At 52.8% G+C, this 121,896-nt stretch overlaps 5 protein-coding genes across 15 annotated transcripts in view; 3 read left to right on the forward strand and 2 right to left on the reverse strand.

The window, feature by feature from the left end:
* RUFY4 (RUN and FYVE domain containing 4) overlaps nt 1-9,063 on the forward strand; it is a 22,385-nt gene extending 13,322 nt beyond the window's left edge. For all 3 annotated transcript variants that reach the window (XM_073304925.2, XM_078854756.1, XM_078854755.1), the window contains 5 exons: nt 657-2,744; nt 3,246-3,352; nt 4,750-4,896; nt 8,358-8,489; nt 8,879-9,063. In XM_073304925.2, the coding sequence (XP_073161026.1) occupies nt 657-2,744; nt 3,246-3,352; nt 4,750-4,896; nt 8,358-8,489; nt 8,879-8,981 (2,577 nt within the window). In that variant the 3' untranslated portion in view covers nt 8,982-9,063. The remainder of the gene's footprint in view (nt 1-656; nt 2,745-3,245; nt 3,353-4,749; nt 4,897-8,357; nt 8,490-8,878) is intronic.
* A 418-nt stretch (nt 9,064-9,481) lies between these two features.
* LOC140895386 (C-X-C chemokine receptor type 2) lies at nt 9,482-31,686 on the reverse strand. Of its 5 annotated transcripts, none has more exons than XR_012154179.1 (2): nt 31,548-31,686; nt 9,482-9,732 (listed from the first exon to the last, which is right to left on the reverse strand). XR_012154179.1 is itself a non-coding variant. In XM_073304927.2 (2 exons), the coding sequence occupies exon 2, from the start codon at nt 16,796-16,798 to the stop codon at nt 15,728-15,730; it is 1,071 nt and encodes a 356-aa protein (XP_073161028.1). In that variant the 5' UTR covers nt 16,799-16,819; nt 31,548-31,686; the 3' UTR covers nt 13,914-15,727. The 5 variants fall into 5 exon arrangements, 4 of the variants coding, with proteins under 4 accessions (XP_073161028.1, XP_073161030.1, XP_073161029.1 ...); XM_073304927.2 differs by lacking the exon at nt 9,482-9,732 and adding an exon at nt 13,914-16,819; XM_073304929.2 differs by lacking the exons at nt 9,482-9,732; nt 31,548-31,686 and adding exons at nt 13,914-16,819; nt 29,532-29,632.
* Nucleotides 31,687-57,716: 26,030 nt separating this feature from the next.
* Nucleotides 57,717-91,900, forward strand: ARPC2 (actin related protein 2/3 complex subunit 2). 3 transcript variants are annotated; one of them, XM_073304931.2, is made up of 11 exons: nt 57,717-57,942; nt 68,529-68,563; nt 69,740-69,852; nt 73,156-73,201; nt 73,855-74,041; nt 74,626-74,719; nt 80,500-80,626; nt 84,283-84,383; nt 84,759-84,859; nt 87,285-87,414; nt 91,450-91,900. In XM_073304931.2, exons 1-10 carry the CDS (start codon nt 57,869-57,871, stop codon nt 87,400-87,402), a joined length of 996 nt encoding a protein of 331 aa, XP_073161032.1. In that variant the 5' UTR covers nt 57,717-57,868; the 3' UTR covers nt 87,403-87,414; nt 91,450-91,900. The 3 variants fall into 3 exon arrangements, with proteins under 3 accessions (XP_073161032.1, XP_073161033.1, XP_073161034.1); XM_073304933.2 differs by lacking the exon at nt 57,717-57,942 and adding an exon at nt 61,010-61,234; XM_073304932.2 differs by lacking the exon at nt 87,285-87,414 and having other exon boundaries at nt 57,721-57,942.
* A 2,242-nt stretch (nt 91,901-94,142) lies between these two features.
* On the reverse strand, nt 94,143-106,348 carry LOC140895390 (keratin, type I cytoskeletal 18). The gene is made up of 7 exons (XM_073304937.2): nt 105,923-106,348; nt 99,112-99,194; nt 97,446-97,602; nt 97,122-97,286; nt 96,910-97,035; nt 95,740-95,960; nt 94,143-94,392 (listed from the first exon to the last, which is right to left on the reverse strand). The coding sequence occupies exons 1-7, from the start codon at nt 106,277-106,279 to the stop codon at nt 94,371-94,373; spliced, it is 1,131 nt and encodes a 376-aa protein (XP_073161038.1). The 5' UTR covers nt 106,280-106,348; the 3' UTR covers nt 94,143-94,370.
* A 225-nt stretch (nt 106,349-106,573) lies between these two features.
* On the forward strand, nt 106,574-121,464 carry LOC140895388 (keratin, type II cytoskeletal 8). Of its 3 annotated transcripts, none has more exons than XM_073304934.2 (9): nt 106,574-106,950; nt 112,302-112,510; nt 113,420-113,480; nt 113,915-114,010; nt 114,272-114,436; nt 117,287-117,412; nt 117,772-117,992; nt 118,614-118,663; nt 119,696-121,464. In XM_073304934.2, the coding sequence occupies exons 1-9, from the start codon at nt 106,672-106,674 to the stop codon at nt 119,857-119,859; spliced, it is 1,371 nt and encodes a 456-aa protein (XP_073161035.1). In that variant the 5' UTR covers nt 106,574-106,671; the 3' UTR covers nt 119,860-121,464. The 3 variants fall into 3 exon arrangements, with proteins under 3 accessions (XP_073161035.1, XP_073161037.1, XP_073161036.1); XM_073304936.1 differs by having other exon boundaries at nt 119,653-119,786; XM_073304935.2 differs by lacking the exon at nt 119,696-121,464 and adding an exon at nt 119,279-119,630.
* The last annotated feature ends 432 nt before the right edge of the window (nt 121,465-121,896 follow it).

Below are 121,896 nucleotides of genomic sequence, written 5' to 3' on the forward strand. Positions count from 1 at the left end.
GAGACGCTTGTCCTGGGCGAACGGACCGTAGCATTCATTGGTTTCACCCGGGCCAGGAGCCCAGGCTGCTGCTTGACTGTCACCAGGCTGTCTGCCGGTTATTTGGCTAGGCAGACCAGATCCGCCCCACTCTGCTGGCTGACGCCCCCGTCCTCCCAGCTCTCTGTGCCGTGGTGCATCCCAGCATGTGTTGCTGCAAAGCTGGCCGGTGCTGGTCCGCGGGCATGGGGAGCGCTACCCGCCCGGCTTTCCCAGCGTGCATTGGAGGCGGGCATGCAGCCCCAGTCATGCTGTGGACGGATCCGCAGCTTGGCCAGGTCAGTTGTAACCAGCTCTGAGCCCGGCACCGCCACCGGGTTACAAGAGCTCGGCGTAGACAGTGCCTCAGCTGGCGTTAACTGAATCCCGGGCAGGTCTGATGCAGCTGATCAGCCAAGAGCTCCTGGGCTGGGCTGCCGGGGGACTAAACCCAGGACCTCGAGCTCCAAAGCCCGGGTCTCTACCACCTGAGCTAAGAGCCCAAGCCCGCTAGCTGGGCGTAGGAGCAGGTGGGTATCCTCCCAGCCATAAACAGGGGCCCAGACCCCCTTGTCCCCAGGTATCTCCCACGAAGCCGTCCCTCGTTCTGTCTCTGCTCTCTTATTCATCCGCTGTAGGTTGGGAACCCAGCTGGAGACAGCGAGAAACACCGCGGAGCCGGGAGAGGACCCCAGGAGGAGCCCCAGCTCCCAGGACAGGTCAGCCGATCTCCGGGGCTCAGCCCTGATGACCAGTTCCAGACCGGACTGGAAGAGTCCAGGGACCATACGTCAACGGCGGCCTCTTTGGAGAGGAGCCAGGAGAGCGGGCGGCAGGCGGGGTCCCAGCAACGGGGCTGGGAGGCGGCCGGAGGCGGAAAGCCAGAGGCTGAGCTCCAGAGGGCTAACGCCCAGCTGCGGCTGCAGGTCGAGGCGCTGGGCAGGGAGCTGCAATGCAGCCTGGCCGCAGCCCGGGAGCTGGAGTCCGCGGTGGCTCAGCCAGCGCAAGGCCACAGCGAGGAGCCCGACAGGCCGCGGCAGGAGGCAGCCCAGCGCTGCAGCCGCCGGGCGGAGGAGCAGGCCGGGCAGATCCGGGCGCTGCAGGCCTCCCAGGCCTTCCGGAGCGACACGCTGGAGGAGAGGGACGCGCTGGTGAGCGCCCTGAGGCAGCAGCTGTCCCAGAGGGAGGAGGAGACGGCGTCCCTGCGGGCAGCCCACGCCCAGGAGCTGGCAGAGCTGGAGGCGTGGCACGGAGCCAGGCTGGCGGAGGGGGAGGAGTGGCGGCAGGAGCTCGCCGAGCGGCTGTCCCGGGCCACGCGCGAGGCCGAGCAAGAGGCGGCCGCGGCGGCCGGCCGGCGCCAGGAGGCTCGGGCCGCTGCCCAGGCCCTGGAGGAGGCCGAGGGGCGGCTGCGAGCGCAGGAGGCCGAGAGGAGGGCGTGCCTGGCGGGAGCAGAAGCCCGGGAGCTGAGGCACCAGCAGCTGCTGTCGCGGTGCCGGGGGCTCCAGGAGAAGCTGAGTGCGAGCGAAGGGCGGCTGGAGGAGGCGGAGGCCCAGGTGGCGGCTCTGCAGAGCCAGCTCAGCCAGGGGCAGCGGGAAGGGCCCAGCGGCAGCCCCCCGCTCGGCCCGGAGGAGGAGACGGCCCGGAGGGCCGCGCTGGAAGGCAGGCTCCGGCAGGCCGAGCTGCAGGCCGAGGGGCTGAGAGAGAAGCTGGAGCGGGGCCTGGCGGAGGGCAGGCGGCTGGAGCGGGAGCGCGAGGCCCAGCTGGAGTCAGCGGTGTCTCAGGGGCAGAGGCTGGCGGCCGCCCGGCTGGAGGCTCAGGATCTCCAGAAAGAGCTGGCCGCAGGGCAGGCGCGACAGGCCTCCCTCCAGGCGGCTTTGGAGCAGGCGGAGAGGGCCCTGAGGGACAAGGAGGAAGGCGCACGGGGCCGGCAGGAGGAGCTGGAGGGGCAGTCGGCCAAGCTGCGGGATGCCCTGGCCGCAAACGCCGCTCTGGCGGAAGCAGCCGCGGGCTTCGCGAGCGAGAAGGCCCAGCTGGAGGCGCGAGCGACCGAGGCGCGAGCCGGGCACGAGAGGGCTGTGGCCGAGCTGCGGAGGCAGCTGGCGGAGTGCGAGGAGCAAAGGCGCGCGGGGAGAGAGGAGAAACGGCAGCTCCAGGCCCTGCTGCAGGGAGCCGCCGAAGAGAGAGGCGTCCTGGCCACGCAAGTGCAAACCACCGCGGCCGCCCTGGAGAGCCGTGCCCAGGAGGCAGCGCGGCTCCGGGGCGAGCTGGAGGAACTGAGGGCCCGCAGCCAGCGGGAGGACCCCCGGCTGCAGGACGCCCTGGCCGGGCAGAAGGAGGCGAGCGACGGGCAGATCGTGGCGCTCCGGCACCAGGTGCAGGCATTGGACTTGGAGAAGCAGAGAGCCGCCGACACGCTGGAGCAGGCCAGGGGGCAGCTCGCTGCCGTGCTGGCAGAGAAGGACGCCTTGGAGGAGACGTGGGCCCGAGCTGCTGCGGAGCTGGAGCGGGCGGTGGGAGGCGGCCGGCTGGAAGCTGGGGATGAGGAACCCCTGGGGCTGGCCAGAGGACGGGGCGCAGCGGAGGAGAAAGCGGCTGGAGGGGGTGGACCACCGACGGGCAAGCAGGTGCTGCCAGGAGAGCCGCTGGAGGACCTGGGGGCAGGGGCCATGCGGGAGCAGGCCAGTCCAGAGCAGAAAGCAAGGAAGGGTGTCGAAGAGATGGTGAAGGTAGGAGCTGGCCATTTGAAGGGAGGTACATGGAGCTGGAGGGCAATGGGGGAGGGACGTGGGGGTGAAGCTGGGAGGGAAGTGGGGGTGAGGGGTTCTCCTTGGGAAATTTTGAGTTTTTGGCACAAAAAAAAAAAATCGAACTGCGAAATATTTCGATTCAGACAAGCTGCTGCAGTGCATCGTCGGCGTTGTAGTTCGGGTGCCCCATTCAGCCATTCACCTCTATGACCTGGGCTCCCTGGTCACACTACATCTTCCATGGTGCACCATGGTCCCCCCCCTTGGTGACAGGACACAATGGCATCATGACCGTCATAAGGCTGCTGTGCATCATGGACACTACTATGTCCTGGGCTCCCTGGTCTGACTACATCTCCCATGATGCATCAGGGTCTCCCCTCTTGGGGAGGGCTGTCACATGGCTGGGATGCATCATGGGAGATGTAGTCCAGCTGGGGAGCCCACGCCTGGCCTCACCTTAGTGCTTTGCCTTGCTAGCACCTGACCACCCACCTGGAGAAGGCAATGCGGGAAGCCCAGCAGAAAGGGCAGCTGCTAAAGGCCAAGGAGGAGGAAGCAAAGCACCTGGCGGAGCAGCTGGGCAGGTAGGAGACTCAGTGAGCCCGGCCGGTGCCCTGTGCTGCACGGGGTGGAAGCGCCCGTGCCCGCCAGATCCCTCGCAATGCACAGCGGCTGCCCGAGCCTGCGGGCCTGATTCTGACCTCGCTCACCCAGCTGGGAAAGTCAGGCCACTAAGGCCAGCAGCACTGGGGGGGAAGTGATCAGAATCGGGTCTAACGAGAGGCTCACAGAAAGCGAGGACAGTAAACCAGCTGGGCTCCGGCCAGCCCAGATACTGTGGTGATGGGCACCTTAGAAATGCTGACAGCCAGAGTCAAATGTACCCCTTGCTGCAAGCTCACCGACACATCAGCCAATCGGATGAGAGCCCAATAGCTGACTAACTGACGCACCAGCCAATCAGATGATGCACAGTCGCCAACGGTCCAAGCTACAAAGGGTGCTTCAGCCAATAGGACTGTACGCAGTGCTTCGGGGTGAATTGCAGAGAGGGAAGAAGGTGCCTTGTGCCCTTGGGGTCTTTACAAATTGGGGTTCTTAGGGGGTCTGGTTGTTCTTCCATAGGAGCGGGAGCCAGGGCGAGTTTGCTCCTCCCCTTTTTAGACACAGAACTTCTAGGAAGACTCAGAGATGCTGGTCAGCTCCTCAACAGAGGAGCCCTTGGGTTTCTACCAGCTGCGAATCTGGCCCACAGATCTGGGGCCTTCGCAGAAGGCATGGCCATGCTGAGCCTGTAGCACTGAGAGTTTCCCCCTAGGTGCCTGTGTTAACTGAAATCCAGGGAGCTCCATATGCTCCGAATAAACATCCTTCCCCTCTGCTGCTCGGCTCCCCGACCGCTCAGGGGTGGTGATCCTGCTAGATCTGCAGGTGGCCAGAGAGTCTCCTGGGTTGGAGATGACCCAGTGTTAAAAACCAAGCCGGATGTAAAACCCCAACGCTCAGGCCCCGAGTGTCGATAAAGGGCATAAACCCCATGTCTTTCCCCTGTGGTTCCACCCCGGCCTCCATTCCAGGGGAAATCACCCTTCCCCAGCCGGCCTCAGATACAGACCTATGCAAACCTGCCCCCCGGCAGGATCGTCTCTGGGTTTCCTGCCCGCCCCGGCGAGACGCGAGCCCTGCTTTGCGGCGTTCATTTGTCCCCAGGAATATCAGTGGTGTTTTCTACAGGGGAGCTTCAGCTGGCCACCAGGCTCTGGCGGGGGTGGCTCAGGCCTGTCCGCAGGCAGCATGGGGCTGAGCCCCTTCCGGACATCACTGCTGCAGCGGGGTGCTCTTGCAGGCCAGAGTGGCGCCCGTCTGGCCTTTCCCTGTCCTAGCGACAGACCCCAGCGGTGGATCCCGCGTCTCCTCTCCGGCAGCCCGCAGCTAACGCTTGCCAGGGCTCAGCCATTTCAGGGCTTGTCCTTCCGCCCAGGGCCCGGCAGGACGGGGAGCAGTTCAGGCTGGCGCTGGAGAAAGCGCAGAGAGAAGCCAAAGAGCAAGAGAAGAAACACCAAGGGCAGCTGGCTGAGCAGCAGGAGCTCGTCCGGGAGGTGAAGGGCCGGCTGCTGGAACTGCTCCGGTGAGCGGGCTGGGGGCGAGGAGCGAGGCGGGAGTCCTGTGGGACATAGGTGTAGTTTGGCCTCTATATCTGGGGCCTCACGTCACGCGGGGGGCACACTCCAGGCAGGCCAGAGGTTTGCAGATTGGGGGGGGTTGGCGGGCAGCCCTCCAAAACTATGCCCAGGCTGTGGGAGCCAGGGTCGGGGGGAGGAGATGCAGCCTCCATGCTCCATCACTTGGAAACTTGAGCCTGCAGCCCCCTGCAATCCCAGCTTGAGCCCCCCAACCACACAGCTCTGCCGGTGCCCCTCAATCCCGACCCGCAGCCCCCTGCGATCCCAGCCCTGAGCCCCCCAACCACACAGCTCTGCCAGTGTCCCTCAATCCCGCCCCGCAGATCCCTGCGGTCCCGGCCCTGAGCCCCCCAACCACACAGCTCTGCTGGTGCCCCTCAGTCCTGCCCCTCAGCCCCCTGCGGTCCCGGCCCTGAGCCCCCCAACCACACAGCTCTGCTGGTGCCCCTCAGTCCTGCCCCTCAGCCCCCTGCGGTCCCGGCCCTGAGCCCCCCAACCACACAGCTCTGCCGGTGCCCCTCAATCCCGACCCGCAGCCCCCTGCGATCCCAGCCCTGAGCCCCCCAACCACACAGCTCTGCCGGTGCCCCTCAATCCCGCCCCACAGATCCCTGCGATCCCAGCCCTGAGCCCCCCAACCACACAGCTCTGCCAGTGTCCCTCAATCCCGCCCCACAGATCCCTGCGATCCCAGCCCTGAGCCCCCCAACCACACAGCTCTGCCGGTGCCCCTCAATCCCGACCTGCAGCCCCCTGCGATCCCAGTCCTGAGCCCCCCAACCACACAGCTCTGCCGGTGCCCCTCAGTCCCGACCCGCAGCCCCCTGCGATCCCAGCCCTGAGCCCCCCAACCACACAGCTCTGCTGGTGCCCCTCAGTCCCGACCCGCAGCCCCCTGCGGTCCCAGCCCTGAGCCCCCCAAACACACAGCTCTGCCGGTGCCCCTCAGTCCCGACCCGCAGCCCCCTGCGGTCCCCAGCCCCTGGGTTTCTCTTAAGTAGCAGCTACGTTTGCACAACTGGGAAGCTCGGCTCCGAAACACCGAGCTCCTTCTCGCTGGGCAGCAGGTGGCGCCAGCACCCAGCAGGACCACGCCTCGGGCCCCCCCGCGGTCCCTGCCCCCCCCCCCGCTCGTCTTCCAGCCCAGGCCTCGGAGCTGCCTTTTCAAACAGCCTCAACCCTCCAGCCGCAGCGAATGGTGCTGAGCCGTGCGGCTACGCCAGACCCAGAGCTCTGCAAATGCACAGACCGTTGGCTCAGCACCTTGGCTCCCCGGTGATGTTGGTGCGACCCTAGTGCACACAAGAACGGCCACAGGGGGTCAGGAACAGACCAGGGCAATTATCGAGGGATCCATCCCCGTTAGAATCATAGAATCTCAGGGTTGGAAGGGACCTCAGGAAGTCATCTAGTCCAACCCCCTGCTCAAAGCAGGACCAATCCCCAATTTTTGCCCCGTATCCCTAAATGGCCCCCTCAAGGATTGAACTCACAACCCTGGGTTTAGCAGGCCAAAGCTCAAACCACTGAGCTACCCTCCCCCCTGTTGTCCATTCCCAGCTTCTGGCTGTCAGAGGTTTAGGGACACCCAGAGCAGGGGGTTGCCTCCCTGCCCATCCTGGTTAATAACCATTGAAGGACCTAGCTCCAGGAAGTTATCTCATTCTTTTTTGAACCCGGGTATACTTTTGGCCTTCACAACATCTCCTGGCAGTGAGTTCCACCGGTTGACTGTGCGTTGTGTGAAGAAATCCTTCCCTTTGTTTGTTTTAAACCTGCTGCCTGTTAATGTCACTGGGTGACCCCTGGTTTAGGTCTTCTGTGAAGGGGTAAATAACCCTGCCCTAGTCACCTTCTCCACACCTGTCATGGTTTTATAGACCTCTATCACATCCCCCCTTAGTCGTCTCTTTTCAAAGATGAACAGTCCCAGCGTTTTTAATCTCTCCTCCATCCCCCGCATCATTTTTGTTGCCCTTCTCTGCACCTTTTCCAATTCCAGTGTATCTTTTTGGAGATGGGGTGACCAGAACTGCACACAGTATTCAAGGTGTGCATACCAGGGATTTATATAGAGGCACTGTGATATGTCTTTGTGACAAAGTGGGACTGTTCCTAATGTCTCCTCTGAATACTGTAGGGGTGCCTCAGTTTCCCCTAGGCATTTCTTAAGTCTCTAGGTGTAGGGATGAGAGGTGTAATTGTTGCAGAGCAAAGGGCCAGGGTACATAAATGGCCGACACTCTGTCTCCTGGCAACTGATGGCCTGGGCCCTTCCCCCCTGCAAGGTGAGAGCTAAAGGGTTGGAGAACAAAGGAATCAGAAGCCCTAAGGGAAAGGGACAAAGCCCAGAGGAGGAGGGGCTGGAGGGCGAGTCAGTTGGGGCTGGCTGGGGACGTGGAGTGAAGGGCAGACGTGGTTGTCTGGCTTGCTGCCCCCCCAAATGGACCCGGCTGAGGGGTCCTGTTCTCTGCACTGACAAGCTCTGGTTTAGACCGTGTTCCTGTTGTCTAATAAACCTCCTTGGTAAAGGCCTAAGGGAGATGTGATGAAGTGGGACTGTCTGATCCAACTGTTGATTTCGTTGGATATGAAATCAACAGTTGGATCAGACAGTCCCACTTCGTCACAGTCTTATTATCTACCCCTTTCCTAGTGGCTCCTAACATTGTTCGCTTTTTTGACGGCTGCTGCACACTGAGTGGATGTTGTCGGAGAACCATCCACCCTGACTCCGAGATCTCTTTCTTGAGCGGTGCCCGCTAGTTTAAACCCCATCATTTTGTACGGATAGCTGGGGTTATTTTTGCCAACGTGCACAACTTTGTAGTGTTGTCAGGTCGCAAAGTGTAGCCCCGATTGCCAGACCGGGGGGCGAGAATCGTGTGAGACACTGCGTAGGGTCATTGCACACACAAACCAGCCGCTGGCCACCGAATCGGCCGTTTGTGTGCGGTCGCTGTGGCTCTGCGTGCAGCTGTGGCCATTGTGTAACACGCCTCCAAAGTGTGTGTGGGTGTAACGGCTGCCCCATGGAGAGGCCACCGAATGCCTGGATTCCTGTGGGTCAAGCGGTGGGGGTTTGCGGGGAGGGAGGCAGAGGGAGTCTGCTGCTGGGGGGGATCACGAGGGAGCTGGCTCTGGCAGGGGATGGGCAGGTCACACGCACACTCCTGTGATGGGGAGGGAGCTGCAAAGGCTGCCCTGCTCACACCTGGCAGTTGGGGGGGTGACGCGTCACTATGAGGCCTCTGGAGTTGGTCCTGGGGCTCTGCAAGGCTGGGGCTTTAGACTGAAGGGTTGGGGGCTGGCAGGGGAAGCCCAGGGGGTAGCAGGCAGGGCTGGGCTGGAGTTGAATGGTAGCGTCACGGGAAGGGAATGATGGGCCCTCTCCCCTGCCCCCTAGGGAGAAGGACGCCTTGTGGCAGAAGACGGAGGGCATCGACCCCCGGGCCCCCAGCGTGGTGCCCCAGGACCTCAGCCTGTGTGCCCGCTGCAGCCAGGACTTCGGGTTTCTCTCCCGCAGGTACCAGTGCAGGTGAGGGGCCATGGCCACGAGGGGGGGAGCAGCCGGGCGGGGGGAGAGGCTGCTGGGAACAGAGGGCGTGTCAAGTCATCTGGTCATGGGAGCGTGTTGGTATTACCCTGCTCCCCTGCCCAGCCCTGCCCCACGGCATTATGGGGCTCCCTCGCCCAGCCCTGCCCAGCACCATTTTGGGGTTCTGTGCTCCCCCCTGCCCTGCAGCATTATGGGGGCCCCCCCGCTCCCCCCTCCCGGGCTCAGGAAATTGGTGAAAGTGACGGTGTGGGACCCGTTCTCTGGGTGTGTGTGGGGGTCTCCCAGGGGCGAGGGTTAGCGTGGGCGGGTGGGCGCCTGGGGTGAGGTGGGCCGCGTGTGCAGCGTCACCTGCCTGGCTCTCTCCACAGGCTGTGCCAGGGCACCGTCTGCCAGGCCTGCTCGGTGGAGAGCGGCAGGAGGGAGCGCTGCTGTCTGCTTTGCTGGCAGAAGAGGAATTTCAAGGGCACTTGAGCAGGGCCCCGTCCCCCTGCGTCCCGTGCGCCCTGCCTCCAGCTGGGGAGACTGTTCCTGGCGCTGACCTGCCTCTCCGTGTGGGAACGGGGCGTCTGTAACCCTTCCCGTGCCCCCGTGCCGGCGACGGGGCCGCGGCTAGAGCTGTTGGGCTGGGCCCGCAGTCGGCCCTGCTGACGTTTCCCCGCGTTGCAGTCCAGCGCCCGCTCAGCACAGCAGCTAGCTGGGCAATTCTGCCTCCTGAGGCTCTGTGCCGGTCCTTCAGCCCTGGGGGCGCCTTAACATGAATGGCAGTCGTGCGTGTTTTAGCCCCCTTGAGTGGCTGGCCCACATAGAGGATAACGGCCTACTACTGCTAACGGGGTTGTTCAAGCGGCCCAGGGCCGTGCTGTGGTGCTGAAGGCCCCAGGTTCAGAGCCTGCTGACAGCCCACGAAGCGGGTCAGTCCACAAACTCTTGGCTTGAGCAGGGCTGTCAGCGAAGGTCTCTGATCTGTGCCCAAAGGAGCCCGGGCCCCACAGGAGCTCTGACGTGCAATTACATTCAGCAAAGCTGGCCTCTGCGTGTTGTCTCGCGACGCTTCCAGTCCAGGTTCACTCCACTTCCCCGGAAAGCTGCCGTTGGCCGAACCGGCACTCCTGGAACCCCAGGCCGGCTGCGCGCGTTAGGCAGCCCGGAGACTGGGTCTGCCCCAGGCCCTGTGTCCTGATGGGAAGGGTCTTCGGCTCCCCCAGTGCCAGGGCTGCTGCAGCTGGAACGCACAAGAGGGGGCAGGGAAGACACCTCTTTGCCAACAGCCCCAGTGAGGTTTCCTGGCCCGATTGCAGTGAATTGCGACGGGGTCCGTTGGGCAAGAGGGTTCCCAGCCAAGGTTACAGACCAGCCCTCTCCCCCACCCACGGGGGCTGCGCCAGGCTCCGGTCCCAGAGGGGGTTGGGAAGGCCCAGCCAACCTCTTAACCTCTATGAAGAGGCTGTTCCCCACGTCCCATCCCAGAAAGCCCAGCAGCAGGGCACCCTCTGAGCAAACCCTACGCCCCGGCACCTGATCACACCAGCGGGCATCCAGAGCTGGGCTTCCTGAGCACAATGTACCGGGATCCTGCCCAGGGGAGCATCATCGGATGGGACCCTTCCATCACCGCGCCGCTATGCCAGCGGGGCCCTGCCATCCGCCTGCCAGGATGCCCGTGAGGTTCTGGGATTTTCTCAGGAGCCCAAGGGAGTTGGGTGCCAGACTCCCTGGAATCCCATGGGAGTCAGGCATCTGATCCTCAAGGCTCCTTTTGGCAAACCCAGGCTGCATGTTCACCCCTGGAGGCCAGCCTGTTGGACATGGCTGTGGCTTCCTGCTGGCCTAGGAGTGCCAGACAAAGTCACCGTCTACAAAGCCGGGACTGGGGTGGGGGGTCTCCCGTGTGGGTGCCAGCCAGGGCCAGCTCCAACCCTGCAGCCTCAGAGGCCCCCACCCCCACGCACCAGAAACAGGGTGGCATGAAGCTGCCCTGGCTCCATCTCCATGAGGGGTGTAGGACGATCCCCACGGGAGTAATAACCTGAACCCCCAGAGGGTACCCCTCTCCCATCAGTCCCCTAACTCCACCAACACCCTATGCCCAGCTATCCCCCCGGTGGGAGAGGGGAGATGCTGCCCCCTGAACCTTGGACATTGCAGCTTGGGGGTTGAGGGCGGGGCTTTGCAAAGGGTCCCCAACTTCCCCTGCGCGGGTCGCCCTGGTGCCAGCTGCCCTGCTCCTTCGCCAGTCTAGCAGCAGCAGCTGGGCAAGGTGGAGTTGGAGAAGAGCCGTTAGATCCAGGGGTCCCACTGCAGGGCTGGGGCCTAGCCTGGTCTTGCGTCGGGGGAGCCCGTCTTCCCCGGATGGTTCGGGGCCCGCCCCAGGAGGGCCCGCAGGCAGCTCCTGATTTCACAGCGATGCAGAGGGAGCACCCTATACAGGACATGCTGGGCTCGGGGCTGCCTGCTTGGCCCATGGCCGTACCCTGGTCATCCCGTGAGCACGTCCATCCCTCGCTCTCTGCCCCGTCTCCTTCCTCACCTGCTGCGCCCCGGCCTGCTCCCCCCTCCCCAAACTGCTCCGGTTCAGCTCCCCCTGGTCCTGAATCAGCAAGCCAGTCACTGTGGGGTCCCTGAGCCCGAGTGCTCCCCCCCAGCCCCCCGGCTCCTCACCGCTCCTGGGCCGGGAGTTACTCAAGACTCTGACAGGAAGAGCCATGGCTGTAGTTCGTGCTTCGCGGCATTGTGTAAGGGGGCCCTTCTCCTGGCCCATTGCTCAAGACCTCGGCCTGAACGTTTCTCCTGCAGCCCAGGGCAGACACCTGGCCCCTTGCCATGCCAGCCAGGTGGCTGCCCACAGCCCAGCTGCCAAGTGTGTGTGTGGTGGACAGCCCGGGGACGGCTGTGGCCATTCACAAACCACCATTCTCCACCTGGGGCGCCGAGCTGAAACGGGGCTGGGCTCCTGCTTGCACAGAGCTGGGACTGGGGGAAGGGGGCTGGACCCCCTCTTTCCTCGGGGTGCGAGTGCAAGGCTAGGGCTCAGCCCTGATTGCCACGGGCTTGTCCTCCGAGCCCCAGACAGCTTGGTGAGCCCAGGAGGTGCCCAGGTCCGTGCCCCGTCAATGGACATCCCCTAGGGGTGGCTATTTCGTCTTTCCTCAGCCCCTCTGTGGCAGCCCCCGGGAATCCAGTGCAGAGGCAGAAGGAAAGGACAGAGGCTGTCTGGGAGGTTGCCTGGAGCTTGCCTATACTAGCCATCCCATGGTTGCCACCATCTGGGTTAGCCAAGGCAGGGCATCGCTCTGTGAGAGGCTTGTGCAGAGACAGCCGGGGGGCTTGATTCCCTTCCCCACTGGTGCGAATAGGTAGCAGCCCCAATCCTGTCTCTGCTGTCGACCAGAAGGGAGAGGAGAAGCAAGATATTAATTTCCTCCGGGTCATCTCTGCTGCCCGCCGCCATTCCTGGCTTGTTCTGCACAGAGCCCAAATGAATCCACAGCCTCTTGGGACACCCACAATCTGCTGCCTTGAGCTCCCCAGGACACTGCCATCCTGGGATTGCCCCGTGGCCAGTGTAACCTGTTATCCTGTCCCCCACCGCACTGGGTCAGAGCAATGGTCCAACTACACCAGTATCCACTGCCTGCCACAGGGGAACAGACACATGGTCCAAGGAAGGGCCAAATCCTGCTCTCCAGGGGACTGACTCGAGCTTTTCACAGGACCCAACTAACTGGCACTGAAGTCAGCAGGGGTTACCCTTGGTAAGAATTAAGGCCTGACATTAAGGGTCTCAAAAAGACCCCTCTCCTCCTACCCTGGAATGCTGTGCGTGCCAGATGTCGCCCCCAGAAGCCGAGGCGGGTTGTCCTCTCTTGTAGAGGGAAGAGTAATGGTGCTGGCTTGTTCTTAGTCTCATCTGTTGCCTGACAGTCAGGGTGAGCACCGGCCAGCCGTTCCTGCCCCCTCCCATGTGCACCGTCCGCTTACAGCCCCCATGACATTCCAGCTTGTCGCCAGCCCGGCACTCTGTTCCCTCTCCAAGCTAGCGTCTAATCCACCTGAGGGATAGCGTGGGGGCACAAAAGCATCCTGGGATGAATAAATTATGGAAATCAAATATGGTCGCAGGGGGCGTGGTGGGGTGAAGGGGTCTTTCCTGGCCCTGCTCTGCTCTCTGAGTGTGTAGCCAGGCTATCGAGAGCCGCCGGCTCGGCTGCGTTGGGAGGATGACGCCAGCAGCTTACGGTATGTGAGCAGAGCCATCTCTCTCAGAGGCACAGGATGTGTTGCCTTTACAAGGGACTCTTGGGTAATGACTGCTTCACCACCCTGGAAATGACACGCTCTGGCTTTTTGCTTGCGCGCTTTACACAACTGCCCTGAAATGCAGTCACCTCTGGGGCGGAGGGCAGCAGCCATGCACAACGCAGCGGCGAGGAGGGGGAACCTGGGGAACACGATGTCTTGTACAGAACGTGCCCTGGGAACTTCAGTGTCCACACAGAGCAAATAGGGAAGTACCCAGGGCCAGGTCCTCAGTGAGGGCAAATCAGCGCAGCTCCATGGGCGTGAGCAACCTGATCCCAGCAGAATATCTGACCCCTTGGGCCTCGGCTGGTGCTGGCCTCTCTGCAAAGAGGGAATCTCCCCCATTTGGTAGACACCCTGCGTGGCACATTCCCTTCATCAGAGTTCAGGGCAAAGCTTTCACGGTGCCCCTGAACCTCACAAGGGCTCGCCCCAGGGTGTGGGGCATCAGCGGGGCTGTCTCGGTCCAGTCCAGCTTTGCTTCTGCATCTGCCAGGAACTAATGGAACAAAGCTGGACAACTGAAGGCTTGGCTAAGCCAGAGAATTTCCAAATCAGCGGGGAGGAGAGAGGGGCAAGCACACAACCCTGTCTCAGAAGACAGGGCATTCTTTGGGGGCTGACCAAGGTTGATCGCGCTTAACCCCGGGCCTATGGGGAGTCCTAGCATCCCAGGGGCACTGCAGCGTATATCCACTTCAGCTGCCTTTTTTAACACCACAGCCCTGCCCTGGAGCTCTCTGCATCTTCCAGCCTGATCCTGAGCTAATCAACCCTGGTCTGTGAGCCCAGGCTCTTGCTGGCTCCCCAACCTCTGCATGTGGCCCAGCCGCCACTAATGAGGGACAGGGAGCTGCTGAGCGGGGTTGGGCCCTGAGAGACCCCATAGTGAAGGTTGCCACCACTGGTCCAGCAGAAGCTCATTCATCACCCATTTGCACATCCCAGTGGCTTTAGCCGAAGGCATACTGCTGTGATCTTCTCCCCAGGGATCAGTGCAGGTGTGCAGTCAAAGAGCCTTGCCAGAAACTAACAAACAGATTTGTTTCTAGGGCAAGGATTCAATAAATGTGGATGCTTTTCAAATTGAAAACAAAAACCCTCTTGATTTTTCACCCACGTGTATTTGAATCCGGATCAGTGTCGGGAAGAGAGGGTTGTGAAAGTTTTAATTCTCCAGTTTCTTGGCTTTCCCAAACTGGCAAGATGTCCATTTTTCTGAGTGAGTCGTGGTTGTACAGTGGAGATGCACCATTCTGTAGCAGATACTACATTAATGTGAAGTCAAATGAATCATATCATAGAATCATAGGACTGGAAGGGACCTCGAGAGGTCGTCTAGTCCAGTCCCCTGCACTCAAGGCAGGACTAAGTATTATCTAGCCCATCCCTGACAGGTGTTTGTCCAACCTGCGCTTAAAAATTCCCAATGATGGAGATCCCACAACCTCCCTGGGCAATTTATTCCAGGGCTTCACCATCCTGACAGTTAGGAAGTTTTTCCTAATGTCCGACCTAAACCTCCCTGGCTGCAGTTTAAGCCCCTTGCTTCTTGTCCTGTCCTCAGAGGTTAACGAGAACAAGTTTTCTCCCTCCTCCTTGTAACAACCGTTTATGTGCTTGAAAACTGTTCTCATGTCCCCCACAGCTTATCTTCTCCAGTCTGCTGGTGAGTCTATTTGTCATCTCATGTTTTAAGTTTTGGCCTCTGTTTGAAACTCTGGATGACAACATATTTGCCATCTAAAGCGGAAAGGGTCGGGGATCTGAAACTGTAGAAGTCAAGAGTTTATTATCTATATTTTTAGAAGTGAAAAACACTGATGCCAGCCCCAGATGTTCACCACTAAAACTGAAAGTAAACCTTATTGAATCCGCATGGAACTTTGTCACAACTTTCCTGCCTTGCTCTAATTTATCCAAAGGTCATAACTGTACACAAATGTAAAGACACTTTAACAATTCAAATATCATGCATTCATCCAAACATCTTATCATCTAGCTAGCTATGGTTTCACTACGGTGCCTATTATGGTAACACGTCAGCATAGCTATCTAAGCCCATCCAACTAGCAATCCTTGGCAACTCAGCAAAACGATTCCATGCTCATGATACAATCAACGGATGTAAAGCTAATGTTCGAACACCCCCTAACCCTTCCTGTTCCATGAGGTCACGAATCGCTCTCCTTCACATTGAAACCGCACCTCTTAGCATCTGACCGAACGATCACAAATCCAGTGACCACAGTTTGCAGGCACAGTTTGGCAAATTACATTTTTCAATTCTGCACTTAAAAAAATATGGAACCATTCTCAGCTCTCCATGTGAAATATGCAAAAGGCACGTAAAAGGCTGATGGAGCTGCAGGGGCAGAGTTAAGGACAATATTCCTGCTCGCACAATATATCTCCAGGCTTAGTTTATACCACTACTGTTGACGGCTACCTCCACCCCACACTCTGACTCTCCGTTCCTCACGCCTTTGGAGGAAGGGAAATTTTTCTAATGTCGTTCCTAAACCCCACTGTGCGAGGGGACTGGGAGCTCGGGATGCCGCGTACAGAAATGCAGCCTTGGATTGTCTGGAGTTGTTATTTATTTTTTAATGGGCATGACCCAGATGAGACGGGCAGCGAACAATCGGATTATCCTGCGGGGAGGGGTTGAAGGAACATCATAGCATTATCCAGAGAAGAGATGCCTGCTTTTTGCTGCTGTGTTCTGCGTAATTGTAATCTGCATAATGATCTGTGCTGGGTAAAAGAGTCTGGACGGTGTTGGTTGGCTTGGTAAACTGAGGCTATAGTGCTAAAAGAATCTGCACGGTCCCGATCACCCTGAGAAGCTGAGGCCAGCCATTGGCACTAACTGTGGTGGGACGCTATCCCCGGTGAGTGGAGGAGTCGTGTGGCCATCACAGGGTGGTGGAGGTGTTGCCGGAGGTGGAAGCAAAGGAGGACCCCCGTCCATAGCGGGAGACAAACTCTTTGCTGATGAGGCCGTGGTAGACCAGGATCTTAAGGAAGCTGTTTCGGAACTTCTGCCCGATGAAGGCATAGATGAGCGGGTTGATGCAGCTGTGCGTGAAGCCCAGAATCTGGGTGACAGACAGGGCCGCATCGATCTGGTTCCGCCGGTGGCAGGTCTCAGCGATGGCACGGGTCCTCATCATGGTGTCTACCACCAGCGTGATGTTGTAGGGCAGCCAGCAGACCAAGAAGACCAGCACCACGGCCAAGATGACCTTCATGGCCTTCTGCTTCTGGCTGTTCTTGGTCTGGAAGAGGGTCTTCACCGTGATGCCATAGCAGAAAAGCATGATCAGCAAGGGAAGGATGAAACCAAAGGTCTGGGGTAAGATCCGCAACACCACCCGCCACTTGGCTGTGTTCTCCTCCCCAATCCGCTCATAGCAGACCATGCCGTTGTGCGGCGGCCAGAAGGCCTCGCGGAAGAGGAGGATGGGCAGGGAGAGCATGATGGAGAAAACCCATATGCCCAAACAGACAAATTTAACCCAGTGCCTCTTCTCGGTGGCTGCCCGGGTGGCGTAGACAATGGCGAGGAACCGGTCGACGCTAATGCAGGCCAGCAAGAGGATCCCACTGTAGAAGTTGACCTCCTGCAGGACCGAGATGGCTTTGCACATGAAGGTGCCGAAGATCCACTCGTGGGCTCGGTAGACGGCCCAGAGAGGCAAGGTGAAGGCGAAGAGGAGGTCTGCGATGGCCAGGTTCAGGAGATACACGTCGGTCACCGAGCGGTTCTGCCGGTTGTAGCTGATGACCAGCACCACCAGGGAGTTACCCACCAGGCTGAGCAGGAACACCAGGCAGTAGACCACCGCCACCACGTACTTGTTGATGTTCAGGTTGTCGGGCTTGCACGGGGCAGCTGCGGCGCTGGGGTTGACGGTGTTGTAGTCGGTGTAATTGTAGCCTTTGAAGAGGTCAGAGAAATCGCCATCGAATATCAAGTCACCCATGCTGGAAGAATCGCTCTGGGCCTGTTCGGGTGATAAGGAAGGGGGGGAGAGAGAACACAATTCAGCAAGTCGTCAAAAGCAGGATGTTCACCGTGTCCTGAACGTGCAGCGAGGGGGCTGCACGGCCAGGCCGGCTGCTCTCGTGGTTAGATGTTCACTTACAGCTCCAGAGAGCCGCGTTCAGCTCCTGGGTCTGCCATGGACCCTTGTGCAAATTGTCTGGCTGGTAACTGGAGGTCGTGGGTCAGGACCGGGGAAGGTCCCTAAAGGTGGGAGGGGCCACTCATGCCTGAACTGTGGCCCCGCCCCCCATGCTGCCACTTCCCCTGAGGCCCCACCCCTGTGCCGCCCCTTCGCCCAAGGCCCCGCCCTTGCGCCACCTCTCCCCCCAAGACCCCATCCTCCCGCCACTTGCTCCTCTGTCCCCCTCCCATCGCTCACCTTTACGGCCAGTAAAAAATGGGAGAACATAGCGCTCCCACTTTTTTAAAATGGGGGGGCCCTGGCCCCCTGCCCCCTCTTCCCCCTGTTCCGGCACCCCTGTCATGGGTTCACTTCCCTGTCCCATAGATGTGTTTGTGAGGATCAGCCCGTAAGCATCTGGAAGGCTCCCAATGGGACTTACACACCTGACTATCTCTGAGGAGCTGGGCCTCCGAAACAACAGCGAGTGAGGCGGTATAAGCAGTTTCCAGGTGTAGTCAAGGTGTGCGCACCCGGAATGCGTTACACCGTGAACGCTGGATCGCACCCTGAATACTGCGCACAGGTCTGGTTGTCCCAGCCCAAAAAGGCTAGATTAGAATTGGAAAAGATACCGAGAAGGGCAACAAAAATGATGAGGGGGATGGAACGGCTTCCGTACGAGGAGAGATTAATAAGACTCGGACTTTCCAGCTTGGAAAAGAGATGGCTACGAGGAGATATGGTAGAGATCTATGAAACCATTACTGGTGTGGAGAAAAAGAATAGGGAGCTGTTATTTATGGCTTCACATAACACAAGACCCAGGGGACACCCAAAGAAATGAATAGGCCGCAGGTTTAAAGACAAACAAAAGGAACCATTTCTTCACACAACGCCCAGTCAACCTGTGGAACTCCTTGCCAAGGGATGTTGTGAACGCCAAAATGATAACAGGGTTCAAAAAAGAAAATGAGTTCATGGAGGATAGGTCCACCAATGGCTCATAGCCCAGATGGTCGGGGTGCAATCCCATATTGTAGGTGTCCCAAAGCCTCTGACTGTCAGAAGCTGGGAGTGGGCAACGGGATGGATCACTCGATGATTGCCTGGTCTGTTCATTCTCCCTGAAGCACCTGGCATTGGCCACTGTCAGAAGACAGGATCCTGGACCATTGGTCCCACCAAGTATGGCCGTTCTTACGTTCTAGATGAACGGATGGATGGATGCAAGTTTCTGGTCTTTCCAACCCTTATGGAAAAAGCTCTGTATAGAATTTAATCAGGAACAGCTCAATGGGGTTCTAAAGAAATGACTTTAAAACCTATACAATTTAAGAGAGAATAAGATCCTTTTCTATAATTTATTTTTTAAATCATCAGGCTGTAGAATTCTGGAGCAGCTGTATCGTTTTCACTATCAAATGCGATAGGGTGGTTAAAAGAGACCCTGCGGTTACGTTGATTTATATCAGCTGAGGATCTGGCTCACCGTTTGAATTCCCCATAGACTTTTGTGTTAAAACTTCCGAATAGATGCCACAGACTTTGGCTGTAAAATGGGGATAACCACACTTTCCGACCTCCCGGGGGAGCTGTGAGAAGAAAGCCATTAAAGTTCATGAAGTGCTCAGACTCTGTGGTGATGGGGGGGGGGGGGGGCAGATAGGTAGCTAAGACAGAGACAAAATAACAAGGATCTTACCTGCTAGAAAAGGGAATCTTTAAAGAAAGCTCCTCAAAGCAAGCCACGTTCTCGTTGCAGTTGTTCTTACACATACACTGATGTAAAAATAAAAAACCCCAGAGTCCTTTCTTCCAGGCAGTGGGGCCAGTAAAAGAAGTCCCCTAAACACATATAACCTCTTTTCCTCTTTAAGGAAAAATTAGAACTGTTACAAAGGCTCTTTGGGGTGTACCATGTAACATTTAATTTACACAATGGGTGTAAATTGCAGCCAGGGAGGGTTCGGTTGGACATTAGGGAAAACTTCCTAACTGTCAGGGTGGTTAAGCACAGGACTAATTGTCCAAGGAGGTGGTGGAATAGCTGTCACTGGAGATTGTTAAGAGCAGGTTAGACACACACCTGGCAGGGATGGTCTAGATAATACTTAGTCCTTCCACGAGTGCAGGGGACTGGACTAGACGACCTCTCATGGTCTCTTCCACTCCTGCGATTCTATGTGGATAGAAAGGGGAGGGGCCACAGAGTTCCAGCACTAGGCTGTGGGACACTCAGACGGGTGGGCCCTGGTATTAGTGGTTTGGTTCTTCTTAGATAAAAGGGGCTGCTACTGTGATGATTTAAAAAAATTATCTCATATGGACAGATATTGTTAAACTAGCAGGAGTGCCAAAGGGCCTGGGGGGAATGCCAAGTTGTGCTTTTTTAAGTAAATGTTTTGAGCACCTCTATGCAGCCTTTTAACAAAGAAGTCCTTTCTCCTGAGTGTGCATTGGACATTGGAGTTAAAGAGACCTTAACAAAAAGAAATCTGTAAACAAGCTGAGTAGAAATCCCTGCCCCTCTTGGTGGCTGCAGCTTTCAATGTCTTATACCCTGTGAAGTCATCACATCACTAGCTCGCCCGACATCCATAAAACTTGACATCCGTAAAGACTCCCAGGGTAGAAAAAACCTGAGTTTCTAACTTTCAAAAGCCAGCAAACCACCACCTTCTACAACAATCTTTTCCGCCTTCTTGATAGACGATAAAAAAAAAAAAAAGAGCACAAGTCCCGTTTCCCCCTCTTTCCAGGATCTCTTTTAAGATTCTGGGGTACATAACACTACCCCCACCGCCCACCCCGATATCAGCTCCATGCAGAAAAACATGATTTGGCCATTTTCCCTCCCGACCCTTCCTCCTGCCACGTGAAAACCCCTCCCTACCTATAAAAGTCAATGAAATCCATTGCAAACCCTTTCTCTCTCTTCGGTAAGTGCTAATATCACCTCACGCCCATCTGCGTGCCCCACATCCTGCAAGGAGTCCCACTGTTCACTGCAGGAGGGGGAGAGGAATTGGATTCATTTGGTTTTTTTTCCTCAGGCAAATAAGTACATACTGATATTGGACCCGATCTTCAGCTGGTGCGAACTGGGGTCGCTCCCGGGGAGGGGGGGATAATGGAGATATGTTGATTTAGTCAAGCTGAGGATCTGGCCTGTTAAATTCACGATGTGTCTTGGGCAGCGTCAGCAGCCTTCCCCATTGCTTGCTGCGCGTCCCTATCGTTCTCAGTAGGGACCCACTGCTCTGCTTTTCCTCTCTGACACTGCAGCCCTTCACTAACGAACGGGGGCGGCGGGTATCAGGCCAGGGCAGGCTAAGCCTCCCCAGACCCAGGCTGTGGCCCTGCCCATGCTGTGCCACGAGGCCCTGCCCTCCTTCTCCACCTGAAGCCGATGGGGCAGCCCAGGGCGGCTCTGGGGCCTGCTGGGTGGGGGGGTCAGGCCAGCGGCTTGGTCCGGCATTGGGGATGTCCCGGTGTTGGGAGGCGGGCGTCGAGCCAGCAGCTCGGCCCGGCACTGGGGCCAGCCCGGCGCTCGGGGGAGCTGGCTAGGGCATGCGGGCTGGGTCTCCTCCGGCCACAGCGGGGGTGGGAGGGCATTTGGGGCTCTGGCAGGCGGGGGTGCTGGGTCTTGGGGGTGTGGGGGGGTCCACCTCCTGCCCGCTCTAGTGAACCTATCAAAGTAACTCACTCTGCCTGGACTTTAGCCAACACCACTTTGGAAAAAACATGCACAAAATGATCCAGCCTGTCCTCAAGATAGTTTCTCAAAGTGGCCACCTGCTGCAGGTGGATTTCCTGATCCAGAACCACGTCCGGATTGACCCCTGAAAAGGAGGTTGGTGAGCCTGGCCTTCTGCTGAAATACGACATTCTCCTGGGGCAGAAAAGGGCCCAGCTCCGTGTAACACAGCCTTGTGCTTGGTCCATGGCCACTGCACTCCGGGCGTGGCTGTCTGTTCAAAGCAGTTGTGGACGTCTGACTGGCTGAACGAGCGGGAAACGGCTGTTGAGATGGTCTAGGGGGTACTTAATCCAGCGTGGGAGCGGGGGCCAGACAACCTCTTGAGGTCCCTACTCCCTACACAGCTATGATTCGGTGATCTAAGTGGGAACACATATATAACTTATTTGTCCTCTCCTGCAGGCATGAGATCAAAAAAAGCCACCAAATGGGCATCCACGGAGCAGATGCAGCTTGGGAGCATGCCTTTCTGCAAATGCAGCCCCTGCTCGGAGGCGAAACTGCCCATTGTAAAGTACTCGGGTCCCTCCTCATGGATCGCACCGTCCATCCTGGGCGGCATGTTCTCAGAGTCACCGAATATGAGTCATACCCTTCACTGTGGGGCTGCTCCGGTAAATATTGTCTGTGGAAACATTGCAGCAATACGGGGAAATCGAAGACAACAACTCAGGCGTGTTACCTCCGGTGAGCAATTTTGTGTAACAGGAAACGGGAGCCTTTCTCAACCTGCCCTCAGACACAGGCCCCGTTCTCGGCACAGTCCACGCTCGCCCCAGGATGGAATTTGGCTTTATTAGCACAGAAAACAAGACGGAGAGAAAATAAACACCAGCTCAAATGAGGGCTGCTTCTTCCGGTTCCTCCCTCAGGGCCGCTCAGCCCACACCCTAGATTCTCTCTGCTCTATCTCCCGTTGTGTTACCTGTCTCACTGACTCGGCAGAACCCATTTAGCCTTTCCCCCCAGCCGGATCAACACTTGCCCACGGAGTGTGATGTTCCAGGCAAACACGCTGGCTTGCTACAAGCTACTCTGCCATCTGTGTGGGCTAGATCCTCAGCGTCTGTAAACCAGCATAGCTCCAAGGAGGCCAATTCACCGCATCACAGGATCCAGCCCTACTTTTTAACCCTTTGTGGGAATCATTCCTTTAAGCCACGTGCAAGTGCAAAAGACAGAGATGGGCTGAGACGGCATGTTCCAAACTGGACTCAGAGCCAAACTTTTTTAAAGTTTGGGGGTGTTTGGATCAGGGCAAAGGGCTGGTTTGCCCAACTGCCAAGCTGGTTATGTTTATTCTGTGGATGATGGAAACCCCCAGAGACCCTAGCTGAGACTCTAGCCGGTTGTGCCAGGGGCTACACAGACCCCCCGCTTAAGTGCCCCTCCCCCAGGCTGAGCACCGCACAGAGACTCAGCCAGGAAAGCTGCTCCACCTCTTCCCCTTTAGACCGTTCTCAATGGAAAATGGCCTTTTCCTGAAAATGGGTGTGTGTGTGTGAAACTTTTCATTTTCCCCCACAAAACCCAGAACTGGACCCTCCCCCCACTTCTTTTCCTTTTTCCATTTTGCCCCTTAATAAAGGGAAGAAAGCCAAAAAGGCAGGGAAGGGGGTTGGGGAATATAAACCAAACCCCACCCCTTCGGCCTGCCGTCGCTTTGGGGTGGGAGCTTTGGTAACAGCTACGGTTCCTGTCCGTTTACAGCCCTAGACAAATATTAACGATACAGGGCAATTGCCCCGGCATGTTCTCATGTGACAGCCACCATCTGGGTTGATACACCAGGGATTGAACCGGGAGCTTCTAAAGCCACCCTCTGTGCCCAGGAGGCTGTTACAGACTCCGATCACCCGCAGACTGACCCAGCCTGGGCTACGTAACACCCGCTCCCCAGTGGCTTATGCATCACACCATCCTGGCTCACGCCCCTCTAGCCGAATATTGATGGACCCACCAGATTCCACAGGGCTGAACCGACGGTTAGGCTTTGCCATGGAACGGTGCCCAGGATCTGAGCTCCCCTTCCAAAAACTGACCTTTCAAGCCCTCTGGTGGTGAAGACCCACCCCCCCCCGACCCTCATCCCTCTGCTCACAGGTCTTTTCAAACCCTTCCAATTTAAGGGCCAAATTTGCAAAAGCTAGGTGCCCAAGTCAGATCCCATGGCTAGATGGAGTTACCACAACGTAGGAGCAAAACTGGTTGGAAAACCGCTCCCAGAGAGGAGTTATCAGTGGTTCACAGTCAGGCTGGAAGGACAAAATGAGTGGGGTCCCGCAGGGATAGGTTCTGGGTCCCGTTCTGTTCAATATCTTCATCTATGATTTAGATAATTGCATGGAGGGTACACTTGTGTAGTTTGCGGATGATACCAAGCAGGGAGGGGTTGCAAGTGCTTTGGAGGACAGGATTAAAATTCAAACTGACCTGGACAAAAACTGGAGAAATGGGCTGAAGTCAATAGGATGAAATTCAATAAGGACAAATGCAAAGTCCTCCACTTAGGAAGGAACAATCAGGTGCACCCATACAAACGGGGCAGTGACTGCCTAGGAAGGAGCGCCGCGGAAAGGGATCTGGGGGTCAGAGTGGATCACAAGCTAAAAATGAGTCAACAGTGACTGTTGCAAAAAAAGCAAACATCATTCTGGGATATATTAGCAGGAATGTTCTAAGAAAGAAAGGAGAAGTAATTCTTCTACTTTATTCCGTGCCGATTAGGCCTCAACTGGAGTATTGTGTCCAGTTCTGGGTGCCACATTTTAGGAAAGATGTGGACAAATTGGAGAAAGTCCAAACGAGAGCAACAAACAGGGCCGGCTCTAGGTTTTTTGCTGCCCCAAGCAAAAAAAATTTTGCCCCCCTCCCTTTTTAGCTTTTACACATGTGGATGCCCCACCAGCCCAACTCCACCCCTTCCCCGCCCAATTCCAACCCCTTCCCCAAATCCCCGGCCCCACCTCCTCCCTCGGGCACCCCGCATTTCCCCTCCTACCCCTCCCTCCCAGGCTTGCTGTGCAAAACAGCTGTTTCACGGCAAGCCCGGGGGGTGGGGGGAGAAGCGGAGCGGCGGGAGCGTGCTCAGGGGAGCAGGCGGAGGCGGAGCAGAGGCGAGCTGGGGTGGGCGGGGGCGCAGGGAGCTGCCGGTGGGTCACCCACCAATTTTTCCCTGTGGGTGCTCCAGCCCCGGAGCACCCAGGGAGTCGGCGCCTATGATGGCCGGCGCCAGAATGCCGCCCCTGGAAACGTGCCGCCCCACGCACGTGCTTGCTTTGCTGGTGCCGAGAGCCGGCCCTGGCAACAAAAATGATTAAAGGTCTAGAACGATGGTTTTCAGCCTGCGGTCTGCAAACCCCTGGGGGTCCGTGGACTAGATGTAAGATTTCCAAAGCGGTCCACTCCTCCATTCGAAATTTTTTAGGGGTCCGCAAATGAAAAAAGGTTGAAAACCACCGACCTAGAAAAGATGGCCTGTGAGGGAAGATTGAAAACACGGGGTTTGTTTAGCCTGGAGAAGAGAAGACTGAGGGGAAACATGAGAACAGTTTTCAAGTGCATAAAAGGCTGTTACAAGGAGGAGGGAGGTAAATTGTTCTCCTTAACCTCTGAGAATAGGACAAGCAGCAATGGGCTTCAATTGCAGCCAGGGAGGTTTCGGCTGGACATTAGGAAAAACGTCCTGTCAGGGTGGTTAGGCCCTGGAATAAATTGCCCAGGGAGGTTGTGGAATCTCCATCCTTGGAGATTGTTAAGAGCAGGTTGGACAAACACCTGTCAGGGATGGTCTAGATAACACTTAGTCCTGCCTTGAGTGCAGGAACGGGACTAGACGGCTCTCGAGGTCCCTTGCAGTCCTACACCGCTCTGATTCTCTCAGTCAACGCCCCCAGATGCATCAAGAGTCGATTGCACCTGCACAACAGGTGGGCTTCTGGGTCCACTTGCAGACACAGTTGTTCATTTCCCTTGTGCACAACTGGTAGTGTGCACAGGCAGGGCTGTAAGGCAGGTCCCCCTTGGTACCGTTTTGCCAGCTTGGACCTACGGGCCTAGCAGTCTATGCTGCATCCTGGATCTTAGAAAGTGGAGGGGGAATGGGTGACAATGGAGGTTCCCCCTGCATTAGCTGTCACCCTGGAAATGGCTCAGCAGCAGCACTGAGCCACAGATAATCTGGTTTCTCCAGTTCTTCTGCCACCTGATGTGGCACGGTCCTGCCCTGGGGTCCCACTGGGATGGGAGTTTGAAGCCCAGAAGGGCCCACTCTGACTAGTACCCTGAGTTCCAGCATAGCCCAAATGACAGACCCTCCCCCAGGGTTTCCTGAATCCAGCCCAGACCTTCTCTCTGAGCTTGAGCGGATCTTTTTGCAAGACATCTACGCTTGATGTAAAGACTCCAAAATCTACCCCATCCCGAGGCGGGTTGGTCCCATGGCTAATTACTGTGAAGGAGGGAGTTATAGGTATTATTTTTGTAAGTGTCCTGCATGCCTCAGTTTACCTATGACCCTGCCTGACTGCAGCAAGATAAACCCAAGGAGGCGCTTAGGGGAGAGTAGGGAATGAACCAATGACAGAGATAAGGCTCCTTCAGGGAGCCATGCGGAGGAGTTGGTCTGAGCCCAAGTCCCACTGTGACGCAAGTCCAAGACCAGGGTTTTTGCAGTGCGGATGCAGCTCAAGCCTCAGTTGCCCGACTCATGTCCAGAGAGGCCACCAATGCTATCCCACAATCCCCTGGACCTGTGTTTCCTGGCCCTTCCACCCCAAAACTACCCCCTCAATTCCCGGGCACCTGTTCAAACACAGCCGCGTGGCGTTTAATCCTCTCCCACTTGAGACCCGGACCCAGCCATTCCCACACCAGGAGCGCTGCCTAGTGGCTGATGGTGTGGGAGCCGGCTCTACCCAGCCCTTCTGCGGGAAGCGTTGCCCCAGACAACCTGATCATTGCTAAGAGAATGAAAAGCCCCCAGGCCTCTGCCCCGCTGTGCGGAGAACACAGCGACCCCGAGAATGAAGGGGAGGGAGGTCTCCCTCTTGGCCAGGCTTCAGGTGGGGCTACCTGCACCCAGGGGACTCCCCTCCGCCCCCCGCCATGTCCAAAGGGCCGGGGAAGGGAAGATGCATCTCGCCCACAATAAAAACAAGAACTTGTTTCTGCTGATGCTAGTGATTGTAGAGACTTGGTCTTTTTTCAGCCCTCCCTGCACCTTCCTGTTTCCTTGTGTGGATGGCAACGGGCATTGCTAGGCAGCGAGTCCCCTGCAGTGTGCCCGGGGGCATGCAAGGGGTGCCAGCCCCACCCCCACCAGGGCAGGGACAGGAGCCAGGATCACAGCGAGTGGGTGCACGTGGAGTAGTAGGATTTTATGTTTGTATTTTGTATAATTTAAAGTAAAAAACAAAGAATGACATAATTCTGTAGCCTGTAGTCAATGGACTGGTGTATGATTTGATCATATCCTGCCAGGCCCCCTTTTTGAACAGCAGCAAGGAACGGCCTAATGGGCCATTTGGTAAAGGTGCATCAGGCGGAATCTGCGTCTAGGCTGATTTCAAGGCAGTGACAGACGTTTTCAGGTCACTACTTTGTTGTGGGTTTAGCATTTTAAAAGAAGTGAAAGAATGCCGGGATTGTTTTCCTGTGCATTGCAACTTGATGTTCCTGTTTAAAAGGTTCTGTGTAAATTAATTCTGTTTTGTGTGTGAATGAGGAATGTAAAGAGCTAAGTGTAAAAGGCCATTGCCGAACTAAGCGTATGAGGAAGGAACCAGAGACAGACACAAGGGTGCCAGGAGGCTGCAACACGCCCCTATGGAAATGTTAAAGGAGGGCAAATGAACAACTTTAAAAATAAGGCAGGCACTTACTGATGGGGACAAACTAGCTGATGTTTGAATTCTTTGCAGAAAAGAACATCCTGAAACCTGGGCACGAGGCACTGCTTCACCACCAAAATTTTAACCCGCAAAACAGAAGACTCCAGTGTCAGGTCTGGCTTTACCTGCTTCTGGGAGCTTTCAGCGCCCAGGTGATTAAAGCAATCATGAAAACAAACGCAGCCCTCCTTATAATGCCTGGGAAGGGGAGGTGGGACCTAAGGTTCACCTTATAAACACCACAGGAATACCAAACCACTGGGAAATAGGGGTTAAAATAAAGGGTCCCACTGGGAATACGACCACTGGGAGTTCCACCTATCCACAATTACCATATCCGTAAAATAACCCTGTTAAAGACAGAAACAACCCTCCCAGTCAGTGTGGGGTACTGTCCAATACCCCGTAGTGAATTGAACCTATGGTTCCCAGGCACATGCCCCAGAACCTGGACCAAAGAATATGCATTCGAAAGAGGTACCCCAATTAAAATAAAGACAACAAAATTGTTTGTGACTCAAAGTAATCCAGTAAAAGTCTTGTTAAATCCACAATTAGCAAAAATAAAAATGGCTATAAATTGGACTCACCAACAATCCGTAAAGACAAAGAGATAAAAGGGGAGCCCGCTCCCCAAATTGACCCTGGGATCCTTTTGGCTACCCCAGGTTACGGGTCAATAAGCTAAAATAAAAAAGGGGTATTAAATACCCAGGAGTGCACGACATAAAGCCCTCAGAAACGGGTGTGCGTGTCCCTACCTGTCACCACAGAACCCTGCAGAAAGGCCACACCGTCGGGAACACGTGAACAGAACAAACTAAAGAAAGTGACTCCGTTTTTACACCAAACGCAGAGGGAGGTAGGGAAGCTCGTCATTCAAATATCACAGGCCAATAAAAACATGCTAAAAACTGCTAAGTCTAAAGAAGACCTGCCAGCCTGTCATTGGGATGGCGTTTTTACAGGCTGGTCCCTGACCTCTAAGGGCATGTTGTCTATCACGGTTCCCATTACTAGTTGTATTAATATTGTCCTGTGTTTGCTGGCTCGGAATATGTTGTATGCGCTGTTAAATTGAAAACGTTTGTTAAATTACAACCACACGCTCAAACGCTCGCGCAGTCGATTGCTATGAAATAGTTGTATAAAGTGTGACCCTCGCAAGAATTGTTCTTAAGGGGCCAAAGGAGGGACATGCAGTAGTAGGATTTTATGTTTGTATTTTGTATAATTTAAAATAAAAAAGGAAGAATAGTGGAATAATTCTGTAGCCTGTAGTCAATGGACTGGTGTATGATTTGATCATATCCTGCCAGGCCCCTTTTTTGAACAGCAGCAAGGAACGGCCTAATGGGCCATTTGGTAAAGGTGCATCAGGCGGAATCTGCGTCTAGGCTCATTTCAAGGCAGTGACGGACTTTTTAAGGTCGCTACTTTGTTGCAGGTTAGTCTGTATTCCCAGAAAGAACAGGAGGACTTGTGGCACCTTGGAGACTAACCAATTTATTTGAGCATGAGCTTTCCTGAGCTACAGCTCACTTCATCGGATGTTTAGCATTTTAAAAGAAGTAAAAGAATGCCGTGATTGTTTTCTTGTGCACTGCAACTTGTTCCTGTTTAAAATGTTCTGTGTAGATTAATTCTGTTTTGTGTGTGAATGAGGAATGTATGTGTAAAGAGATAAGTGTCAAGGCTGTGGCTGAGCCAGATCTATGAGAAAGGAACTGGAGACAGACGCAAAGGCGCCAGGAGGCTGCAACACGTTGCCCCTCAGCGGTCCTGGATCTCAGGAGCCATTGCCAGGAAGCCTGCTCCAGCCTAAGCACAAACCATGGCGAAAATACCCCAGAGATTTAATCACTGTCAGTAACATCGCTCAACACAACTGAACACACCTGCTCTTGAGTTCTCTGTGGCCTCCAGTCAGTGCTGCCCCCAGGCTGTTAACTCTCGCATCTGTGTCTAGTACAGGGGTCCCCAAACTGTGGGGCATCGGGGGGGGGGAGGGGGTAGCAGGTCCCGGGCCAGCCCCGACAGGGGGTATGAAGGGAGAGCCACTCAGCCCCACCCCAGCCCCCGGCTGCAACTGCGGCCCTGGCTCCGCTCCCAGCCCCAGCTCTCGGCCCCCAGACCCCGTTCCTGGCCGCGGCTTGGCCCCCGGTCCCCACTCTTAGCCACTGGTCCCTCTCCCAGCCCCTGCTCCACTCCTGGCCCCCAGCAGCAGCCCCTGGCCTCCTGCTGCGACTCTGCTCCTGGCCAGGGCGGGGAGGCCGCGGACACAATCCATTATGGGGGGTGGGGGAGAGGAAAAGTTTGGGCACCGCTGGTCGTTGTGAAGCAGGGCTAAGCGGAGGTGGGGCAGATTCACAGGACTTATGGCACGGGGGGAATTTCACCTGACCTCAAGCTGTTCAGCGGGGGCAAACCAGACTTCAGTCTAAGCCCGACTCGCCAGCAGACACAGGGTGAGATGGTGGCCAGGGGACCTGGGTTAAACTCCAGGCTCTCTCACAGACACTGTAGCTACGTCCCCACGGCAATAAAAAAACCCACCGCATCGACTTTCAGAGCCTGGCTCAGCTGACTTGGGCTGGTGGGGCTCAGGACACCGGGCGAAAAGCGGCCGTGTAGCTATTCGGGCTCGGGCTGGAGCCGCCCTCTGAGATCCCACGGCCGGTGGGAGGGTCTCAGAGCCTAAGCTCCGGCCCGAGTCCACACGTCTACACTGGAATTTTACAGCCCTGCCAGCCCGGGCCAGCCACAGCCATGGTGCGGGTCTTTCACCTTGGCGTAGAGGTACCTGCGTGAAGTCACTTCCACCCAGCTCCTCGCAGGTGCCGAGATTTCAGGACAGGCTCCCCCTGAAATCAATGGAAGCTCGGCGCCTAGGTACCTCTGCAGCTCTAGGCCTCAGTTTCTCTTTGGGGCTGAGAGCGGATGGTCCTGCCGTATTCTTGTGAAACGCAGCAGGAACCCCTCTGCTCCCCAGCCGCTCTGGCTCAGCTCCCTGTGTGTCCACATGAGATCACGACACCGCCGCCCACACAGGGGAAGAGGAAGAGAAATGCACTGAAGTGGGAGGTGGGCAATAGTGCAGTGATAGGACAGTGTCCTACAGCAGGAGGAAATTGCAGCCTGATGTAAGATCTCAGCTCTAGTTAACCCATTAGGGCGAATACGCCCCACCGCATCTGCGTGAAATAAGCCCTTTGCCGAGGCACTGGCCGGTTCCGGAGCCAGGCTAGGGAGCTGGGGCTGGCGGGACGCCTGCCGCGTGAGCTCTGGTTTAATCCCCAGCGTTGGCCAGTCGTACAGGAAGCCCTGACCATCTGTACTGGGGCAGGCAGCCGTGGGAGCCCCTGTACAGGGAGGGGCCACCTGTAAGCGTGGCGGGGGTGGGGACTGAGCGCCCAGGGGATTGGAGAGACTTGGGCGGGTTCCTAGCTTCACAAGAGACCTTGGTGCTATGTGATGGGATGGGGGGCATCCATCAGAGGCAGGGGAGCTGCCCGGGGTGGTTTGTGGCCTGGGGAGACACCGTGGGGATGAGGTGCAGGGAGTGGAAGGTGCCAGAGGGGAGGGAAAACACTGTGCACCTAGAATAACCCCGGGGGCTGTTACTGAGTTCACACCAGGGACTGATCCTGGACCGCAGCCTGAGGGGGCCCAGCTCCGGGCCAGGGCTCGCATGGGGAAGCCTCACCCAAGGCCGCAGAGCAGAGGATTTGCTCTTTCGTATTCCTGCCGCGTTGGCACCCTGCAGGCCCCATTGCGACCCACGGCGCTGGGCACTCTGTGAAGATGCAGGGCCTTGCCTGAGGGGCTCCTAGCCAACAGCGTGTTCACGCCCACTTCCCTGAGCACCGGGCATGAGGAGCCCTCCCAGGACAGGTGTGGGGCAGGCAGGAAGGGGTCTCCTGTGCCTGGGCTCCCTACATCCAGCTTCCCCATTTCCCAGCCCAGAACCACACGGTTTCACTGGGTCGGGGCGGCAGAGAAGGCTGGGCCCAGATTTCACTTTATGCACGAAATTGACGTGTAACTGTTTGAAGGCCAGTGTTAATCCTGCAACACTCCCCCCGGCCCCACATATGCAGGGCTCCCCCCACACCAGTGAAGGGTCTCTGTGCAGGATGGGGTACTCAGCCCCGTCGGGCACACAACTGACTCCTGTAAACACCTCATCTGGCGCTGTCCATTTCCCATCCCCCTAGACGGACGGACACTGGGTCACGTTCTTAAACACAGGCCATTTTGTGGGGGAGATCCCCAAGGGAATAACCACAGCCGCTGGGAACAGAATCCCTGTGGGAAAAGAACAGCGGCTCATCCTGAAAAGGCTGAAGCCAGGTGGTCTGATATTCCACCCCGGGGGGCGGGGGAGGTCTCCTGGGGGGACACTGAGAGCCATGGGGCAGCAAGCATGGCTGGGGTTGAAATCCTCCCTGTGCAGGGGGCCAGCATGAGGTTATGCATCAATGACATCCCACATAGGTACTGGGGTGAAGGCAGAAGCTGAGAGGGGAAGACAGGGGTGGACGTCTCCAAAATTGCCCTGGTCTGTACGCTTTCCCTGTAGCTCTGCTAGTGGCCCCTGTCGGAGGCAGTCCTGGGCTAGATGGACCGTTGGCCTGACCCAGTCTGCCAGCTCGGATGTTCTTATGTTAATTGCACCCTGAGTGTGACTGGCCTGTGGGACACGTTTGCTGCAGGAGACGAATCCAGCAGCCACAAAACAGAACCTGACAAGTCCTCTTCCTAAAACGCTGGGGCACAATCAGCAAAATCCTGGCTATAAATGTTTTGGGTCCAGTGCCCCGTGCAAGGGGGCCCCACCTGGAATCATTATAATAACCCCCCACCTCCCCCCCTGCCCCGACTGTAAGGAAAGACAAGAGCATCGCCTTACCTTCTGTCAGCGGCCACCTTCCCCACGTCCTGCCCAGAAGTTCTCCACAGCAGCAGCTTTATACCAAGTTAGGAGGAACCGGCATTGCAAAACCCAGCCCCAAACGAGAAGGGAAGACAGAGGCTCCGATTTATACCTCCAGGGCTGCAGGGCAGAGAGGCCGGGGAGAGAGCAGTCACCACAAAAGCAGAAGTTGTGACTGCTGCTCTAATGCTGTCACACCTGGGCTGTCCCTCAAGGGGCCGCTCTCGCTGACCCCGGGGGAGCCGGCGGGGCGCTGGTCCCACCAGGAGCGGGGGTCCACCCGCGCGGGACAGGCCAGGGAAGAACAGGGATGGACCAACCTCTCCAGCTCCGCACGCTGCCAGACGGAAGCAGAGCGAGATCCCAGGGCTGGAGGCTGGAGCCCGACAAATCCAGACGGGGAAGGAGGCGCACGTTGTTAACCCAGAGGGTAATTCACCACTGGGACAGCTCACCTGGAGCATGGGGAATCTCCGCCACCTGGAGCCTTTCCAGCCAGCCTGGCTGCCTTTCTAAGAGAGCCGCTCCAGCTCCCCCAGAGTGGAATCCCTGGGCAAGGCTCTCTGGGCCCTGCTGGCCTTTGACCTATCAATCTGGGAGGCAAGGCGCAGTTAGACGATGGGCCCCGAACCAAAAACCCAGAGTGGCGGGTCCCCAGCCCCACCCACCATACTTAGCTCTTAGGTGGTGCCTTTCATCAGCAGGTCTCAAAGTGCTTTGCACTGGAGATCAGTATCACCATCCTCACGTTACAGCTGGGGAAACTGAGGCACAGGATGGCAAAGTGACTTGGCTAAGGTCACCCAGCAAATGAGTGGCAGAGCCAAGAACAGAACCCAGGTTGCTCACATCCTAATCCAGGGCGCTGTCCACTGGGCCACACTGCCCCCTAGCTATTGGATAGGGAGGAAATAGAAGATGCTGGTGCAGCCCCTGGGCAAAGGGTCTGTGCTGTGTCGTACCCAGTGGCCAACAGCCAGCTGGGGCCAGCCAGCACAGAGATTGAGGTGGAGGGGTGGTGGGGTCAGAACTACAGCTGGTCTCTGCTTCCTCAGGCCCAGCGAGGGGCCTTCAAAGCAGAGCATCAATCAGAGTAGCTCTGAGGCTGCTCTAGTTTACACTGCAGGCCAGACAGGACTCTGGATTGCTCCAGAATCTGGGGCACACCCAGGTGGCTGAAAGCCAAGCGCAGGACTGGGAGAAGTGAGAATCAAACGTGTTTCTAGGTGGTCGGTTACAGGGCACGAGGAAACAAGCCACCCCAGGGATGCAGCAATCGGGCTGGAGGATGGGATCTGACCAGAGCCCAGGCACTTCCAGGAAACGGTAGCCATGAAATCAGTGACAGCCTCCCTGGGACAGCCCGTCCCGTTGGGCGCCCTGATGCTCTTTCACAACACGACCCTGTGCAGCCGCGGAGGGGTGGCGCTGTGGGTGGGCGTGTGCTGGTGTTGTTTGAAGGGGCGAGTCTAGGGCAGGCGAACGGAGGCAGTGGGTAGCGTTGCATGGCGCATGCCCACCTGCGTAATTGTCCCATGGGCTGCCTCTGCCTCCGGACCCCTGCAGTGTAACCAACTGAGGTTCTTGTAGAGCGGTCCCTGGGGATTGAACCCAGGCCTGCTAAAGCATGAGCCACCGGACTAATCCCCTGCAGGAACTGCTTGCAGAAGATGCCTCTCCTCTGTGGGCCGGTCTCTGAGAGGGACATTTTACCCTAATGAATGCACGTGGCCGCTCCTGCTTTCAACTGGGGGGCTGGGCAACTTTCCCAAGGACCCTGCAATTATTTTTCTTCTCTTTTTCCCGGAGCTCCCTCTCTGGTGCTGCAGGACCCAGCACGGATGACCGTACCCGAGGTGAGCGCTCGGCAGAGCCGAGCCTCTCCTGTGTGTGATGCATCCACCCCTGCCCCCCGCGGGGGGAGCTGCCCAAGGCCCATCCATGCCGAGTGAGTCACACAGTCTGTGGCCAGCTGGGACCGCCATGATCCTCTACTTCAGTGATGCCCAAATTCTTCCTCCTTCTTACCAGTCTGAATTTGTCTAGCTTCAACCTCCGGCCTGTGGCTTATGTCAGACCTTGTCTGCTAGACTGAGGAGCCCTCTGTTGTCAAATTTCAGTTCCTGTGGATCCACTTATAGACTGAAAAAGAGAAGTGACGTTCTCTTGGTTAAGCTAAATAGATAGAGCTCCTTCAGTCTGTCGCTACGAGGCAGGTTTGCTAATCCTTTGATCGTTCTCGGGGCTCTTCTCTGACCTCTCTCCAATTCACCAACATCCTTCTTGCACTGTGGGCCCCAGAACGGGACCCAGGATTCCAGCAGCGGTCGCACCAGGGTCGAATCCGGTGGTAATACAACCTCCCTCCTCCTGCTCAATATTGCCACCGTGCAGGGGCGGCAGGTATCGAAGGCCAGGGGAGGCTAAGCCTCCCGGAACCCAGGCTGTGGCCCCGCCCACTCTCTGCCCGAGGCCCCGCCCTCGCTCCCCTCCTCCCCTGAAGCCGGCAGACTCAGGCTGTTCGGGCCAGCGCAGCTGGGGTGGCTCGGACCAGCCGGCGCAGCTAGGGCGGGCCAGCCGGGGCTCCTCCGGCTACAGGGGGGAAGGGAAAGGGGGCTCGGGGCTCTGGCCGTGGGGGGCGCTCGGGGTTCCGGTGGGTGGGGGCAGGGTCTTGAGTGGAAGGGGGGTGTCCAGGGGGCTAGCCTTCCCAAGGGGTTCCCTCCCCAAGGGGTTCCCTCTACTGGAATGAGATCAGCCCACTGCAGGCTGGAGGAGCAGAGGGCAGTGTTTCAATAGGCCTGAAGAAGCAGCGATGGACCTAGGCCCCTGCGACTCAGACACTTGCCTTTAGTCCCGCGAGGAGCCCCCTGAGTCCCGATGGCAAAACCAGCCTCGGGGCTAATTCAAGAGGCGGCGTTCCTGGGCTCACGCCCAGCTGGTAACTCTGGCTCAGGGCAGGATCCCCAGCATCCCCCTCCCTCGGTTCCTACCGTCTCCTCTGCTGGCTCACGCCCACGGCAGGTGCTCCGTGTTTAGATGTGGAACCGGATTGGTACAGCGGTAGCAGGGATCACACCCGCAGCTGCTAGCTCTGAGGGCACAAGCCTCTGGCTAGCTCCACACCCGGCCCCGGGGCTCGGGGGGGGTGGGGGCGGGGGGAATGAGACAGGCGGGGGGGATCTAGAGCCCAGCGTCTCCCAACCATCACAAGGTTTGTTTGAGCTGATGGGGGGCGGGCGAGCCCGGGGCAGGCCGGGGTTCAGCAGTGAGTGCATGGCACTGGAAACGACGCACTCAGACCGAGGGGAGTTGGGATCCTGCCGCTGCAGCCCAGAAAGGGAAACCAGGAGCCAGCATCGGTGCTGGTCCACCTCGGTGCGGCCTCGTCTGCACGGACTAAGGTCAATCCACCAGGGGAAGGATTTAACATCACTTCTCCCTGCCCTTGCAATCAATGGTCTAGTTATTCCATAGACCTGCCGCAAGTGCAGGGGACTGGACTAGATCGGGGTTTCTCAAGGACTGGGCTGTGGGCCAGCGCTGGTCCCCGAGATCTCCCTGGTGCAGTTTAGGAAGGGAGAAAGCCAGTCCCTGGTATCAAAGAGGCTGAGAGACACTGAGCTAGATGCCCTGGTGAGGTCCCTTCCAGCCCTACACGGCTCGGATGGCTGAGATTCCAGCAGAGGGAGCCATTGCCTGACTTTACAGTGAAATCGCTGCAGAAGTTCGTCCGTCCAAAAGCTCCACGGCCCACTCCAGTGTCCAGCCCCAGCCCACAACTCAGGGGGCAAATCTGCAAAGCCCAGGCTGGTTAGGTCCTGGCTATCTCAGTCGCTCCCTTTCCCACTCACTTTCTGTCTATCCCTAGGTTTTCTCATGAACCCGCCCTCTCCCACCCCGGGGAGGATCTACGCGCTTTCGGGACCCCTGAAGCGGTGCGGGAGGAAGGGCTGCAGAGGAGATGTGACCCCTGAGATGCGGTGGGCTGCTCTTGGGATGAGGCAGGACTCCGAGGATCTGGACTGAGCCCCTGATCCTCCACAGACTCCCCGTGTCCCCATCCTTGTTCCTTCTGCTTGGGCTGTGAGCTCTCTGGGACTGGGACTGGCTCTTCCTATCATGTATGTGCAGCGCCTGGCGCAATCTCAGGGACCCTGATCTCCGCTGAGACCCCCAGGTCCTACTGAAATAAATAATAAACTCCAGATAAAGACAGAGGGGCTCGCACTGGAATGATGCTGGGGTTCCTGTACCAGGTGGAAAGGCCCTGCTGGGCTTTGGAGAGCTGGCTCTGCCTACCCCTTCAGAGCGTGAGAGCTTTCCCGAGTGCACAGATGCACAAATATACTCAGTGTGCCTGGCAAATGAGGGGCCCAGCAGCAGCTGGCATCTTGTCTGCATTCTTCGAAGCGAGGCCATTGGGGGTAAGGCACGGGCGATCGGGGAGCCACGGGGAATTGGGTCTGACAAACTGCTGATCGGGGAGCGGCAAGGAATGGGTCTGACCTGCTGCAGATCGGGGAGTCGCGGGGAATTGGGTCTGATGCCCTGCCAACAGAGAAGTCACAGGGAATTGGGGCACGTTGGAACTGGAGGTTCTTTTCCTCCAAACGACTTGTATTGTTTTTAAAAAGCACTAACAGGGAGTGGGAAGCAGAAGCATCACAAAGCAATCCCTGCTCCTGGTGCATGCCTGAGCAGCCCAGATAAGGTACAGGCTCTCCCACTCTTGGCTCCCACCCAAGAGAGGGCCCTAGTGTGAACTGCTCAGGAATTTGTTGATGGAATTCCAATTCCCTGAAACCAAAAAAAAGGGTGGGCCAGACCAATGTCCCACTTCGAAAAGAAGTTTTGAAAATGACAAATGGTCCCGGTTTGACAGTTTTGCAATGAAAAGTTTGCATTTTTCAGGCCGATACGACATTTTGTTTTGCTATTTGCTTATTTATCGTAAAAAAATTAAACGGGTGAAATTCGAATTGAAACATTTCAAAATTAGCCAAGGGAAACGTTTCCATTGGCCCAACACGAAGATTTTTGAAATTTTGATTTTTCGCCCCGATTTGGGACAGGAAAAAAATTTTTAAATCCCCCAAATTCACACAGGCTGAGAAACCGCTTCCTGCCCAGCTCTCGTCCAGGGTCAGTGCAAAGCCCGGTGAATTTAGATGCATTTGGTGTTTTACCCTTTTCAAGGGCTCGTGGCTGTGAGAGCCAGCATCTCCCTGCCCAGACAGATCATAGAATCATAGAATATCAGGGTTAGAAGGGACCTCAGGAGGTCATCTAGTCCAACCCCCTGCTCAAAGCAGGACCGATCCCCAATTAAATCATCCCAGCTGGGACTTTGTCAAGCCTGACCTTAAAAACTTCTAAGGAAGGAGATTCCACCACCTCCCTAGGTAACGCATTCCAGTGTTTCCCCACCCTCCTAGTGAAAAAGTTTTTCCTAATATCCAACCTAAACCTCCCCCACTGCAACGTGAGACCATTATTCCTTGTACTGTCATCAGCTCCCACTGAGAACAGTCTAGATGCATCCTCTTTGGAACCCCCTTTCAGGTAGTTGAAAGCAGCTATCAAATCCCCCCCTCATTCTTCTCTTCCGTAGACTGAACATCCCCAGTTCCCTCAGCCTCTCCTCATAACTCATGTGTCCAGATCACAGGCTCTGTTGCCTTAAAACAGGAGCTTGCATGGGGCGGCCCAGTTGTGCGCCCACTGAAGTCAATGGCAAAATGCCCGTTGAATTCCACAGGAGCAGGCCTTTTCGGTAAAGGGCTAGGTACTGCACCAATCGTGGCCACCTCTGGGTATCATGCAGGAGATCAGACTAGCTGTTCGTAGTGGTCTCTTCTGGCTTTCAAATCCGCAAACCAAAGGAAAGGCTCTCGTTGAGTCCCATGGGCCCAGGAAGCTATCAGAGCGCGCCAGATTCCCACTGGTCACGAGTTTGAATTCTGCCTCTGCCATTGACTAGGCATCAGACACCGAGGCTGCCATGTTCAAACCTGGGAGCCCACAAGTCGGCGCCGACGGGTACAAGTTTCAAGGGCCAAGGTGACTTAGGGACCCAAATTCCCATTTTGCAGAAGCGCTCGGGAGCTTATGCGACACTGAAGGGCGCTTTTGAAACCGGGCCCTGGCATCTGCTTTTTAAGGCTATGTAAGGGAAAGCACCTAGGGCCAGCATCCTTCTACTGTTCCCCACCCATGGGCACCAATATGGAGGTGATGTGCGACACGACCCTGTGTGACATTATCACCTTCATACTGGTGCACATACCAAAATGAATGGGGTGGGGGTGGGGCCGAGGGGTTCGGAGTGCGGGAGGAGGCTCAGGGCTGGGGCAGAGGTTGGAGTGCGGGGGGTGGGTTGGGGAGTGAGGGCTCCGGGTGGGGATGGGGGCTCTGGGGTGGGGCCAGGGATGAGGGCCTCAGGGCTGGGGCAGAGGGTTGAGGGGTGCCGGGTGGGAGCAAGGGCTCTGGCTGGGGGTCCGGGATTTGGGGAGGGATTGGGGATGAGGAGTTTGGGGTGCAGTGGGGCTCCCCGGGGCTATGGTGGGGAGAGAGGACTCTCCCTAGCTCTCTCTCCCCATGGCGGCAGCACCTGGGCTGGGGCGGGAGAGGTGCTTCTCCCCCAACCACAGCAGGTCCAGGCCAGGCTGGGGCGGGGGCACCTGTCCGCCGGCCGCGGCAGGGCCGGGGCTGGGCTTGGTCGGGGATGAGGGAAGGGGCGCTGCTAAGCCCTGCCGCTTAGAGGGAACTTAGCCTCAGACGTCATTCTTCAGTGCGGTCACGGTGGCTGCATATGGCCCCCGGGGGCTCCGTGTCTGGCCATCGTGATTTGGGGGGCATGTGGCCACAAGCACTCCAATCACTACAAAGAACTTGCGCGTGTGGCTACTGTGCTTTTAATGGAGTTTCCAACAACCGTTGTAAGTGAGCGGGCACTTCCCTTTCTCGAGAGCAAATCCAGAACCAAGCTCAGGGGCCCAACCCGGGAGGCTGCCGGAAGAGAGAAGTGCTGAACGAATTCCCTTCCCAGAGCCTGGTGAAACAAACCGCAAGTTTGTTGATATTTACAACTACTTCGCTGCAAAAAAGCCATCGGAGAGGTTTTGTTTCAGCAGACTTGTTTGGAAATGGATCGGGGAGCCACGGGGAATTGGGTCTGACACGCTGCTGACCGAAATGGATCTCGTTAGTGACCAGCAGGTGGTTTCTGCAGTGCTGTAGATTTAGTCTTTTCTTGACATGACACTTTCCCTCCCACGAGTGCTCTATTTTAACTGTCAAAACAGCGGCCACTGTGAATTTACTGAGGTTGAACAATTCGTTTGAGAGCCACCGGCCCAGGCATTCTTCAAAAGCCCACGAGGTGCCTGTCTGCTTCTCTAGGCACCTGAATACTTTGAAAACCTGGCCTTTCGGCTCTTTTGAGACTGTTCCTCGGAGCCCAGCGCTCTGTGTGCGGGGGAGGGATCTCAGTGGGGACTGCGTGTGACTCAGCTCCCAGCCCCAGGCTGGTTCCTCATTCTTGAAAAGAAACAAACCCTAAATCATATTGACGCTGCCCCATCTGTTAGCTCTACGGGCGTCTCCTGGCCCCACACCCTGTCCCCTAGGGGTGCCGGGTCCCTGGTGGCCCAGAGACAGGTGTAACCTCGGTCAGGCTTTCCTATGGATCGGCAGTAGCCTTCCCTGGAAACAGTGATACAAAACCACTCTCCAGTCTCCTCTCTGAAGTGGTGGGCCAGCTGGGCTAGCTTCCCAGACGCCATCTCAGCCCTCTGAGTGCCCAGATTGAACACCGCTCATCAACAGCAATGCTGGTTAGTTATTACTGGTCACCCCTGTTGTGTTCAGAAACCTCCTTCCATCTCCAACGCTCTCCAAGTGTTCTTTGCATACTCAGCACGCCGCACATCTGGGGAACACCAGTCTGGCCATGGGCCCTACAGCTGGGCAGAGAAAGGTCCAACAAGAGCCAGTGGCTGGAAGCTGGAGTGAGACAACTGAGACTGGAAACAAGGGGCGGGTGTCCCAGGGCGACTGGCCCCTTTATGCCTTCTGAACGCCCAGCTGGGAGGAACAATGGGTGATCGGTAAAGGAGCACCTGGACCGAATCAGAATTACCCAGGCTCAGTCCTGGCTGCAGAGGAGGAACTGAGTGTGTGCTGAAGCCAGCGACAAGCCATCGCGCCACCTGGCCCAGAGGCGGAGGGGGCGCCGGTGGAGCCGCGGGGTCTTGCTCTGGCTTTGTAGTGCCGATCCTTTCTGTTAATAACGGAGGGGGGGCACGTTAGTACCCGGAGGCCTGCTTAGCCTCGTTTATACTCTGGGGGAGGGGAAATCGAGGCAGGGCTCACCCCGATGCTACACCTGACTGCAGCGGGGTATGCAGGGTAGTGATGCCAGCACAGATATTTCGGGGGGAGTGGGGGTCGGATTCCCACACATGAGCCGAGGCCGGCAGGAGTCGAGTTCTGGGCAGACTCCCCGGCTCTCCGCCGTACAGGAACAGACGCTCCGTGCACCAGGTCCCAGTGCCGCTTGGCCCAGCCGGCGGCCGCCCCCCGTCTGGACTGAGGGTGGCTGGGGCCAGTGTCAGAAGCATTGTGACCATGCAGCCAGAGCGACGCTCTGGACCGCTCCGGACAGCAGCTGTGCTGACTTCGCACAGGGCCCCGGCTTACAGGTGGTCGGGCCACGGCCCCTGGCTGCGCGGCCTATGGGAATCTGAGCCAGGGTAAAAACCTTCACTCGTCACCCCCAGCCCTTCTGAGCCAGGGCCAGTGATGCCCTCCCGTGCAGGAGGGTAACTAACCAGAGGAACAATCTAGCGAGGGACAGGCTGGATTCTGGCAATTCGTACATCAAGAGTGGAGGTTTTTCTAAAAGCTCTGCACTAGTGCAAACAGGGGTTACGTCAGGGCAGTCCCATGGCCTGGGTTACCCAGGGGGGTCAGACTGGAGACCACAATGGGGCCAGACTTCCACCCATTCTGTCTGGTCTCACTGCTTCATTCCCCCTGCCTCCAGCCTTCCCCAACGCCCCCCTCTCCCCACCCCACCGGCACATGGCTTCCTGCTACAGATTTAAAGAAACAGGACCCATTTCCTCACTGTCCTTACATAAGAATGGCCAGACTGGGTCAGACCAAGGGTCCATCTAGTCCAGTGTCGTGTCTTCCGACAGTGGCCAATGCCAGGTGCCTCAGAGGGAATGAACAGAACAGTCAATCATCGAGTGATCCATCCCCTGTTGTCCACTCCCAGCTTCTGGCAGTCAGAGGCTAGGGACACTCAGAGCATGGGGTTGAATCCCTGACCATCTTGGCTACTAGCCATTCGTGGACCTATCCTCCATGAACTTACCGAGTTCCCTTATCCTAAACTGGTGTGAAATGCTGCTCTGCACGGTTACGCATCTGCCATGTTCCAGCCCAGAGGTGGCTGCATTTCAGTGGTGGGCGTGGTGGCTCCTCTTTAACAACATGTTACCTGCGTAAATATAAAGTTGTGACATTTAACGAGAGCCGATGGGTGGAAGCAGAAACGATCGAAAGTCAGGCTAGAAATAAGGTGCACGGGTTTACCAGTTTGGGGAGTTAGCCCCTGGAGCAGCTTACCGCTGAATCCGGTGGGTCTGTCCTTACTCAGAGTCTTCACAGCTCGTTCCAAAAATATGCTTCAGCTAAACCACCAGTTGGGGGTGACGTGCAGGAATCGCTGAGGGAGGTTCTCTGGCCAGTGCTACGCAGGAGGTCAGGCTAGAGCGGGGTGGGCAAACTACGGCCCGGGGGGCCGCATCTGGCCCTTCAGATGTTTTAATCTGGCCCTCGAGCTCCTGCCAGGGAGCGGGGTCCAGGGCTTGCCTCACTCCGCACGGCCCCCCAGAAGCAGCAGCATGTCCTCCCTCCAGTTCCTACGCGTAGGGGCAGCCAGAGGGCTCTACACACTGCCCCTGCCCCAAGTGCCGCCCCCACAGCTCCCATTGGCTGGGAACCGTGAGCATTCATGGCCCGCCATACAATTTCCATCCCCAGAGGTGGCCCTCAGGCCAAAAAGTTTGCCCGCCACTGGGCTAGATGTTCATAAAGTTCCTGACTGGCTTTAAAAACTACGAGTCTAGATGTTGTTTTGGGTGCTTTCAGAAGGATAGGTGCTGGGTCCACATATAATCTTTATTAATCTGTATTATTTATATATTTATTATCTTCCTGCTGAGACACAATCTGAGGATTTGGTATCTTCCGGGTGACTGCTGGTACCACCACAAAGCCCGCAGACCCAAGCCATTTCCGGCCACCCTTGCACTGCCTCGAGGGGAAAAGCCAGTGGAAGTGGACAGAGAGGGAGCCATGCTCTAGAGTTCTCGAGGCGGGTGGAGGATTCACCACTCGCCTCTACGGGGTGGAACTATAAAACAATAGGAAAACGATCATTTCCCACTGATTTGCACAGCACTTTCCCCTAAAGCCCAGCCATGGGGCTAGGCAGGTAAGTGAAGGAACTGCTGGAACCGAGACAGGAATGTGACTCGCAGGGAGGCTGATCGGAGACACTGGGACTGTAATTTCCTGGTGGCAGTACCTCACCGAAGTCAGGGTTACAACGGCCAGTACCTGGTCACATGACGGGGTTCAGCCAGGGCTGGATTACCCAATAGGCAGACTAAGCACGTGCTTAGGGCACCAGCAAAGCAGAGGGCACCACAAAAAAATGATATTTTTTTTGGAAAACATTTGATATTTGATATTTCAAAAAAAGCATCAAAGCAGTCATCATGGGAAAAATCAGAACTTCGTTAGACTCCCTCACACTCCGCTACGCACTCTTCCCCCGTTTTTCTGTTCTCTCTTTATTACTTATCCCCACCTACCATGTGCTGCATGCTCTCTCAACCTTGTTGGCCGCAGTGCTGTTGATCATTGTCCGGTGGCAGTAAGTTTTTTCTCACAAGTCCAGTTACTTTATACATTTTTCTCTGCCTCAACACACCGATCGGCTGTTCTTAAAACATATTTGGGCAATGATTGTGTGCTGAAATCTCTTTCTAATACACGTGCAGTGGCAACAAGTGCAATTCTGGAGTCCTACTCAAAGATTGTGGATGCATTAGAAAGTATAGCTGAAGACCAATCACAAAAGGGAGAAACTATACAAGAGGCAGCAAACATTGCAAAAAAGATGCAAGAACTAGAGTTTGTATTCATGTCGACCATGTGGAATGAAATTGTACAACACTTTGACCACACAAGTCAAGCTCTCCAAGAACAAGAATTGGATCTGAACACATGTGCAGACCTCTGCCAATCATTAGCAGACCACTTACACACTTTGAGGAATGATTTCGAATGATTTGAAGATCTATCAAAAGATATCTTGCCTGATACAAACTACAAAGAAGCCCAGTCCCACAAGCGAATCAGGAAAAAACAAGCAAATGATAGCAGTCAACAGAAACAGCATTGAATCCTAGAGACAGATTTTGCGTATCTACTTACTACGCTATAATCGATACACTTGAAGCTCATATGACGAGGAGAGGTGACGTGTACAAAGAAGTATCAAGTAGATTTTCTTTTCTAAACGATATGGACTTATCTGACGAACAATATTCACAAGGTTCCCAAAAGCTCGTTGACTCATAGAATCATAGAATCATAGAATATCAGGGTTGGAAGGGACCCCAGAAGGTCATCTAGTCCAACCCCCTGCTCGAAGCAGGACCAATTCCCAGTTAAATCAGACCCTGTTGACTTGAACATGAGTCTCTGCGGAGAAGTCCGGCAGTTCCGCTGTTACATGCGCGCAAAGTTTAATGAAACAGGAAAAATGAAATCCAGTCACATTGATCTTCGTGACACAGTATCGAAAGACGGAATCCGACGGGTATTTCCAAATGTGGAGATCGCACGACGTGTTTTGCTAACACTGATGATTACTAACTGCTCCACAGAACTCTCTTTGTCTCAGCTGAAAAGAACAAAAAACCCTCAGAGAACAACAACGTGTCAGGACAGACTTGATTCACTTTCCCCATTGTGTATGGAAGCGGACGTGCTTCGTCGACTCAGCTTCGATGAACTTACCCAGAATTTTGCAATCAGAAAATCTAGAAAGCAGCTATTTTAATTTCAGCATACATGTAAGTTTTGTGTCATTTCGAAAAATAAAATTTTATTTTACGGTATAGTATTGTTTTTATTTTGAATTACACATTGGGGGGGGGGCACCATAATCTTTTTAGTGTTTAGGTCTTAATCCGGCCCTGGGCTCAGCATCCATTGACCTGCCCCAATCACTGTGGTTACATCTGCACTGTTGAGAAATAATCCAATGTAAATAAACCCTAATTCCAACCAGAAAGAGCTCTGGACTAATACAGCCGAGTCTCCATGGCTCTGTGATCACGTGGCCACTGTCCAAGCCTCCATGGCTCTGTGATCACGTGGCCACTGTCCAAGCCTCCGTGGCTCTGTGATCACGTGGTCACTGTCCAAGCCTCCGTGGCTCTGAGATCACGTGGTCACTGTCCAAGCCTCCATGGCTCTGTGATCACGTGGTCACTGTCCAAGCCTCCGTGGCTCTGTGATCACGTGGTCACTGTCCAAGCCTCCGTGGCTCTGTGATCACATGGTCACTTCTTGGTGTCAGACAGGTTCCTTCTGCATTGGCCTGGCCAACTCCGGCAATGGATCTGCCATCTAGAGCCATTGTTTGTTGTCTGGAAGGATGTGAGTTTGCTCGGCTGGGGAGCGAGACCTGTCACCAGCATGCTGGGTGTTGGCATGAACCAGAAACCCAGTGTCCCATTTGTAGAGCTGGTGGAAAAGGAAAAGAAGAAACCATTGACCTTTCAAAGCTGTTCTCGATGCGCGGGGTTTGCGATGGCCCCGTCTTCCAGTTTATCGACATGTTTCCAAAAGCGTTTGTTTTGGAAAACAAAAATTGACTTTAAAAAAAGAGAGAAGTTTTGAAAATGAATTGGGGGGCTGGGGAAGCAGGTGGTAAAAAGTAAAAGGACAGAGGGAAAGAGACGACTGAACAATGAAAAAACGGAAATGAACATTTTCAGGGATTAACTGGTACCAGGGTCAGAACCAAACTTTGACCTCCTCTTAAAGGGCCAGCTCTTCCAGTGACAGTACCCTGGGCATCTATCTTGACCCCAGATCTGGCACTCAGTTTAACCCTGGGCCTATGAGCGTAAATCCCTTGGCTCAGGATCTGATTGGAGATGGTTCTACTGCATTGCTGGGTTTTATGAGCATAGCTGCTATGAGTCACAGCTGCTTGGACGGGGGTTGAAATCAGAGCCACAGAAACAAAGGGGAAGGCTCTTGAATAAACAGGAGCTGATATCTGATGGGAGCAGGAAGAGGAGGGTGAAGCATCTGCCAAGTAGAAAAGAAAAACAACCCACAAAAGCAGCTGTGCACCCAGTCACTGTGAGTTCGGGGCCTGATCTGCCCTTTGCCGGCCCTGGGCTCTGAGTGGGTAGGAATATATGAACAAGGCAAAACCCAGGAAAAGGTCAATTTCACCCTTTATGGTGAACAGTGCTAGCCCCGCCCCCTGCAAAACCTCAGTCCTGCCCCCTGTATAAAGTCAGACCCTCCCTCATTCACCATTCAGCGCCAGAGAGGCCAATGACTGGATGGGACAGAGGGACTGGACTGCCCGCTCCACTCCAGAGTGGGTCACCCCAGGTCCCTGGGCAGGGCAATGTATAGGGGAAGCTGGAGCGCTCTGGGTATCCCCTGCCGAGGGATAATAGAGGGCTCCAGTCTCCAGGGCTGTTCACCAGGTTGCGAAAAGAAGGCTGGACTTGTCCATGATGCTGAACAGGGGAGGGAGATGGGGCCTTTAATACCGGACTGGAAGGATCTTCCTTATGATGGGTAAACACTCAGGTCCCCCAATTCTTCCTTCCGTCTCCCACACCCAGACTGATGTGCATGTTGATTTCAGTGCATCAGGAGCACTGGGGGCGGGGACCCCCCGTGATGGACTGTGCCCCAGGATTCACACCCTACACACTTTTGTAATAATCTTTGTACAAACCAGGCCTGGGGAGGTATCACTTGAAACCGAATACCTCGCTGGTCAATAAAACCATGAGAAAACGTGCGTAGCCACATTCCGTGTAAAGTTATGAACATAAGCTGAAACCATGACGGAAGCATGTTTCCCGGGGAAGTCTGGGCAGTGGGTAAGTTGGTTTGTCCGAGACAAGGGACAATCTGACACCTCTAGCCAGGTGTTATCAAAGCTGGTGGCCCATCACTAAGGCTATGTTTTAGTCATGGGTATTTTTAATAAAAGTCATGGACAGGCCACGGGCTGAGACTGCCCCAGCAGCAGCTGGTGTGTCTGGCCTGAAGAAGTCACAGAGGTCATGGAAAGTCACGGAATCCGTGACCTCCATGACAAACTCGAAGCCTTAGCCATCACCTGCCAAGTGGCCATTCTCTGCCAAGCCATGGGGGTAGGAACCAACAGATCTGCATCTTAGCAGACAACAGCATGGAACCTCTCTCACCAGGAGACACCTTGTCTCCATCCTCACCACAGGAATGAACTTCATCTAGGGGTGACCCTCAGGAAAATGCATTTCAAAGGCGGACTGGACTATAGAAGTGAGGGGCAAAAACACCCCAAGCTCTCTCTCCCTCTCTCACTGTCTCTCTTTCACCTAAGAAGACAAAAGAAACAGACTTTGGACTTTGGGAGCAGATCCTGGCCTGAGAATTTGGTCTGCAATGTGACTGGGAACATGTGGTAAGGGGTTTCCCCTTGAACCAAGTCTACTTTGTTAAGTTTTAGTACTGGGAAGCATTTTATCTTTAGTTCACTTGTAACCATTTCTGACTTTAATGCCTTTATTTGTATCACTTCAAAGCTATCTCCTTGCAGTTAAATACACTTGTTTTATTCATTAATCAAAACTAATCCAGTGTTGTGAACTGTGAGGATAACTCCATTTGGGGTAGCAGACTGTTGTATACCGATCCCCTTAGAAGGGCACTGGACCTAATCATAGAAGATATCCGGACTGTCCAGGAGAGGGCAGGACAGTAGAACACACATTTTGTGGGGAAAGCCAGGACTGGGATTGTGTTGGGATCACCCTGCATGTGGTGACCAAGGCTGGTGGAAGCCAGAGTGTGACTGGAGTGTGCTGGCTGGCGGTAGCTACACACAGACACTCAGGGTGTGTGCTACATGCCAGCGAGCTATTTGTGAGTGGCCCACTGGGGAGCCACAGCAGCAAGGCATTGTGAGGCCCCCCCAGGTTGCAGGGAAGGAGTGACCCAGCCCCACACTGGTCTGGAATGAGGCTGGGAGACACAGGGGGACATTTCATGCTATATCTGCCCCCAGAGGGAAGGGGGGAGGAGAAAGAGGAGGAAAGCAGCTAGACCAGCCCCTCCTAAAACAGGCTAGACGGGTTCCAGCCTTCTTGGGAAGCTGGCACCTCTAGAGCAGATCATGTTTTCTCTTCCCTTGGCAAACAAGATTGTTCACAATCTTCTCATGACAATGTAAACATGGGCCCAGGCCCGGCACCCACAGTAACCTGGTTTGTGGGACGTTCCCTGGCTCCCTGCAAGGGGCTCTCCTCTGCTGGGACACCCTGGCTGGCCACTCCACGTTCCAGGCAGATGTGGCCAGCGGTCTCCTTGCTGACGAGCCACAGATGCTGTTAGAGCCCATGGCTGTGCTAGGGAGCTTTGCTGACACCTGGGCAGCCCGGGGCGCCGGGGGGAGAAAGATTCAGAGGCTGAGTGAGTTCAGGCCACACACACACACACACACACACACACACACACGCAGAGATCTGGTTACATTTGGGGGCAGCTGTATTCCATGCAGACCCAAGCCGGAGCAGAGCCGATTCTGCCCAGCAGGAGGCAGTATTGCATACCCACACACTTTTCCGAGCCAGTGGGAACAGGCAAGGTCCAGCAGGCATTGTGATAGCGGAAGGCTTTACGGGAGGATCTGGAGGCAAAGGGAAAGGCATGGAGGGAGGGCATCCCATGCATGAGGGGCAGTGTAGAAGAAAGCGGGGAGGTGGGATGAAGTGTCGACATAGTCAGCAAAGCCAAAGAAGCTGGGTGGGGAGGGGTTGGGGGGAAGGGAGCTAAGGGCTGCACAATCCTCAAGCCAGTGATAACTTGATTGGTCCTAAAATCTTCTGAAGATCGTGACATGCCAGTATCCGCACTCCGCCAGTGAGCCAGCTCCGTGCACGCTCTCTGTTTCTCTTATCTGTAACGGGCCTCTAGGAGAGGGGTGAAGCTGTCAAGGGCGAGGATGGTGAAGCCAAGAAGTCTGACCCTGAAGCCGCAGAGAGCAAGGAGCAAGGCTCACAGTGGCAGGCCAAGATGAGCTCAGCACAGGAGGAGGGCAAGGAAGGTACCAGGTGTATCCAGGAAGGCAAGGTTCCCATAGCGATGCCGTGGAGGTTGCTATGGTACGGCCGTGACATCAGACCCAATGACGAGCTCCAAGGGCACACCCAACATCGGTGAGGAGAGCTGGGGACGCCAATAGGACGAAGATTTGCTCTTGATTCAGCACAGGAAGGGCTGTGTTCTGGTTGGCTCAGCCATTCACATAGGAACCACATGCAGACTTCTTCCAGAGGCCACGCCATGCAGCTGATCAGACCTGTCTGTGTATTTCCAGTCCTCATGTCCTGTGCAGCTGACACATCGTATCCAGCTGCAGAGCGGCTTTGCAGAAGGAGATGGGCTAAAGGACAAATCATAGAATATCAGGGTTGGAAGGGACCTCAGGAGGTCATCTAGTCCAATCCCCTGCTCAAAGCAGGAACAATCCCCAACTAAATCATCCCAGCCAGGGTTTTGTCAAGCCTGACCTTAAAAACTTCTAAGGAAGGAGATTCCACCACCTTCCTAGGTAACACATTCCAGTGCTTCACCACCCTCCTAGTGAAAAAGTTTTTCCTAATATCCAACCTAAACCTCCCCCACTGCAACTGGAGACCATTACTCCTTGTTCTGTCATCAGCTACCACTGAGAACAGTCTAGATGCATCCTCTTTGGAACCCCCTTTCAGGTAGTTGAAAACAGCTATCAAATCCCCTCTCATTATTCCCTTCCACAGACTAAACAATCCCAGTTCCCCCAGCCTCTCCTCATAAGTCATGTGTTCCAGTCCCCTAATCATTTTTGTTGCCCTTCGCTGGACGTTTTCCAATTTTTCCACATCCTTCTTGTAGTGTGGGGCCCAAAAGTGAACACAGTACTCCAGATGAGGCCTCACCAATGCTGAATAGAGGGGAACGATCACGTCCCTCGATCTGCTGGCAATGCCCCTACTTATACATCCCAAAATGCCGTTAGCCTCCTTGGCAACAAGGGCACACTGTTGACTCATATCCAGCTTCTCGTCCACTGTAATCCCGAGGTCCTTTTCCGCAGAACTGCTGCCTAGCCACTCGGTCCCTAGTCTGTAGCGGTGCATGGGATTCTTCCGTCCTAAGTGCATGACTCTGCACTTGTCCTTGCTGAACCTCATCAGATTTCTTTTGGCCCAAGCCTCTAATTTGTCTAGGTCCCTCTGTATCCTATCCCTGCCCTCCAGCGTATCTACCTCTCCTCCCAGTTTAGTGTCATCTGCTCAATGATTTTTCCAGGGACTGAGGTGAGGCTGACTGGCCTGTAGTTCCCAGGATCCTCCTTCTTCCTTTTTTAAAGGTGGGCACTACATTAGCCTTTTTCCAGTCGTCCGGGACTTCCCCCAATCGCCATGAGTTTTCCAGGATAATGGCCAATGGCTCTGCAATCACATCCGCCAACTCCTTTAGCACTCTCGGATGCAACGCATCCGGCCCCATGGACTTGGGCTCCTCCAGCTTTTCTAAATAGTCCCGAACCACTTCTTTCTCCACAGAGGGCTGGTGACCTCCTCCCCATTCTGTGCTGCCTAGTGCAGTAGTCTGGGAGCTGACCTTGTTCGTGAAGACAGAGGCAAAAAAAGCATTGTGTATTTCAGCTTTTTCCACATCCTCTGTCACTAGGTTGCCTCCCTCATTCAGTAAGGGGCCCACACTTTCCTTGACTTTCTTCTTGTTGCTAACATACCTGAAGAAACCCTTCTTGTTACTCTTAACATCTCTTGCTAGCTGCAACTCCAGGTGTGATTTGGCCTTCCTGATTTCACTCCTGCATGCCCGAGCAATATTTTTATACTCTTCCCTGGTCATTTGTCCAATCTTCCACTTCTTGTAAGCTTCTTTTTTGTGTTTAAGATCAGCAAGGATTTCACTGTTAAGCCAAGCTGGTAGCCTGCCATATTTACTATTCTTTCTACACAGCGGGATGGTTTGTCCCTGTAACCTCAATAAGGATTCTTAAAAATACAGCCAGCTCTCCTGGACTTCTTTCCCCCTCATGTTATTCTCCCAGGGGATCCTGCCCATCAGTTCCCTGAGGGAATCAAAGTCTGCTTTTCTGAAGTCCAGGGTCCGTATTCTGCTGCTCTCCTTTCTTCCCTATGTCAGGATCTTGAACTCAACCATCTCATGGTCGCTGCCTCCCAGTTCCCATCCACTTTTGTTTCCCCCACTAATTCTTCCCGGTTTGTGAGCCGCAGGTCAAGAAGAGCTCTGCCCCAGTTGGTTCCTCCAGCACTTGCACCAGGAAATTGTCCCCTAAGCTTTCCAAAAACTTCCTGGATAGTCTGGGCACCGCTGTATTGCTCTCCCAGCAGATATCAGGGTGATTGAAGTCTCCCATGAGAACCAGGGCCTGCGATCTAGTAACTTCCGTGAGTTGCCGGAAGAAAGCCTCGTCCACCTCATCCCCCTGGTCCAGTGGTCTATAGCAGACTCCCACCACGACATCACCCTTGTTGCTCACACTTCTAAACTTAATCCAGAGACTCTCAGGTTTTTCTGCAGTTTCGTACCGGAGCTCTGAGCAGTCATACTGCTCTCTTACATACAATGTAACTCCCCCACCTTTTCTGCCCTGCCTGTCCTTCCGCAACAGTTTATACCCATCCATGACAGTACTCCAGTCATGTGAGTTATCCCACCAAGTCTCTGTTATTCCCATCACATCATAATTCCTTGACTGTGCCAGGACTTCCAGTTCTCCCTGCTTGTTTCCCAGGCTTCTTGCATTTGTGTATAGGCACTTGAGATAACTTGCTGATCGTCCCTCTTTCTCAGTATGAGGCAGGAGCCCTCCCCTCTCACGCGCTCCTGCTTGTGCTTCCTCCCGGTATCCCACGTCCCCACTTACCTCAGGGCTTTGGTCTCCTTCCCCCGGTGAACCTAGTTGAAAGCCCTCCTCACTAGGTTAGCCAGCCTGCTTGCGTGCCCAGCACTCCTCCTCCTTGGAACACCATCCCATGGTCAAAGAATTCAAAGCCTTCTCTCTGACACCACTTGCATAGCCATTCGTTGACTTCCACGAGTGCAGATCCAGGCAGCGTTGGGAGAGTTCACCCTTTAAAGCTCTTTCTCCATTTGCACCCATGTTAAAGGGAGTTGGGAACTGGCTAACAGCCCGTCCTTGTGGATCTGGGGGTCGGGAGCTGGGCTGCAGCTTCTCTCCTCCTTGAGGATCGGTGCAAAAGCAAAATGTTTCCCCCTGTCACATCCCACGATGTTGTGACAACACATCTGGCAGGTTTCACCACTTCTGCAGCCTGTGTATTTTCCTTGGCAAGTAGCAAAAGTGCTCTGTGAAAATGGGGATTTTCCGCTTAGGATGAATTCATGGAAGTTCAGGATTTTGGCCAAGGTGGGGAGCAGAGTTTCGCTTTGTATGCTGCAAAAAGTTGGGATGGCTGGAGAGACGTGATGAGGAGTTGTCCTTAACCAGTCAAACTGGTGGCTAATGAAAATGGCTGACATTTCAATACAGCCTGTCGTCTTGAAGGATCCCAAATTGCTTAGCAAGAGGAAACGCGGCTTGTTATGCTTATTTTCTCCCCATTGATAGGTGCCTGTCTCATCTTTAGAGTCTTCAGTTTGCCCTTTTTGGCGTGTTGTAATTTTTTGGCGCCCTTGCGTTTGCCCTCGGTTCCTTCCTAGAACACCTGCGTAAATGTTTTGGTCCCATGAGGCGTTGCAAGCCAAACCCAACATTCCACTCGGCTCCATGCACTGTGGGATAGCTACCCACGGTCCAGCACTCTGTGAGTCGATGCAAGCCGTGCTAGTGAGGATGCACTCCACCGACACAATGTGCATAGTGGGGACATGCAGAATCAACTTGCTTAAATCAGAGGCTCAATGTCAACTTAAATAAAATCGACCTAATTTTGTAGTGTAGACATTCCTTAGAGAGTGATTAAAGCCTTGAAGCCAGAGTCTGAATAGCCCTTCAAAAATATAATTTACTAGGATAACGGGCTATACTTCATACCCATTTGAGGGTCCAATTTCTCATTGAATCGTCCTAAATTCATAGATTCGTAGATTCCAAGGCCAGACGGGACCATTGTGATCATCCAGCCTGACCTCCTGCCTTGCACAGGCCAGAGAACTTCCCCAAAATAAGCTTCTCAGTCCTTATGACCTCCTGTGACAGTGAGTTCCACAGGCTAACGACACATTGTGTGGAAAAAGTCCTTCTGTCCGTTTTGAATTTCCCAACTTCCAATTCCATCCTTGTATTGTGAGGCAGGGAGAACAGACGCTCCCAATCTGCATTCAGACACCCGAGGGCCTGTCGCTTTTACACAGTTGGCAACAAGACTTGTAAGTGCTTGTCACACCTCTACAGTCCCGTCGAACTGACTCACGTCATGCTGTCGAGTGACCTACTGAAGTGGGTGGGCAGGCGGGTGGGGGGGCCTCAGTCCAGCTGCTTGTAGGCCGTTGCTGACTTCACTACGGGTACTAGATGGCAGGCCCTGTAGAAAAGACAAGCCTCGATGGACCACTGGAGAGTGAACCCGGCTAAGCCAGTGGTTCCTAAACTGGGGTTTGTGAATCCCTGGGGGTTCGCGAAATGTTACACAGGGTTCTTGGGAAAAATTTCCCTAATGGCGGACGGAGCTGTCCCTAGGGACCCCAGGCAGCACGGGGCCAACAGCCCGGAGCCCCTGGACTTCCAAGAGCTAAGCAGACCAAAGCAAGCATATCTATCACACTGAGGAGATTTAAACTTCAAGACTCCTTATAAGAAATGGAAAGGGAGGGGGACATTTTTTGCTGTTTTTAAAATTAAATAGGCAGCTTGTGTTGCTTTTAAAATGATGACAAAGAACAAGTTTAAGCTTTGTGGTAACGTGCGTTGTTTGCCTGGACTGCTCAAGACCTGACTGCTTGTGTAGGAGGAACTCTCTGAGTTGGCTTCTTAAATCCCTTCCTGCTGTTCCACATCTGATACCCCTTGACGAAACACAGGAGCCTTGTCTTAGAACAGGCTGATTCAAAGTGATACAAGCTACAAAAGATCTTGGAAGAGTCTTGCCGTTTTAATAATGTAATAAAAATACTGTAATGATAAATAATAATTAATAATGAATAGTGTGTAATAAGCATGTCATAAAAACAAATATATTATTGTTATATTTCCAAGATCACTGCTTTTATAATTTATACTCAGGTAAAGGAGAAAATCCCTGGAAATATTCATTTTTAGGTGGGGGTTTGCGAGACTTGACATTTTAGTGAAAGGGGTTTACAGGTTGTTAATGTTTGGGAACCACTGCTCTAAGCTCAGGAGCCTCAGGGCAGGGGCAAGGGACTCTGGTGGGATGGGTTGGGGAAGCTTGAGCCCTGCCGCTTGGCCATAGTGCCCCTGTCCTGTAGATTAACAAACTTGACTCTCCCAAGTTGATGATCCAGCCCATTGCCCTGCAACACAATTCACATCCTGCTCTCCTCGGCCCCTCCTAGCTTTGAAATTTTTCCCATAAAGAACTTGTGGTCTTTAAGTGCCAAATTCCAAACAAAGCTTTTAATACGTAAAGGTAACAAGATGCAGAGGAATGTTCTCGTCCATGTGCAATCACCACCCAGGTCTCTGCCAGCCCTTAACTGGCAGAGGAAGGACGACTCCACCTGTTTGCTTAATAGGGAGGGTTAGTTTACTGGGGTGGGGAAGTCTCTGCACCCAGATTTGTGCTTCCTGATGTGTGTCTTTTTGTTGCAATGTCCTGTCAGATGCAGATTTATACATGAAAATAAAATATAAAATAGATTCCAAAGTCCTCAGGAGTTGGCATCTCAGTGTTCAAATTGTGCATCGGAACTCCTAGGGGCAGCAGCGGGGGCAGGGTTCTAGATGAGATCTCAATTTTCCCAAGGCCACCCTTGTAGGATGACTTCCGTGGGAGTTACTTGAACCCTTGGGAGAATGACTTTGGAATAGGAAAGTATAAATGGGAGCTACTTATTGTTGGTCACACGATTGCTTGAGCTGCATGTGAAGGCAACTGCTCCATGCAGAGCTCGCCAGAGACCCCCCTATCGGCACGTTGCCACATTCTGTGCGCACAAAGGGCGTGTTGTGTGCTGCCCAGCCAGTGATGTGTATCTGGGAGCCATGCACCCTCGTGGGTTTGTGGGCGCTCACCTGGATTCTGTGCATTAGATGCACAAATGAGCAGTACAGATAACACACAAAGTGCAATCACTGTACTAAAGTGAACTGTACACTGGGGATACTAATGGACTCTGTATGGGACTCACTGGTTTGATGAGTCCCACCTACACGTTAATGGCTATTTCATATAAGAGGACAAATTTCTATGACTTGCCTGCTCAGAGTTACTCTTTTTGATCAAATGGTAGGTGCTGGCAGTCCTGGGTTCAACCCACACCATCTCCTGATTCAAATCTCTCTAGGAACATATTTATCATGATCCCCACAGTAAATGAGTCAACACTTAACATTCCTACCTTTTACTGACAATTATTTTCCATGTAGCTAAATGAAACAAAAGATCTATTACCTGGATCCCTGCAGTACTTGGCAATCAGGGCACCCAGGTGGTTTCTTTGCACACGAGCAACGCTTGTGTGCTTGTACCGATTCTGTGCACACCAGCAGGTGGCAAGCGTTAGTGAAGTTTGTGTTTTTTGTGTGTGCAGCAATGCAGACTGTACTCTCTGCACACAAACAGGTAATTTGCATTACTGTGGATCCCGCACAGTTTACTGGTGGATCCCATGGTCTGTACCCTCGGGTAGATTCTGTGCACAATCAGATTCTTGGTGCAGGACTCGTGTACTCATCCCATGCACTAATGCAAATGCACTCATCCCATGCACGAATGCAAGCCCATGCAGGACTTGTGCACAGATCCCATGCACTAATGCAGACCCTGCGTGCTTAATTGTGATGCTATACAAAAAAGAACTGGTGCACTATTTGGGATTCTGTGCACACAAGCAGATGTGTGCACTAATGTGGATCCTGTAGGCTAATTAGGATCATGCACACGCAAGCCCATCCCATGCACTAATGCAGATCCTGTAGGCTAACTGGGATATCATGCACACAAGCCAATCCCATGCATTAATGTGGATGATAAGAACAGCCATAGTGGGTCAGACAAATGGTCCATCTAGCCAGGGGTGAAAGTAAGTCTACGGACTTACGGGTACGGGGCTGGAAGGGGGCTGGCTCTGGCCCCCAGAAGGGGCGGGGCCTGGGGCAGAAGGGGCGGGGCTGGGGAGGTCAGAGCCAGCCCTGGCCCACCCTGTACTGGCAAGTGCCTCCTTCTGTCTCCCCGGGGTAACAGCAGCAGCCGGGGGCTCTGGCAGCGGTTTAAAGGGCCCTGGGCGGTAGCGGTGGCCAGAGACCTGGGCCCTTTAAATCGTCCCTGGAGCCCCGTCCCCGCTTCCCCAGCGCTCCGGCGGCAGGGCTCTGGGGACGGGGCTCCGGCCGCCACTACCGCCCCGGGCCCTTTAAATCGCTGCCCCAGACCCGCCGCTGCTACCCCAGGGCTCCAGCAGCAGGGCTGTGGCAACAATTTAAAGGGCCGGGGGCTCTAGCCCACTATCGTGTCTTCCAACAGTGGCCAGGGCCAGGTGCCCTAGAGGGAGTGAACAGAACAGGGAATCATCCGGTGATCCATCCCCTGTCACCATTCCCAGCTTCTGGCAGTCAGAAGCTAGGGACCCTCAGAGCAGGGGGTTGCCTCCCTGACCATCTTGGCTAATAACCATTGATGGACCTATCTGCCATGAATTTATCTAGTTCTTTCTGGAACCCTGTTATAATTTTGGACTTCACACCATCCCCTGGCAATGAGTTCCACAGGTTGACTGTGCATTGGGTGAAGAACTACTTCCTTAGGTTTCTTTTAAGTCTGCTGCCTATTAAATCATTAGGTGACGCCTGGCTCATGTGTTTTGAGAAGGAGTAAATAACACTTCCCTATACACTTTCTCCACACCAGTCATGATTTTATAGACCTCTATCATATCCCCCCTTAGTCATCTCTTTTCCAAGCTGAAAAGTCCCACTTTTTTAAATCTCTCCTCATATGGAGAATGTTCCACCCCGTCATCACTTTTGTTGCCCTTCTTTGCACCTTTTCCCATTCTAATATATCTTTTTGAGATGGGGTGTCAAAAACTACACTCAGCATTCAAGATGTGGGTGTCGATTTATACAGAGGCAATGTGATATATTCTGTCTTATCTATCCCTTTCCTAATGGTTCCTAACATTCTGTTCATTTTGACTGGTGCTGCACATTGAGTAGATGTTTTCAGAGAACTATCCACAACGACTCCAAGATCTCTTTCTTTATTAGTGATAACAGCTAATTTAGATTCCATCATTTTATATGTACAGTTAGGTTTACATTTTCCAATGTGCATTACTTTGCATTTATCAACACTTAACTTCGTGTGCCATGTAGTTGCCTGATCACCAAGTTTTGTCAGATCCCTTTGTAACAATTCATAGTCAGTTTTGGACTTAATTATCTTGACTAAGTTTGTATCATCTGCAAATTTTGCCATCTCACTCTTTATCCCTTTTCCCAGATCATTTATGAATACGTTGAACAGCACTCCTCCCAATACAGTTCTCTGGGGGATACCAGTATTACCCTCTCTCCATTCTGAAAACTGACCATTTATTCCTTCCTACCTTTCATTTTCTGTCTTTTAACCAGTTACCGATCCATGAAAGGACCTTCCCTCTAACCTCATGACAGTTTACTTTGCTTAAGAGCCTTTGGTGAGGGACCTTCTCAAAGGCTTTCTGAACATACAAGTACACAGTATCCACTGGATCACTCTTGTCCACGTTTCTGGCCCCCACCCCCGGAAAAGATTTGAATAGACTGGATCCTGCACAAGCCCATCCCCTGCACTAATCACGCTCCTGTAGGCTAACTCAGACCCCATGCACTAATTTGGACACTGAAGGCTAACGTGGATCCCATGCACACCAGCCCATCCTGTGCACTAATTCGGATTGTGTAGGCTAACGTGGACCCTGTGCACTAATTCGGATCTGGTAGCTAACCGGGAGCCTGTGCACTAATTCGGATCCTGTAGCTAACTGGGAGCTTGTGCACTAATTCGGATCTGGTAGCTAACCGGGAGCCTGTGCACTAATTCGGATCCTGTAGCTAACTGGGAGCTTGTGCACTAATTCGGATCCTGTAGCTAACCGGGAGCCTGTGCATTAATTTGGACCCTGTAGCTACCCGGGAGCCTGTGCATTAATTCGGATTCTGTAGGTTAACGTGGATCCTGTGCACTAATTCGGATCCTGTAGCTAACCGGGAGCCTGTGCACTAACTCGGATCTGGTAGCTAACCGGGAGCCTGTGCACTAATTCGGATCCTGTAGCTAACCGGGAGCCTGTGCACTAATTCGGATCCTGTAGCTAACCGGGAGCCTGTGCATTAATTCGGATTCTGTAGGCTAACGTGGATCCCGTGCACTAATTCGGATCCTGTAGCTAACCGGGAGCCTGTGCACCAATTCGGATCGTGTAGGCTAATGTGGATCCCGTGCACTAACTCGGATCCTGTAGCTACCCGGGAGCCTGTGCACCAATTCGGATTCTGAAGGCTAACGTGGATCCCACGCGCACGAGCGGCACGCCCCTCCCGGCCGCAGAGCCGCGCGCACCTGCCCGCCCCCGAGCGGAAGTGACGGCGGCGGGGGCGGGGCACAGAGCGGAAGCGGCGGCGCAGGCTCGGGCGGGTCCCCGGTGCGCGCAGCGGGCTCGGCTCCCTCCCCGGCCTCGGTCCCTGAGACCCCCCCGCCCGCCCCCGCCCCCGGCCCCCCGCGGCCCCGGCCCCCCGCGGCCCCGCCATGATCCTGCTCGAGGTCAACAACCGCATCATCGAGGAGACGCTGGCGCTCAAGTTCGAGGGCGCGGCCGCCGGGTGAGGGGGCGGAAGCGGGGGCCGGCGGGGGGGGGGCCCAGAGCAGCCCCGGGGGGCCGGCGGGGGGGACCCAGAGCAGCCCCGGGGGGCCGGCGGGGGGGGCCCAGAGCAGCCCCGGGGGGCCGGCGGGGGGGGGCCCAGAGCAGCCCCGGGGGGCCGGCGGGGGGGACCCAGAGCAGCCCCGGGGGGCCGGCGGGGGGGGGCCCAGAGCAGCCCCGGGGGGCCGGCGGGGGGGGGCCCAGAGCAGCCCCGGGGGGCCGGCGGGGGGGACCCGGCGGCCGCGGGGAGGCGCGGGCGGAGCCGGGGGCAGACACGCCGCCCGCCCGGGGTGCGGCACTTCCGCAGCCGCAGGCGCCGCCCCCTCCCCGGGCCCGGCCGAGCCCTGCCGGGCGGGGTCCGGCCCGGCGCGGGGGAACCGGCCCCTCTCGGGCCCAGCAGTGGCTCAGCTCCGCCCCCTCCCCCACCCCGCTCCAGGGGCGGTTCTGGGCGGGGAGCGGGTGGGTCTCAGCCGGGCAGCCCAAGCGGCACCTGCCCCCAGTGACCTGAGCAGGGGCCCCTGTGTCTGGGGCCCGGGGCCTGGCGTCCCTCAGTCAGGGCATAGGGAGGTCCTGCCCGCAGGCAGCAAGGGCACCTCTCGGCCCGCTCTGCGGGTGGGGGGAAAGGGGGGTGGTTCGTACGGAAACGGGGTTCCTGGTGTGGCCCCCGGTGCGGGCGCAGTTATGCCAGCGTAAAGGTGCTGCTTCAGGGATCGCGTCAGGCCCCTTCCCGCTAAAGGGGAATCCGCCAAACTGGTAGGAGCGCCTTTGTGTTGGTGTCACGGCACCCGCGCCTGGGGGCTTGTGCGGCGTGATACTGGTATTGTTAAAGCCCTGCCACGCTGGTGTGTCGACAAGGCCCTGCAAAACCAGTGCTTGCACAGAAGGCATTGGGGTTCTCTCTGAAGTGCACTTCCTCTCTTAGTGGGGTGGAGTTGCCAGCCCCCGTTCTGCACACTCACTGTGCATCATGCAGGAACCCTGGACAGGCCCTGTGTCAGGCTTGGGGGAAGGGACCCATTCTCATGCCTCTTCCACTTCTTATCTATTACTCTAAGGTTTCTTTGAAGAGATTTGCCTCGTGTGTGCAGAATAGTGGTAACCTGTGCAAAATGAGACTTGCTTCTTCCTACTTCCCCCCAGCTTTCAGACATTGAATAGACCCTTACAAACTAACATGCTCATCTTTCATCCTTGTCCACTTGTGATAAAATAGGAATCTGAATAGCCACCTAGCTTTGATCAATCCCCGATTAGTTTCGGTAGGCTGAGCTGTAGCTCACAAAAGCTTATGCTCAAATAAGTTTTAGTCTCTAAGGTGCCACAAGTCCTCCTTTTCTTTTTGCGGATACAGACTGACACGGCTGCTACTCTGAAACCTGCCATTAGTTCTAAACAAATCACGTTTCTCCTTACAAGCGTCTAATGCAAAGAGTCTTGCCAAGACATGGCAACCACATTATACACACAGCCCTCAGCTGACCCTGTTAAAGCACAGCTCTTGCCTGGTCTGTATAGAGCAAAATATTGTGTGTTAGAGGTTGTCTCTTGCAAAGTTTCTCATTTGTCATGAGGCTTCATACTGAGGAGCTCTTCCTGTTGGAGGAAGCTTGGAGGACATGACACTGTTTTTATCTAATAAAGCTCTTACAGTTGAGGTAGCAAAGTACTGCCTTCAGAAATTCTGGTTTCAGAGTAGCAGCCGTGTTAGACTGTATCCGCAAAAAGAACAGGAGGACTTGTGGCACCTTAGAGACTAACCAATTTATTTGAGCATAAGCAAATTCTGTTGCTTCATACCACTAAAATCACCATGTTGCTCGTTCTGTAACAGTTGCCGGCCTGCAGATTTCCATTCTACTCTGCATTGTCCATACTTCCATGCAATGCCAGCTGTTTCTGGATTGGTTCTACTTATCTCAGAGACTTGGTTTGCTGATGTGGTGTCTGCCTTTACTTTATAATAATCTAAACACTGCTTTTATGTTTTTAAAAATGAGTCAAATAGGCTTTATTTCTGTATAATCTTTGACCCTTTGTCATGGTGATATAAGAGAAGAAGTTGTAACTTCTGCATTTTTTCCTAGCGCTCTTGTCCAGGCAAGCACAGGGTCAAGACAAGGATCTGAAACATGCAGGGATGTATTTTTCAAGCTGTCATATTTCTTATAAGTCATATGGAGTGGGTTTCAGTCTATGCCTTTATTAATTTGAGATCTCAAAATGTGTTCCATTATTCAAAGTCAAACCACAACTCTGGTGTGTATCCTTTTGGACAATGAATGATTGTCCACAATGATATTTTAAGACCTTTGGTGGCATTTGCTTTGTGCCATTTTATCTATGATTTTTTCGTGGTACATCTTAGGAACCATTGCAGGATTGTCATGATGAGGGCAAAATCATAGGAATTCAGGAACAAATCAGGTCTGGACATCTTACTTGAAATAATCATCATTTTCCCCCTTTAGTCCAAATAACTTGAATTGAGCAAGTGTGTGGTGAGAGCGGACAGACTTGAACATACACGCTATCATAGAGGCAGTTACGTTTAATGTTTAGAACACAGGATTGGGAGTCAGGAGGCATGAGCTGTAGTTCCAGCTTTGCCACTGACTTGTTATATGACCTTCATCATGACACTTAACTTAGCTCTGTTTTCCCAGATGTAGAACAGGGATGATATCCACTTTGTGTAAAACTTTCAAAGCCTCAGATAAAAGATACTTTGCACTTTTATAGAATTATATTAGAACGTCTGAAATCCAGCGTAACTCCCGTTTAAGATCAGTTTATAACATCATTGGTGTACATAGCTGGGCTGCAAGATCCCTGCTCTGAGAAATGTACTGTGTAGAGGTGTGATCCTGCAGAATGTGAATTCCATTTACTCCCATGGAAATTAGCAATGTGATAGGCATCTTAAAAGACAGATTAATAACACTTTACAGGATAGGGCCGTATATGTTTCTTTAAAAGGAATCTTTCCTTTCCTGTGGAGGATTTAAATTCTTGCTAGGAATTTACTGATCTGGTTTCATATATTGCTGAGCTCTTCGTTCTGTCTCCCACTCGAACCATGAGAGCTGCCAAGTTGAATGAGGTTCTTGATGGTTCATTGCATCCACCCGCCAGTATGCAAGAATCCCAGAATGTCAAGTCCTGGGTGTTCTTTACAAAGAAAAACCCATGAAAGTGACGGATTGTATGATTCCTTTGGCAGCCATGACAAAAATGCAGCCATACCATCTTTAATGGTGAGTTTATAGAGCCTTTAAAGCTGTAGCCACACAATTTATTGCCCTTATTACTTCATACATGTCACTTTAACTCTTTTGTTGCGGGGCACTGCTGCATCTTCTGCAGCAGAACACTTCAGCATTTGTGCCCTGCAGTGAGAAAGCAGCCCTGGGAGTAAAAGTGGTTACTGTTAACTATTTGCATTTGTCCTCTCGCCTTTAAAATGGTTTTAGAGCTATGGGAACTCTGCAGGATGTCGTGGTTGCGAGTTTGTCTCAGGCGTGCTTCTGTTGAACAGTTTAGTTTAAGTCATCTTAGTTTTATTGTCTTAAATCGTTTTAGCTGGAATTGCAGTAGAACCGGGTTGTCTGATTTGGGTAACCTATCCGTTTAGAATGTAAGCTTCTCCAGGCATGCATCAGGTCTTGAACAGCACCGAGTGCACTCTTGGTGGTTAATACAGGAATATGTGGGTGCTAGCCAGAGGACTAAACGTGTAGCCAAAGGTAGATATAAAATTGATGGCTTAGATCCCCATGCTGTCCAGGGAAGGCTTGCAATAGGTGACCGGCAAGTGGATTTTTTTAATCCTGGACTTAACATAACTATTGGTTCTCTCATGGAGTCCCACAGCAGGCAGCACTAGGCCAGCAAGGTGAATGCTTGCAGCGTGTCTGCTGCAAACCAGAAAGGAAGTGCGTCTGGGTCTGGTGCTCTGTGTGATAGAGCAAGGCTCCAGATACGTGCGGCTGCGTTTCTTTGGCTGCGCCGTGTCCCAGTACTCTTAATACACTGAATTTCTGTCGTGCCTTTCAGCCGAGGAGCTCAGAGCATTTTGTGAACAAGTCTCACGCCAGGTTCATATCTCCACCTTATAAATGAGGGGAAATGCTAGGGTGGAGAGGTCATGTGGCCAAGGTCAGAGAGTGGTAGAACTAGCAATAGAATTCAGAGCACCTGACTCCCAGGCCCCTGCTCTAACCAGTAGACCATGCCTCCTTGCTTTGATCCTTCCCTAGGTGTAATGCAGGTCACTGTAAACTGTATCAGGCCTCATGAGATGCTATCTTATCCCTCTTGGGTAAACCTGTACATAGACGCCAATGATTACAAAGTGACGCTCTGTCCTTTAAGGAAGCGGTTCTCAACCGGTGGTCTGTGGCCCCCTGAGGATCCACGACCCCTTTCAGGGGGTTGGTGGGGCCCCACCGCTGGAACCCCAAACCCCAGTGAAGCCTCAAACACACCCTCCTCTCCCCACTACAGGGCTGAAGCCCCATCTCTGGCGCCTTCCGGTGGGGCTGAAGCTGGGAGTGGCACAGGGCTGAAGCCCTGAGCTCCGCTTCCCTCTCTGAAGTCAGTGGCAGGGAGCTAAAACCCTAAGCTCTTTCCCACTGAAGCTGGGAGCAGTGGGGCTGAAGCCCTGAGCCCAAAGGGAGAGTTCAGGGGGCATGAGGGTGTTGCCCCCCCCCCCCCCAAACTGCTGTGCCTTACCCAGAGTGGGGCAGTCCTGGGAGCAGCTCCACCCTCCACACCTCCCTCAGCTCTCACTCTCTGGCCAGATCCTAGACGGGAAGCTGGAGCCAGACAGTGAGGGGCAGCTACTCCTCTGGCTGGTGGTGCCATGGAGTGGGCAGCCGTGGCATTTGCCCATCTGCTGCTGGCACCTGGGTTTGCAGCTGTTCCTCAGTTCCCTTTGACTGCTCCCGCAGCTGGTCAGAGTTACCCAGGTGGGGACCCGGTTCTGGGGCCAGCAGAGCCCTCGTGGAGTAGCCATTGGCACACAGCCCCAGGCAGTGGATGGCCCGCTGAGATGAGTTAGGAGGTGGAGGTGGCGCTCCCTCCCTGGACCCTGCTGTGTGGAGCTGGCCCGAGCCCCGCTGGCCCTTGCCCCCCCAAAATAGAAGTCAAACCACGCCTATGCCCAAGGGTCCCATCCCTGGCTGGAGCCCTGAGTCATCCCACTGCCGGGCCTTGGACTTTTATAGCATGTTGAGGGGGGCCTCAGAAAGGAAAAGGCTGAGACCCTCTGGTGTAAGTCTTTGCGCTTTGAAGTAGTTTATATTTATCCTTCGAAGCTGGAGATTAGAATACCTGTGCGTTGCTCTGCCTGGACCCTCGCGGGCCTCCGTGGCTTGGTCCAGGCATTTGACTCGTGAGCCACGATCCTCTGTGCCATTACTGGCCAGGTCTGCATTTGCACGTGCTCTTGATTAATATAGAAGATGAGGACAGTTGGAACAAGCTTTATAATTATATCTTTCCTCTCTTTTTAAAAATTAATTATTGTTACATAGGGCTGCGAACGTTTGTAGGCTGAGTAATGAAGCTGAGGAACTTGGCAGTGGTCCGAGTCAAAACTGAGGAAGTGCTGTCAGATGAGGGTTTGCTGTTACGTACCTGTTGGAAACTGCAGATCTTCTTGAAGCTATAGTTCTGCTAGGTGTGACAAATCTGATTTGGACTTCAACATACATTAAGTGGAGTTAATGTATCATGCTTATAGATGAGCCAATGTAATAATCTTCTAGGAAAACCCAGTTGAGGTAGGCAAGAATGGTGGGAGGAAGTGGAGCAGGAAGAAATTGTACCTGCCAGAACCCTTTTTGTATTCTTGCATCTAAGTACAGAGCAGATGTTCCTGATGGGGGATTTAGTGAGTATTTGATTGCATGTGTGTGGTTTGGACTTGATTAATATTCACGTTGTTGGGAAATGGACAACTGCCTTTCGTAGGAACTGCAGCCATCTTAGGTTCAGGGTTCAGACAGATTTGTCAATCAGGTCTGTCTTGTATTTAGAGTTGGTAACAAAAGGGGAGCTGATAGAATTATTTTGTGGTATGGGACCTTTTTTTCTTTGTCTTTTAGGACAGGATGTAGCAAAAAGAAAAGATTGTTATATTTTTGGTGAATTTGGGTTGTAAGAAATTTGAGGTAGCAACATAGGGATAAAGAGGAGCTCATTATTCACTGTAGCAGAAGACGATGTACTGTTCGAAACCTTACGGTTGTGGAAAAACCTAGACAAGCTGACACCAGAGGGAGCTGTGTTGGGGATAAGTGAACTCCAGTTCAGTGCCAAATTGAGTAAACCTGATTTTGAGGAACATGGTTCCACAATTTTAAGAGCTTCAGCGGGCAATGCATGTATACAGGCGCAGGAAGGGAAAGCTGATGGTGGAAGAGCAGGATGCAGAGAAAGAAGGTCTTGGGTGGATGATGTGGTATTCTCCATGGATCAAAAGGACTATTCATCCACAAAGAAATGAGCAGAGGGTTGTAGGGACTGGGCTACCATGGTTGCAAACCTCCAGTAATGGAGATTCCACATAAGAAGAATAAGGTTTCACAGTGCAGGCCACTTGGATATATACAAACCAATATGCAAACAGAGGTTGCAGTGATACTGTAGGTACTATACTGCTAGCCCTTGTAGTTGTGAATTTAAAGGAATCCCTTACTTAAGCCGTGTGATGTATTTAAATGTAAAAAGAACAGGAGGACTTGTGGCACCTTAGAGACTAACAAATTTATTAGAGCATGAGCTTTCGTGAGCTACAGCTCACTTCATCGGATGCATGCAGTGGAAAATACAGTGGGGAGATCTATATACACAGAGAACTTGAAACAATGGGTGTTACCATACAGACTGTAACAAGAGTGATCAGGAAAGGTGAGCTATTGGGGCTGGGGGGTGAGAACCTTTTGTAGTGATGATCAAGGTGGGCCATTTCCAGCAGTTGACAAGAACTGTAGAAGGGGAAATAAACAAGGGGAAATAGTTTTACTTTGTGTAATGACACATCCACTCCCAGTCTTTATTCAAGCCTAAGTTAATTGTATCCAGTCCGCTCTCCTGCTGGTAATAGCTCACCTTTCCTGATCACTCTGGTGACAGTGTGTATGGTAACACCCATTGTTTCATGCTCTCTGTGTATATAAATCTCCCCACTATATTTTCCACTGAATGCATCCGATGAAGTGAACTGTAACTCACAAAAGCTTATGCTCTAATAAATTTGTTAGTCTCTAAGGTGCCACAAGTCCTCCTGTTCTTTTTATGGATACAGACTAACATGGCTGCTACTCTGAAACCTGTCATTTAAATGTAAGAATCTAAAAGGAGCTTTTATAATGGATTTTGCTAGCAATCTGCAGGCTAAATGCCGTGTGCACCTCATAATCTGTTGACTAGGACTAGTGATCCCAGCTACTTCACCTGTTGTATTTGGAGCCCATTTTAAACCGATAGTGTTGTGTGTGAGCACTTCCATTCCAATACCCTGTTTTACATTTCTGAAACTTTTAGCTGTGGGGCTGAAATTTTTTTAGGCTTGATCTCTTTAAGTTGAAATCTGGCAGGGAAACTCGTTGAGAAATGCCTGTGAGTATTTCTTTTTCTACAGCCGTCTAAGGCGAGGTGCAAAGTAAATGGGTAGGGGCTCTACTCCCTTAAGCAAAGTCTTTGCCTTGTTCACTGCACATATTGTGTATAACATACTTTCCTGGACTCTGGTCCAGCGCGCACAAGAGTAGCATAGAGTAGCAGGAGACGTTACGCTTACAGGTGAGGTTCTAGAAAATGCTATTTCTCTGAGCGGGGCAGATGGTGTGGGATCATGTAATTAGAAACAGCTGTATTACCTGCGCATGAGAGGGCAGAGTTAAAGGTGCACAAGCAACCTTAGCTTGTGTATTTCCTGACTCTAGGGTGTTTAACTGTACCACCTTAAAGTTCCCTACCTGGGACTTTTCCTGAAATATTTCTAGTCCGCACTATCTTTTAAATTTGAGTGAATGTAATGCTCACAAAAACAAACTGATGCACCCTGCATTCCTTTCTCCCATGCCTCATTACTGCTCTATCCCTCTGCATTACTCCCCATCAAAGAATACCCTAGTCATGGCTGTGGGGTCAACAAAATACTTTGGGGGAGGTGCTGTGCACATTATTCACAATATTTTGCTCCTGGCCACGAGGACCCCTTTGCTATTATGTTCATGGACCCCCCCTTGAGGAGCACCACCCTGCCAGTCACCTTACATTGTGTGGTGAGTTGATATGCACCAGTGGAAGTTCTGTTTATCTGCTGTGGGCTGATACCCAGGAGCAGAGATTAATTTGGTGTGATTTGGGAACTGCTCCCTACTCCAGAGCAAAAGTTATAATATAGAAGCAACTTCCCAAGACCCAGCTGGGAGCAGAGATTAGCGAGAGAGATCAGCAAGTAATAGTGATTTTTAAACTAAAAGATCTGCCCCAAGGCCACTTACATCACTTCTTCCAATTGCTGGGTTATCTTTGCTGCTGCAGCAGTGCAAAAGATTGAGACTCTCCGGTTTTGTAGTGAAGGAGGCTATTGCCTTTCACAGCTGTTGACTTATAGAAAGTAGTGATGTCTCATCTTCCTGCCAGTGCTAATACCAGTGAGGGCTGGATAAGCCCACCAAATCCACTTGCCCATAGGCCTTAGCCGCAGGATAAGTGCCTCTCCTGCCCCAGCAAAGCAATTATATGAGTTACACTCAGCCCTAATGTTAATGCCTTTCATTGCATCAGTCTTGCTGTATGTCTGTGCTGAATTTGGCACACCTTGCTGCATTCCTGGGTCTCCACAGCAGTGTCTGAAATGGAGCTGTCTGCAAACAGAGCAGATGGCAGGGCAAAGCAGTGGCTTTTATCGTGCAAAAAACCCATTAACGTTGTTCGGTTCTGAAACAAGGTGATGAAGACACATCCCAAGCCACTGCTCTCCCTCCAGCCTCTGTGTAATTTCCCTGATATGCCAAGGTGTGCCTGGCATCTGCCAGTGTTGTTGCCTACAGTGAGCAAGATTCGACAAAAGGTCAAACATCTAGAAGTGGGGTAGCCAGGTTGTGACCACGCACAATCTGAAAGACATGTCTGTGTAGATACCAGTTTGATTTATTTGCTGAATTGGGCCTTTTGCGTCATTCCTTTGATACATCTGGGTGAGGATGAAAGCCAAACACCTTCACTTAAGATTTCTTTGGTCCTAATATTTTAAGCAGTGTTTTTCCTAATATTATTTGTACCCATCCAGTAGTGGCTACTAGATTCTCTTTTTAAAATAAGCAGACATATACCACAAAAAGGGTAAACTGTCAATCCCCAAATTGTATGCAGTGTTGTTGTAGCTGTGTTGGTCCCAGGATATTGGAGAGACAAGGTGGGGGGAGTTAATATCTTTTATTGGGCCTACTTCTGTTGTCTAGAGCTCTGAGTAAGCTCGAAAGCTTGTCTCTCTGACCAGCGGAAGTTCTTTCAATAAGAGATACCAGCTCCCCCACCTCGTCTCTCTAATCTCCAAATCGTTTACCCTGTTTGTCCTCTAGAATTCCCTGCCCATACCTTACTGCTACCTTTGTATTTCTTCCCATCAGAGAATGCCATGTTAGTGGCTATGGTTTCAGCAACACCTCTCAGGATGCAGAGACAGCAGGCAAACCGCTTATCATGGATCATAGCAAGTTCATCCTTCATAAGCACTCAGTTCCATCAGAGTAGTTAGTGCCAGTTAACTCCAGCACCTGGAGAAATGCAACCTTTCAGGGCATTGTTGTTAAGCTTTTAAGCTTAGAGCATATGAAGGTAAAGTGAAATATTTTAAACGTCTGTATTTGTTTGGAATCCTAAATTACAAACAGAATGGCTGGATACGGTTTAAATTTATATGATGCGAAACACGTTTAAAAAGCTTCCTGTTCTATTCACCTACCAGGATCCAAGCTCAGAGGAAGGGTCTTTCTGCTAACACCTAAAGTACTGTACGGGCTGCAGTTCCCTGCCATGCTTTACATGGTTATGATGATGTCCATGCTTACAGGGGGACCACTGACTCTGGAACTGTCATCTTGGGAGGCTAAAAATAAATACATTTTGTTTTTAAAATGCATTTCTTAGTAATGTTAAGTCTACTCATGCATTGTTAATTGCTTAGGATCTCAGACTCCGATGGAGAATTCCGGTATCTATTAATAGGCTATGAATAATGTCATACTAAAATGGCAAGATTGTTTTCAAAAGCTGGGTATAGCGGTTGAGGTAAAATCATTGCTCACAGTGAGAGTGATGGGGAGATGGCAAAGTACAGAACTCTTGTCAGTAACATCTTTCCTAATTGAATAGTATTAGGGAGTTATACAGTTGGGGCTTTCAGAAAAAGCCACTTCTCCTAATCAGAAATGTGGCCATGTTGCTTTTTAAAACGAGTAAACCAATGTTTCTGTACAATTTTTAAGGGGGCTGTGATTTGATTTTTGACATCTGATGTTTCCTATTCCTTAGGAACAAACCAGAGGCAGTAGAAGTAACATTTGCAGGTATGGTTCACAAAATTTTTAACTCCTTTAAAAAATTCAAGCTTGTCTGGCCTGATGATCGCAGTGTTTGGTGTGCTCGAATTCACCTAGCACCATATGGAGAGATTTGTTTCATCGACTAACCTGTGCCTTTACGTGTATGTGCCACACGGTATATTTAGTAGGCGTTCCTCTTGACGGAATAATTTAAAGAAGTGTGCTTGGAATTCGTTAGGCTCTCTTCTCCATCCATCCTCCTCACCTGATGCACTAGCCGGTGACAATGAATTAAATGGTCACAGCACTTATAAAGTGAATGAACTAAATGGCTTTAACTTGTTTACCCTCTGTGCCAGGATGTTTCATGCCCACAATGGCATGTGTAATGAGGTATGTAGCACCCATCTGGATACAGCAGATAGGAGTCTGATTTAGGATGATAGGTACTCAAATGGCCAAGATAAACTGAAAGCCTGTTCCCTGTAGCTTAGTCTCCAATGAGATGGGATTTGATTTGAAAACTACATAGCAAGTATTCATCATGCAGTTCAGATTTTCGATTCCAATTACCAGTTAGAGTTTTACTGCTCTGTGGAGAAACCCACCTTAAACAGAGCTTTTAAATTAAACAAAACAGAGGCCGTACAGTCCATTCTACCTTCTGAACCAAAGCGGGGAGCCTAGAAAGAAAACTGCCCAGGGAGACCACTGCTGTACTACCTGCGTTCTGCTTGAGCACTTCCTGCTGCTCTTCTGGCTTTCGAATTCCCCACTGTCAGATATTTGTAGCCCACATGGTGCAAAGTGTGTCAGACGTGTGGATGCCAATGGCAGCCCTCAAGCCAAGTGGAGAGACAAAAGTTAACTGCCTGAGAGAGCTTTTCGTCTCAATACGCTTGTATGGATTAAGGATGTGGCAAATTTGTCAGTGACGGTTGAAACAAGACTGGGCTAAACTTTAACTTGGGATACAAAGTTGTCAAAGATCATTATAGTCTTTGTTACTAATCTCCAGTATTCCTCCATAAAGTTAGCACTCTTTCCGTCATTACAGGCTACTGTGCTTGTGGGCCCAGTAATATGGGAGATCTTTATACCATACAGTTCCTATTTTGAAAAACTTTTACATTATGCAATGCTTTGGAACTAAGAAATTACATGAGTTCCTAACCTCCTTCTCCTCTGCTTCCTTCCAAGATTTCGATGGAGTTCTTTATCATATTTCCAACCCCAATGGAGACAAGACAAAAGTGATGATCAGTATTTCTCTGAAATTCTACAAAGAGCTACAGGAGCATGGTGCAGATGAGGTGAGTGGCCACATTTCCGATTTTCCCTTTCTTCCTGGGATTCTAGGCCCTGATCACACACTTTCTGTTGTGCATACTTGACTACCATGAGGGGTCCCACTGACTACAATGGATCAAGATCCTACCGAGGCCCTGTGGATAAGAAAAGTGAAAAATTGCACCACATAATAGACACCGTGTTACTCCCATCGCCAACACAGAGTGGGCGCAATTCTGGAAGAACAGCCTAAATTCTGTTCCTATCGATATCTGATAAGTTCCAGTTACAGAGCCTTTGATCCTGATGAAAGCATGAGAGGTAGAAGAGCACAGCTGATTTTTCAGATTCCCCTAATGGTGTGTAGGGCAACAGAAGTTAGAAATACCCTCTTGTAAACTGAACTCACTTGCTAAGGAAGTCATGGTGTGAATAAATATGGAATCCCACAGTGCTGCTTTTCTCATTCTAACCACACTTTAAAGCAAATGAAAGGCTGCCTTTAACATGCACACGCCTTTATCTGCAGGCTGCACAGCCTCGTTCCGCTTTTGTAGCAGGTTTAGTTCCTGTTCAACTCTGCTTATGCTGCAGAGAGCCATTTATGGTAGAAAGAAAAGGCCTTTATGAACATCTGTGCATTGTGGTTGGATCTTGAAGCAGGAAGTATGAGTCAGTTCCTGAATTAGTTTTCAAATCTCCTCATGTTACCTAATGGGGTTCATGCCGTGTGTCTCAGCAGAGAGACATGCAGCACTTTACCTTTGGGTGTCTTTTGTTGGTTTTTCCTGTGAAATTAGGGGGAAATTTCTCATAACTCTTGGAGTTACTTACACATGACTGGAAAGTGTCTCAAACCTAGAGAATTCCAACACGGGGAGAGTTTGAACAGTCAAACAGTGTTTGAATAAGTATGAGTGATTTGATTATCTTGTTACGGCCTTCTGTTGACATTGTTCATGAATACTAAGTTTGCTTAGCCATGGGATGCAGTGGGAACTTACTGGGAGCCAGAGGACCATGCTTAACCAGTATGTAAAGGAGCAGGCTGACGCTGCCCTTCCCTTCAATACAGAAGGTACAGCCTGTGGAAACTACAGGTTCCCAGAAGCCTTGTCTGCATTTAACTTTTTATGCAAATCTCCCATCAGTGCAATCCACTAGTGATCACAACACTGGCAGCACTAGTGTAGACCAACTGCTAGCATTTTTACCCCATGTGGCTTAGAGCCGCTCTGAGCCAGGGCTACGCTTTCAGTGGTAAATATGCCAGACAAGCATTCTGACAATTGCATTACCACACTGGTGAGAGATTTTCACATAAAGTTCAGTGTAGACGCAGCTGGAGCATCTTGTTCCATCTTGTTCCAAGTAGGTATGTGGGATCTGTGGTCTCTGTGGGCCGCGCTTCCAGGTGGAAGGTTAGGGCCTCATTTCTGGCTCCCCCAATATAGAAAAGGAGTACTTTTGGCACCTTAGAGACTAACCAATTTATTTGAGCATAAGCTTTCGTGAGCTACAGCTCACTTCATCGGATGTATACTGTGGAAACTGCAGAAGACCTTATATACACAGACCATGAAACAATACCTCCTCCCACCCCACTCTCCTGCTGGTAATAGCTTATCTAAAGTGATCACTCTCCTTACAATGTGTATGATAATCAAGTTGGGCCATTTCCAGCACAAATCCAGGTTTGTCTTCTGCAGTTTCCACAGTATGCATCCGATGAAGTGAGCTGTAGCTCACGAAAGCTTATGCTCAAATAAATTGGTTAGTCTCTAAGGTGCCACAAGTACTCCTTTTCTTTTTGTGAATACAGACTAACACGGCTGTTACTCTGAATCCCCCAATATAGATTCTCAGTGTATTTCTTCATTAGAGGGAGAATTAAAATATTTTTAAAATACAAATATCCATGTTGGTTTCCAAATCGCTAAATCCATCACGTGCTTGTACTTGGAAATGACAATTCCATTTTAAAATAAAATCATTTAAATTAATTTGTCTTTTGCACTGTGGAGAAGAGAAGATTTCGTGTCCCCTGTTGCAACTGATGGTCTCACCAGCACTCTCGATGGCATGAGGAGTGCAGAATGGCCCTTCCCACCACAGCTTAAATATCTGTGTTGTCAGCTATTGCTAGAGAGATGCTGATCACTGGATGTGGGTGTTGGCAGGCAAAAATCCCTTAATTCTTGATGCAAAGTCCGTTAGCAGACGGGGTCAGCTAAATGTCTGTTGTCTCCTGTCATGCAGAATCAGGGCCCCGTGCAGCAGGTGGCATAACGGGACCAACTTCTGCAGCAAGCACCCCTAAAGTCAGCTGCAGATTAATTTATTCTGTTGCTATGAAATGCTTCTTGTTCCCAGCTCCCTCACAGACACACAGCTACAACTCAAAGGTGAAAATAGTCATTGATGTGAAATTCAGCACCAATTACTTTTGAAGATAGATTCTTTCGCTATGCTGTCTAGGTGGCTCAGCTCCTGGGATGTTATCCAAGCTGCTTGGCACAGAACCTCCCTCCTCCAGCCCCATATGTGCCAGAGAATAGGGGCGAGGAAGGATTGGCTTGTAGCTGGCTTCAGTGGGTAATCTTCCCTCGGTGCTGCACTGTTCTTTAGCATTTACACTTCTGGTGCTCTCCTTCCTCTCTGGTTGCCCAGCTCCTGCTGCCTGACCTATGGAACAGTGGAGGGATCATGCATTATAATCAGCTACCCCTGTGGGGAGCTGCAGGGCAAGGTATGGGTGCAGGTCGGTCCCAACAGGGCAGGGAGATAGAAAACAAAAACAAAATGGTGAATTTTGCACCTTGGAATCATGTCATCCCCAAAGCCCAACTTGAGATGAAAGAGGCAGTTCACATCTTTTAGAGCTATTGTCTGCAGAGAGCCAGGCAGGTGTTACTGAATTGATTTACGCTTGGTTCAGGTTTTCAAGATTGTCTCTGCCACTGTAAAGACTAGACCTTTTTAAAAATGAAAGTTTTGATTGTGGACAGCAGTTCCGCACCAGAGTTCATGGCTGAGGAACCATAGTCTATGTGGGGGGCCTGTCCAGAGTATAGGTGGAAGCTAGTTCTGTAAAACATGGAAGCCTGAGACTAATTTTCAGTGAGGCCAGCGACAGGGTTGTTGAGGATCTAGCCTGCAAAAGCCCATAATTTGGGGTTCTGGCTGAAGACCAGACGTGGCCTAAACCAGTGTCCAGAAAGCTGAGGCAAAACCTTTGAAAAAAGGGAGAAGGTATTAGTGGGGGGGAAAGTGGGATGTGCTGCGAAGGAAAGACTGACACTGCTGATGTTTTGTCTGTTTCCTAGTTATTGAAGAAAGTGTATGGAAACTTCTTGGTAAATCCAGAAGCAGGTAAGCCTGAATATAATTACATTTTTTTTAAATGTGTGCAGACGGCAAAGGTGGCTCTCGTGCTGCTTTATAAATGAGGTTCAGATGAGCACTGCGCTTCGACACCGTTGGGCTCTTTGTACAACTGAAAGGCATTTAAAACAAACAAAAAAAATCAAGGTGGGCTGGGTACAGTAGGGCAGCGTTTGTCTGCAGCACGGACCATAATTCTTGATTCCACCCCTGAGAATGCCTCCGTTCCTTACAATAGGGATTTTTGTTCTGTGTGATGAGACTGACAAGCATTTAATGAGATTCAGAAAACCATGGTTACTTGCAACAACCTCTCTTCCTACTCACACATTACAAAATTTAGGAGCAGGAACTACTGAGCCATTGCTTCTGCCTTTGAGATGGGGAAAGAAAGCTTAATCTTACCATGGCCTCGCTCTGAGTTCAGTTAGATGGCCGCTCCCTCCTCTGAGTTAGAAAGTGTCACGCTGACATTAGTGTGGTCCCACACCCTTTAGGGCTTCGGAAGGGGTGAGAAGGAGACAACCTACAAGCTAATGTGGAAGGGTTTGCCCAGTAGGATTTTGCCTCTGCAAGTGTCTAACGTCTCTTATTTAAGAAAGATTATAAATGGTTAAAGGTGGGTTAACCTCCCTCTCCAGGTTACAATGTCTCTTTGCTATATGACCTGGAGAACCTTCCTGCAGCCAAGGATTCCATTGTGCACCAAGCTGGCATGCTGAAGCGGAATTGCTTTGCCTCTGTCTTCGAGAAGTATTTCAAATGCCAGGAAGAGGGGAAGGATGGGGAGAAGAGAGCTGTCATCCATTACAGGGACGATGAGACGATGTAAGCATGCAGAGTGCATCCCCTGTCCTGCCGCTCCCACAGTGTTCATCAGCACAGGAAAGTTGTCAGGCAGTGTTTAAATCTGCTCCAGGTCTTTGTGTTCAAACGTGTAGGAAGTCCTGTGGTAAGCTGCGAAGTCCCCAGTGTTTTATGCGTTGGCTTGCTTATCCTTCAGCCTGTCAGTGGTGTGTAGCTAAGACAACGCTTGTCCATCTGACTGACAGAGGTTTAATACCCAATGACCTGTTAGTGACATCACCTTTTACTGTGGGGGACAATGGAGTTCAACTCTCGAATGCTGTGCCTGGTTCCCTGTGGAATGCTCAAGTTTCCAGGCCAAGAAGGGATTTGATATATTCCAGCAGCTGTCCCTGAGTATGGCCAGTATTTCTTGCAGTTACTACAGCTCGCTGCATGGAGCCCATCTTGTGACTTATCACAAGAATATGCTGACACAGATCACCTGGTGGCTGTGCCTCATTCATCTGGGTTGTATGTGGCAGCAGCAAACTGGTTTGCAAGCTGTGCGTGTTCCAGATGTGAAGTTTTAAGCCTGTCCTCACAGTGGCTTGGTTTTCCTCCAGGTACGTTGAATCAAAGAAGGACCGTGTTACGGTTGTGTTCAGCACAGTATTTAAGGATGACGATGACGTGGTGATTGGAAAGGTGTTCATGCAGGTATGGAACCTGAAGGACATTGAGTTGTTTATAGGTGTTTATAAATGGCATAATCCAGAAATATACCCACTTCTTCTCAAAGTAGAATCACTGAACAAGTAGACTCTGAACTGAAGTGGCATCACTGGTGGCTTAATGCATTTAAATGCTTCACAGCAGTGTATTCTGTGCGGGACAGAACTCTACTGGATGGCCGTAGCACATTAATGAGCTTAGACAGTTTCTCTTCTCGTCTGGTCTGTCATGTTGGTGTCTTTAACTATTGAATTCCTTGCTGGCTTAACACAGTTGATCATATTACATATTGAATCTATTTCCCTAAGTTAAGTATCCTCACACCTTCTTGTCAACTCTCTAAATGGGCCATCTTGATTATCACGACAAAAGGTTTTTTTTCTCCTGATGATAATAGCTCATCTTAGCTAGTTAGCCTCTCACAGTTCATATGGCAACTTCCAACTTACCTGTATGTGTGTATATATATATCTTCTTACTATATGTTCCATTCTATGCATCCGATGAAGTGGGCTGTAGCCCACGAAAGCTTATGCTCTAATAAATTTGTTAGTCTCTAAGGTGCCACAAGTCCTCCTGTTCTTTTTACATATTTACGTAATTCCTTTAATCAAAGAATACTTCAGCATACACACGATTCCATTGAAATGCAGCCACCCATGGTGTAGGTTTCAGCAGTAGCCAGCTAGAAGTCAGCACGGTAGGGGAAGGTTGAATTTTGGCAAAGGACACCAGAGCAAACCTTTGTTAGTATGGGAAATGCCCTGGTGTCACTTTGTACCTGTATAGTAGACAGGACCATCCAAAAATGCATTATCTCTAAGCTGGTCCAGATCACAGTGCGGGGCTGGATATAGGGGCAGGCTACCACCTGGGGTGCTGGGGACGGGGAGAGGGGCTGTATTTGTTAGCGACAAAAGGGAAAATAGAACATTTGAAGTAAAATGTTTCAGGTATTCTATTATGTGGATTCGTTTTTTCACTAACCTCCTAGAATGTTCTGGGCCTTTGTAGAATCTCGTGGAACATTCCAGACATTCTGAGAACTACATTTTCCTTGAATCTCCTAGAATGTTGTCAGCCATGCCCTTGCGGGTATATACGGGGCGGGGTGTTGCCAGTCATTCAGTGAGATACAAGAACAAAGTGAAGTGAGAGCCCAGTTGCGATATTGTGAACTTTGTTTTATTGTGTAATTCTGAAAGCATAGAGGAAATGAATTTTTTTCTTTGCTTGTATATGGCATGAATAAATACAGATTTACAGATCCTAGCATGCAAATTTATTGTCTTGTATGACAAGGATAAATCATGCGTGCAAGTCATGCATCAAAGGCGTGAAATGGGCTACAAATGCAATAAAAATAAGGTATTGAAAAGTTTAATAAATGGGGGGGAAGGGGTGTGCTGAAGATGCTCCTTGCCTGGGCCAGTCCTGCCTTAGTGTTATGCTGCATTCAGGAATCAGGCTGTTTCCTTCTTTGTTCCAAGAATGAATCCTATTAGAGCATATAGCTTCTCTCGAAAGAATTGCTCAAGGAAATGTTATAGCCAACACAGTTGATATTAACAGCAAGGGGGAAGAAATACAAGCCAACATGAGAAGAGAATGGGTTAAAGAATATTTAGATAAGTCCAATGTATTCAAGTTGGCAGGGCTTGATGAAATTAATTCTAGGGTACTTCAGGAACTAGTTGAAGCAATCTCAGACCCATTAGCAATTATCTTTGAGAACTCCTGAAGGACCGATGAGGCTAGAGGACTGGAGAAGGGCAAACAAAATACCTATCTGTAAAAAGGGGAACAAAGAAGATCTGGGGAGTTATAGACCAGTCAGCCGAACTTTGATATCTGGAAAGATACTGGAACAACTTATTAATAAAGTTGTAAGTACATAGAGTTTAATAGGGTTATAAGGACTAGCCAGCATGGATTTGTCAAGAACAAATCATGCCAAACCAAGCTCATTTCCTTCTTTGACAGGGTCTCTGGCCTAGTGGATGGGGGAAAGCAGTAGCCATGGTGTATCTTGATTTTAGTAAGGCTTTTGACAGACCCGCATGACGTTCTCATAAATAAACTATAGAATGTGGTCTGGATGAAATTACTATAAGATGGATGCAAACTGGTTGTAAGAGTGCCCTCAAAGCGTAGTTATCAATGGTTTGTGTCAGACTGGGAGGGCGCATCTAGTGAGGTCCTGCAAGGGTTAGTCCTGGGTCTGGTAGTCGTCAGTATTTTCATTAATGACTTGAGTAACGGAGTAGAGAGGATGCTTGTAAAATTACAGATGACACCAAGATGGGAGGGGTTGCAAGCACTTTGGAGGACAGGATTAGAATTAAAAAGGATCTTGACAAATTGGAGAATTGGTCAGAAGTCAACAAGATGAAATTCAATAAAGACGAGTGCAAAGTACTTCACTTAGGAAGGATGCTCATGCTCAAATGCAGAATTACAAAATGGAGAATAATTGGCTAGGCTGCAGTACTGCTGAAAAGGATGTGGGGATTATAGTGGATTACAAATTGAATACGAGTCAGCTCTGTGATGCAGTTCCAAAGACAGGTTTATCTCATTCTGGGAACTATTACTAGGAGTGTCGTATGTAAGACATGGGAGATCATTGCCCCGTTCTGCTCAGTACTGGGAAGGCCTCAGCAGGAGCACTGTGCCCAGTTCTGGGCATTGCACTTTAGGACAGATACGGATTAATTGGAGAAAGTCCCAAGGAAAGCAACAAAAATGATAAAAGGGTTAGAAAACCTGACCTATAACAAGAGGTTAAAAAAACTGGGCATGTTTAGTCTTGGAAAAAGAGATTGAGGGGGACTGGATACGTCTTCAGGTATGTGAAGGGCTGTTATAAAGAGGACAGTGATCAATTGTTCTCCATGTCCACTGAAGGTAGGACAAGGAGTAATGGGTTTAATCTGCATCAAGGGAGATTTAGGTTAGATATTAGGAAAAACTTTCTAACTATAGTTAAGTTGTGGAATAGACTTCAAAGGGAAGTTGTGGAAACTCCATCACTGGAGGTTTTTAAGAACAGGTTGGACAAAACCCTGTTCGGGATGGTCTAGGTTTACTTGGTCCTACATCAGTGCAGGGGGCTGGACTTTGACCTCTCAGGGTCCCTTCCAGGCCTATATTTCTGAGAGTCTCTGGAAATGTGTTCCACCTTAAAAACTGCCCTAGTCTGCACTAATACGCTGTCTTGAGGGGTTGGTGGGTTTTTGGGTATTGCTTGTGTGTGTGTTTGAAAGACTATGCTTAGAGCCTGGGATAAGTGCTTTTTCATCTCAATCTTAAAGGTAAATTATTTGTAGTCTGTTTTTCCCATCGTACTTGTCACTTAGCCACACTAGAGTTCTTCTCTTATCTCAGAAACAATTTGCATGTTATGTGACTGCTTTCTGAGTTTGGCAGGCTGAAGTTTCGTCCGTCTGACATTCTGCCTGCACGTTCAGAATGCTTATCTAAACCACTTAAACCAGCCATGCACCAGCTTTCTTCCCACCACAGCCGTTTGCCGGGTACGTTTATCCAGCCATGCCCGTGGTGCTGCCAGTCAGTGCATTCTGGGAAGAATCTGGGCAGCTGTTCCATAATGCCTCAGCAGGGGGCAGCCTGCGTGTAGTGGCACAAGACATGTGGAGCAGTGCGCTCTGGTATGTCCTGTTGCACGGAGAGCTAGGAGGGAGGAGGACCCAGCCAGTCTAGTAAGAGAACAGCTAGGTGCCAGCTATGGCTGCTGGCCAGGGTGAAACCCAGCTAACAAGTATTAACCTTGTGATGGCCTAGTAGTGTAAGACTCATTCCAGCCCACGTCAGCGAGCATGTTCCAGAGTAAAGGCTGATGCTGGCTTCTTAGCTTGCACTGTGTGTCTTTCTCTCTGCTGTGGCATGAGTTAAGAGCAGAGGATCTGCTTTAAACGTGAAATCCCCAGCACTTGTCAAAATTCCCAACTCTAAGTGCACAGTGCTACGCTGAAGCTGGGGTCCCTGAATTTCAGCTTTATGAAATGAGGGGAACCCACAGAGTTAATAAAACCGGTTTTGGGCTGCAGTGAGCCTTCCAGGGGATGCTGCTCCGGACTCTGTACCCTCTAAAGCTTCTAAAAACTTGCTGTTCAAACCACAGGAATTTCCATTCTGAGTCATGCTAACACGTTCCTCTAGTTCTTGCCCTCCCTCTGCTCAGTTATGTAATGTGGCTGTGTCGAACATTAGCTACAACCGAGCTTTCCTTTCATGGAGAGAATCCACCATTAACCAGCTCAGCCAGGGCGAAGCTCTTTGATCTCTTTTATCCATTGGCCTTAGCCTTTGGAAGTCAAAGCTGTAGAGTTTAATACAGAGAAATCCCAATAAACTGCCCCAGTAGATTAATTAGTAACCTACCTGAACTCTCCCAGATCAGGGATGCATGTGTTTCTCCTTCCATTTCTAGAGCAAGGAACATGCTACGGGTATGGAGGGTGAAGAGTTCAGACACTGGAGACCATGCACAGCTAAGGAAGGACAGCTGATAACGATCTGTGTGATACATTACATGTTGAGTTAGCAGGGTGCACGTACCTCATGTGAAGGGGTGAAGTTGCAAGTAGTGTGTGTGTGGTTAATTAAGGAAAACAGCACTACGTGGTTTGGGTGAGGTCAGGAGATGGGGCCCTCTCAGCCTGAAAAGGGTGTCTGCAGGTCTTTCACACCTGTATATTTGTTATGTTAGAACTGTGGGACACATCACTTCTTCGCTTATTTTATTCCAAGTTAGGATCATGAAAATGCTCCATATATAAGCCGTGAACACGTCACGAGGACCTATTACCAAACTAATACATGTTTCAGTCAGCTCTTCTGCCAAGTAGCTGCTCTTCATACACCAGCCAGTACCCCCACCTCGTGTCAAAGGGCACATGAAACAAACGTGCCCTGAAAGCTGACAAATCTGGGCTATTTTGCAGGATGGTGAGAGAGAGATACTAGAGCCCCGGGGCCCATATGGGGAACATCCTGCCAGCAGCCTCCCATCTGTTATAACCTTAGGGGATTTCACATTTTGTAACCCGCAGTTTATCACTAGTAGCATTTGGCTGAGTTTCACCTAGTTAGTGTTGGGTTAAGGCTTAGTTTCAATTGGTACCTGTTCTTTCACATACTTCTCATATTCTGCATGAAATGCGATGTCATTCGCAGTTACATTCTTTAATTCTCTTGTGTCCTAAAGAAGGAAACAATTTTGCAATGAAATTGACGCTGTCAGAAGCAGCTCGCCTGGGAAAGCACAAATGACCCTTGTTAGTGACTGCTCTTCAGGGTCTCTTCTCGTGTTATGATTTTAGGCCATTTGTTTTGTGTGAAGTAGGATGCTTTCTACTCCTAAGCTTCATGTTCCTGATCTGAGCTTGTGTTACTGTTGGTTAATTTGGCAGGGTTTTAATCTAATAAACGAAGCTCACATGGGGTTAGGAAATCTTTGGTGTAACAGGACTCTGATTCCACTGAACTAAATATTTCTTATCCCCTGTAAGGAAAAATCCTTGTTCACATTCTGTAAGGGAGGGCTGGCACATTAAAGTCAGCACTTCGAATGTCAAAGATTTTGGGTTCTAATGTCCGGTATGGAACAGTGGGAGCTATGGGCATGTTGCGTGTGTGGGGGGTGAGGGGGCTTCAGAAGCCAGTGTTCACACTTAAAGCAGGATCGTTTGGCCTGTCTTACACTTGAGTGAATTCATGTTGGTTTTGTCTTGTCTGCTCAGGAATTTAAGGAAGGCCGCCGTGCCAGTCACACAGCTCCACAGGTGCTCTTCAGCCACAGGGAGCCCCCCCTTGAACTGAAAGACACGGATGCAGCAGTAGGTGACAACATTGGCTACATCACCTTTGGTAAGCTGGGCCCAGGAAGGGCAATTTATCCCTGTCCTCCAGCATTCACTGCGGAGAGCTGATTCACGCTGTCTCATTGCTTGAGACTGGGAGTGAAACCGTGAAACTCCTTGTGACATGGTTCTGCATATGGAGTGGGATGCAGTACAGAGATTGATGCAGCAGTCATTCACCTCAGGGGACCAGGTACCTGTCCCTCCGGGCAGTGAGTCTTACACTCCTTCCAGCCTAGGCATCCTGTAAACGTTGGACAATTAGAATCATAGAATCATAGAATATCAGGGTTGGAAGGGACCCCAGAAGGTCATCTAGTCCAACCCCCTGCTCGAAGCAGGACCAATTCCCAATTGTCTTGCTACGTGGCTGTAAAGTGCCATGCACGCAACTGGTAATGACAATCCCTATTGGACACGTGTTCCCAGCCTGAAACCATTGAATGGCTCAGCAAGATGGGCAGTCTGTGGCTCACGACTGAAATAGGAATGCTGCAAGTTAAGACTGATGCAGATTGGTCAGAGCAGCGTGGGAAAATGTTCAGAGTTTTTGCTCCGCAATTCTTGGCTCCTGTGCATGCTGATAATGTCACGTTGTCGTGGTGCACCACAACTTTATATTCAGTAGTAGTAATAACAACAACCTGTCTGAATAGTCCTCAGTTGGGGTGGAGAGAGAGACATGAAATTCCTGTAGTTTGAAAAGAGGTTTTGGGGGTAACAGAAGTCCATATCACATCATCATCTGTCATCTCTCCTCTCCTGTTGATAAAAATAAATGACATCCATTTTCTGTGTTCAAAGTGTTCCTTGTTCTCTGTAACAGGAGATGAGGAAACAGAGAGGGGAAGGTTAATCATTTGATAGCCCAGGTCATTAAGCATGTTAAATAATGGGAAAAATAGAAACAGATTTTATGATTTGATGCATCGTGTTGTTTTGAAAATACAGGTTCAGTTGATGACCAGGGGTATAGCTTTGAGTTATTCATTTGGGGAAAGATGTGCATATTTTTTGTATAATTTGTTTGGCCACAAATGTGTGTGTTGCAAATGTTCTATTAGACGCATGGTCTGACTGCACAGCTGGGACCTGAAACTTCCATCTTGGCTCTCCAGCATTCTCTTTGGTCTTGGACAAATCATTAGAGCCCTGCCTCTAATTTCCATCTGTAAAGCCGAGATACTTGCTTGCCAGGTGCTGGGAGGGCTAGTTAATATTTGCAAAGCACCACATGGTGCTAGATACTCCCCTGGAATAGTATGCCCTCCAGCCCATTTTTGTGCAACTTTGCCCCTGCCTTAGGAGCTGTTAGTATCGGCTAGTGGTAGATATGGAAGCAGGCACTGTGCAGACTTCTCCATGAGAGCTGTGCCAATACACCTGGTTCTTGAGCTGCAGCATGCTCTGCTACACTTGTCCCAATCCTTTCCTGTGATGCTTGGCACCGGGCTCTGATTTGTGTGCTGGGCACTCTTGCCCTGCGTGGATCAGACAGGCCTAAGTGAGGACTGCTCTCCAAGGCTCCAGTAATAAAAATACGGAGGTGTTCACCAATACCTAGGTGGAGACGTAGAGTGCGCCACACTGATAGGCATTAGGCACATGGTATTGACGTAATGTATGTTATGTACGCGGCTTTGGGAAGTTGTTAACTGAATGATCAGGATCTTCCCACAGCTCTGTTCACGCGTAACGGGTATCCCCCAGCACTTGGCAAAGCTGAAGTCAGCTTTGGCATTAGAGAACAGGAACCTTGTCAAAGCAAAGATGCATGAATACCTTGTGCCAAGGACAGTGAGGGAGTCCTGGCATGGCTCATCAGCACTTGGGATGGAATATTTGAAACGAGATAAGGGAAAGTGTAGGGATGTAACTTCACAGACCAGTACCTGGGATGCTAGTATCCAAAACAGAGAGAAGGAAGATACAGAGCAACAAGTACAAACTGGCGGGTTGGATTTTTGTTACATACAGAAAGTTTTGAAACGTTTTGTAAAACCATGTTATAAATATAGCTAGTATAAATACATATTTCCAAAGCGCACCTTTGGTGTAAGGTGAATGTCCTGCGAGATAAGAATTGCTTTCCAGAAGGAGGATATTTGTCTCCTTTTTTCATGGTACTATTTTGCCCTTAGGCGATACGTTTGGTTAAGTTCGGTTATTTGGCCTCTTGAACATTTTTAAGAATGAGCCACAAGTGCAGTTAACGATTTGGCTACAGCTTTTAGTCAATAGATGAAACTGGGACGAAAGTGGGTCAGTATGTTGAGGCTTTTCACTTCAGAGCACCCTTTCTTGCACTCGTTTGAGAGTAGGACGCACAGATGCTGCTGCCTCCCTTTGCTGAATAAAGCGAAGTTCACACTGGTGTGTTGTTGTGATACCTGTCTGTACAAGGGTCCTGAGCTAAGATTCGTATCTCGGAGACATCCGGCAACTCGTGAGTGATATGGGAGCACAATGTAATAGCAGATCTTGGACCATGCACGAGCTCTGCAACTCGCTTTAGACCACAGGCTTTGTGTGAGCAGCTCTTCTTCAATGTCAGATTTAACTGCCCCTTTGTGAAATTAGCCCCATGCCAGAGGCCTGTCAGTCCTGGGAATGGTAATTGAGTTGTTCCCACAAAATAACAGCCCTTGGAACTGTACATGTCTGCCACTCACAGTTGGCACCTTGCTTCCTGGGCCAGCGTAACTAATAGCGCTTGGCTTATCCAGCAAGCGGACAGGCCACATGGCAGTGCTGAGACCTGCCTTCTGTGAAAGGCACTTCTGTTTGTACTGTGGCAGAAGGATGCAAAATTTCATCCTGGACACTTATTTTCCTCCGGATGCATCGGGGTTTTAGCAGATTATATTCAGCGATGACAGGGCAATCAGCAGCACCTGATGGCTTCCCACGGTGCTGTCCAAGTGTATCTGCCCTGTCAGCTTGTAGTTGGGGGTGGGGTGATTGGCAGGGTCTGGTGATGAGCAAGGGTCATGTCAAAGGGTAGAATTCTGACGTGAATACAGTATTGATTTGCCATGTAAAATCACACGTTCTCTACCTGGCCTCTTAAATCTTCATGGTCATGAGGTTTTCTCTATGCATTAGATCAGGAAGAAGATTTCTGCTCTGTCATTAGTAGAAAATATGTATGGGGTCTTTGTTACTAGTTTAGAAGAGACAGGTGGGATTAGGTTTCTTTCCATGTTTCATTCACTGAACAGACCAGTTTTTAGTTTATTTTGCCTCTCTGCCCTCTTAAGGTGTCTGTTGAAAGACATTCGTCAAGCTTAGGAAAAGTGAATGAGAAGTACTTTTTGCAGGTACTACGATGTGATCATCTTCAGATTAACTCCAGTCACCTGTGTCAACCAGACTATCAGATCGTACAGCTGTCAGTGTTGCCATGGGTGACTCTGAGACGGCAAATTTTGGAGCAGTGCTGTTAAGCCTTGTGTTAAAATTCCAAGTGCCATTCAGGCATATGGTGCAGGCAAGGGCTCTTGCATGGATCTCGTGTGTGTTCAGGCTCATGTATTCAAACAGCTCTTCTGTAGCTGTTCATATCCGAGAGACGTGGGTGTGTCTGCCTCTGCCACTCTTCCTAGCTGGTGCTCAGCCTGGGTCGGAAATAAAACTCCTTGCGCTGTTGCTTTATCTTTCCAGTGCTGTTCCCCCGCCACACCAACCCCGCTGCCAGGGACAACACCATCAACCTGATCCACACGTTCCGGGACTACCTGCACTATCATATCAAATGCTCCAAGGTACAGCGGGGACTGTGCTGATTTCATGTAACGCTGGGTTCTGGAGGGGCGGGGGAGGGTCTTAAATGCAGAGTTCATCTCCACCTCTCAGCTTCACGTGCTTCCAACGCTGAGAGCAGAGCGTGTAGCCCTTCGGAAATGCCACATGCTGCATAATCCCTGAATGTGGAATTGAGTTTGCAGAGGGGGCATGTTTTAAACCCTGCCCTCTTCTTCGGTTCTGTCCGTGATCCCCACAGGGTAGTATGCGCGCTCCACCCCTCAGGCCAGCCCTCGGGGTTCAGGGTTTAGTCGTGTTAGGATGATACCAGCTGATGTTTGAAAACCAAAGTGTGCGAATGGAACCTTCAGCGTTTGTTTTGTAATGCAACCCAGGCCTATATTCACACGCGTATGAGGGCAAAAACGTCAGATTTCCTCAAGGTGCTGAACCGTGCCCGTCCAGACGCGGAGAAGAAGGAAATGAAAACAATCACGTGAGTATCAAAGCCGGGACTCGTGGGCCTGTAAGAGTCTCGTGAACACAGGTCACGTCACAGCCAGTACAGTGTGTGTTGGAGAGGTTCTCAATAGCTTTGCGTGGTAAGCGCACATTGGAAAGGCATTCCTGGTGAGTAAGCATGGTTATAAAATGGAGTAGAATTCTTTTGTCCAGAGCCCAGGAAGCCCTGGGAAGAGGGCAGTAGAATAGAGAACCTTATGATGTTCTTTAACAAGCTTGGTTATTTAAAGGCTTCTGCTGTCTGACCTTCTCTTTTTTTAATAATCCAGCTTATTTGTAAAGTGCACTCTGCCTTTCCCAGGAGGGCATTTTCTCAATTCTGAAAGGGGTAGATCTGGGTTGGTGGTAGGCAGCAGATTTGGAGACAGGAAGCATTTTGATACCTATGTATATAGCATCTTTTGTATAAACGGCATTGCTGAAGTGTGCGGAACAAAGCATCCCAAGTGCTGGGCTAGCATGGCTCTCTGCTGGCAGAGTTTTTGCAGTAGCTAGTCTAACACGCACTCCAGGGCCTTTCCTTCACAGAGAGAAAGTGCATTGATTCTCCAGATTGTGGGGTTGACTTTGTACCTAGAATTAAAACCTTGTTAAATTAAACGCAACTCTCCTCCATATTTAAATATTGTTAGGAGAAAATCGAAACTTTGAGGAAAGGCTGACGGCTCATCCCTAAAACTGTCACCCTTAAGGCAGAAGAGTAGCGTGTTAAATGCTGTCAACTTAACTCTGAATGTCCTGCCTCTTGTTAGATATTCTCGCATTTCGGCAACTCCCTTCAGAATCTATCAGTAGAGCTCATCCATGCTCCACTCAAGTGTGGAACGTAAATGTGGACTAGGCACATGCATAGTTTATAAACCCGGTGAAAAGTATTCACGGGCCGGGCCAGCCCATCCCAGGCTAAGAAGTTGGCTCAAACATTCACCCTTAACTAAGGGATCTGACTGCGGACTAATTAGTTAGCACATTTCACCTTTAAACCTTCACGGAACCTAAACTCAAATCTCAGAGTGGCAGACTTTTCCTTCACACCTGCATTTGAAAAACAAACTCACTTTCAGGTATCAGACAGGTTCTTCCCTCCGACTGGGAGCCTTGGAGCGTGTCTGGGGAACCCAAGGCTGGATTTCCCTTACACTGACTCTGTGGTCTTGGACAAGTGAAGTTGCTGCTCTGCCTCTGTTCCCGTTTCTGTGAAATGGGGATGGTGCCATTGCCCGCCGCCGTCCGCAGGAGGTGGAGGATGGCTGTAAAGCGCTCTCAGCATTGAACGCACGGTAGATGTTAGCAGTTGCATTATGTCTCCGCTGCCCTGTGAGCAAAAGAGAATCCCAGAAAATCAAAACGTGAGAACTAGCCGTTAGCTTACGATGCGACAGTATAGATGTGATTCTGTCATTCAGACAAGAAGGGCTGGAGCATCAGGGCATAATCCTGTGACAGTCTCTTGTAAGTCTGCACTGGTCCTCTCTCCCCAGCTAATCCTGGAACCTCTGAGGGGGAAGGGTCAGCCTTGAGAATTGGGAAAGGCTGACCTGCCTGCAGTTTGGTTAAAGCCCAACACCTGCAGCTATTCTGTGTGTGAATCCCACTTAACTGCCTGTTTTCAAGGGAAATAAAGGCTTTTATCTCACACCTGGCTAGCCTAGATGATGGGGGAAAGCTAAAATGTCTGTCTGCCTCCATTTAAACAGGTAGTTCTTGTCTTGACTGACCTCAGTAAGTACCTTAAATTGCCCTGTTTTGCTGTTAAAGAGCAGACAGTTTGGGAGCTCAGTCCTAGCGCATGGGGGGTTGTGTTCGTTGGCTCTGAAGGGAAGGATTTTAAGCAGTTCTGTAATTGAGTGCTGAGGAAGCTTCTTGCATGTGTTTTTGATGATGATCAATAAGTTTGGCCCTTTCAGGGCTGGAGTTCAGATCTCCTTAGTTAGTTTAAACTCTGCTTTAGGGCCCAAAGGAGAATGAGCTAGGACATCTTGCCCATTTCCAGAAGCATATTAACTTTCCCTATTATAATATGGGATAGCCGTCGGTCACAGCTTACTGCCTCTGATCCCTAGACAGGATGGGGGCAGAACTACCTCTCCCCCTAGATACGGCAGAGTGACCAAATCTGGATTAAGGCTGTTGGAGGGGCATAGAGAAACCACACAGCAATTCTCAGCTGGACTAGGCCTCTTGATGAGGAAGACGTTGGCATCCATCGCTGAGCCCTTCCCACAGAGAGAGGGAACAGGTTTGTCCTGGTGGAGGGCAGGGCAGATGGTGAGCAAGGGGGCTGGGGGTTGAGTGAGCTATGGAGGGTTGGATACAAGAGCATAACCCCGATGTGGGAGAGGATTAAGATGAGCTCGTATCTCATTTGCTTATTTCCCCGCTCGCTTTCTTGTTCGCAGGAGCCTCTTCCATGCCAGACAGTTCGCTGGCGACTCTCTTCAGCAGACAGAGTCCCGCACAGGTGTCAAGGTCCAGAGCCAAAGGCTGACAGGCAGAGCAGTTGAGGCCAAGAGATGAAACAGCAGATAGGTACAGCAGAAAGGCAGCTGGCTCGGTGGTCTTGCCAGCAATCAGTCCTCTTAAGGGCTAGTCAGGAAAGCTGGGGGTTTGAAAGTAGATAGTACCAAATTGCCGTTAATGTTCCATTTACTGTTCTAATGCTACTTGCTTATCTAGCAGGATGACTGTACAGGAACTGACTAGTAATTGGCATGAGCAGCAGGTTAGTCTGGTGCCAGCTGTCATGGCATCTCTCCTCGCGAGTCGGAAGAAATGCCCTGGGGGGGTTCACAGGTCACGTGCAGTGCCGTCACAGAGAACTGTCCCTAAGGCACATATTGCTGTGGTGAGCTTTGGGACCAGCCAGTCGGTGTGTGTGTGAACCCGGAGATGGACAGAGCTTGGCAGGGTGTAGACATACTGCAAACGATGCCTATTTCGGAGCTGTAAGTGGAGTTAAAGATGGGAGGGGTTCTGGGCAGGGACCCTCGGCCTTATCCAGGATCCCTGAACACATCTTAGTGGCTGATGAAGTGATCCGTGCCTCTCCTGTCCCTTAAAGTGACATTACTGCCTATGAATCATACTTTGAAAAGCTACGTATAAAATCTCTGGGGCTGGTGGAAATCTCATTTACTTAACACTAATTGCGCTTGGTTCACATTTTGCACCTCACTCAGCTTGGGCTGTGAAAATAGACATGTCAGTTTCACCTTTGCACTGGTCTGCAATGAGTGACTGTTTTGGGGATTGTCCAGTGGGTCTGGAATTTCCATTAAGCCTTGTAGAATATCTTCAAAAGCCAGATTTTGGGCCCAGTGCAAATATTGTGTGTCCATTGAAGCACCTGGAGTAAGAGGCCACTCTGAAGAAGTGGATTGTTCCAGTGAGAGGAATGATATTTGGGGGGCCTTAGAAGTGGCTCAGCCATGCAGGGAGTCTTGCCATGGAAATACTCAGGTTTGTTATGTGTTCATAGGTGTGTGGAACAGCAAAACATCAGGAAGAAACAAAAGAACCACATGCAGAAATGTTGCGTCCCTAGAGAGATGATAGTGCAAGTCCCAGCAGGCTTTCAAGACAGCCCTCTGCGCGCTCTCAATGTTCAGACTGTAGCTGGCTTTACTGAAAAGGGGCCGGGCTCATTTTTAATCCAATATTGCCCACTACTAATGGTGGTGGTGGTTTAGGTGCGCCCTTCTCAGCCTTTTCCACATGCCCTTCGGCAGCCGTGGGTAGCTTAAAGCCTCCGCCATGGTGCTGTGGTGTCACACGCTGATTCATTTTGAGTTAACGGTTTGCACTGGGGAAATTCCAGGTGCCGGGAGCAGGGTCTGGGGGGTTTAGTATGATAGAAAATTCTCTCCTCTTACAAAACGGTTCTGTGCTGTTGGGCCTGCCTGGCGGAGGGCAGAGGGCAGAACTGCTTGGTCCCAGTTAGCTGCGGGTGTTTGCTGTGTTCGCTCCCCAGAAGGTAGTTGGTGCGTTTCTGAGGGGAGTTTTGCCACAGCTGGAGCATTGATAATGACTTTTAAATGCTTCTTCCTCCTCATGTCACATCTGTCCAGTGCATTGGAGCCTCTTAGGGGTATGTCTACACAGCAACGTAAGCCTAGGCTCAAACCTAACCCCCCTTGCTTCCACACACCAATTGTGTTAACCTAGGGCTCGAACCTAGGGTCCCAGGACCCTGCAGGGCTGGAGGGTCCGAGCCCATGTTAACTTGGGACCTAGGGTCCGAGCCCTATTGCTTTCGTGTATGCTTGCAGCCCCAGCTTGACTTGGGTCCCAGAATTCATAGACTCATAGACTATCAGGGTTGGAAGGGACCTCAGGAGGTATCTAGTCCAACCCCCTGCTCAAAGCAGGACCAACCCCAACTAAATCATCCCAGCCAGGGCTTTGTCAAGCCAGGCCTTAAAAACCTCTAAGAATGGAGATTCCACCACCTCCCTAGGAAACCCATTCTAGTGCTCCAGTTCTTCCAGTTGTATCCCAGAGTTCCTTGGGGCAACTTCCTTAGTCCTCTCCATGCTAACAGTCTGTGATGCAATCTATTGCACTTGCTTACAAATGGAAACCACACGTCTCTTTGCAAAGATAACAGCTGAGATCAGTATAAACCCATTGTCTGCTGAACACTGGTCTTCAAGCATGCTACCAGAGAGCCTGCAGGGTTTTCAGTGGAGACCTATCAGAAGACGTTTTTTGCAAAGAGAGCTGCTTGAGTCACAAGAGCACAGTCAGATTTTGGTGCGCGCTGCCTGAGTTGCCCTGCAGGGAGAGGGAGTGGCAGAGCTCCCTGCTCAGCATGGCCAGGGGAGGATGACCCCCAACACTCTGGCTGCTCCCACTCCCTGGGGCTGTGCATGCAGAGCTGCTTGGCTAGTGTGCACTGTCAGGGTGCTGAGTGGGAGCCAGCCCCAAAATTCCCCACATCCTCCCAGGGATCCCTTATCTCTGCCTCCTGGGGCATGGCAGGTACAGGAATAAGGGATCCCAGGCAGTGGTGGATTAGTCACTGGGCCAACGGGGCCAGTGCCCGGGGGACCTGGAAAAGTGGGCATGCCCTGTTCCGCCTGCCTGCTCACCTGGCACTCCCTGACCCTGCTCTCCGGCAGGAGTGCTGGACTTGGGGGGCAGGACAAGCCCCTGTGCCACAACCCCCATTTCCCCAGCAACCGCGCTGGGGCGGGAGAACGGCCGCTTGCTCGGGCCCAGGGCCCCACAAAACCATAATCCACCTCTGATCTCGGAGGGGTGCTGGAGCACACTGCTCCCCAAGCCCAGAGGATGCACTTCACTAGTTTGTAGCTGGCAGCCGCCAGGCTGGTATGTGCGAGTGTTTTTCCTCTGAAACCTACATCTTATGTCAACTTCAAAACAGAAAAAAATAAATAAAAAACCAACCAACCAAAAACCCCTTCATTGAACAACCCATTTTAAACGTTCAGCTTTGCAAAGTTTCAGTTTAATCATCTGATGGCCCTGGAGACTGATGTCCTAATTATCCTCAGAACAGATGCCTCTGGGCATTTTCCCGCCAGCCTGACTCAGCCTGGAGCTGGCGAGCCCAGTTCACAAATCGGTTCAGTATAAACCCTCCCCGGGCAGCAGTCATCCTACGGGGACAGCCACTGAAGGAGCTAATTACGCTGTTTATGAACTCCTGCTCCTTACAGCACCTGAGTCCTGTCCGCAGCACTGTCACAGTGAGGAGACAGGGTGGGCAGTTGAGTTTTCCCACAGTGCCACACATTTGTAGGGCTAGAGTGTCGACACGGAGGCCGGGAGGGGGGCCACGCACTCTGGGATAAGGTTACTTTGACCCTGGTCTGTGCACTGCAGCATGGAGGCCAGAGCCCTAGATTCGAGCCTGGGTCAGAAAATCCTTAACCCAGGGTTACAATACAGTGTTGGCGCTCAAGCCCAGGCTTCCTGCGGGGGTCAGCTGACTCGAGTCCCACTATAACCCATGGCTCACGTTGCTGTGTAGAGAAACCCTCTTGGTCATAATGTTACTGGTTCTGAGAGACCCACATGGTGCCTTGCTGTCATCCATGCTCGTATCCGTCTGGCTCTGGTGAATGGAGGCTTCCTCCACTGAACCCTCTCGCAGCAAACTGCCCAAGGAAAGCAAACCAGACTGTGACTGATCCTCTGCAGCTGGTCACCCTATGTCTTGGGGCGTGTGCACATAGTCTAGGCATCTTCCCCTCCTGCCACTCCAGTCCCTTCATTGGCTTCTGCTCCTTGTCCTCTTCTTCCAGGCCTTCCATAACCATGACCACGTATCTGCTGTCATTTCCTTCCATGCTCCTTGCACTTCTCTCCCTCTCCTCTTTCCCCTCTTGGGTGGAACAGCCTCCCCTTCAGCTTGCTGAGCTCCCCCTTGAAAACACTCCCCCAAATCCTCTCCACGGCCTCCCTTCCCCAAACGGCATTGTCTCGCCTATGTTGAAAGGGAGCATGATGGATGTCAATGTGGAACTGTACTGTGACTGAGTAACGTGTGTGATACTTGGCAAGAGAATACCCCTAATATTGCCCTTCTGCTCCTTACAGGGGGAAGACGTTCGCATCCCGTTAACGCATGGGGTGTGGCGGAGGCCGCCGCTGAAGTCAGAAGGCTGGAGCACTTGCTACTTGATAATCGTAGCTTTTAATGTTGCACCTCTCTGGGCTCTTAAGGAATACAACCAATCGGGTTCTGTTTTGTACAAGTTTGGGAAGTAATCTGCGGAAACGAGCTGTGCTTGCAAGGACTTACTAGTTCAAAAAAACAAACAAAAAAACAACCACCTTAATTCCATTTTGATCAGTTTAATTTCTTTTCTTTTTCTTTTTTTTTCCAAGCTGTTTTGCTTTGCAATATATTTCTGGTAATGAGTTGCAGTATTTCTTACGAGAATAATGCAATATTAACTTGTTTTCTTCTGAGTATTTGAGTTCAAAACTCCTGTATCTGAAGAAATACTGTTGGGGTTCATTAATAAAGGAGATCTTTCTATCTTAACGGCTTGTGGGAGTTTGGATTGTTCTAGAAATGAGACCTGGAAAAGCCCTATGAAGTTCCCTTAGCACTTCCCAGTAGTCCCGGACAGAGTGTAGGTTGAGCAAGCATTTCTGGTCTAAGCACTTTCACTCGCTTGTAACATCTTCAATCTTTTGGGCTGAAATTTGGCAACATCAGGCTCAGCCCAGGAGTGACTGTTTTCCAGAGCTGAACCAAAGGTGGCTTTGATTTTGAAAAATGGAGGTGAAGGTATTTTCTCCCCTGTAATGTGATCCTTGACCAGCTGGGGTGCCCCAGCTAATGGAACTGAAACGGGAACTGCTGCCGGGCGATGGCCCTAGAGTGCCCTCTGCTCTTGTGAAAATCGCCTGACGTGTGAAGAGTGAATGGCGTAAAACCTCTGCACACGCTCACTAATACAGTGTGGTCCCTTCCTGCTCTGTGCCGCTGGACTCTGCACACTTGGGTGTAGCTTAGGACAATGTAAAGGGAGCCCTGACTCCACCGGGGTATAGAAAAGTGTGCAGAATTGAGGCCAGGACTCCTGCCTTCTTGGTGATCCGTGCTGTGCGGGTGTTTCACTGTTGCCCAGCAGCCAGTTGCAGATGTGGGAACATCTCTACCTTCGTTTCTTTTAAAAAACTAGGCAATTCCATTTTAAACAACACAGTGAAGGAGGAAGTCAGGCCAGCCTTGCTAGGTAAGGTTACTGGGGCAGTCCACTGGCTGCTGTCAGAGGTGCTGTGTGTTACTTCACACCACCTCCCTCCATAGCACCTTGGATCGCTCTAAGCCCCTGGTTATCCCTCCACTTCCACCCTTCTGCTGCATTTGGGTGGAGGTGAATATCAGGACAGTACTGAAGAGAGAAAAGAATCGTCCCTGCAGGCTCTCGCCTCTGTGTGAAGCTACTGTTTGCTCTCATTCAATTCATTTTAACAGCACCTAGGAATATAAGCCTGTCCCATTACAGGTTGTCCTTGTAAGTAGCCTGCAAGCATCAGTGGGGCAGGGACTGTGTGTTACAGCCCCCGGCACAGTGTGATGGTGGTTCATGGCTAGAGTGCTGAGGTGCTAGGGTAATTGAGGAGGAAAGCAGCTTTGTGTAGGAAGGAACAGCAGGCCACGCATGGGGTACTGTGGGAGCAGCCTGTGGAAATAGGGCATCGAAGCTGGGTGCATGTGAGTGTTGCTCCATGGATGAGCAGAGCCTGAAACTTTCTGGGCCTGTTTTCTCATACTTGCTATTCCCCAGAGCAGTCATACTGCTGTGTGTACTGGGCAGGCCAGGGCAAGCCAGCAGCCCCACAGGAATGCCTTCACTTTTCAGGTCCCTGTGGGCCTTTTCCTGTCCCTGCACAAATAAAAGATGAGCTTATTGAACACGCCCCAGGCAGGGGAAGGGTTGGGGTCCAGCCCCAGGAGTAGGATAATGCACCTGGGATCACACTGTGGGAGCCACAAATAAGTGCGTTGCTGAAGACCCAGAGGATGACTTGGTGTGTGGTAAGAAACCCCTCTGTGGCCTGAGAAGTTGGGGAGTGGGATCACTGAACTGTTACAAGCTGCACTTCTCTTCCTTGCTAACCCCTGACTGTAAGGATCTGAGCAGTGACTTATGAGGAGAGGCTGAGGGAACTGGGATTGTTTAGTCTGTGGAAGAGAAGAATGAGGGGGGATTTGAAAGCTGCTTTCAACTACCTGAAGGGGGTTCCAAAGAGGATGGAGCTCAGCTGTTCTCAGTGGTGGCTGATGACAAAACGAGGAGCAGTGGTCTCAAGTTGCAGTGGGGGGAGGTCTAGGTTGGATATTAGGAAAAACTATTTCACTCAGAGGGTGGTGAAGCCCTGGAATGGGTTCCCTAGGGAGGTGGTGGGATCTCCTTCCTGAGAGGTTTTTAAGGTCAGGCTTGACAAAGCCCTGGCTGGGATGATTGAGCTGGGGTTGGTCCTGCTTTGAGCAGGAGGTTGGACTAGCTACCTCCTGAGGTCCCTTCCAACCCTGATCTTCTATGAAAGAAGACATCCAGCACTGAGGCAGCCCCTCTTAGTCCTGACAACAGCAGAGCCTAATGCCCAGGCTGATCTTTGCTATTTCACTTAACTACTGGTAGGTACCATCTGTGAGCTGCCTCTCACCCTGGGAGCTTCCAGTGGCTGGCTTCCTTGGTGTCTTTTTGGGGTGTGAGCTAAATGGTGCATCCCACACTGGTGTCCGGACAAACCAGAGGTAACAGGAGCCATTTCAAAGTGCTTGGAAGATCTTTATTCAGCAGTATTCCTATCACAGCAGAGTACAGACCTCTACAGAGGACAATGCAACCCACACCCTGGCTTGTTAAAGCATACTAAAATGAGTTTTAAATGCAGCAGCGGTAGATCGAGATTTGCCTCTTGATTGAATTACTTCCTCTGATCACTGTGCAATCACTTTCCCCTCCACAATCTCCTGGGCTGTGACCACCGCCACCTTAATGGTCTGCCTCCGGGAGCCTGAGAGAGAAGGGAAAAGGGGTTACTCGACTGGCACCAGCATCCCGCAGCTCCCCTCTGCTCAGATCAGTGCTGCGGAGCACGGACTCACGCCAGGGAGTGTTGAAGAGGACGTGCCAGGGGGTGACGTAGAACAGCTGGAGTTACCCGGCTGCAGTTAGCCAAGTCTGGGTGCAGAGACTAGGGGATTAGCTCAGTGTTGTGTGTGAAGGGTGTGACTACTGGACAGCCGGAGGGTTGTGAGGCCTTTGTAGAAGTATTAGCTGTTAGCCCAATGGGCCAATGCATCAATATGCTTCAGCAAGATGCTTCTTAGATGACTGAATGGAGCCAGCCTCCTTCCAGGTCCCATTTCCCCTACCACGTTTTCGGGAGCTGGACGTGTCGTGGTTTGCCGCCGAACATGCCAGGCCTGGAACTCTGCTTTCGAACAGGACAGAAGACCAAGCTGAAGGACACGGCCGCATTGGTAGAAGAGGAACAGTAGCTAGACAAGACAGGACATGGTTCTGGCACGCTGAGCGTGATCACACAGGAAGCTTGCAAGCAGCTTGGGGCCAGGGCAGACGTGTACAGCGAAGCAGGTTGCTCTCCAGCTAACTAGTACCCCTACGCTAATGGCACCCCACGGGCTCACGCACCCATGGTGGCTGGATTCAGAAATTCCTCTCTGCAAACACAAAACGTGGCCGCGTTTGTGAGATCCCCGTCCCTCTGGGGGGTGGGATTTGCTTACAGGGGGCACCTCTCCCTCAATAGCCCTGGGCAACTGCAGCTGTAGTGACCATGGGATTTGCATGTCTTTTGTGGCTTCCTCTCTTCATAGCAGCTGCTATGACTACAATCTGCCTGGCAACTAGGGCTTGCAGAGTCTCATGGCTGGGAACAACATGACTCTGTTACATGGGCTAAAAAACCACACTCCACTCGCTCCTGCTCTGGTCAACGCCTTTCCACCAGGTGCAGGAGGTTAGAATCCTGCTCGGCTCCCAGTTAAGGGCCCTGGGCTATCTTTTCCTATCCAAAAGCGCAGATAAAGAAGACCTGTCAGTGCAATGCTGGCAGATCAGAGACCACACCCCAGCCAATGCTGATTTCATCCTGCATCCAGCAAGGACACCCAGCCGAAGGAAATGATAAAGCAGGGCGTGGGAGCTGGCAGGACAAAGCTACCTGGGATTCAGTCAATCAGCCCTGAACAGGAGGGGGAAGACCCCATATCTGGTGACTGAACAGGAGCAGAGAAACTAAGAGTGACTTCCAAGGGTTGGTAGCACTCGGGGGCCCCAAAGCCAGCTGGATAGAGGGAGAGCAACGGCTGGAGTGTTCATGGCCCCATGCAATTACCTGTCTGTCACTCCCTCAATCAGCTGGCTGTACTGACTGATCTCATTCTCCAGCTTGCTCTTCAGATCCAGCAGGGCTTCGTAGTCCCGGGCCTGCCGCTCCAGGTCTGCCCGGCAGCTGGCCAGCTCCTCCTGCAGCTTGGCAATGACGTGATCGAGGTTCTCCAGCTGGTCATTGTAGCGGGCTTGTGTGTTCTCCAACGTGTTCTCCAGGGTCTCCACCTGGATAGGAGCAGGGCTCAAAGCAATTACCTGACAGCCCGTGTGCACCTCACTCACGGATCTCAACGCAATCGCTAGGCCACGGGGGCCTGCATCAGCCCGGGAACACCAGCCCCTGGCTGCGGGGCTCTACCCCAGAGCAATGTGGGGAGGGACCAATGCACCCACCACATCCTGGGACTTGGATGGCTTGATAGGCAGTTGCACTTGAGCTCCCACCCGTCTGAGGCAGGTGCCTTTTCCTTCCCGTGCCATTAATGCTCAGATCGGACCTAGGCTCACCCCATAATTTGGGCACTTAGTTTATTGGTCTCTCCACAAGCATGTGTGGGGTCAGTGCTCTCCGGGCTGTTGCATCTGAGCAGGGGACGAGACTGGTACCGCAGCAGCTGGGGGGAGTCTGGCCAGTAAAGCCTGAGACTTCGAGGCAGCTTTTTAAAAACCCTCCATCCCCGCTGGCGCTGGTATGGGGTCAGCTGCTCGCCCTGTGACTGTGTAGCGGACATTGGGACCGGCTCATTTGGCGCCTAGGGGTTACAGCAGGGTCCCTTTCCAGGCCAGGGCATGGCTCTTGCTAAGGTTTAGTGGAGCTGTAACCAGAGAGACTGATGCCGTGGTCAGTTTCAGGTCGGGCCTGCAAGGATTCGGGGGAGAAGACACGGCAGATGCATCCTTCCGGGGCGTGTAACTCAGTCCCTCCTTTACCTGGCTCACTGCACAGCTTTAGGAGAGGGGCAATAAGAGTGCAAACCTCACCTCCTTCCTCGGGAAAGAGGCTCACTGGTAGAAGGAAGAACCCGGCCCCACCCAGGAGTGGGTCTTGGATGGTTCCCCCCCCTGCCCATCTCAAACCCCTGCTTCCTCAGGCTGCAGGAGGAGAATGTTGCCCTGCCAGGGAAGCAGCACGTGCTGCCAGGAACAGAGCTGGGGGAAAGCAGGGTCTTGTCACCGTTTTCTGGAGGGTCTGGCGTTCAATCTCCAGGCCCTGAAGCTGCCGGCGCAGCTCACTCAGCTCGCTCTTGGCTTCCTCCAGCGCTTGGGTGTTCACGTTCGCTTCCTGGGACAGCGTGTCAAACTATGGGAAAGGAGAGGGACACCATGGTTACGCCAGAGGCCGTCCCGGCGCGGAGTGGCAGCCGCTCTGCTCGGTTCTCCCCTCACCTTGTCCTTGTACCAGCTCTCGGCATCATGCCGGTTCTGCTCGGCCACTTTCTCGTACTGCTTCCGGATCTGGGCGATGCTCTCGCTCAGCTCCTGCTTCTTCGGGTTATCCACCTCCACGGTCACGTCGGAGTTAGCAATCAGTGCCCCGAGGGCCTCCGCTTCCTGCGGAAAGGGTAACGGGATGTTAGCCGTTCGCGCGCGGTCCTGCGCTGGTCACCCCTCTGCCACGCCCCCAAGCACCGTCACCCCAGTCAAAGCATGGCCAGGCCAGCCACGCTCCCGCGCCTCCGGCAGCCCGAGCTGCCCCTGCCCGGCAGTTACCTCCTTGTGGCTCTTGCGCAGGTGGGCGAGCTCCTCCTTGAGCCCCTCCAGCTCCGCCTCCAGCTTCATGCGCAGGAAGTTGGTGTCCTCCATGATCTTGCGCAGCCCCTGGGTGTCCTTCTGCACGCTGTCGCACACCGCCTGCTCAGCCTCCAGCCTGGGGGGAGGAAGGGGAGAGATCAGATCAAAAGGCGGAGGAGCGGGTTTCAGGCAGATTGCATTGCGAGCACCAGCTTTTCTTACTGCAGGAAGCTTTCTTGGATCAAGACAAGGACGAGTTAACCCAGCAAGGTGTGAGTAACGCTGGAGCCTGCGGATTCAGACATGTCCCAGTTCCAGGGTGAGGGGCACAACAGAAATGCAGACAGGCACTTTCAAAGCACTGATGTGGCCAGTAGTCTGGAAAACGCCAGCCACCTTAGCTCCCTCCCCTATGTGTCGCTGCCCCCAGGGCAGGAACCTTCAAACTCGGCAAGGCAAGTTGCTTTGTGAAAGTTCTGGGTGTGATGGTTCAAGGCAGCAGAAAGTGGATTTGTCCTGCCCTCCAAGAAGGATGGCGAGGGAAGCCACAAAGCCAGCCCCAGGACTAGCAGATCTTACAAAGAAAGGCTTCAGTGTTAAACACATTCAGTCATGTCGGGGGAAGGCAACAAGGTGTGTAGGAAAGAGATGTGGGGCTGGCACCCAGAGAGCTTGAAGCTAGGGGAGGTCGGCATGAGCAACTTCTCCCAGAACCAGCATCCAGGGGAGATGCTGAGCACCTGTCCTGCACCTCTGTGTAACAGAGGATGCCCCACCTGGAAGTAGCTCCTCTCTGGAGCACTGGCCCTTTGGAAATGCCCTCTAATCCCAGAGGGCAACGCTAATTCAGGGGCTTGCTTCTGTTTCCTCCCAAAGTGGAGCTGCTGGTCAAGGGAAACCATGACCTGAAGTGTCCCCAGTCTCTGTTTGCCAGAAGCTGGGAAATGGGCAACGGGATGGATCACTTGATAATTCCCTGTTCGGTTCACTCCCTCTGGGGCACCTGGCATTGGCCGCTGTCAGAAGACAGGACACTGGGCTAGATGGACCTTTGGTCTGACCCAGTTTGGCCGTTCTTATGTTTGGGAGACTAGCAAGGGAAACCAGGTTCTCTGCCCCGCATTGTATTGGGAATCCACTCCCACCATTCTAGACTGACACTTTGCACCTGCCACGTGGGGCAAGGTGTCTTGGATTCCAGCTTGACCCTAGGAGAGGTGACCGGAAGAAAGTGGGAGGAGTTAGAAGTGGACACGTACTTAGCGTTCAACCACACGGAGTTGCTCCAGAGAAGAAATGTGGGGATCCGAATTAAGAGTCGGAGATTAAGGCCAGAAGCGATCGCTGACTATCTAGTCTGACCTCCCACATCGCCCAGGCCAGAGAATCTCACCTAGTACCTGGGGACGTTGTCCCTCTCCTGTGAGAGAGTTTTAATGCTTGGGCATTTGTTACAAAACCCCAGGGACAGAGCTCAGGGCACCGTTCGCTCTGAAGAGTTTGGCCGCAGCAGTGGATTGCTACAGGCTCACAGCTGTTGAGCGGGTCTGTTTCCCCAGTCCGGGGGAGCATCCTCTGCTCGACACACAGCTCAAGCGGCCAGGCTGGCTGCGACACGAGTAGTGAGGTGAATGAGGTGACCTACTTGACCTTGAAGTCATCGGCCGCCAGCCTGGCATTATCCATTTGCAGCAGCAGCTTGGCATTGTCCATGTTGAGATCCTCCACCTGCAAGAGAGGCAAGGGACTTCAGGAAGGGATGCTAAAGCAAAGGCAGTATGTATACTCTCCCCCCCCTTTCCGCAGAGCGGCGGGAGCGTGGCTTACAGCTGAGGAACCCAGCTGCAGAGAAGCTAAAGTCCATCACCGCATGTCTATCCCTGAGCGAGACAGGCCAAAGGTGGGGTCTTGGGACTCAACCTGCCACCCTAGCCTCAGCTCTGCACAGATTCCCTCAGGGTCTTACGTCACTTAGGGTCACTTTTACCAAGGGGCTGAGCACCCTGCTGATGTCAGCAAGAGCTGTAGGGGCTTTGTAATCTCTCAAGTCAAGCCCCTAATCTGGGCCTAGCTTTCGGCTTGCACCTGTATACAGCGATCAATGAAAGGTGAAGCAATTGGAAGGGGAAAAGGCCCCTACCATAGGTTAAGGCCAGAAGGGATGATTAGATCCAGTCTGATCAATGCTACATCTTTATTATTCCTCATCTCCATACGCCTGCCCACTCCCAGACTTCCTCATTCCTGTGCACACACCGAGCTGGATTCCTATAGGGCAGGCACCCACCCCCTGGTACGCAGGGCGGATGCTCTTTGAAAATATCCATTCGAAACCCTGGCCTCCCTCTTCGCCCTCCGGCCGCCTCCTCCGCTCCCTTCCTGGTAAACCCCGGTCCCACTCCCAGTCAGCCGGTCCATCCCCCTAGTAACCCCTTGTTACTGTCTGCTAAGCACCTCCCAGTCCTTTGTCTTCACTACCCCTCGCAGGCAGGGCAGGGCTAGTGTCCCCCTTTCAAAGAGGGAGAATGGGGGCACAGATCCCAAGTCCCAGGGAGTCTGTGGTGGAGCAGGGAATTGAGCCCAGGTTGGAAAAACCCCAGGCCTGAACCACTGGGCTGTCCTTCCAACTCCTAGCCAGGCTGTCCCCCTGCCCTCCCGCCATTGTGGTCTCTAAGTGACATATTACAGGTTATTTTACACAAACACACACACACCCCGAACCAAAATGTGAAACACCCTCAGCTTAGAGCTGCAAATTCAAGCAAATAAGAGATGTGATTTGGTAAAAAACAGGTTTTTGTTAACAGATATAGATTGTCATATCAGGGTTTAAAATGTTCATAAATATTAAAATACATCGGTTCTGATGGCACAAGATTAGACTATGTCTTATTTTTATTATGGCTAGGGGCCTCAAAAGCTGGAAGTGACCTGGGTCTCATTGGACCTCTGACCACTGCAGTGCCCTTATCTCAGCCTTGATCCCCTCTTCAGCTTAGCTCCTCCTGAAACCAGTTCAGACCCGCAGCTCAAGCACAGAGGGAACCTGCCAGTGGGTTTCATGTTTCAGAAACTGGCACATTTGCAAAGCAAAACAAGGCATTTGTTTTGCCCCACGGGGCTCTTCGAGCCACCGGGTTGGGTTGCAGCAAAGTCAAGCCAAGGGCAGGTGGCTACACTGTCCCCAGGGGAGAAGCTGTTACTTTGCAGCCCGTGGGGATCTCTTCCCAGTAGCGTTGAGTCAGATCGCCCAGGCACGTTCCAGGGAGGAGAATTTAACTGAGACGGACAATCCGGCTGCTAGCAGCGGCTTCCAACCAAGCTGCTTTCTGCAGTCTGGGCTGGATCCAGAGCTTGTTAGAATCTACGGATGTTGTTGAGCCGTGGACCTACGCCGCTGCTCCAGAAAGAGTCCTCAACTTCCCGAGCAAGCCGCTCTGTTTCAGCACCACCTTTCTAGCCACCCCCATTCGGACACCTGGCCAGGTTCCCGCTCTTGAGTTTCCGTAATCAGAAGATGGCACAGCGAGATACAGCTGCAGCGTTTCACCCAGAAGGGAGAGGGAGGGGCTGTCTGTCTCCATGGGGCTCGTGGCAGGATCAGAGACCCACTAAGGTAGAAGACAATGCAGTCAGTGCAAGATTAGGTCTATCGGAGGTACCCCTGGCTTCCATATGACAATGATTGAGGAGTCTGATGGGAGACAGAGTAAGCGAGGTCTTTCCCTTCCAGGCAGTTCTCTGCTGGCCCAGCGACAGATTTGGAAGGCCTCATTCAGTCGGTATATGAGTGGACTGACTTTCAGAGGTGCTGAGCACCCATCTCTCACTGAAGGCAGCAGGTGCTCAGCCCCTCTGGAACGAGACTCAAGGCCACGTCTATTTCAGGGGGAGATTTTCAGATGTGCCCAAGGGACTTTGCCACGCAACCCCCTGGGGCCCATGTGCTTAAGTCTCTCCAGTGCTGTTGAAAATCCTACCTGAGCGCTTTACGTTTAACACAAGCTTGAACACTGGGGCCCTTCTGGATCAGTCCTTAGACATTTAAAGTGAGTCAACCCTGCCCCCTGCAGGTGGAAAGGATTCATCTTTTGCTAATAGTTCACTGGGTTTGGTTTTTTAAAAGACATTTCAGATGGCCCCAGTGCATTCCCTCTCATATTCCCATCTGAAATATACTGTTCCTCATTCCCGTTTATAAATGCAGCAGGAAAGGGGCTGGGAGGAAGGGAAGGTCCCTTGCTTCTCTACTGGACTGGGATGCAAATATTTAAACAAATCACCCACCCAGCCCAAACTGGATGCTCTTGTTTTCCAGCCAAAACTCTCAGGGAGGGGTGGACTTTACAGGCTGCAATATACAGGGATCCGTCACCAGAATGCAGCCACTTCTGAGGTGGCAGTTTGGGACAGGAAAAAGAAGAGCATCGTGTGCAATGGAAACTGCGGGGGGAATCTGGAGAAGTGGAGAGTAGTGGCCAGCGTTGCAACGGGTGCTGGACAGCCGGGCTAACACCCTTAGCCTTGTGAGAAGTGCCGTGACTTCTAAGGAACTCCTGTGACCCTGCAGAACTATGAACGGTGGTGCGTAACCTATCACTTAAATCAGCCTCGGGACCAGATGACCGGCAGATAGCAAATGTAACACCAGTCTTTTAAAAAGCCTCCAGAGGTGATCCTGGCAATTTCAGGTTGGTTAGCCTAACTTCAGTACCTGGCAAATTGGTTAAAGCTGTACTAAAGAACAGAATTATCTAGGCTGACCAGACAGCAAATGTGAAAAATCGGGGTGGGGCGGTAATAGGAGCCTATATAAGGAAGAGACCCAAAAATTGGGACTGTCCCTATAAAATCAGGACATCTGCTCACCCCAGGATTAGGGGACACAGAGATGAGCACGATATGGCGGGGAAGAGCCGACACGGCTTTCGTAGAGGGAAATCACACCCCACCAAGCTATTGGAATTCTTTAGGGGTGTCAACAAACATGTGGATAAGGGTGACCCAGTGCATCTATTGTACTTAGACTTCCAGAAAGCCTTTGACAAGGTCCCTCAAAGGCTCTTAAGCAATGTAAGCAGATATGGAGAAGAGAGAAGGTGGTCTTATGGGTCAGTAACTGGTTATAAGATATGAAACCAAGAGTAGGAATAAATGGTCAGTTTTCACCATGGAAAGAGGTGAACAACAGGGTCCCTCGAGGATCTGTACTGGGACCTGTGCTGTTCAACATATTCATAGAGGAGCTGGGAAAAAGGGGTGAAACAGGGAGGTGACAAAGTTTGCAGACGATACAAAATTTCTCCAGATGAAGGTGACCACGCAGAGTTACAAAGGGATCTCACAAAACTGGGCAACAAAATGGCAGATGTAATTCAAGGTTGATAAATGCAACGTAACGCACGTTGGAAATCATCATCCCAACTACACATACAAAATGATGGGGTCTAAGTTAGTTACCACTCAAGAAAGATCTTGGCGCCGTTGTGGCTAGTTCTCTGAAAACATCTGTTCAGCGGGCAGGAGCAATCGAAAGAATTAAGTGTTAGGAACCATTAGGAAAGGGATAGCGAGTAAGAGAGAAGGTGCCATTGTGCCCCTATATAAATCCATGGTACGCCCACACCTATAATACCATATGCAGTTTGAGTTGCCCCACCTCAAAAAATAAAATAAAATAAAAAGTTAGAATTGGGGACAGTATGGAAAAGGGCAACAGAAATGATGAGGGGGATGGAACAGCTTCCGTGTGATCAGAGATGAATAAGACTGGGACTGTTCATCTTAGGAAAGAGATGACTCAGGGGAGCTGATTGAGGTCTACAAAATCATGAATGATGTGGAGAAAGTGAATCAGGAAGTGTCATTTCCTCCTTCACTTAACACACACATCGGGGTCACCCAATGAAATTAATGGGCAGCAGGTTTAAAACAAACACAAGGCCAAATGCACAGTCAACCTGTGGAACTCCTTGCCAGGAGATGGTGTGAAGGCCAACAGTTAACTGGGTTCAAAAAAGAACTAGAGAAGTTCCTGGAGGACAAGTCAATCAATGGCTATTAGCCAGGATGGGCAGGGACACAAGCACATGCTCCTGGTGCCCCTAGCCCCCGACTGCCAGAGGCTGGGCCTGGAAGACCGGGGATGGATCACTGAAAAAAAACTCTGTTCTGTTAATTCCCTCTGAAGCATCTAGCCCCAGCCCCTGGTAGAGAAAGGATCCTGTGCTAGAGGGACCATTGGTCTGACACAGTGGCTATTCTTGTGTTCTTAGATCTTTAATGACCACAAGTGGTGAGGACTCCAGATTTATAGCCCATGCAAGCAGGGGCTCATCCAACAGCACACCCCCTAGAACCAAGCTGGGAACAGGGAATCCTCTGGAGTCCCCACCATTGCTGCATGCCTAGACCAGGACTCCCTTGGGGGAAGGATTCTGCTCTCAGGAAGGATGTTGATAAACAGGAGAGGGCTCAGTGATGAGCCCCAAGAAGGATTAAAGGGTGGGACAACATGCCTTATAGCAACACACTCAGAAAGCTCAAGCTATTTACCTTAACAAAGAGAAGGTTCAGGGATGACTTGGTTACAGTCTATAAATACCTACATAGAGAACCAATATTTAATAAAGGGCTCTTGGCGCTAGCAGAGAAAGGAGACGATCCAGTGGCTCGAAGCTAGACACATTCAGACTGGAAAGAAGGTGTAAATTTGTAACTATGAGGGTAATTAACCATTGGAACAATTTGCCCAAGGTCATGGTGGGATTCCAGACTGGGCTGTTCTTCCAAACGCTCTGTTCTAGGAATGACTGGGGGGCAGTTCTCTGGCCTGGGCTGGGCAGTGGGACCACAAGGGTCCCTTCTGGCCTTTGAATTTATGACTATATTCAGGGAAGCAAGAGTCACAATGACCTTGAATTCAGCTTGATCCCTGGGTCTGCTGAAACCCACAGGGCATGTCCAGATCCTTGTTCACACTGTTTGGACAGATGACGAGATCTGTACAGAGACAGGGAATCCGGATCTAGGCACCTTTGTTTACTCTCAGGAGGCTAATAATGGAGAGAGGGAAAAACCCACATGCTCATGTTTGGCAGCTTTAGCAGAAGTGACTGTTTAACCATCAGCCCCGAGAGACTGCCAGAAGCAGGGGAGGGGGAAGAGAGCCAGCTGGAGGCCAGCTAGGCAGTGCTGTGGGGACAGCTGGCCCAGGCAAGCCAGCTGCACCCAACAGGTATGTTAGGACTTTAAAGGACAAGGTATTTTGTTTCAGCAACTCTGGAAGCCCAGCTACTCTCTGCAGGCACTTCACCCTCCTCTCCCCTGCCTGGCTGGTTGAGTTGGAAACAGGAGGGATTAGACACCAGGGGATCCGCTGGCGACTTTCAAACCTGAAGAGATTCACTGAGAGACAGACAAAGCCGCAGCTGCGGTTCACGGGCGCAAGGGGCTCCTGATAGATCAGCCCCTGAGCGCCCTTGTTTCAAAACATGGTGGTTTTGGGGGTGTAACTTGAGACGTCTAAAGAGGTCTGGTTTTCAGAAAGTGGGTGCTCCACACAGTCTGAAAGCATCAGGCCTTTTCAAGGCATCCCAAACCGAAGGACGCCAACGTCACCACTGAAAATTTAAGCCTAACTAACCCCCTGACTTTTGACAGCGATGTCTCCCCTTGGCTGTCGGCAAAGAGCAGCAGGGCCGGAGGGTTAGAGAGGACAAAGGAAAGAGGATTGATCTGCCCAGAGTTGTATCCTTGCTCAAGGTTTGACAGCTTGCCGGAGTATTGTTGGCTGGGGCTAGGCTAGGCCAGGCCTGCAGCCGCCCTACTAACAGGGGGAAGTGTGAGTTCCCAGGGGCAGGAACCCCCTTGGGTCCGCGTGGGTTTCCACAGAACTTGGTCGTGGGCAATAAGAAGCTTTCAGAGTTTGGGTTCCTGCCCTCTCTCCCCCAGGAGATGAGACCTAAAGGGCCAGGCTCCTGCACGCCACCCTGGTGGTTCTGGCGGTTCAGGGCAAACCACTGCGGCACCAGCAAGCTGGGGTTACCGGGCGTGGCACTTCTCCAGAAACTGACAGCCAGCTCGGAGACGCTTCCTGCGCTGACTGGGTGGGTCCGACCCCTTACGCCCTCAGATCTCTCGGCCCCGGCTCCTGTCTGGCCTCAGCGGGCTAAGGGCAGGCCAGAGGTTCGACCCCGGCTCTGTCACCCCAGGGAGGGGGTCAGGCTGCCAGCGCAGACCTGATGGGGGGCCCAAGAAGAAGACCGACTCCCTCTGCCCTCTTTCTAAGGTTAAGGAAGGGGTGACGGGGCAGGGGACACGGGACGGCCCCCTTGTCCCATTTCTCTGGGGACCCGCAGCAGCAGGGCCCCTGCCCTGCCCAGGGATGGGGTAGCACCGTCCCCAGAGCTCCCCCAGGGTCGGCCAGCTCCAGGCGCCCCCCGGCTGGGCCCTACCTGTTTGCGCAGCTCCCCCAGGGGCCGCTCGCAGGCCTCCCAGTCCCGCTGGCCGGCGCCCCCGCGGCGGGCCCGCACCTGGGCGATCTCCTCCTCCAGCGCCCGGTTGGCCGCCTCCAGCCCCCGCACCCGCCGCAGGTAGCCGGCCAGGCGCTCGTTCAGCCCCTGCAGCGCCTCCTGCTGGCTGCCGGCCCCCAGCGAGTCCAGGTGGGCGCGCAGGCCGGGCAGCAGCGCCTGCAGGCGGGACCCCGAGGCCCGCGGCTCCGAGCCGCCCGCGCCCCCGTACATGCTGCCGGCCGAGGAGCCGGGCCACGGGCGGGGCGAGCCGGCCAGGGAGCCGCTGCGGGAGCGGGACATGGTGCGCGGCGCTGCCTGCCCGCGGGGCCGCCCCGCCGCTTTATCTAGCGGGGCCGCTGCATTATGCAGGAGCCTCATTTGCATGCACAGGTGGAGGCTGGCCAATGGAAGGCGCGGCTGCGGACCCCGCCCCCCGCACGGGGAGGGGGGCCAATAGTCAGGAGCCCCCGGCGAGGGGGCTGGCGCTGTGCTAATGAAAGTGGGGACAGCGAGGGGCTGGGGGGGGGGGCGCAGGTGAGTCCGGGTGGGCGGGGCCATGCTAAGTGAGGGGGCGGGTCTCTGGTAATTGGGGGGCGGGGCGAGCGCGCCCCTACGTTTAGGCGCTGGCGGCGGCGGCGGGGCTCGAACTCCGGCCGCACCTCGCTCTGCGCGGCTCCCTCGCTCCCGGGGCCATGAGCAGCTACCCGCGCTCCCGGCCGATGGGCTTCAGCAGCCGCTCCCAGGGCTCGCTGCCCAGCCGCGGCTCCCCGTACCGGGCCGGCTCGGGCTTCCAGCCGGGGCTCCGCAGCTCCCCCAGCCTGAGCCGCCTCGGCCCCAGCGGCCTGTCCAGCTCCTTCCTGCTCGCCTCGCTGCCCAGCCTGGAGATCGACCCGGCGCTGCACCAGATCCGCAGCGAGGAGAAGGAGCAGATCAAGGGGCTCAACAACCAATTCGTCTCCTTCATCGACAAGGTGCGCCGGGGCGGGCGGGCGGGCAGCGGCGAGCCGAGGGACTGGGCGTGCGACGGCTCCTCCGGCGCCGCTCCCTTTCTGCGGGAGGACAGGGGCCGATTTACAAAGACCACCGTGAAAACGTACCCCCCGCCCTGTGCCTATGACCCCAGCGCCCCCTCGGACACACGCCTGCCATGCGCTGTCCTCCTCCCTGCAAAACACTTGCCCTTTCCCGGCTGATCGCCCGTGAAGCCCCCATGGCCGGAAAATACGGGGGTTGCAGCCGGTCGTTTCGGGTATGTCCTGTCTACACTGCATTGTAAACTCCGGTTCAGACTCCGTTTGAGCCCAATCCTCCCGCTCTGTCCACACGCACGCACAACTTTCAGCAAGCACTCAGGACCTGGGTCCCAGGACCCAGCCCTAGTGTGCAGTATGAAGAGTTAGCACAGGAGTTGTGAGACCCGGAGCCAGCACTTGTAAATCCGGTTTTACAGGGCAGTGTGGACGCTAACGCACAGCCTTGGGAGCACGGAGTCCAGGAGCACAGGTCTCCTAGGTCCCTGCTCACCGTGCCCTGTAGAGGTCTGAATTCCAGTCTCCAGCCAAGGGTGCATTTTTCATCTGTTGCTTCCCTACTGATTTGCTGGAGTTTTATGGACAAAAACAGTTATTGTTCAAGGCAAGGCACCTGGTGGCGGTGAAGTCGGGGGGAGGGAAGAGATTCTGGGGTAATTAGACTCCTCATAAATCCTTCTCCTTCGTCCCCTAGCCGGAGCGGATTGCTTTCCTCTAAACCTGTGTGCATTTATTAGACGTGCGCTTGTTCCAACGTAGTTACAGGAATTATGGGCGTAATCTGACAGCTCCCATTAACTCCAGTGGGCTCTGAGTCAGGTCCTAGAAAAATATTTTTGAAAAATTTAACAGTAATGGTCAGACACTGGAAATCCCAGTGAATCAGGAGCTGGCTGCACTGTTTGCCAGCCGCCTGCCACACCTCTACGCTCCGAGTAACCAGATTGGCTCTAAAACAGCAGGGAAGGGACCTCTGGCGTCCCTGGTGGGAAATATTTCTAATGTCCCCTGCGGTGGTGGTGTAGCCAGGTCGGTCCCCAGATATTAGAGGTGGGGAGGTCCTATCTTTTATTGGACCAATGTCTGTTGGTGAGCGAGACAAGCTTTCAAGTTTACCCAGATCAGAAGAAGAGCGTGGTGTAGCTCGAAAGCTTTTCTCGCTCACCAACAGAGGTTGGTCCAATGAAAGATCTCACCTCCCCCACCTTGTCTCTAATATTTCTAGTGGCAGAATCCCTTATCTGAGTTGCACCTAAAAAATGAAAACCCCTTCCCACGTAGGCACGGCCTGAGTGTGTGTTCTGTGTTGTAAAACACTTTTCCTTGGCTTTCCATATGCGCTTTGAGAGGCGTGACACCTCGAGCCACAACCGAAAGCTGCCAGGTTAGCCGGGTGGCCTAACAGATAAACTCCTTCATTTAAGTTCCTGCCTTTGCCAGACGCCTGGTGTGACTTTAGGTGATCGGCTCCACCTCTCTGTAGAACTTTGTCAAGGCCATTTACCGGCTGCTCAGGGGTGTGTGACGCTGAGCTCATGACAACACCCTGCAACCCTCAGGGGGATGGAGCTAGAGAGGTGCAAATGACAGCCCATCCAGTAGTTGGAACCACACAGACGGCCATCTGTACCTGTGCACGACCCTATGGGATTCTGCGTGGGCACAGCTGTCCCCCATGTGGGGCCTCTGCAGGATCACGGCCACTAGCGTTATTGTAGATGCAAATCAGCAAATGTGATGACAAACGAGAATCCCATCGAATCCACTCGCTGTCCTGGGGCTCTGTATTCAGGGCTGTGTTAACCTGGGACGTAACTGACTACTCCAGTCAGCAGAACTAAACATGACTGGGCAGATTCTGAGTTACTGACTCTTTAATATTGCTCTTGACCTTGACCTTTCCCTGGTCCAGCTGAGCGTCAGCTATGCAAACGCCATGATCCAAATGTTAATTCCAGGGCCCTCTGTTTGTTGTATTTGGATTTCCGGCTGGCTCTTGGATTCCTATGTTCCTCTTTATGCCACCCGGACACAGACACGCACCTGGACACACACACACACCCTTAAAGCTAACTCACAGGTTGGATCCACAGCCTCTGAGGTGACACCCTTGTTTTCCTAAAGATTCTTGAAACGAAGCTGTTCAAAGATAAACCACCCACGGGGAAGTTTGTGTTTCTTAATAATAGCATGAACTTCATCTGGCCACCTGCTGTCTCTGCTGCTCTGATGAATTTGAGACTTTTTTGCTGCTTCCTGGGGGATGAAGCTCGTGGAAGGGTTTTTAAAAGAATCTGTTCTGGTTTTTCACATTAGCAATTCAGGTACCGTGCGGCAGCAGCTTGTGAAATAGCAACATCACACAAGCCAAGAGTGAAAGCTGAGCCACTGGGAGGGGCTTTTCAGCGTCTGACCGTCAGACCATTTGAACACTCTGGCTTTTCTGTTTGATGCTTATTTCACTCCAATGGCTAGCAAACATGTTAGAGAAAGAAACTCGTTGTTAAAGAGTAACAACATCCCACAGATCTTCCAGCAAAACCAGGGAAGAGCAAATGTGACCTGCCCGATATTCCAAGGATCAAAAACAAGCCGGGGGGAGGAGGGGTCTTCTCAAAACAAAACAATAATTTTTGGGTCAGGCTTTCTTAATCCAAAATAAAGAAACCAAAGAGGCGCAAGCCTGGTTTGTCAGACCTCCTGTGCAGATCACCTGTGAGCTACCGTATGCCTCAGTGTAGCTTAAAAAATAAGGAAATTACCACTGGGTGCAAATAGGTAGTTTTGAGACCTGCTCAGCCTTGGGACTCTGCGACTCCTGTTCTCACCCAGCATCAATAATAAAACTCCCACTGACTCTCACGCTCTGGTTCATGTCAACCACTCCAAAGGGCTTGGTAGCAATGACCAGGCTGGCAGGGCACCTGACCCGAGCCGGGCACGAAAGGGGTGAGCCCATAGGTGCTGGAACTGCTGCACCCCCTGGCTTGAAGTGGCTTCCATGATAAGCCGGGTTTACAGTTTGGTTCAATGGCGCTCAGCACCCCCACGATACAAGTTGTTCCAGTGCCCCGGGGTGAGCTGTGGCTGGCTGTGACAAAGCCACAAGGAAGTTCTGTGGAGCAGAAGCTAACGCAGCCATTTGATCCCTTCGTGTGGCAGAGAACAAAAGACTCTTAATTCCCCTCTTATTCCGCAAGTTAAATGCAAATAAGAATTTCCGCAAGGCTGCTTCATTGTGAGCAAGCCCTGATCTTCTGAAACACACCCTGCTGGGGATGGGACGGCCCCGATGATGGGGTACAGAGTTTAAATCACCCCCAAATCCAGCCCGTGCCTGCAGGTCATTTCCATCTGGTAGCTGTGTGATGGCCCATATGAAATCTGTTGGTGGCGCTCAGTCCGGCTCTCGTCTGACAAGCAGCCACATCCCAGAGGCTATAGTAACAGAGCAAAGTGGTGGCTCCCATCCATAGAATAAATAGATCTGCAAATCCCTGCAGGAGCTGGAAACCCTACGAGGCTGTTTCCCGCCAGAGCGTGTGGAAGGTAGAAGGAGCCCCATCCGTGTCCATGCACTTGGTTTTGCCAGTAGCTTCGAGGTTTCCCTCCCCAAATCCTGCATCTTAGCAGGGGGTTAGACTAGATGACCCTTGTGGTCTCTTTGAACCCTCTGGATCTCTGGTTGGCCCGTTCTGTGCTGGTCTGTCCCTCCCACCCTGGCCTCTGTCTGCTGGACTGGTCATGACTACCTAGCAGCTGTTCCTTTTTTGGACACCGAAGGTTTCTGGATGCCACGCTCCCATCATTCCACTGTCAGTGCCGGATCCAGTGGGAGGAGCTGGGGGTGTCTGCCCAGTCCCTCAGGGACTGGGCATGTGTTGAGGCACAGACCCCCTGGAGCCTACAAACCGTCTCACAGGCCAAATGCCCTCCCAGCTGCACTGTGCCCAGGAGGGACCCGGATGTGGATTAGGTTCATTCTTGTCTGTGACCTAGAAGATGGACAAACCTTAGGGCTGCAAGGTGGAGACCTCATGCAGAGTCCTGTATCGCTCCCTCCCTTGGGACTGTCTTTCATTAACAGCCAGGCACCTGGTTGCTAGAGAGAGCTGCCTTTGTCGGTTGTTCCCTCTTATCCACAGGCAGATCACAGGTTTGTTCTGTGTTGGTACAGCACGATACTCCACGACTGGGCTGCTCCACGCTGCAGTAATCCAAATAATAATGACTTCCCTTGCATTCACCACTCGGACCCACTGGAATTGCATGCACCGGCTTGCAAGCTTCCTTAACGCTCTCTCGGAAAAGGAGACACTGCATCGCCCCCTTGTGGGGGAACTGGGATCTCTGGGGTTCGATCCCTTAGTAGCCAAAGGTGGCTGGCTAATGGGTAGAGCTGTCAAAAAGTTTTGACTGTTTTATGATACTTTTTTGTTCAGAATCAGAAGGAAAATTCAGAGGGGAAAAACGCTGCAAACCCCAAAACCGTGGCACGGTTTCAAATCGGCAACTTCGAAACCGAAAGCGTCGCCGTGTTTTGATCAAAACGGCCCGTCTGGAAGCATGGAAAGGGAGCGGTCTCACTTGGAAACGGGGATTTGAAACATGTTCTTGTTTCGATTCCTTCGCTTGATCTGCAAATAAAAACCCTTGTCAAAAATCGGCATTTCCCTGCAGGAAAAGTAGATTTTTGATAGAAACCACATTTTCCGATGGGAGAATTTGTTTTGGTTGCAAAACTTCAGCCAGCCCTGCTAACTGGCAACTGTCCTGTGTTCCTAGATTGACTGCCTTTCCACCTGCCAAATCTGTGCATGCAGCCAGCATGTGGTCCTGCCACACAGCTCATTTGTGGTGGTTTTCCAAATGTTCTGCTGCAGGAATGATCGTGTGGCCGTTCTCTGGCCTGGGTTAGACAGGAGGTCAGGCCAGATGCTCACAATGGTCCCTGCTGGCCTTGGAATCTAGGATGGGGAGGGGAAACCTGGGCCAAGGGGAAGCACTGACTCCTGTGGATCCGCCTGGGCAGGGGGGGCAGAACCAACCTGGGCCAGGATTCACACCTTTTAGGTTCCAGGGAGTGTGGGGATTTTACACCCGCTGCTTTGCCCATTGCAGCCACCCTCTCCTGTGCATCTCCCTGAGTGAACTGATCCTCGTGAGACATTTCTGAGGGACCTGCCCTGAGCCCGCAGCTGGGGATCGTCTCACTGCACAGTTACCCGCCTGGGCGACCCTGACGGGCTGAGCGAAGCGCAGGGCCCAGGACCGCTTGTTCTCTCCTCCAGGTCCGTAACCTCGAGCAGCAGAACAAAGTGCTGGAGACACAGCTGAAGCTGCTGAAGGACAAGGACCAGTACAAGTCCGAGCTGGGGCAGATCATGGCGCGCTCCAGCCAGTCCCTGAAGCGGCAGATCGAGACGCTGAGCCAGGACAAAGGGAAGCTGCGGGCGGAGCTGGACCACATGCAGGTGCTGGTGGAGGAGCTGAAGGGCAGGTACACGCATCCGGGAGCGGGTGTCCCCAGACGGCCGCGAGCGAGGCAGGGTGAGCTCCAGGAGGGAGGAAACCATGAAAGGTGGGGTGGGAACCTAGGAAAGGAAAGGCCCTGTCAGTGAGATCCATTGGACCCATCCCCCAGAACATTGGTGCTGGACAGGAAACAGCCCTGTTCTTGTGGGGCCGGGGTCTTGTCTTCTGTCCTGTCTGACCCCACAGCTGGTCTTGGCTGGGATCAGCCACCATCTGCCTCGGGAAGCCCCCAGGTCGTATTTATCCCACATACTCCTCCTCCACAGCACCTGATCTGCCCTTTCCCCTCCTCAGAACCCAGGGGGTCCGAGCCTAGAGCCTCCTTCCCAGGGAGGAGCCCAGAAATCAGGGGCCCAGCCCACAGGAGTCGTCCCCCAGTCCGGCATTCATTGACGCTTCTCCCCGAGGCCTCCCCGCTGCAGGGCAGAGACACCCCCCCGGCCCCAGATAAATTGTGGAGGATCCCAGCAATTTCTCCTCCTAAGCCCCCCCTCTCGAGAGACTCCATGTCTCCACCTCCCCGAGGCTGCTGTGCAGACTGGCTGGGGCTCTCCACGCTGGCTAGCGTGGCTGCTGAGCTATCGCCAGGAGGGGGCGCTAGTGAGCTGACTCAGGGCTCCTCTCCCAGGGCCTCCCCGGCCTCCCACACCCTGATCTCTGAGCATCCTCAGAGCCCCACAGCCAGGGGACATGAGCCACGCCCAGGATTCGAGCCCAGAGCCCGTTGCTTGTCAGCTGGGCCTTGCTGCTCTCTGGCTTGGAGTCCGAGCATCCATCCCCATACTCCCATGGGACGGGGTCCCGGCTCGCTACGTTAAGGCCCCGTGGATGCTGCTGCACCGCCCGACTCCCTGCATGTCCCCTCTCTCCCCAGGTACGAGGATGAGATCAACCGGCGGAACCAACTGGAGAATGAATTCGTTGTGACGAAGGAGGTGAGAAACCTCCACCTTTCCTCCCGGGGACATCTCTGCCCAGCCAGTCCCTGCTTTACCCATACAGCCCAGCAGGGCACGCCCTGCCCCCTGGGGTCCAGCTCCCCTCCCAGACAAGGGCACATGCCAAAGCAGGATCAGATGGAGAAGACTGGAGGGGACCTTCATCTTCCACTGGGAGAGGCACCAGAGATGGATGGAAGGGATCTGGGCTGAAGATCCACAGGGCATTTCAGGGAGGGGAGGGGGGGAGAACCCAGGTGTCCTGGCCAACATCCCCCTCACCCACTTGGTCCACAAAGCAGAAGGGCTGCAGTGGCTGGCTGCCCAGTCCCCACACTGCAGGGATCTGTCCCCGGGGTGCACTGGGGCCTGACAGGAGCTCCTCTGCCCCACACGGAGGTGCCCTGACCGCGTCTCTCCTGTGCCTGCAGGATCTCGACAACCTGTATCTTCAGAAGGTGGAGATCGAATCGAAGCTGGAGAGTATCACGGACGAAATCAACTACCTCAAGCAGCTGTATGACGAGGTGGGTGCCGGCCCATGGGCCTCTGCTGAGTCTGTTGCACAGGAAACAATGTGGGGAGACAGATGCGGTCTGGGGCGGGGGTGGGGGGGCGGCCGGTTGCAATCAGGATCCAGAGGCTCTGTTTGCAGGGGGTCCCTCCTGGGGAGCGTTGGGGTGCTGCTGGCTGGGGGAGCCCATTTAAAATGCAGCCAGAGAGAGCAGAATCCAGATTCCTATCTTAATTCCTGCCCTCCCTCCCCCCGAATTGCTTCCATCCCCCAGGAGATCCGGGAGCTGCAGTCCCAGATCCAGAACACGCAGGTGACGGTGGAGATGGATAACAGCCGGGAGCTGGAGATGAAGCAGATCATAGACGAGGTGAAGGCCCAGTACCAGGCCATGGCAGCCAAGAGCCGCGAGGAGGCCGAACAGTGGTACAAGCACAAGGTGAGCGGCGCTCCTCCCCTGCCGTGCATGCCCCATGCCCGCTGAGCTGTGAGCATGCCTGACCGCGCTTCCTCATTCTCGCACGCCGCTCGCACCTCAGGCGCTCATAGGTGTGTCCCCACGTGGGCCAGCTTTCCTTCTGCACTTGCCTGTTCCCCACGCGTTCAGAGGCTCGCCTGAATGTCCAGGAATCATAGAATCATAGAATATCAGGGTTGAAAGGGACCTCAGGAGGTCATCTAGTCCAACCCCCTGCTCAAAGCAGGACCGATCCCTGACTAAATCATCCCAGCCAGGGCTTTGTCAAGCCTGACCTTAAAAACTTCTAAGGAAGGAGATTCTACCACCTCCCTAGGTAACGCATTCCAGTGTTTCACCACCCTCCTAGTGAAAATTTTTTTCCTAATATCCAACCTAAACCTCCCCCACTGCAACTTGAGACCATTACTCCTTGTCCTGTCCTCTTCTACCAGTGAGAATAATCTAGATCCATCCTCTTTGGAACCACCTCTCAGGTAGTTGAAAGCAGCTATCAAATCCCCCCTCATTCTTCTCTTCTGCAGACTAAACAATCCCAGTTCCCTCAGCCTCTCCTCATAAGTCATGTGTTCCAGACCCCTAATAATTTTTGTTGCCCTTCGCTAGACTCTCTCCAATTTATCCACATCCTTCTTGTAGTGTGGGGCCCAAAACTGGACACAGTACTCCAGATGAGGCCTCACCAATGTCGAATAGAGGAGAACGATCACGTCCCTCGATCTGCTCGCTATGCCCCTACTTATACATCCCAAAATGCTATTGGCCTTCTTGGCAACAAGGGCATACTGTTGACCCATATCCAGCTTCTCGTCCGCTGTCACCCCTAGGTCCTTTTCCGCAAAACTGCTGCCGAGCCATTCGGTCCCTAGTCTGTAGCGGTGCATTTGGGTTCTTCCGTCCTAAGTGCAGGACCCTGCACTTATCCTTATTGAACCTCATCAGATTCCTTTTGGCCCAATCCTCCAATTTGTCTAGGTCCCTCTGTATCCTATCCCTGCCCTCCAGCGTATCTACCACTCCTCCCAGTTTAGTATCATCCGCAAATTTGCTGAGAGTGCAATCCACACCATCCTCCAGATCATTTATGAAGATATTGAACAAAACCGGCCCCAGGACCGACCCTTGGGGCACTCCACTTGATACCGGCTGCCAACTAAACATGGAGCCATTGATCACTACCCGTTGAGCCCGACAATCTAGCCAACTTTCTACCCACCTTTATAGTGCATTCGTCCAGCCCATACTCCTTTAACTTGCTGACAAGAATACTGTAGGAGACCGTGTCAAAAGCTTTGCTAAAGTCAAGAAACAATACATCCACTGCTTTCCCTTCATCCACAGAACCAGTAATCTCATCATAGAAGGCGATTAGATTAGTCAGGCATGACCTTCCCTTGGTGAATCCATGCTGGCTGTTCCTGATCACTTTCCTCTCGTGTAAGTGCTTCAGGATTGATTCTTTGAGGACCTGCTCCATGATTTTTCCGGGGACTGAAGTGAGGCTGACTGGCCTGTAGTTCCCAGGATCCTCCTTCTTCCCTTTTTTAAAGATTGGCCCTACATTAGCCTTTTGCCAGTCATTCACGACTTCCCCCGTTCGCCACGAGTTTTCAAAGATATTGGCCAATGGCTCTGCAATCACAGCCACCAACTCCTTTAGCACTCTCAGATGCAACTCGTCCGGCCCCACGGACTTGCACGTCCAGCTTTTCTAAATAGTCCCTAACCACCTCTATCTCCACAGAGGGCTGGCCATCTCTTCCGCATTTTGTGATGCCCAGCGCAGCAGTCTGGGAGCTGACCTTGTTAGTGAAAACAGAGGCAAAAAAAGCATTGAGTACATTAGCTTTTTCCACATCCTCTGTCACTAGGTTTGCCTAACTCACTAGGTTAGGAGTTTGGCTGGATCAGCTGGTCGGAGGCAGTCACTGGAGGGTGGGGGGAGGGAGACTTGCACAAGTCCACGTGCATGGTGAGCTTGCTGATTGCGAGAGTGAACATGGACCCTGTGAGTGCACAAGCAAACTCTGTGCATGCACCTCTGGGCTTGCAGACAGGCCCATGGCTTTCTCCAGCTGTGGATCCCAAAGTGTACATGGAAGAATGAGCACTGAGACCCACTCCCCACAGGGACCAGTGAACCCCCCATCCTCCAGGTCAGAGGCAAATTACAGTTTCCGCTGGGGAGCGGGCTTGGCGCACGGGGGCTTCCCCCACTGCCCACAGGAGCACCGGGTGGGTGGGTAGACTGGGTCGGGGTGCAGGGGTGCCCATTTTTGGGGGGCTTCTGGGCAGGGGCCCCATTGGCCCAGTGGCTAATCCGCCACTGCCCCGGGTGTGCAAGCTGGGCACAGGAAGCAGCAGCCACATGGAGAGAGATGGGACGCAAGTGCCGACTCGTCAGCAGGGACTGATCCTGCCAGTGGCCCCCAGCGGAGACTCGTGTGTCCTTCAGGTAGCGACAGCTTCTAGCAGGAGCTGCAGGTTGTGGGTTCACATCCCCCCACCAGGGGCTGGGCTGCTCCCATCATCTCCCTGGTGGAGCAGGACCCTGGCTGGGCCCTGGTCACAAAGCTGGGGATAAACGTCCCAGCCCCATGCAATGGACAAGCTCCCAGGGGAAGGGGCAGGAGCCCTGGAGAACAGCCCATAGGGAGCAGCCCTGCGCTGGGCCTGGTGAATGGGATCTAATGAGTTTGTCCCAGCTCTGCTCTCTTGGACTCCCTGCCAGTGCCTCTCTAGGGCAGGTGAGGGGCTCTGGGAGCAAGACGACTGAGGGGAGGCCTTGGCAACACCTCCCTCTCCCCCCAGGTTGACGACATGGCGACCCAGGCCCGGAAGCACAACGACGAGATGAAAAGCATCAAGGATGAGATCGCGGAGCTGAGCCGCTACGCCCAGAGGATCAATGCTGACATCGAGGCCCTGAAGAACCAGGTGAGCCCCACCTAGTGCTGCCTGCCTCTCGGACAGGGGGGCTCGGTGTGGGGCAGGGTCATGCTCCTTTTCCAGGGAGCCCCTCCTGCAACTCGGCCCGCTCCGGCCGGCTTCTCTGCTGAGGCCAGACACTGCCAGGGTGGGGAGCTGGGTTCTCTTCCCCCCCCCACCACTGGGGGAAAGTCCCAGTGACCCCCTGCCGTGGTTCCCAAGGCTGCTTCTGGGGAGGGCGATGGGGCCGGGTGAAAAGGATTCTGGGGAAGCAATGGCAGGCGGCTCGGTGCAATCGCCCCCTCCCTTCGACGGGCAGCCCAGAACGCCGCCCCCCAAGGTGACCTTGTTTCTGCCCCCGGCGCTAGCGAGCCAACCTGGAGAGCGCCATGGTGCTGGCAGAGGAGCAGGGCGAGCAGGCCGGGCGCAGCGCCAAGGCCACGGTGCAGGAGCTGGAGGACGTGCTGAAGGGGGCCAAGCAGGACATGGCGCGCAAGGTGCGTGAGTACCAGCAGCTGATGAATATCAAGCTGGCCCTGGACATGGAGATCGCCACCTACCGCAAGCTTCTGGAGGGCGAGGAGAACCGGTGAGCGCTCCCCAGGGGCGGGGCGGGGGGGACCCGGCTTGGGTTCCCTGGGCAGCTTGCCAAACCCCTGTTTGCCTACGGCTGGGCATGGCTGGCCCAGGGCTGGGATAGCTAGGGGGGGCTGCGGGTCGGGATTGAGGGGCACCCGCACAGCTGTGGGGGGGACAGACCCAGGGCTGGAATCATGGGGTGCGTTGGTAGAAGCCACCCGGGGCTCTGGCAAACCCTCCGCTGGAAGAGGCTAGCGGGAGGCTGGCTGGACAGGCTGCAGCAAGGGGGGGCTCTGTGCTGGGGCAGGGGATGCATTCATCCTCCGGTTTGGTTACTAAGCTAGAGACAGTGTGACCTAATGGGCTGAACTACCGGCCATGTGGGACCCTGGGCAAGTCAGACTGGCCTCCCTGCCCCGTCTTCCCCCACCTCGCTAGTCCCATGAGTGAGCCACCCGGCTGCCTACGTGCGCTTCTCACCCCTCTGCGTGGCAAGGGTCCATTGAGCCAGCAAAGGCAGGGGCAGGTCTCTGCCAGGTCTACGGTGGGCGAGAACCCGCCCCGCCCCTCCTGCCACACCTGTAACATGCTCCTTTTGACGGCGCTCCTGTGACTGATATCTCTCTCCCAGGATGATCAGTCAAGGCCCGAACCTGCATTTCAGCACCATGGACAAACGGGGTGAGTCTCTTCCCTCGGTGCTCAGTGTGTCCGGCCTCCCACCTGGCTGGAGCAGTCAGACCCACTTCCCAAGCAGGGCCCTCTGGTGTGTGTGGCCAGGCTCTCTGCCTCCTAGCTGCCCACCTGTGCACTACCCATAGAGGAGTGGGGTCCCAGACAGCACCCCCATTGCCCGTGTGGGTTAGATCGTGGGCGATGGAATAGTGCCCCAGGGCCCAGGCTCAGCAATCAGGAACATCTACACTGGCTCCGTCTCCTAGACCTTGGGGAGCCAGTGACGCTGCTCCAGGGACCATGGGGGAACTGGGGGGAACTGGGCCCAGTGTCTTGTGCAATTGGGGGGATGTGGCTGTGACGCCCAGCGGGATCGCTGGGGTCCCAGTTCGGCCTCAGGGCAGGCGTCTCCAAAATGTGACAAATTCGGCACAGACAGCGGGGCCCTCGGGTCGCTGCAGCTTAGATCCATGTGGGCAGGGCCTGATGTCTTTGAACAGGCCAGTGCCCAAGTCCCCTGCAGCTGAGAATGGGGGTGGAAAGCACCAGCCGCTGTCCCGTCAGTTAGGAGCTGGCAGGGGGGGAATTTTTCATAGGTGCTGAGGTGCCTGATCTCCCTAGCTGAGACTCAGGAGAGGGCTGTCTCCGGGACCAGCCACTCGACAGAAGTGATGAGACACGAAAAGCCTGATCCAGTGAGGCTACTTCCTTTGCCCAGGCTCTGGGTCTGCCCCTGAGCCGGTGTTCCAAGCCCATCAAGCGCACCGGGGTATCTCTGTATGAAAATATATGTAAATCACAGACCTAATGCAAATTAGCCGTTGTCAGTCTGCACAAAGGCAGGAACATGCTCCACCCGTCGATTTGCATGCATAAATCCTTGCCTCGGATTGGCCAGTCAATCCCAGCTTGCCCACCTCTCATTTGCTTAATCGCTTTGGGAACCAATCAAGAGCCTCTTTGTAAAACCGACCCCTCTCTGATTTCTCGATTAGAGTTCTAAACCACCCCCAACCCCTTCCTGACTTGCTTACGCAGCTGGACTCTTGTCTCCCCGAGTGGCACTCCCCTCTCCGGGCAGGGCTGCCACGCCGCCGGGGCCCGAGCCAGCCTCCTCACCCAAGAGGCCGATCCTGATCAAGACCGTCGAGACCAAGGATGGGAAGGTGCTCTCGGAGTCCAGCCACTTCTCAGAAAACTAGCCCAGCCACGAATCTGTGGAGCTGGATTTAAACCTGTGTAATGTCATGACTGGAAGTGCTTGCAGCCCAATTCTGCCCTGGGTTACAATGAAGTCACTGAGGGCAGAATTGGGCCAGGAGATTGTAAGCTCCATGGACAGGGACCTGTTCTAATGATGCATTTGCAAAGCGTTCTGCACCTCTACGGTGCTAGGGAACCCACAGAGCTGTCAGCGTTTGCCGGCAGGCTCCGGGGTTTTCTGACTAACACCTTGACCTCGTTAGCAGGGAAAACAAGAGTTAAATGGGTGCTGGTTTGCTGAGCAGCTGCCTGTTAACCCACTTAATATAAGGGAGGTGGGAACAGCTGGGGGTGGGAATTGGGACAGGCATGACTCTGTCCTAATGAATCCGACTTAGGAAGTAGACTAGCTCTGAGCTAATACTGCAGATCCTAGGACGGGTTGGATGTTTCCTTTTGAGATTTTTATCCTGCTGGGGCCAAGAGGGCAAATTCTGCAACTGCCAGGGCTGGGCAAGCAGCAGCCCCTTTTCCTTCAAATAAGAAATAACTCTGGGATAGGCTGGCTTCTCTGGCGCTCATTGGAATATGCATTCCGTATTATTACTGCATTGAAACCTGGCTCAAGGGATGGGCAAAAATGGCTTGCAAGGGGCCAGATGCGGCAGGGATGGGCGTGCGAAGGGAAGCGGAGCTGAACAGAGTAACTGGGGTGGCCTAGTAAATATGACACACGCTGTCCAGGAGGGCATATGCTAGAGCAGTGGCTCTCCAGCAGGGGTCTGGGGGGCCCCGAGCAGGTTTCGGGGGGGTTTCCAAGCAGGACTGGCATTAGACTTGCTGGGCCCAGAGGAGAAAGCTGAAACTGCACCACCTGGGTCTGAAGCCTGGGCCCTGAGTCCTGCCACCCACAGCTGAAACCAAAGCCCGTAGCATGGAGCATCCGGCAATTGCCCTGTTTGCCACCCCCTAACGCCAGCCCTGGCTTTTATATGCAGAAACCCAGTTGTTGGGGTGCAGGGGGCCATGGAGTTTTTATAGCATGTTGTGGGGGGGCTCAGAAAGAAAAATGTCGAGAACCACTGGGCTAGAGTAATCTCTTCGGCTAGGTCTCCTGCATGGGTTTTATTGTTCAGGTCGTTGCTCTGTCACTAATTTCGACAAATCACTGCTTTTCTCTGTATGTCAATTCCCTGTGTGTCCCAGGGGTGCGGTGCGGGGAGGAGCTCGCTCACCCAGCTGGGGGGTGTCACCGAATATCCCTGCCCCGGGGAGTTTACACTTTTCGTCAGGTACGCCTGATACTTTGCACACTTTAATATTCTCCATGTCTCTCGACCATCGCCCTGCTCATGTGTGTCTGTGTAATTTTGGCCCCGGTGCTCCTGGGGGGCTCAGCTCCCTGGAAGGAAGGGGGCTGTTAAAGAGGCATTTGTAACCATTTGTGTTCCATAGTGTATCTCTGTCAATGGCCAGCCGCCCAGTGGGGCGTTATGCAGCCAGGATTCCCTGTGCTAGCCAGCCTCTCCTCTTGAGTGAGCCTAAATAAGAGGAGAACGAAACGGCTGAAAAGAGACCAGAATAAAAATGCTCTTTGCCCCGTTTCTGCCTTTAGTCATTGCTCAGGAATGTCTGTACGAAGAGGGCAGCGGGTGGGAATTCCTGCCTTTTCACTCTTCCTTACCCGCAGTTCACCTGCTTCCCGTCAGTCCAGGGGACCCCTAGTGAACCGCATCCCTGCAAACATGCGGCCAGCCAGCCAGCAGCTGTGAATTGTCAGTGTGTACCCAAAACTCAGGATCCTTGCTGGCTTGGGGCATCTTCCTCCAGCAGCAGGCAGTTATGATTGTTGAGACCAGCCACTAGAGGAGAGAGGACCAAACCCACCCACCCACTCAGTGTTAGGCACAATATTACCCCGGAAGGATTTGCAACACCTGTGTGGACTGCAGAGGCTGGGGATGTGTAGGGACCTTGGAACTGAAGGGTATAATGGAAATCAGTGTAGCCAACTCCTGTGATTTTTTTTTTTTTAG

Source organism: Lepidochelys kempii, chromosome 11, assembly GCF_965140285.1.
Source record: "Lepidochelys kempii isolate rLepKem1 chromosome 11, rLepKem1.hap1, whole genome shotgun sequence".
Taxonomy (NCBI): Eukaryota; Metazoa; Chordata; order Testudines; family Cheloniidae; genus Lepidochelys; species Lepidochelys kempii.

Bases quoted from the DNA above. Each gene is read 5' to 3' on its own strand.
- LOC140895390 (XM_073304937.2), bottom strand. From the start codon at position 106,279: ATGTCCCGCTCCCGCAGCGGCTCCCTGGCCGGCTCGCCCCGCCCGTGG. The intron at 99,195-105,922 runs GTAGGGCCCAGC...CCTCTCTTGCAG, and splicing joins TGGGGGAGCTGCGCAAACAG to GTGGAGGATCTCAACATGGA. The intron at 97,287-97,445 runs GTAACTGCCGGG...CCCTTTCCGCAG, and splicing joins TGCGCAAGAGCCACAAGGAG to GAAGCGGAGGCCCTCGGGGC.
- LOC140895386 (XM_073304927.2), bottom strand. From the start codon at position 16,798: ATGGGTGACTTGATATTCGATGGCGATTTCTCTGACCTCTTCAAAGGC.
- LOC140895388 (XM_073304934.2), top strand. From the start codon at position 106,672: ATGAGCAGCTACCCGCGCTCCCGGCCGATGGGCTTCAGCAGCCGCTCC. The intron at 106,951-112,301 runs GTGCGCCGGGGC...TCTCTCCTCCAG, and splicing joins TCGTCTCCTTCATCGACAAG to GTCCGTAACCTCGAGCAGCA. The intron at 113,481-113,914 runs GTGAGAAACCTC...CTGTGCCTGCAG, and splicing joins AATTCGTTGTGACGAAGGAG to GATCTCGACAACCTGTATCT.
- ARPC2 (XM_073304931.2), top strand. From the start codon at position 57,869: ATGATCCTGCTCGAGGTCAACAACCGCATCATCGAGGAGACGCTGGCG. The intron at 57,943-68,528 runs GTGAGGGGGCGG...CCTATTCCTTAG, and splicing joins TTCGAGGGCGCGGCCGCCGG to GAACAAACCAGAGGCAGTAG. The intron at 74,720-80,499 runs GTATGGAACCTG...TTGTCTGCTCAG, and splicing joins TTGGAAAGGTGTTCATGCAG to GAATTTAAGGAAGGCCGCCG.